General features: G+C 37.8%; 2 protein-coding genes and 1 pseudogene across 2 annotated transcripts; 1 reads left to right on the top strand and 2 right to left on the bottom strand.

Annotated features, from left to right (window-relative positions):
• Positions 1 to 16,850: 16,850 nt before the first annotated feature.
• On the bottom strand, positions 16,851 to 63,202 carry CYB5A (cytochrome b5 type A). Its single transcript, XM_072604097.1, has 5 exons — positions 62,772 to 63,202; positions 28,398 to 28,526; positions 28,033 to 28,062; positions 20,403 to 20,437; positions 16,851 to 18,131 (listed from the first exon to the last, which is right to left on the bottom strand). Exons 1-5 carry the CDS (start codon positions 62,898 to 62,900, stop codon positions 18,050 to 18,052), a joined length of 405 nt encoding a protein of 134 aa, XP_072460198.1. The 5' UTR covers positions 62,901 to 63,202; the 3' UTR covers positions 16,851 to 18,049.
• Positions 63,203 to 74,194: 10,992 nt separating this feature from the next.
• Positions 74,195 to 122,804, top strand: C4H18orf63 (chromosome 4 C18orf63 homolog). The gene is made up of 14 exons (XM_072604096.1): positions 74,195 to 74,356; positions 77,232 to 77,394; positions 78,914 to 78,992; positions 83,696 to 83,752; positions 97,759 to 97,870; positions 99,177 to 99,218; positions 100,993 to 101,069; positions 106,339 to 106,448; positions 108,900 to 108,996; positions 109,088 to 109,185; positions 114,023 to 114,194; positions 119,890 to 120,876; positions 121,742 to 121,834; positions 122,094 to 122,804. The coding sequence occupies exons 2-13, from the start codon at positions 77,243 to 77,245 to the stop codon at positions 121,796 to 121,798; spliced, it is 2,040 nt and encodes a 679-aa protein (XP_072460197.1). The 5' UTR covers positions 74,195 to 74,356; positions 77,232 to 77,242; the 3' UTR covers positions 121,799 to 121,834; positions 122,094 to 122,804.
• LOC140500965 (pterin-4-alpha-carbinolamine dehydratase 2 pseudogene) lies at positions 95,165 to 95,654 on the bottom strand (annotated as a pseudogene).
• Positions 122,805 to 144,179: the final 21,375 nt, after the last annotated feature.

The following is a 144,179-nucleotide window of genomic DNA, read 5'->3' as shown; positions in this document are numbered from 1 at the left end:
CTACCACCAAGTTGTGCAGGTCTGCTGTAACACCATATGTGGTGGTACTTTCCACTGACAGGAAATATCTGCAGGAACTGGAGTAAAGCTCCATCAACTAAACAAGTACCTTAAGTACCTTGAGATTTTTAGGATTACATTAAAGGGTGCTGTTTTCCCAGAAGCTGGGAGGCTGGTAGAATTGGACACCTAAAACCCCACCCCACTTCCCAGATATTTCTATACCATGCTTTCTCCATTTGGATCATCATTTTCACAGGCTTACCACTAGAAGAGAGAGAGTGTTCTCTACCTCCTTGGCCCCTAGCTCTGATAAGTGAGGTTTTGCCTTATTTTGACAGAGTCTATCCTTCTACTACACCTCAAGCCATCTCCACATTATACTTTTGCTCAGACCATCATCTTGACCTCCCCCCAGAACATGCTCCCTTTTCAACTCCCCTTTATATATTGTCCTTCCCTGTTAGAATATTAGATAGTCTTTCTTGCTGAGACCTGGGAAAGACTTTACCTTCAAAAGGCCAAGGTCTCCCACTGTACCCTGGGCTGTCTCTAGTAGCCCTGATGTATATCCTGCCACTGGACCCAGATGGCTGTGGAGGAGAGAGTGAGGCTAGTGGCTTTGCACAGGCCTGACTCACTTAAATCCAATTCACTTGCAAGTCATGACATTTCCTTCCTGATGCCATAATGAAAGGCGAGCAACACCAGTCTTGCTTCCTTATATTTACATCCCTAATGCAAACACAGTACAGTTCTTGGCATAGACTATACATTTTAAAAATGACTCTACAGAGGCAAATGAACCAGTGCCAGGTATAGTATTAAGTTCCTAGCTACAGACATAGGAGGGCTGCAGAGAAAAGATTACAGTTGTTTCTGTTCTTATCTGAATACCAGTCACTGTCCTGATGGAAGTCCAGGTTTGTCTAACTATTTCCCAAAGTTCAGCACTACGAGGAAAAAATACTTTTCCTCAGATTGTAATTATGTCAGTGTTATAACTAATAACAGAAAATACTACTAATAATTAGCATTTATGTGATTCTTCAAGGTTTGCAAAGCACTTCATAAGTATCTCATCTTATACTTACCAATCTGGGAGATAAATGAAACTGAGGTAGACAGAGTTTAAGTGACTGGGTTAAGGTCACACAGTAAGTCTGAGATCTGATTTGAATTTAGGTCTTCATGATTTCAGGTCCAATGTTCTATCTACTGCACTACCTTTGTAATATGGCTGGTACCAATAAAGTTCATCAGACTTATTATATGTGTTTCTTCGGAAATAAGGTAAAAATCACACACACAAAAAATTTGCTTTTTGGTGTTAATGGTTTGATAGCATTTTAAACACCCCTATCTTAAAGAGTAAGTGGTCTTAAGTAATTGGGACCCTCACCCCAAATAGGCTCTTCTTCTATTTGTATGTTTGCAAATTATTGATCTAAGTTACTATATCTTTTCAGCCAGAGTTAGGAAAGAGAACAAGTTATGGAAAAGGTTAATTGCTGACAGAACATACTTCCTCTGTGTGCACAGAGAAACTTTTTTTTCCTCCTAGTAAATTAACCTTGCCTCCAGAGATAACACATACCAGCTTCTCTTATTTTTGAGGACAGTTAGGTCTGAAGTCTATCAATGGTTCCTTCCTCATCACATGACCTAAAGTAATTATTTGATTTGAGAGAGAAGGTGAGATGTTAATGATAACCCTTGTTCTTTGAGAGACCTAAATAAACAGTTTAATCTCATGCAAGTCCTAGACAGCATGAAAGTGGAAAGAGGACAGGCTCTTGCAGGAAAGGACCTAAATTTGAAGACTGCCTCTGCTACTTAGTACCTAGTATGTTGTTTTAAACAGGTCACTCACTTTTTGGGGCCTGTTTTCTCATCTGTAAAATGAGGGAACAGATGATCTCTGAGGTTCAACATACTCTGATCGAAACACATTTCAGCATCTCCCTCCTGCCAGAAGGGGAAGAACTCAGGAAAAGAGGACCCAAGTACTCCAATGAAGGATCCCTGATAGGGGAGCTTCAGAGAACAAAGTGGAACAACCTGGTGATGTAACACTTGTACCAGAAGCTTTTATTCTAGTCTGATTTTTGATTCCTGTTCCAGAAAATATGCAAACATTGAGTAACTTGCTGAAACCTGATGAGCTGGTTAGTCACCACCGTTACTGAGCCAACCTTCTTTCTGCCTCAGTGATCAAGTGAAGTCCCAACTAGAAATCAGTTGAGTCCCAAGAGCCAAAAAGACAGAATGATGATCCTCAAGGTCAGAAAATGTTTCGTGAGTCCCAAAACTTTACTGTACCCATCTTGACCATTGGGACATCCAAATTCCATATAGCCATCCCCTAGGTCTTAGGATAAGAGGACAAAAGTAGTCATCTATGATTGAACTGCTTTGAGTTTTCTCAACCAGCAAGTGATGTTTAAAAATCATCATAAACTTAACTATCAGTGCAAGAAATCAAAAAACATACAAAATAAGGAATAAAATCTTACTTGCATCCCTTACTATTTAATAATATAGAGAGAGACAGGGACTAGACTAGTGATTTCATTAGTATATGGAACTAACAAATAAGAAAACTCCTTCTGCTAATGCAGGTCAACATTTTCTCCACAACTTAGTCTGAAAGAAAGGATTAGAACTCAGATCTTCCTGGCTTTGAAGCCAGCTCTCTACACACTACACCACTCTGACTTTTCAATAACAAATTAAAGAGTAAATTGCAAACAAGCTAAAATGCTTTTTGGCGAGGAGGGGGCTCTGTAACACTCTGGCTCTGTCTATACTTTACCTCTATTTGCTTTCTTTTTTCCTAGATAGTTGTGCTTGATTTGAATTGCTTTCTATGCGTTCTCACATATTTCACATTTGTCAGTTCAGCACTATAGTATTTTTAAAAGGCAGTATGGCAGAGTGGCCAGAAAGGGAACCCTGCTTTCAGGAAGACTTAGGTTCCAGCCCCACCCCTGATACATCCCTGATTCTGGGGAAAGTCATTTAAATGCCTCGGAGCCCCAGGCAATTCACTAAAGACTCCACAATAGAGCAAGTATGGACCAATGTTAGCAGATTTTATCAGATCTAGTCTAAAAAGAGATTTCATTACAATTTATTCAGCAAGTCTCCCATTTTTTTAATGTTGCTTTCATTTTTTTTTTTTTTGCTACTGCAAATAATGCAACTATGATTATTTTTGTTACATGCAGGTCCTTCCTTTTCCGTGTGCGTGTGCACACATGCTTTAACTAAGTTCTGCTTTCATTAGGTTGTTATGATCAGATTGGTGACTCTTTTAATTGCTGTACTGCTCTACCAAATGTTTGTTTCAGCCACTATCCCACCAACCATAATGTCAATTCACACAGAGCCACCATAATTTTACTTTATATTTTTTGTCATTCCAGAGGACAGATGCAATCTACAACACACTTTGCAAACCTTAAGGGACTATATAAATACTACCTATCATTCTTGCTGTTATTGTTAGCATTTCCCTGATTGTTAGAGAATCTAAGCATCTTTTCATGAATCAATAAGTATTTGTTCAAAGTCTACTGTAGTCCCAGCACACTGCCATAAGGAATTAAAATAAAATGGGACTTGGTCCCTGCCATTAAGGAACTACTATCTAGTTAAGGAGACTAACTTACACACATAGAATGAGCAGAGAACAATTAAGTGCTAAACTAAAATGAACTGATTTAGCACAGTGCTTGGCACATAGCAGGTGCTTAATAATGTTTGTTGGCTGACTGACTATAATACTGATAATGAGGCTGACATGCATTATTAGAGCAAGCTCAGTGTTTGGTAGACTCAAAGCGATGGAGTCCTAACAGAGCTGCCCCAGCCCCAGTAGTCCTAACTTCATTACAGGCCCACTGTACCTACCCCACCACCAATGTTCTGACTTCTTTATATATGCCTTACGGCTCACTAGAACAACAGTTGTGTCCCTGAAACTCATATTTCTCACAGAAACAGCAGGTGTGTCCATGTGATGGGAACCCAGCCATTGCCGCTACTTAGGCACTGCCCCCAGACTCATTCCTCATATTTCCCACAGAAACAGTAGGTGTGTCCATGCACTCAACCACAGCCACATCCATCTAGTCCCAGAGAGAACTATAATACTCAGCCAATCAGAAAGTAGCAGCACCAGGATGCCCAAGCAGGATCTGGAGTCCAAAACAATAGAAGGGACTTTGTCTAAGTAGGCACCTATGCAGTAATAGTAAAGAACTGAACTAGAGGGAACTTATGACATAGAGAGGCCTATTATAATATCATTATCATATATACATACCCCCCCAAATAGTTTTCTCTGTATGCATTGTGAGTAATCACACGTGAAGTTCCACTGTGGCTGGAACCCCTCCTCCATTACATAATCCCTTAACAAACTCCTCCTGAATTTTTAATATTAATCAAATTCCTATATACTATGTAAATTTCTATTATGTAATTGCATCTTTACCCTATAAAAATCTATCTTGCTTTCTCTGAAGTTGCTGATTCCTCTTGGAACTTAGCCCGCTTCATCAGAGCAGGTGCTATGCTCTATGAGGAAAGCAGAACTGAAATAGCTCAAAAGAAATGAGTTGTGAAAATTTAGAGAATCCACCCCAAATGTTCACATGGACTACTTGTACCAATCCTGTGGTACAGCATTCCGAGCTCCTATCGGTCTGATCAGCCATTTGGACATACTGTAACTTGACTCTAGCACAGTGATGTCATTTTGGTCCTTTTTGAGAACAGACAGCAGCCATAACATAATAGGAGCTTAGAGAAGGGAAAGATGAGAATGTTAGGAAAAAAATTACTTTTGTTTGGTTATGTAACTTCAGATTCCCCTGTTGTGCTAACACTTTGATATAGAATGTATCTTTAAAGAACATACTAAGGATAGAGATTCAGAGCTCCAAGGAACCTGAGTTCATCAGTCTGACTCCCCTATTTTACAAAGGAAAAAACTAAGACCCAGAAATGTAAAGTGCTTTTCCTAAAGTCATACAGATAGTAGCTACCAGAATTAGGATTCAAATGCAGGTCCTCTGACACTAAAATCAGTTTTTTGCTACACTGATCTTTTCCCCATCCATTAAAGCCACATTCTAAATGACCTACTGTCTAAATTCAATGCCCATCCAATCCCATTTCTTCCAAGAAGCTTCCCCCAACTCCATTAGAAAATAAAAGGAAGGAATTATTCAACTAGCTTTCTAATGGTAAACCAGTGACCTTTTCCAAACACCTATTAACATGACAGAGGAAGAAATGTTGGGTTTTTTTCCTCCAAATTTTGGAAAGTTGTGATTTTCCCACCAGGCTGCATTCCTCTGGATTTTCCATCATGCCTCTGAAACCTCTTCATCTTGGAAGATCACTTCAGCCCTATAACTCACACCTTGGAAGTGCTCTCTAGTCCTGGAATTTTGTCCTTTAAATAAAGGGTAGAGGGCTCTCCCAGAACGTCCATTTAAGGAGGGTTTTCAGGTCTGCCATCTCTTCATTTCTCACCAGGTTACATTCCTCTGTTCTTCTCTGTTATCCCTCCCCCACCTTTTTCAGCTTCCTTTTACGTGTTGTCTTCTGCATTAGAAAATAAGGTCCTTGAGGGCAGGAGGGACTCTCTTTCTTTCCCTATATGTGCATTCCCAGAGTTTGGCACTGTCTGGCACGTAGTAAGCACTTAAATGTTCATTGACTGAATATATGCTGAGGAAATCATTCATTCTGGTTGAATTCAATCATCCTCGGAAAATCAATCAACCAATAAGCCTCTGTTAAGCATCTGTTATGTTCAAGATGCTAGAGCTATAAAGACAAAAATGAAACAGTTTTTTGTCCTTAAGGAACTTACATTCCATAGAAAAAATATAGTATGGGTTATTTTGATTCCAGAACGGTCAAAGTTAAAGATTTCAGTCACTTTGCCCGATTCAAGAACATAAAGGTCCACATTTTTTAATATAGCACATGAACAAACTCATGGATATAAAAGTCTTATTGAAATTATATATTATAGCCCAGCAAAGATAAAGAAAATGCCAGTTATCAAGGTTATAAAACCAGTTTGAGTCCAAGTACACAGAACTTTGCTAACCTTCTGGGCAAGCAACTCACCCGACCTTCTCTTCTGTTTACTATAGATAAGGTTCCTATTGCTGGAGTTCTCTAGGCTACAAGCTACAGGATAAAGTCCCAGATGTAGCCAGACCAACCCAAGGTTTCAGAAGCTGAGAAGAAATATTGATGCTAACAGTCTAGGATCACTTCCCCTAAAATTCTGGCAGCCATTTTTCCCTTTGGCCAAGTAAAATTGCCAGTGTCATACATGAAAGAGTTATATTCCGATATGTAAAAATGTTTACCTTAATAAGGCAAATTAAATAGGTTGAGTATTTACATTCATTCAACAATTGTATTGAGTATCTGCTAAGTACAAGGAACTGAGATGTCAGAGGAGGGAAGATACAAAGTCTATAGTCCCTTTGTTCAATAGCTTTCTATCAGTAATACTAATTTGAATCTAATAGGCTAGAATTGTGTAAAACTTAATAATGTATTTGAGTAAATTGCAGAAAGCATAATATTTCAATTTAATAAATATATATTAAGTGACAATATGTTGGCCAGTCAGTCAATAAGCTACTACATGCCAGGAACTGTGGGAAGCACTGGGTACTCAAAAAGACTTTTAGTCCTTGTTCTCAAGGAGCTCACAGTCTAATGGTGCAAGATACTGCACAAGATGTTGAGGGTATAAAACCAAAAAAAAAAAAAAGAGAGAGAGAGAGACAAGGAACTTAAATTCCAGTGAAGGACACATACAAAAGGTAGAACTGTAACCAGTAATCTCTTCCTTATTTCCTCCTCCTTCACTGTTTCTTAAGCATTCTCCAAACTTCAACATTAGTTGGAAATATAGATTAACCCCATATGGGGTCATGACCCATAGTTTAAGAAGCACTGAAGGGGTTAAGAATAGAAAAATTTTAAGAGGCCCTGATATAAAGGAGAAGTCTGGGAGGGAAGGATGAGAAGAGTTGGAAAGATGAAAGATAAGAAGTACAAGTGTTTTTGTCTAGAATCAAAAACCTATGAGGGACCAACTGACCGCTATGGCAATAAAGAGGCATACTGAGGCAGGGAAGGATGAATGGAATCTAGTCACCCCAATTCATCTAGGAATGATGGAACAATTTGTTGAAATGAACAGAGAAATCAAAAGACTTTCACAACTGCTTAGGAGGGCCCTTTTACATGGCAGACCACTAGCGCTATTGGCCTGGCTGTAAATATGATAAGTAGCTCAGAGGCATGTCAATCCAGGCTATCTTAGCCAGCTATCTTAGGTGATAACTGGCTAGGTGACTCCATGGACAGAGTGCTGGACTGAAGTCAGGAAAATGTGAATTCAAATCCAGTCACAGACACTAGCAGTGTGATCTTGGGCAAGTCACTTAACCTCCGTTTGCCTTAGTCTACTGGGAAAAAAAATGACAAACCACTCTTGTATCTTTGCTAAGAAACCCCATGGACAGTATGGTCCACAGAATCACAGAGTTGGACATGAATGAACAACAAAAACAAACATTTTATCCTAAAAGTGCTACAATACTTGACCAAATAAACAGTTGGTAACTTTGAAGGCAGTGAACCACTACCTCCTTCTGATGGAAGGCAAAGTAGGATCTTTTGCTGTTTTTGTTTTAGTATAATCAAGTGCCTCTGATTGAATCTGGCCTTTATCAACTTAGACAGAGTCTTTACTAGAAGTAAAGTACAGAAACAAGAGTTTCTTTAACTAGAAACAGTATATGTATTTGTATTGTTAATTATTTTAATGTGATTAAAGATCTTCTCCACCCATTAATGGGCCTAGGAAGATTTGTAGGAAGGCCCACATCTTTTGTTAATGAGGCGCTGGTTCTCAAGGGTTGTGACACCCTCTGGTTCTGAAAAGTGTATAAATACTCTGAGGTGAGGTTTTACTTGGAGGTTTACTCACTGGTAGTATTTGTTTGGCTAGACAAGACTCTGGGCAGCCTCTAAGGAGCCCCTTGGCTTTGAAAACCAAGATGTTGGTGCTTCCCTCTCTGGTAACTATGTTCAGACAGTTGGATCTGTCTGTTGATCTATGATGTATGTATTGCTTATGTCAGACATTTGGAAACATGTCTGTTGATCTTTGATTTCTCTGTATTTTCTCTGAAGTTCAGGGAGCAGACTTTTCCCCCTGAACTAAGTGAATGATACATGTGCTTGATTAAAGTGATGACTGACCCCTCAAAAATTGCCTTTCCTTTTATAAATGCAAATCTCAGAACCTGTGATAGGAGTCCCCTCGTCCCATGTATGTCAGAGTAATTATTGTTAAACTTCTGAAGCAGCCTATTTCACCACTCAACAGCTCTAATAGATCATTTTTCTTGTTTTCTCCCCTCCCATTTGAATAAGTGGGTAATGTTTTCTCCTCTTCCTTGTTTGAATAATTATTTACATAAGTGTGTTATTAACTTTGAAGACTATGAGATATTTGGCAGGTAATGTTATCTACTCTACCATGGGTAATGAGATAGCTCTACCAAGCCCTCTCCTAACCAATAATAGGATGCCTGATTTGCAATCACACTGGGCAGCTCACTGAAGTTTGAAGGTCATAGATTTTCACAGGAAGGGGCTAAATTCTCTTTCAGGTACATGTTTGGTTTCCCAAATCAGATGTCATATAAGCAAGAAAGATACTGGGGGAAGCTAGCTAGGGTTGGGTTTGATTGAAGGAGGCCTAGGTAAAGCAAATATGGAATATGAGGACAGAGTATGGAAGTCTCCAGAAAAGAACAGGGTAGCACTATTAGGCAGGAAGAAGCATTGCTTTAACCAAAAGGTCCATAAGAGTGAATGGAAAGCACACTAAAGATCCCCGCTCTTTTAGAAATATTAAGAAAACATTTTTCCCAGTGAGCTAGTCTAAAGTCTTTGGACTAATCTGGAGGAGAAATCTCACCAGCCTTTAACAATCTTTTATAAAAACAATGTCCTACACTGAGATTTTTTTTTACATCATTCTTATCAATAGCCTAATGAGTTTCTAACCCATCCGTAGGCCTCACTATTCAATCAACCTAGGAAAGTCACCTCCAAGAAGTGATTAAGAAATAATTAGAGTTTCCCCAATTGATAAATGGTCAAAGGATATGAACAGGCAATTTTCAGAGGAAGAAATTAAAGCTATCTATAATCATATGAAAAAATGCTCTAAATCACTATTGGTTAGAGAGATGCAAATCAAAACAACTCTGAGGTACCACATCACACCTATAAGATTGGCAAACATGACAGAACAAGAAAATGATAAATGCTGGAGAGGATGTGGGAAAGTTGGAACACTAATTCATTGTTGGTGGAGCTGCGAGAGCATCCAACCATTCTGGAGAGCAATTTGGAACTATGCCCAAAGGGCTACAAAAATGTGCATACCCTTTGACCCAGCAATATCGCTACTAGGACTGTATCCCCAAGAGATCATAAAAATGGGAAAGGGTCCCACATGTACAAAAATATTTATAGCAGCACTCTATGTAGTTGCCAAAAACTGGAAGTCAAGGGGATGTCCATCAATTGGGGAATGGCTGAATAAATTATGGTATATGAATGTAATGGAGTACTATTGTGCCATAAGAAATGATGAACAAGAAGACTTCAGAGAGGCCTGGAAGGACTTATATGACCTGATGCTGAGTGAAAGGAGCAGAACCAGGAGAACTTTATGCACAGCAACAACCACAGTGTGTGAGAGTTTTTTCTGGTAGACTTAGATTTTTGTAATAACACAAGAACTTCTTACCAAAAAAAAAAAAAAAATCCCAATGGAGGATCTCAAGGCAAAATGCCTGCCACACTCAGAGAGAGAAATATGGAAGTCACTCACATATTGTAGCAGATCATGTTTGTGTATGTGTATGTGTTTGTGTATCATGTTCTGATTTGTTATACGATTTCTTTCATTTATCTTAGTCTGACTACATAGCATGACTATAGTGAAAATATACTCAATAGGAAAGTATATGTAGAATCTATACAGAATTGTATGCAGTCGTGGGGAGGGAGGGGGGTAGTGGGGAGTAGGTGGGGAGGGATAAAATCGCAATTGTATGGCAGTGATTGTTAAACATTACAAAATAAAAATATAAAAAAAAAAAAGAAATAATTAGAGTTAAGAGAAGGAAGAAGTCTTTGATTACTTCAATTAATGGAAGTATCTTTTGAGTTCACCTCTGACCAAATGGAAAGAAAAATCCTTAGAGGGAGTGATCAAAGAGGGACTGAATGATCTTAGGAAATTATTTTCTAGCTATGGGCTATCATTTCAAGTTTAGAGACTATTAACCTAAACTATGAACTCCTGGCTCAAACTTGGCTGTGGGATTTTATCTATTGTTTGAGAATATTATAAATTGTTATTCCAAAATGGTTTGTGTGAGAGAAATTTTCAAAGGCATGCATTTAAAATGCTATCCATCTTTCTAAGCAGAATTAGTTTAATCTAAATTAATAAAAACTTTCTGGAAAGTTTGGGCATAAAATTCAGAGTATAGAATATTCTCCCATAGCTATTTTAAAGGGAGTAAAAAGAATTGTGAACTTTTTTGTCCTCAAAAAAAAAAAAAACTTGTTAAAAAAAATAAAGAAAATAATGGCACAGTGAGTAGAGTACCAGCCCTGGAGTCAGGAGGGCCTGAGTTCAAATCCAGCCTCATGTTACACACTTACTAGCTATGTGACCTTGGGCAAGTCACTTAACCCCAATTGCCCTGCCTTCCCCCCCTCCAAAAAAAAAATACTTGTTATACTATTTAAACATCTTAAAACAAAAGTCCTTGCAGAAATTGAAATCAAAAGTCAAATTCCTAGCTATGCTTGCTCTCACTTTAAAATAACTCAAAACTGATAAAATGTAAGGCTTTTCTTCTATGGCCATATTGAAAAAAATTTTATAGATGTTATCATCATCATCATCATCATCACCACCACCACCACACTTAGTTACAAATTACGTTCTTAAACTTTTTCCACTATCAACTCAGTGCTTCTTAAACCTCATTAGGGGTTGTGACACAATTTCTTTTTCAAGTAACAAAAATGTACTCTCTCTACCTCCATATTCACACTGGGGAAGAAAAAGGAAAACAAAACCCTTGTTACACTATATACAGTCAAACAAGACAAATTCTCATTGGCCTCGATCAGAAAATGTGTCCTTTTTCTGTATCCTCCTTACTGTCAGGTGGTGGGTACCATGTTTTATCATCTGTCCTCTGGAATGGCAGCTGGTCACTGCATTGATCAGAGTTCTTAAGTGTTTCAAAGTTGCTTGTCTTTGCAGTGTTATAATTGTATAAATTGTTCTCCTGGTTCTGCTCATTTCACTCAGCTCATATAACTCTGCTTTCTCTGAAAATGTTTCCTTGATCATTTCTTAGGGCACAAGATATTCTCTGACATTCATATTCCATCATTTGTTCAGCTATTCCACAATTAGAAAAAAGATTAGATAGAAACTCCCTTAGTTTCTAGTTCCTTACAATAAAAACTGCTATGAATATTCTTCACATAGGGATTCTTTTCCTCTTAATTTTCCTCTTTGGGGTAGAGCATAAGACTTTAGAAAGAGAAAGCATTTATGATGCCCATAATGCCTAGATACCTGCCCTTCTATCAAGTCTGGAAGTTGAGCAGAAACTACAATCATTTGCCATTTGAGTATGAAAAGAGTATTAGCAAACTACACATCAGCAACCCCAAATGACCAGGACAAATGATAATATTGCTTCATTATTACCCAGTTTTTCCCAAACCATTTGGAAACTGTGTGAAGAAAATGCAGCTTTTAGAGAAAGTGTAGGTTCTAAAATAAAGGAAGAAAATATCTATAAAAAACAGCAGCATCTTAAGGAATTGATCCAGAAGAAAAAATTGAACAAATTTAGTAGAGCAGAAATAGAATGGGACTTGAAGTCAGACCTGGTTTCAAATCTTGAAGCTATGTGACCTCTCACTTAACCCCTCTGGGTCTCAGTTTCTTCAACTTTAAAGCAAGAGGATTAGACTTGATCACTGAGGTCCTTTCCAGATCCTAAAAGCCTCTGATCCTAAATACATCTTTCCTCAGCTAAAGGAATATTTTCATATTATTTTGTTCTATCATCTCAAATTCTGAAAGAGTTCATTTTAGTTAATAAGCATTTCTTTTTTAAAGTACAAATGTCTATGGAAAGGCTAAGGATGAATTATTATTAGTGTAAATACTGCAATCAGATTTTTTTTCTCTTAATACCTAGCTAAAACTAAAGTGGTAGGAGTTTGATGAGGATAGGAGGAAGGAGGAAAAAATAATTTTGTACTATGTAGCACTTTAGGACATTGAGCAGGGCAAGGTTGAGTATCAAACTGCATACATGGAGGGCAAGTGGGTTGATAGGATGGTCTCATGAGAGCACCAGGCAACTTGGGCCTGAGGGTAAAAAAAGGAGAGGTTGGGTATATGAAGGTTTCTGCCTAGGGCCAGTCCAGTGCCCAAGGAAATAGAACCTGTCTTCTTTCCCTTTCTGCACCATATGGCACCTGTTCTGAGATACACATATGGTTCTTTTGGTTAAATAAGTTTTTATTGGATAACCTGGGAACTATAACTACTATTTGTAACAACATTGATCTGTAAAAATAATGGTGATAAGGGACATCTGCTGAAGCGCTCTCCCTGTCCCCTCCTTCCTCAAGAGCAGCAGGTAAATTCTTAACTTGCTTTAATAATAAATGTATACTTCATAAGTAGAGGAAGCAACAAGAGAAATAAAGGAAATAACTCCACGTTTTAAAAAAGTTAATTGAGAGAAGTGAACATTAATTGTATTTCAGAACTGACAGAAGAATGACAGGCATGACCTGAGATACATCCTAGATTTTAGAAGAACAGATTTCAAAAGGTTCTAGAACCACAGTAGTGCATGGGTTTAAAATACATTACTAAAAAAATCTTATTTTAATTAGCACCTTTTGCTTTTACATTTATTTTTGAAGATGTATCTCCCCTCCTTCCCTATCCTTCAATACAAAAAAAGGAAAAAAAAATCATTCATCAAAATGAACCAAAATATCAACTATGTCTGACAACACATGAAATATTTCATACCTGGAGTCCCCCACCTTTGCAATGAAGGGAGGTAAAACCTGTTGTTCTTATTTGTATTTTGTTTAGTTAACAGCATTTATTAAGCACCTACTAACTGCTAAGCACTTGTAATAGAAGGGCAAAAGATAGTCCCCATTCTCAAAGAAGCTCACTGAATGCGGGACACAACAGTATAATTGCAAACTATACCCAAATAATAGCTATATCTGCTAAACTGGAAATAATTTTAGAAGGGAGCTCCCTAAAATTTATGGAAGTCTGGGAAAGGCTTGTTGTAGAAAAATCTGACTTCAGCTGAGACTTGAAGAAAAGCAGGTGCCAGAGATGAGGAGGGAGAGAATTGTAGGTTTATCGATTGGCACCAACTGCCAGAGAAAATGCCTGGGAGAGTGTCTTGTGTAAGGTCAGATTATAAAGGGCTTTGAATGGCTAACAGAGGATGTTATATTTGATCCTCGAGGTGAAATGGGGCCACTGGAGATTATTAAATGGAGGGGAGGGTGACCTGATGAGGCCTAAACTTTAGGAAGATGAAGTTGAGTGCATTGGATTGGGAAAAGGCTTGATGCAGCAAAACCAACCAGCAGGTTATTACAATAGTCCAAGGGTAAGGGGATGAGGGCCTGTACCAGTGTGGTGGCAGCATCAGAGTAGAGAAGGGGGAATACACAAGAGATGTTACAAAAGTAGAAATTACAAGATTTGACAATTTGTGCCTTCTGCCTACTTAACAATGGACCAAAAAGTGCAAACATCTCTATTCAGGGTGAACAAGAAAACAGAGAAGGTAGAATGACTGTACTTTTTTTTCTTGCCAAAGACAGTATGTAGACATGGAAGGATAAAAATGTACCCCTGAATTCTGATAAACTACATGCCAACTATATGTTGAATGATGATTGCTGAGCTGATATCAATCTTCAGATGTGAGAATACAGAAGTTGATGCAGAAGAGTAAATGTCTCAATTTTTAAAATAAAGCAAACATCAAAAATGTTTGAAAGGTCTCCCTTTTAAGTATGGATGAGACAAGGGAGCTTCTGAAATCCCTTTTAACTCTGAAACTGATTCTTTGACAACAGAACTAAACTTTTCACAAGTAAAATTTTACCTTAATGTGCCTAAATAAACCGTAGAACTAAGCATAAAACACAAGTGACACAGCATAGCTCTACATGGTAAATAGTTCCACTTGCAAAATATCTTTTAAGAGTCTTAAGCATCTCATCTTTGCTTCTTGCAACATTGGTTTGCCATAATCATTCCAATTCAATTTCAGCATTTATTTAGAATCTAGTACTAAGTCACTGTGCTAGGTATTTGCAGAGAATCCAAAGAAAAGGAAGATTCACTCTGTACTTTTATGGAACTCATAACCCTAGGAGATAAAGGGTGTGGTATGTCGTGGTAGTAAGTGCCCTCAGAAAGGTATAAGCAACATTGTGCACTAGAACACTGAGGACAGAAAGAGATCTAGGCTAGAGAGATCAAGGGAATTCATTTCAAGGGTAGAAATGGAACTTAAATCTCAAATAGGATTTCCACAAATTATGTTAAGGCGAGATTAAATTGATTCTGCATCTGCTTAAATCATGGTCCTTTGTCTCTGAACTTAGTCCAGAAATTCAGCTAGTCTGTAATGAGCTAAGTTTAGAATTCCAGTTCTCTTGTGGATCACTGTTATATTCTTGCCTCAAGGATATCTGCTGTCTTTGAGGGGTGTGAATGGACACCAGGAAGCATCTTTATACCACTAACTATGGTTCAAGGATGTCTGGTCTGCTATCCAAAGAAGTTTGCCGGCTATCTCTAACCTTATAAGTGGACTCAAACGATGAACTTTTCTTACTCATGGGAGAGGGTGGTTGCTAAATCCTCATTCCCAGTTTCAAATCAATCATATTATCCCTCATGCTCCAACTCTGTAACTGGTCATGTGTCCTCACCCACACTATGCCTCCAATTCTAACTAATTATAATCTTTCCCCACCTACGAAGTCCGGTTTTGTTCTGTACTCCCCAAAAACTATAAAAGGAGAGCTTTCCTTTTGCTCAGGGTCTTTTTGCTCACTGTAACATAGCAGTCATTAGAACCATTTTATTATCAAGTTCATGCCCTGATAATAAACTATTATCTACTCAGAGAATATGTGCTTCAGTCTACTTTTGTTGAATTTCTTTTGAGAGAAGAGTTCAGGTGGAGATATTACAGGTACAAGGAGAAAACCAAAACACAGACTGAGGGACTGCCTGGTGAATAGTCTAGTGTGTCTAGAGTATGACTTTTGTAAATGGGAGTTTGAACATTATTCTGTAAGTAGTAACAGATATTTTGGATTTTGATTAAGAAAAAGCCCTGATTAAAACTATACAGCAAAAACATTGCTCTAGCAGTTTCCAGCAGGATGAATGGGGGGTAGGGGGGTGCAGAAAAGTCTTGTATAAAAGTCTCATCAAGAAACATTTTGATAAGTAGCAAAGCAGGAATGGAAAACATATTTATGTGAGAGACCGTAGAGAAAGACTGATTATAAATGTTTATTGATAGTCGAGCAACATACTATCAGTATCAGAACTTATTAGGGAGAAGGTAATGAGCCTATGCAGACAAAAAAGTATTCTTCTGAGGAAAACATGTTGACAGGTTATTGACATTATTTGTGAGATGCTCCAAGGTTTAACTTGTGTGACTAGAAAAAGAAGAGTGATCTCAGTAACATACAGGCATGAGGATGAATTGTTTTATTGGTTAAAAAAAAGGCATTTAGGTGAAATCCAATAGGCAGTCTTCTGTGTGGGTCTGGAAAGGGTTAAAGGTCAGAGCTAGAGAAAAAGATTGGAGTCATTTTTTTTCTTACCTAGCCTTAATCATTAAATGGCCATTGCCTCAGAGAAGCACTTCAACGAACAGATGTAGTACTGTCTTTAGCAAAACTCTGAAATAAAATCTCACTAAAACAGGTGTAACCTAAGGTGTTTAGAGTTGTTTTCAAAAATATTTTTTACGTTCATATTTCAACGTGATTGGTTTTCCTCATACTCTTACGTATTTTTCTATTTCTTGCATTTACAAACATGATACTGAGAAGGAGTTCACAGGTTTTATCACATCCTCCAAAGAGGTCCAGGAGACACTAAAAGGTTAAGAATTTCCTGCATGACAGACACTGAAGACCTCAAGAAACAAGTTTTAAAAATAGCTGGTGACAAACAACTTCAGTATTAAGTTTAGAAAATGAACTTCTAGTTCAGAATTCAAGTTTTTGGTTCAGAACCTCACTGATTCTTAACAGCTCTGCATTCACAAAAACCACGTGTCATTTACCGAAGCGCCCTATTTAAAATCCACTGTTAATAATGCATCATTTTGTTCCAGGCTCATGTTTATTCAGAAGTTTAACAAAGAATCTTTCTGCAAGGTAATTTTGTATTTCTGGCACCACAGTTTGCCATTTCCCACCTCTCCCTACCCACTTTCATTCTAAATGTCATTTTCGGTTATAGGTAAAACAGTGGGCCTTTCTCCTTAACCTTAGGCCCTGATTATGTACTGTGGGTGTGTGTGTACGTTTGAAGTGAGAGAGGGAGGATGCTAAACATAACAATGATTATACAACTGATAGAATTTTTTTGAGGAAAAAAAATCAGCCTTTTTAATGCGTAATAGTGGTTTTTCATGTACATGCTTACTTGATTAATATATCAAGGGAAAAATGCATGATCACAATTCATTATGTATGACAGCTTACATTTTAAACATTCATTCCCCCATCATGTTATCAAATAACTAACCTTTCCAAGAGGAAGGTGAAGGCCAGAGAATAAAGGCTACAGACATAATGGAAGAAATCAAAATGGTTCCCAATGGGGGTAAAAATGAACCTACATGCATGAACATAATTTGTCATTCTTTAGTTGGCAGTGAGTTCCTTAAAATAAAAAAGTATCTAAATATCACAAAGGATGCCTTTCAGTCCTTCCTAATAAAAATTTGAGAAACAAATTCCTCCTAATTGGAGCCCTCCAATTAGGGCCTCCTAAAGCCCTCCTAAAAGGAGTGAGTACCAACAAGGTTTTTGTCTTCTAAACAGCATTCCTCGAAAGGAAATTCTTCCCCACTCCCTGCCTCCAAGAACCAGCTGAGAATTAAGGAAGGAGGGACAGGTCTCATTTTATGGGTAGATGTAATCTGTTCCTTGATCAATGTCAGGTTTTTTTTTTTCCCTGAACATTTCCCCTTCTTACCATTATTATCTATACCAGAACAGTTATTGGAAGCATTCAAATTATGACCATTGGGCTTCTTGACTTCCTGAAAAGGAAATTGATCTGAAAAAAGTGCCACAATGGATAATTCTATTAGAGATAATGTCATAATAGACAGAAGCCAAAAACCTCCTTAAAGTCAAGTATCAACATTGATTGCTTGGGTCTAGTCTGCTGAAGGGCTTGTTTTAAAGGCTTCTGAGCATCAAAGATTGATTTATACAAACACACAAAATAGATGCAGAAAACTGTAAGGATTACACAATAATTATAGCAGCTGTTTTTGTTATATAAAGAGTAAAATAGTGATAGAGCATCAAAAAGAGAAACTAACTTTAAAAATAATTTGAATGAAAAGGCACACCCTATAGAAAAGTGTACAGAAGGATAATTCACTTTTTGTATGTCAGGAGGTGGAGGGATGGGAAATGGACACTTTAAAGTTCTCTTTGCAAATGAAGTTGGTTTCTGTCAGGCAAAGTGGACAGTGACAACTGGCTTCTTTATATCCTGGTTTAAGTCAGTCTCTTCTTTTATTGGCTTTTTTAAAAAATCTGATTAGTACTCTGACATGTAGAATCGATACATCAAGGCCACAACAAGTGCAGAGATTGCTGGGATCACCCAACTGGTCCACCAACTAGAAGGAAACAGTGAGAAAATGTTTCAAATATATTGCATGATGTCAGATACATGTAAATAAAAATGATTTGTTCCAGCTAACAATAATTCACCAGAACATCTTTTTCTCTCTGAGACTAAGACACCAGCTGCAAAAAAAGAGTACATGGAGAGCTGGGACCAGCATTAATGCTCTTCCCCCACCCCTAAAAGAGAACTATACCCCACTAGCCTGATATATCACCAGTGACAACACTGGCATCTTTAGAAAGAAAATTTACACTTTATAATAAGGGCTTATCAAGCATATTTATGAACTCCCTTGCTATATTTAAAAAATATGATTCTTAGGTAATGACAGATTATGAACCCTGGGCAAAACATAGGAAAGAGAGCACTTGACTAGAATTAGGAGGTATTAAGTTCCAGCTTTGTCACTAACTACCTGTGGAATCTTGGACAAAGATCACTACTCTGGACCTCTGGCCTTCAGTTTCTTCAAATGAAAAATAAAAATAAGTGGATGATCTAAATGGATTCCTATCATCAAATGAAGTGAATTCTAGTTGTTAAATTCAATTGCTGTTTTCTCAAGTCCTTATCTTATATGGATTCTCTATAGCTTCTGATCCTGTTGACAAATGTCCCTCCTCCCCTTCTGCTTTCATAACCCTGTTCCCTAATGGTTTTCTTATCTGTCTATCCATACTTCCTCAGACTCCTTATTTGACCATTATTTTAGATTATTTTCTACTTTTTCACTACACCTTCTCTCAGTGAATACCCATGTGTTCAATCGTCATTTCCATGCAGATAACTCCAAAATCTATAGTCAACCATAATCTCTCTCTTGAGTTCTAGCCCTATATTGTCAACTGCTTGCTGGACTTCTCCACAGAGATGTCCTGAAGGCATCACAAAGTTGGTATGCCCCAAACAGATTTGGTTAACTTCCCTCATCTAAAATTTGCTTTTCCTCCAAACTTCCATGCTCTCAGTCATTCAGGTTTGAAATCTTGGGAGTTGTCCTGAGTCTTCATTCTCTTTCACATCCTATAAGCTCACCAGTTGCCAAGACTTGTCAATTCTGTGTCCATTTTTCTCACAACTGACCCTTTCTCTCCACTTACATAATCACCACCCTAGTTGAGGTCCTTATCACCTCTCACCTGTACAATAAAAGAGGCAGCTTAAGAATATCCTATTTTCTCCAGGATAAAATACAATCCCTCAGTTTGGCATTTGGCTCCAGCTTATCTTTTAAGATTTACTGCATACTATTTCTCTTCATGGACTCCAGATGTTGCAGTTAAACCTACCTACTTGCTTTCCCAATACCCCCCCAAAAAATTCTCTTTCCTGGCTGGCTCCCCTTGAATTCATTTTCTACTACTTCTACCTCCTCTAAAAATACTTAGCTCCCAGCTCCCCTCAAGGCTCGGGCCATGTGCCACTCCATAGAAGAAGCCTTCTACCTAGGTTGATGGTAGTCTCTTCCTCTTCAAATTATCCAATATCAATACTTATGTATTGATATACTGTATCCCACCTCACCAAACTGAAATTCCTTGAAAGCAGTCTCTTTTCCTTTTGTCTCTCTCCCTGACTCCCAAATCACACATTGAGTACTTATTAGGTACTTTTTCAATTTAAAAACTTCATGAATATTATATTAATATAATAAATGTATATTATACATTTACAACATCAACTCAGTAGAGAGCTTTATAAATTTTCTAAGTATACATCTTCACTTGGATATATTGCCCAGGTAACACCATCCAGATCATCTCTCTAGCCTGTGTAGCTAAAACACACAAAAATTCCCAAACCATATAGTGCTTCATTTCCAATTTGGACTAAGTATCACAGAATCACAGATTAATGACCTGGGATATATGAAAATCACATATTTAATGTGACTTTGTGCATAAGCCACTTGCTGGGACAAATAAGAACTTGAATGTAGATTTTTTTTAAAAAACTAATAAAAATTCACATATGCCTATATTTTCATGTTAAAGAAAATGAATATATAACATACAGCAATATTCTTGACACATCATCTATCCTCTCGCCCCTAAAGTAAATCTTGGCAATCGCACTATAATAACCAAGAGGATTACTGGTAAACTTTGCCTTTGGGTGGAGTTTCTGTAGTTGCTCATTTAATTAGATGCTCATGATAGGTACAGTATTATTTAAAAGGCAGGGAGGGGTGTGGACTACATAACCTTTCAAGCCCCCTTCCAGGCCAATGAGAGATTTGAAAAGAAAATTTATTTCATACCTGCTGCCATTATCAATGGTAGTAATGAGAGTATCCTGAAAAACAAAGATAAAAGCACAGTTAAAAAGAAAATCAAAACATCACACAATCCATAGTATTAAAAAGAAAACCTTTTTACAAAGCAAGAACCTTTTATTCAGTTCAAGAGACCAATAAGATAAACATACAATTTCAGCAATAACTTCTTCTCATACAAAAATATTACACATCCCTATTCAGTTATAATTACCATGCCCTGAAAAATTAGGCTACATGTTATCTGTGGACAATTTATTTAATGTCATTTATACCTACCAGTGCTTATATTAAACAATTTGAAAGAAAACACGAAAAATATTCTGAATTAAAACCATTTGTTCAACTGGCCACTACAGGGGAACAAATGGGTTTTTACATGATACTTGAAAAACCTACCTGTTAACTAGTATAGTCAACACCTTACTTATCAATAATAACAGTTTCTGTTTTCCCTCCCAGTTTGATTTACTTTTTTTTTCTTTTTCTCATTAAAAGGGCCATTGCCTGACCACTTCTTAAAGAAGCCTATCCATTCAATGGACATTACCTCCCCCTAAGTGAGTATGTGAAAAGGCCCAGCCTAAAAAGGCCAAGGTCTCCCACTGCATCCTGGACCATCTCCAGTCATCTTAATGAATGGTCACTGGACCCGTGGAGAAGTGAGGCTGGTGACCTGCACAGCCCTCCCTCACTCAAAACAAAGTCAAGAGCAAGTCATGTCATCATTTCTCTGATGGCATGGTCTTCTTTGAAAACGAAGAACAAACACAACAACAACAACAACTGAACATGGACAACTACTTTCAGCAATGACTCTAAGTATAAACAAGAACATTCCCTAAAAGTATAAAGCAAAGTGTTTGATAAACACCTTTCAACTGGCAAAATAATGGTAAAGGTTGCAATCATAAGAAAATTGTCCACCTGAATTTCAAGTCATTCCAACCTGAAAAAGTGATTAGAACTTAAACTTTTCTCAAACCTCTATCACTCTTAAGACTTACCTTTATGCTTAACCATAAGAGGCAGATAATAGTTTCTTTCACAACTTGGTTACTTTCTATAATATACCAATAAGAATATTCAAAGGGAATCTTCAAACCAGTATAATGTAGACATTTTAATCTGTTGCCACAGTGGTCAATTTTGCCTCCAATTTTGAAGGTTCCAAATGTTAAAAATTAGTGAAAAGAGCTCATAATAGCCACAGAGAAAACACAGGTAGCAGCACTCCAAGTTTAAGCATAAATCACTCCAACACTTAGCAACTGGCTGTACAGCAGCCCTCAGACAGCTCACACAAACACAAGTATTAGTAGTGCCTTCAAAGAGGAACCAAGATAAAGCAAAGTTTAAAAGCCTTCAGTGTCCATTTGCTCTGCAATGCCACAACCCAGAGCACAGGACACTGACTTAATAATTGACTGTTAGACGCAACAAAGCCACACTGCAGTGGAAGTGAAAGAGTCCTCTCACAAAGGAAAAGTGAAAGCAAACTTTTCCAGGAGAAGCAAGCCAAGCAGTTTAGTCCCACCAACCTTGAAAGAGCTCCTTTAAGATTCCTGACACAGTGAAAAGAAATAAGGCAATTTTAAAGAAAGCTTCACATTAAAGACTTCTACCTCGATCACATAACTGTATCTGAACAAAAGTTATTTAAAAAGAGTTAATAGAAGTAGTAGAAACTTCCAAGGTTGATGTGCCTAGACTTAGACACCTATTATTTGTACTACAGTACAAATGGGAATGGGGGTGAGAGGTGGAAAGAGAAGACAAGCTGATGACTTATTTCAACTTGTTTGGCTGCCCTCTTCTCTCACTTTCCTCCATTCCCAATGGCTCCACATTCTTTAGCCTTGGTGTTATTTACTGTGAAACTGGAAATTGCTGAGAACAGACTAAGATTAGGGCAGTATAGCAATCCTGACATTAACACGTCATGCTTTAGTCACGAACAGAATGTTCATTACACATTTAACATATCTGTTAATCAGTTCTGCTTTAAGTCAAAACGTTCTCTAAAAGAATTAGTAAGGTTTATCATATTACACCATACAAACACACTTACAAACATGCTGATGATTCATTTGGGAAACTAAGTTCCCAACCTATCCAGTGTACATAAGCTCCTTGAGGTTAAGAATTGCCTTATTTTTGTCTTTGACTCTCTATGGCATAGCACATTGTTGTGTTTGCTAAAGCAAACTGAATTTTCCTGACTTTCCATAAAGGCAATTACGAAAACTTGTTAGAATATTTTTCTAAGAACATGCTAATGCAATTTCAAAATCAATCAGTGAATTGTTACTAAGTGTTCATTCAGAAGCACTGTGTACCTTTACCTGGATGAGTTCAAGATCAAAAGGCTTTGCATCATCACATACTTTGATTTCCCAAGCACTGCTTAAAACCTAGGATTTAAGATCATGAAAAATGGCAGCAGAAAAGATCAAGGAAATGATATCTATTTCAAGATCTGCCACCAGCTCATAAAGTAACCTCAACTAATTTACTTAAAACAATTTCCATGTCTATTAGGAGGTTGAAAAATTAACCCCCATGAAAAATATAAAATGAAAGAAGTCCAAAGTCCACACAGTTATTCCAATCCATACTATGGCCTATCCTACTTCAGCTTATCAGAAGCAGCACTGTAGCTGGCTTGTTTCTGTCTTTAAACTAACACTGGCAAACACACTGATGTCCACTGCAGAGTTCTGAATTTGGATTCAGAGGATCTGGATTCTAATGCTGTCTTTGCCATTAATTCTCAGGCAAGCCACTCACCTCTCTGCAACTGTTTCCTCCTCTAGATGAGGAGTTAGGATTAGATGATATCCAAGGCTCTTTCCACTTCAACTCTATAATAACTGCTCACACAAGTCAAAAAGGGCAGCATGTTATGGGGCAAACTGCACTGGACTGGGAGCCAGAAGTGTCTGGGATCAAATTCTGACTGTAAACAAACAAGTCTCTCTTCAAGTTCAGCTTTTTCATCTATCAAATGGAGACATGAATACTTAACTCCTCTAACTCACAGAGTGACTGCTGAAAATTAAATGACTGGGAATTGGAAAATGCTTGGAAACTATAAAATACTATTAAAAATTTGTCTATCTACGCATAGGGAAAACTTCTATGTCTTCATGTTTATTTAGCATCAGTAAGAGGATCTGTGGTGTAGTTACCAAAAAAAAAAAAAAGGCAGCTCTGTGTTAGGGGCCAGAAGACTCAGATTTGAATCTCTCTGATATTAGACAACATTCTACCAACTTCACAGGGTTTTCGACATACTATGTACATGAGGAATTATAAATAAAACTCAAATTCTGGTTAAGGTAAGAAAACAATGTCATGATGTTATTTCTCCTCATGTACTCATTATAGCAGATTCAGACTAATTTCTAGTGTATCCAGGCTCACCTAATTTCACAGCTCATCTAGATCTATTAAGCAAGTAGCTTTCAGAAGCTCATTAACAGTAATGAATTATTCTTTCTTTTTACCTAGTAATGGATCACTCATCTTTTAGATAATAAAAACACAAGAAATACCAATGAAAAGTAATTTGTTTTCCTTTCTTGTTGTGTACTTAAGGCCACTAACATGAAAAAACTACCAAGTTATCCTCCTCACAGATCAGACAAACTGATCATCTTTACATCTCAAAAAAATAAAAGTGGTGAAAATTAAAGGCCATTGTAGTTTCCCAAGAATACTGATCTCTAGATCCCTGGTTTATGACATGATCAAACATTTTCTGTACAGTTTATGTATGCCTATGAAAGGCAGCATGGCATAGTAGAACAAGAGATGGCGTAGGAGTTCAGTGGTGCAGATTAACAGTGGGCCTAGAGTCAGGAAGACCTGAGTTCAAATTCTGCCTAAGACACTTACTAGCTGTGTGATGCTGGGCAAATCACTTAACTTCTTTCTGCCTGAGCTTCCTCAAATGTAAAATAGGTACAATAATAGCATCTACCTCACAAGGGTGCTGTAAAGATCGAATAAGATCTCTGTTGGCACAGTGCATGGCACGAAGCAGATTAGGCACTTAATAATGCTTGTTTCTTTCCTATCTTCAAAAGACTCGGGTTGAAGTCCTGCCTCTAACACAAAGTGGCCATATATAATCCGTGACAAACCAATTAACCCCAGCACCCTAAGCAGATCTCCTGATGCAAATACCAATTTGCACTGATGGAAAGAGTTTCCTCACCCTATACCAATGAAATCACAGGTTCAGTCTGCCGAGGAATGTTAAGGGGTCCTCTGAACTTGTCTGCCTTTGCCCACCTTTACTGCACCTTTTCCTTCTCTCATGCCACCCCCTCTTTAGGTGGAGATTTGTTTTCTCCTTCTTCTTTTGTCCTACTGTTATAAATATGCAAACTTCCATATGGATTGTGAACGCTTTGGGTTTCACATGCATGTTCAACTCTCTTGTAATAGGGAATCTTGTGATTCCCTATTGACAAGTCCTTACCTATACACCTATGGAATGCTTCAAGAAACATAATTTTTTTCCCACCTGAATCTGCTTTGTAATGAACAATGAAGGTCCAGGATTTTGTGGTGTTGACATTTCATCTACCTTCTATAGTTCATATCAGCATGTTTTATCCAGAATTATTAAAATGACTACCTCAATTCTGCTAACAGTTTAATGAAGGTTCTTAACACAAATTCTTATGACTGTAAGCCCACTACAGTGATGTTATTTTAAGAAAACCAAGGACATGAACTATGAGCTAATGAAAAGGAAAAAAAACCCACCTTCTATAGGTGTGCAAATACCATCCTGGGACCTCTCAGACCCTTACAGTCTAACTGAAGGAAGCATTTTTCTTATTTGTATCTTCTTTGAATAGCTGTTATTATAGCTGATTATATCTTTGCTGTTTTTACCAAATCCTCCCCATTATTTTAAAATATTAGTGTGAATTTGAGGGCATCAGATTACCAAATGAATCAGAAGTATTCAAATGAAAAATTTTCAGTATTAAACTTTTTTCTTCTTCTAGCATAATGGTGTATTTTGGAACCGAATACTAGGTGCATACTGCCTAATTTTTCTACGCACAATGAGGTAAATATCCAGGATGGTCTTCACTTGGGACTGGATAATGCTTTCCTATATTAATAAATTGTGTGGGTTTTGGCCAGTATTTCCTCAGTGAGTTTGCCTGTTTGGGTAAATTGTACAGGGGAAACCAAATCACCTTTCAGAAAAAAATGAAGGTTTATGAAGTTTGTGTTTATGTTTTTAAGGAGAAAGGAAAAAGAAATTCCTTATCTGTGTCTGAATTTCTTGATTTCCATGCTTTTTCCTTCTCTAGTCAGGAATAAAACTGGATTTCAAAAGCTTGCACTTTCTGACAGATCATTTACCAAAATAGACTGGTCTGGCTAAGGGTGTTCTTCACACTGATATGGAAGACAGGAGAACAGAGAAAAGTGTGGCAGACTGTTCCTAGGAGGAGGGCTATTTTTCTCATATAAAGTGAAGTGCTCCTGTGCCATTCATGAGAAATTTGAGCTACTATGACGTCACAGACCTGGAAAGCCTAAAGAAATGTCCTGCATAGGAACACGAAGTTACACACTCAAATAGGAAAGGGACAACTTCTATGCCAAGAAGTGGCAATTCTGGTCACTCCATTTAGTTAAAGACACTGACAATCTGGGGAGCATCCAGGAGGCAAACAGTATTGTTGCAAAAGATCTTGGGCACCTGCCATGAAGACTGGATGAAGGCCCTGGGAATCTTTAGCCTACAGGTTTTAAAGCTCAAGAGGACATGCCAGCTGTCTTCAGGCATTTGAAAGGCTTTCATGTGGAAAAGGGAACAAATCTCTTCTGTTTGGCCCAAGAAGTCAGAACCAGAAAATAATGAGTGGAAATTACAAGGAAGCAAATTTAGGTTTGATATTAGAGTTACCAGAAAGTAGAAAGGGCTGCCTTGGGAGGTTGTGGGTTCCTTATCACCAGAGGTATTTGAGTAAAAGCTGGAGGGTGATGTGTCCAGTGCCTTGCAAAGGAGATTCCTTCTCACATACTGATTGAACTCAAGAGCCTCTGAGGTCTTTTCCTTTCCAGCTCTGAAATCCTGTTAAATGTATGTAAGCACAACCCTCACTCTTCCTGTTTCCCTGACCTGTGATGCCCGCCTCCTTCCCCACCTTTTCTTCAAGCTTTGGTCCCACTTGTTATCCGAGGTACACCTGAATTCCTGCTTCATTTTAGAAGCTTTTCCTGGTCACAGTATCCAAAAGTGACCCTTCCTATTACTCACTGTCCATGCCATTCATTAATCAGTGGTCCAAACCATAGTTAGCACAGGCTACCATAGGATTTGCTTTCAACAAGTTGTCCTTATTTCATGATTACACTGTTCTTATACCTTACCTTATCCCACTTGGCTCCCTAAAGTTTTCTTCCTATATTTATGCACAACTCAGGTACACCTCCATCCAATTTTAATTAAATAATAACAATTAAATAAATAATAATAATAACAATAATTAAATAATAACAATAGTTAACATTTATACAGCACTTACTCTGGGCTAGGCATCGTGACATCTGTTTTACAATTATTATCTCATTTGATTCTCATAAAAAACCTAAAAAGCAGCTGCTGTTATTATTATCCTCATTTTACAGATGAGGAACCAAAGGCAAACTAAGTGACTTACCCAGGGTCACACAGCCACTTAAGTGCCTGAGGCAATTTTAAACTCAGGTCTTCCTGACTCTGGCTTGAGGTTCTATCTACTGAGCTACCTAGCTCAATTTCTTCATTGTGGCCTTAATACTTGCCCATTATTGGTCACACTACAATGCCTGGTACTCACTAGGTCATTCCTTGGTGCTGAGTATATGATTTCTGTTGGCTCTTACACACAAGAGCTAGATAAAAGCCAGTTCTTGCAATCTTAAATCACCTCACATAGGGCAGCAGGTCCTGAACCATGCCTGGCCAGTTACTAGTTGATGGAGCTATGATGACATCCATGCTGTTAAGTATCCCAGAGGCTGAGAATTCTGTGATTCAGCAGTGCCTATATGGCTAATGTGAGCTGCTGCTCCTACTTTGTATCTTTCCACTGAATAAAGAACTCAATTTGACTAGTTAATGGAAAGTGTCATGACTTGGCTCACTTAAAATACCTCAGAGATATTTACCAGACTGGATAGTGTTGAATGAACAGTTGTTAATAATCATTATAAAAACATCTAAACTGGTAAGATGCTTAAGCTGCAGAGTAGGTACAGATGTGAACTGGATAAAAGAGTTTCCTCATATCAGTGTAACCACAAGTCTTGTTGAAAATGTCTGAAATAGTAAATCATCCTAGTCAAGAGTGCAGACGACTCTCTTAGACGCTTAGAAACACTATGTTTCTTATGCATTTAAGTCCCAACCTGCCTGACAAATAAGCAATTTCACTTTAAAAGGAAAAAGTATCTGGTAAGCTGACTGGTGTAAATTAAGCAAATGAAACAACTTGACATTAAGAAAGTAATGCTTGCATTTTGGAACATGCAACATACACACTTAACAATGAGTTTCCAACAGCAAAAGTTTGCAGGACAGTTTGGTACTTACTGCAGGTTTCTTTATTTTCCATCTGTCATCCTGCAAGAAAAAACAGAATTCAGCACCATTAGGATGAAAGTGAGGACTATACAGCACTGTTTCTAAAATGTTCAGTCTTTATTTTGAGGTCTTAACAACAATAACTTAGGTATGTGACCAGGATACAAAAACAGGTATAGGATATTATTTCCTGAGCGGGATAGAAGGAAAGGGGAGGTAATAATACAGAGAACCTACATCATATAAAGTCAATTATTTTTTCTTATCTTTCTTGGGAGGGAGGGACACTTGTGGTTGTTTATATATGTAGCCCATGGGGCAGAAAATGTGATCTAAGATCAGTAGGGACAGGAGGCTTCTAAGACTATACTCACTGGATGAAGTTCCCCAATGATAAATGTCTTGGATAATTCTCGGGCATCTGTGGAATGCCCAACATCCTCAAAGTTTTCAGTTGCATCACCTCCAGCTTGCTCCCTCAGAACTTCTTCTCCACCAGGATGCTGTTTTTTTAAAGTGAGAAACAAAAAAGCCATCATTATAGGTAAGCATCAACCCTAGGGAGGATTTATAATACAGAATATTTCAGAGGCTATTATTCACTAAAGAACAGAGACAAGAGATGAAAATCAGAGAAATGTAACACAGAAAAATCATCTTTTGAAAGCTTTGTGGTCAATTCTTTTCTTGAGGACTACGTATTTAAGTCTGTGCTTTCTCAAGATACTGATTTCCCTCATGAGTTATCATTTTTATTCTTAGGTATCTTATCAACAAACATTTATTAAGTACCTACTAAAACCCTGGGCACAGGGATACAGTGGACCAATCAGCATTTATCATGCATCTACTATACGCTAGGAATTGTGCTAATATCTAGGGAAATGAAAAAGAGAAATAAAAGTTTCTCCCCTCAAGGAGTTATTAGCAAGCTACATTAACTTACAGTAGCAAGTTATATTAACAACATGTACATATAAGTACATTAAAAATTAGTACAAGATAATTTTAGTAGTGAGGGAGGTACCAACAACAGGAGTTCAAGTAGAGAGAAAAAAATAAAAAAAATTATTCAAAGTATCACACACATGACATTGTATGCCTGTCCATAAAATCAGAACATTTTCCGGCCTGTTGAAGTCTGAGCCCTAGATGTGCTACTCAGGGATGCCCCTGTCAAACCTTCTTCCTGGTGCAGAATTCTCTTTTATAACATTCATGACAAGGGGTCACCCAATCAATTAAACATTTTCTTTCAATGGCTAGGAGCTCACACCTTCCACAAAAATGCCACCATGAACTCCTATTTCCATAGTTTTTTTAAGGACTGCCAAGTAAGTCCCTTCCTCACAACAGCATTCTGAAGTGGTAATGCAAAAACAAACTGAACAAGCCCTGTGCACACTGGTCTACTGTCATCTTTGCCAACCTCAACCAGTTTTTGAGATTCTCACCTCCCCTTACAAATAAAAACCCCCAGCATTTATGAAATGCTACTTTATGTTCCAGGTACTGGGGACACAAAATTAGAAATCAATCAGTCCCTACCCTCAAGGAACTTACAGTCTATAATGGAAGAAAACATGTAAAATTGTGTGAAAACAATTAACTCTGTCATTAGTTGCTCTGTTCCTTCATGAGACAATATGCAAAACTTTCTCATTAAAGAATGACAAGGAATCCCACAAAGCAGCAACTGGTAGCAGAGGTAAAGCAAAATTTCCTCCCTTCAGCAGAACTTACTAATATTAACTTCCCAAGACAGCATTCAAGTTTTGAGTTTATTTTGCTATGCTTGCTTTGTTCCCTGCTCAAAACACCATTGAGAAATACATTGGAAAAAGTAAATTTTCTTCCTTTTGATGTCATGTTTCAGCTCCTTAGCCTACCCTACACACACACACACACACACACACACACACACACACACACACACACTCTCTCTCTCTCTCTCACACACACACACACACACACACACACACATACACACACACACTTTACAGGGTTTTTTGCACTTAAAAAAACTGACAGCAGGATAATGAAAAAAATCACATATTTGAATAGCCATCAGTTTGGGGGAGGAGATCCAGTGGTCTTAATTCTAAGTTCTAACAACACTGTTCTAAAATGAGGATTATCCCAGCTCTTCATAAGAATGAGTTCCACCTCTCACTTTCACCTTGAGACAAGAAGAAACAAGGTGGATTAAACAGAGAGTGAATGAACTTGGGTTTGCCTCTAATAGTTTAAGATCAAAGACAGACTGACATGTATGGACAAGAATTATTAACATCCTAATAGGAACTAAACAAAGAGTTTTTAAGGAAAAGGAGAAAAAGTGGAGCAAAAAAATTGCTGAGATCAGAAACTCTATGGCAGGTTTCTTGGAAAGGAGGACATTTTTAGATGAGAAAGGACTAATTTGGCTGCTGAAGCTATGGGAATGAGACAGAAAGGTACTGTCAGATATCTCGACTTTGACTTGACCCATGTTAAAATGAGAAGCAGTAGTGCTTTAAGGCAAAGTGTGACATGCCCAAATAAAAAAATTTTTTTATCAGTCCAGCAACTCCCAAGTAGATATACAGGTTGCAAAATAATTTGTGATTATCTTTCTTCCTCTTGCTGAGTAAAAACTCTAATCCTTTCAATTTATATCCTAGAAACTATGGTTGGTATTGCCTAATAATAAATGTTATTTCTTCATGCTTACTTGGAAAAGCTAAGATTTTTTTTTTTAGGTAGGAAAAAGGTCTTTTTTATTGAGGATTGTTTAGCAACCAAGTGCCCACTCATTTACCACCTTCACCAAAGGAAGCTAACAGGTTAAAACACAATGAATTAATTAAAACAAACTCTTGTCATTTCATATACACACAGGAAAAAAAATTGCTAGGGTTAGTATAACTTTGTGACACCACACAATTGTGGAAAGAGTAGAAAGGGAGGCCCTGAAAAGTCAGGGAACCCAGCCTCTAGGAACAGTTCTTCACTAACTTGTCGGAGATATGTGGCCTTGGGCAAGTATTGGCCTTCTACAAGCCCAAGTATTTTCATCTATTTGCCAATCAAAGTACCCTTCCCTAGACATCACCCCATTTTGTTTGTAGCCCCAGCTCAGCACAGTACTTGGTATATATAACTAATACTTAATAAATGTTTCCATTCCTTCATTCACTCATTTATGAATTTTAACTCTTAATGTCCACTTCAAGTACAAAATTCTGTATATTAATAAGCTTGTCAATCAATATTAGAATAAATATTGGCAACATCCACAATCTTAGCCTACTACTCTGTATGCTCTGTGTATACCCTGGTTTCCATAGGGATTGGCAAGCAAAGTCTTGAACTGCAGCTGGAGACCGTGGCAGAACAGGGATAAGGGTAGATTCAGACCAGTATGAGGGGTGGTTTAGAACCCACAGTTACTTCTGTACCAAAAGATATATACAACACTTTATCTTGACAAAGACCTGAAATTTGCTTACAGAAGGGCTTATGAATTATTATGAAGTTATGCAATTTTCTTCATTCTCACTGTTTTTCAAAGAAAAAATTGTGAAGAAACAAACCTGAAGTTTAATTATGTTCAAAACATTCCTCAGTATAATAATTATCTTGAAACAAACTCTTTTATTTTTGAAACAAGCATCATAGCAGAACAGACCATATACCTTTGTTGATCATAAAGATCCCTTTTTTATGCCTCATCTGACGTTCACTATAAGATGGTCACTAAAAAAGCTCATTTCTGTTGCTTTATCTTCCAAATAATTTTGAATGAGTTCTGATCTATAGATCAGATATATCTTGTAAAGAAGCCTACTGAATACTCTTTTATAATCAACATACAATAAACACAATGGTATCTTACATTCTTAAGTCTTTCAGTTAGCTGTGAAAGGTAAATATGTGGTCCACTAGTGAATATTGCTTGTAAAAATATAGTTATTCCCTACTAATACTCTAATAAACAACGTCCTTGATTCATGTGTGTGGGTGTGTATGTATATGCATAAATATACACTTATACACACATATCAACTCAAAGATTTTACGTAGATGAGAGATTAGACTACAGGTCAGGAGCCTTTTTAAAATTTTTAATTTATGGGAAAAAAAACAAGCACTTCCATAACAGTATAATAAAAAAGATAACTGCACAATGAAACTGCAAATCTATTATGTACAACTTACTATTCCTTTTAAATATATAAAAGTTATCATGAAAATTTCTCCCCCCTCACTTTTGATGTTTTCTCAACTGCTTTTTTTTTTTTTTAAAGTATTAAGAATGCTTAAGGTTTTTTTCCATGCCTTTGGTATCTTCCCCTCCAGATACCTTTTACATTGGGTAGCTCAATGCCTTCATAATCATATCACCTCTAATGGGAACCTCCTCCCATTGTCTCCTTCTCCTTCCATATTTCTCTCAAAAAGAGATACACTCTAAAATTTCTATTAATAATAACAACGGACATTTTTATACAGTGCTTAAAGTCAGCAAAAGAATAGTATTCATTGGAGCCTTAAAAAATCCTGGTAAGCACTACAGCTATTAAACCCAGGGCTCCACAAGAAGGCCCTCTCAGCATCCATGCCTTCAGTGAAGCTAATTCTCTCTTCTTTTTTGGAGCTCCTAACCATGGGCCCAGACGGTGTACAAACAATCCTGGGCTTAGCCTACTGTCCCTACTAGCTGACTCTAGATAGCAGACCATGCTTTAGTTTCCCATTCACCTATACCATCTTACCATCTGCCTGCTGTTAAACATTTCTGCCAGATGGTCAAAGGTAACAAATAACTGCTATAGGGAGAATGTTAGGGAGTTAACTGTCAAAGCTCTTGTTAGAGAAAGGTCTAGACTTGGGAAATGCTAGAAAGACAGGGATCAAAAGGGTTGCTGAGAAGAAGTGAAAGTTGCTTTGAATTTGGTTACCAAAAAGTTGCAATAAGTCAAGTCAGTTCACTTGTACCCTGGTCTGGCTGCACCTACCACATGACAGCAAAAGCATGAAAAGTATGGGTGGATCCAGGGTTAGGTCAAAGTAACAAGTCAACAAGCATTTATTAAGTGCTTACTATGTAATGAATGTCTTTCACTTACAAAAATGGTTGTGTTTTGCAATGTTAGATACTCAAGCTGTATGGTGAAATAGCACCTTTAAGAATATGTACTCATGGGGGGGCGGAGCCAAGATGGCGGAGTAGAAAGACGCACATACACATAGCTCTGAACCCACAACCCATAGAATGGCTACAGGGAAGTAACTCACGGCGAATTCCACACCCAGAGGCCACGGAACATAGGAGCGAGGGAGATTTCTGTTCCAGAGAGACCTGCAAACCTCTCGCGGGGGGTCCTTCGCGCCGCGGACTGGGCGCCGGGACTGGGAGCTGAGTGCAGCCCTGCCGCGGCCGCGGCACCGAGAGGAAAAGATCCGAGCAGGCTTCACAGACAGGATCTCCAGCGGCCACGCGGGTCCCTCCACCCACAGAGGGATCTGCAAACCTCTCGCAAAGGGTCCGTCGCGCTGCAGACACAAAGCCCAGCCCAGACCTGCTGCGGCCACGGCTGCGGCACCGAGAGAGACAGATCCGAGCGGGCTTCAGGGACGGGATCTCCAGCGGCCGCACAAGTCCCTCCACCCACAGGTGACAGGGGTGGGTGAGAGAGTCTCTTTGGCGGGTCGAGAGGGGAGTGGGGTGCCCCCATAATTCAGGCCCCCCCGGGAGGTAGAAGCTGAGAGGCGGCTGCAGACAGGGGCTCCCCAAGCGGACGGGAGCTTGAATCCATTGCGGAAGGTCTGCGCATAAACCCCCTGAGGGAACTGAGCCTGAGAGGCGGCCCTGCCCCGATCTCAGCACCAGATCATAATCTCATACTGAATAGCAGCCCTGCCCCCGCCAAAAGCCCTGAGGCGGGAAGCAGCATTTGAATCTCAGACCACAAACACGAGCTGGGAGGATCAGGAGGTGAGGTGGGTGTGAGGAAAATATTCAGAGGTCAAGTCACTGGCTGGGAAAATGCCCAGAAAAGGGAAAAGAAATAAGACTATAGAAGGTTACTTTCTTGGCGAACAGGCATTTCCTCCCTTCCTTTCTGATGAGGAAGAACAATGCTTACCATCAGGCAAAGACACAGAAATCAAGGCTTCTGTGTCCCAGCCCACCCAATGGGCTCAGGCCATGGAAGAGCTCAAAAAGAATTTTGAAAATCAAGTTAGAGAGGTGGAGGAAAAGCTGGGAAGAGAAATGACAGACATGAAGTCAAAGCATGAACAGCAGATCAGCTCCCTGCTAAGGGAGACCCAAAAAAATGTTGAAGAAATTAACACCTTAAAAACTAGCCTAACTCAATTGGCAAAAGAGGTTCAAAAAGCCAATGAGGAGAAGAATGCTTTCAAAAGCAGAATTAGCCAAATGGAAAAGGAGATTCAAAAGCTCACTGAAGAAAATAGTTCTTTCAAAATTAGAATGGCACAGATGGAGGCTAATGACTTTATGCAAAACCAAGAAATCACAGAACAAAGAGAGAAGAATGGAAAAATGGAAGATAATGTGAAATATCTCATTGGAAAAACAACAGACCTGGAAAATAGATCCAGGAGAGACAATTTAAAAATTATGGGACTACCTGAAAGCCATGATCAAAAGAAGAGCCTAGACATCATCCTTCATGAAATTATCAAGGAAAACTGCCCTGAGATTCTAGAACCAGAGGGCAAAATAAATATTCAAGGAATCCACAGAACACCGCATGAAAGAGATCCAAAAAGAGAAACTCCTAGGAACATTGTGGCCAAATTCCAGAGTTCCCAGGTCAAGGAGAAAATACTGCAGGCAGCTAGAAAGAAACAATTCAAGTATTGTGGAAATACAATCAGGATAACACAAGATCTAGCAGCCTCTACATTAAGGGATCGAAGGGCATGGAACAGTATATTCCAGAAGTCAAAGGAACTAGGACTAAAACCAAGAATCACCTACCCAGCAAAACTGACTATAATACTTCAGGGGAAAAAATGGTCTTTCAATGAAATAGAGGATTTTCAAGTATTCTTGATGAAAAGACCAGAGCTGAAAAGAAAATTTGACTTTCAAACACAAGAATGAAGAGAACCATGAAAAGGTGAACAGCAAAGTGAGGTCATAAGGGACTTACTAAAGCTGAACTGTTTACATTCCTACATGGAAAGACAATATTTGCAACTCTTGAAACATTTCAGTATCTGGGTACTGGGTGGGATTACACATGCACACACGCTCACATACACAGAGACAGAGTGCACAGAGTGAATTGAATAGGATGGGATCATATCTTTAAAACAAAATGAAATCAAGCAGTGAGAGAGAAATATATTGGGAAGAGAAAGGGAGAAATTGAATGGGGCAAATTATCTCTCATAAAAGAGGCAATCAAAAGACTCATTAGTGGAGGGATAAAGAGGGGAGGTGAGAGAAAAACATGAAGTCTACTCTCATCACATTCCACTAAAGAAAAGAATAAAGTGCACACTCATTTTGGTAGGAAAACCTATCTCACAATACAGGAAAGTGGGGGATAAGGGGACAAGCAGGGTGGGGGGGATGATAGAAGGGAGGGCATGAGGAGGAGAGTGCAATTCGAGGTCGACACTCATGGGGAGGGATAGGATCAAAAGAGAATAGAAGTAATGGGGGACAGGATAGGTTGGAGGGAAATATAGTTAGTCCTATACAGCACAACTATTATGGAAGTCATTTGCAAAACTACACAGATTTGGCCTATATTGAATTGCTTGCCTTCCAAAGGGAAGGGGTGGAGAGGGAGGGAGGTAAAGAAGGTGGAACTCAAAGTGTTAGGATCAACTGTCGAGTAATGTTCTTGCCACTAGGAAATAAGAAAAACAGGTAAAGGGGTATAGAAAGCTATCTGGCCCTACAGGACAAAAGAGAAGATGGAGACAAGGGCAGAGAGGGATGATAGAAGAGAGAGCAGATTGGTCATAGGGGCAATTAGAATGCTTGGTGTTTGGGGGGGGAGGGGATAAAAGGGGAGAAAATTTGTAACCCAAAATTTTGTGAAAATGAATGTTAAAAGTTAAATAAATAAATTTAAGAATATGTACTCATGGACCTCTAGTCACGTTAAGTTGGATTTAGTTAGAAATGGTCTGTGGTATTTTATGCCTTCTTCAGTTGTTCCACTGAGGCTGGAACTTAGAACTAGCAGGTATTAAGACAGTGTAGTGTGTTCAGAAGCAAAAAGAAAGTACTTTCCTCCAAGGAGTTTTCCAATGAGAGGAGGTGACGAGAAAGCCAGTGCACACACCACACACCACACCACACCACACCCACACCCACACACCCACCCACACACACACACACACACACACACACACCCCCAAAGGGTAGAAGGGAGTAAGTGGAAACATGATGAAGAAAGAAGTCCTGAGTCAGAAGCAGCCTGGAGAAGGAAGAAGGAGAAACACTGCTGCCCTGGGCCTTTCCTTAATTGGAAGCTAAGAAGGCTAAAAGAATCTAGGAGAGGAAAAGACTAAAAAACTTACTATTCAGATGACAAGGAAGATATAGTTAGAGGAAGTGGAAAGTGACTAAGTGACATGAAAAAAATGAGGATAGAGAACAGATCTGGTAGATCTGGTATATTGGAAGAGGGACCCCTGGAATCCCTTTTAAATGGGTATTTCAGGGACTAAGAAAACAAATAGAAAACTTGGTCTTAAAAATAAGACAGTATGGAAAAGAGATTGGGGGAGAAAACTTTTTTCAAAGAATTTCTTCTCTCCCTTAAAACACCTGAGAGTAAGAAAAGAACAGAGAAGGAAAATATTCCCCAGAACATCAAAGATAGAATCAGATTTTTAAAAGTAAGAATTGAAAGAAATCTTAAGGATTGGAGTCTACCCCTCTAATTTTACAGATATCAAAACTAAGGGCCCAGGGAGGTTAAGTGATTTGTCCAAGGTTATACAGAGGACTAGTCACACAACCCAAGTTGCCTGACACTCAGTCCAGGGCTTTTATTACATGAGCAAACGACATTATACAGAGTATGTTTTTATACGCATGAAGGAAGGGACCACCTTTCATCTGAAAAGCATGCTAAAAATTTACTTCCATTTTCCACCTCCCACCTGTTGTTTTTAAACTGCTTTTCCCCCTCCACATCTTAAAATTTTCCAGAAATTTCAGATTTCTCTCCATGCCCTCCAGAAACTCACTGAGTAATTACTTGACTTGAAGCAGGCACTCATGAAAAGAAACATGACAGCCTCCATATCTGCATTTCCAGGTTATAAATGCTTGGCAGGACAGAATCACCTGGAATAACGCCACACTGTTTTAAACCAGTTCAAAGTTCCAGTCTCAATAAAACCGCTAAAGAAGAGAAAAAAACCATTTCCACCTAAATCCAACTTAACATGAACCAGAGGCCCACTAAGTGTATATTCTTGAAAAGGTGCTCTTCCATCAGTCAGCCTGAAGGGCACTGAAAAACAAAACAAAAACCAACCATTTTTATAAACGGAAAAGAGTTCCAGAAGCATGAACAATGACTAAGCAAAAACCAAAAACAAAAACAATTCCTTAAGTAGAGCTTACCCAATCCCTTCAAGGATAAGCCAAAAATGAAGCAGAGGCTTAAAATTAAGAACAAAGATTGTACAAGCCATAGTACAAAAATATTGAAAAAAGGCTGTTCAAATCAATTATTCCTTTTAAGTCAGTCGGTTGTGATGACTTTGTCAAGTAGGGCAAACCAAAAATCTTGGGCAAACAGGGTTCACTAGAAAACAGAATATACTGTCCTCTCTTCTTGAGAATAAACTATCATTTTGAAGGGTGATATGGCACCCACAAATCTTGGGAACAATGTCTACGTCATAAATCCCTGGTCTTCCTTATCACCTTTCCTTCACCATTTCAGAGGCAGAGTTCCCTGGCCCTTTACATCTGATGCTTCCTTCTAGTTTTTAGACACCTTAAAATAGCTCCTATATTAACAGGCCCTCAGCTGGAATCCTTGTCAAGGCAGCTCAAAGCCAAAATGTCTCCGTGCAATTTTCTTTCACTGATCCCAGCTGACAGAGCAAGTCAATGCCTTCTTCTACACAAGAGTACTTAAAATATATGAAGATAACTAGCGTGATTAGTTTGCTCTTATCTAGGCCAAACATAAGTCTCAACTCTAGTTCCTTGCACTGTCTCTCAAACGTCATGATTTTGAGACCTCATCATCACCTGGGTCACCCTCCTCTGGAGCTTGATTTCAGTGTGCAAATGTCTCTTAAAAACGTGGGGCCAAACACAATATGCCAGATAAGGTCTGACCAGTGGATGATAATATTACCCAATTCTTTCAATTCTGCCTCCCACTGAAATCCAATGGTGGGGTGGGACAGGGAATAGAATGGGTATCACAGAGAGAAGAGTATGATCCCAATCTCTTTAACAAGTACATTCCATAGACTTATTATTCTCCATTCCGCACTCTGTAATCTAGCTAAAGTAACCTTCTCTATTCCTCAAGCAAACATTTCATCTCCCATCTCCCTGTCTCTGCACTGACTGTTCATACCTGGAACACACTCTTTCCTCATTTCTGTCTCACTGAATTCCTCCCTTCCTTCAAGACAACAGTTGAAAAACTACTTTCTGCAAAATCTTTTCTAATCTCAACTCCTAGCGACTGCCCTCCCCTAACTGGCTTACATATATTTATTTCTCTTTATGTTTACTCTGTATTTACTTACACATACCCCTCCCTTTAGAATGCAAACTCCTTATGAGCAAGGATTGTTTTTCCTTTGTATTTATCCAGCCAGCTCCCACCACAGTGCTTCACCCATGGTAGGCACTTTAATGCTTGTTGTTTGACTGACTCCAGACAAAACACAGTTTAGTGACTTTAAAACACAGTTTTAATTTTTTTAAACTGTTTTCTGTATTGTTGCCAATACCTTTTAGGCTGCCATTAAGGGACTGTTTTCAATAGTTTTTACTTCTGTACTGGGCTGTTTGTTATCTTAAGGGAACAGTTAGCTGACCATGAGTCTCACCATATCCCCCTTCCTAGCTCGGACACCATTATCTTAAAATCATAATTTGTGTTCTCTCTCCTCATTTTATATTAACTTGGCTGGTCTGGAATTTATTTGTCATTTTACTACTCACAAACTCAGTCCTGTATGATTTTCCTACAAGTCCATTCCTATAAACTCTACATTTCATTATCCAATAAAGTTGGAAATTTTACTATGTGCTTCACAAAGCCTTCTGTCACATGCTTTGAATTCCCTTCGCTCTATATTTAAGCAGGCCAAAGAGGAGGAAGGTCTTTCTCCAATGAGTGACTTCTGTTTGGCCCCTAAGAACAATGGGTAAAAGATACAAAGGGGCAAATCTAGATTGATATCAAGGAAAAAAATGTCTACTAATCAGAATTATCCAAAATTGGAATTGATTGCCTCAGAAGTAGTGGATTCCATTTCATTGGAGGAATTTAAAGGTTAGATGACTGATTACCCAATCAACTAACATCTATTAAGTATCTATTTACTATGTGCCAGACAAGGTGCTAAATGGTAGTCAAACAAGAACAAAACCAACTCTTCTTGCCCTCAAGAAGCTTATATTCTATTGCTGTGCTCCCTTTTGTCCTCTGATACTGGCATCACACTGGTGCAGACCCTCATCATCTCACTACTACACTAGTGCTGCAGTCCACTAGTTGATCTCCTTGATGTTGGATGCTTCCCAATCTAGTTCATCCTCCACTCAGCCATCAAATTCAGCTTCCAAAATTGTAGGTTTGACCATGTCACAAGCCCCCTTACCCCACTCTCCCAAGCTCCCTTACCCCCAATTAACTCCAGTGGCTATTACCATCAAATATAAAATCCTCTCTTTGGCATTCAAAGTTCTTCCCAACCTGGCCCCCTCCTTCTTACCCCACTCCCAGGCCTCTACACCACCATCTGATGATACTGGCCTCCTTGCTGTCCCCCTCACACAAGGCATTCTATCTGCAGACTGGACATTTTCTTTGGCTGACCCTACACATGGAATACTCCCTTCCTCGTCTCTACCTCTTGAAGGTACCAGCTAAAATCCTATCTTCTATGAAAGTCTTTCCTGATCTCTAACATTGTTAGTGCCTTCCTTCTGATGACTGCCTCCAATTTGCCTTGTATGTACCTTACTTTGACAGTTATTTGCAGCTTGAGATTTGCAAGTCGTCTCCCCAGTTAGACTGTGAGTTCTCTGAGAACAGGAACTGTCTTTTGTCTTTCTTAGTAAAAACCAGAGAGTGGCAGTGTTTAGCACTTAATAAATGCTTGTTGACTTCTTGACAAGGTCATCATCATCCAACCTTTGCTTGAAGACCTCCAGTCTAGAAAGACTATTTGGTTTCTAGCCAGCTCTAATCATAGGAAATTTTTCTTTATATCAAGTCTACACTGAGGAGTTGGAGCTAAGATGGAGAAATATTAGGATGCAGTACAGAAAGCTCTCCCCTGCCAACTCCTCCAAAATGGTCTAGAAAACATACCAGACCTATCCTGGTGGGAAAATCCAAGAAAAAGTCACAGTGAATCATTTTTTTCTCACCCAGGTCGGCATAAGACAAAGATGTCTGTGGACACTCAGGGCACGATGTGGTGAGGACAGCTGTGAATTGGGGTGGCTGTGTCTTGGGGCAAGCGGAAGGTCCCAGATCCATATAAAAGCACCATCACATCCATATTAAGCACCTCTACAGGGACAGGTTTCAACTGGAAATTGTTATCCACTACTCCGTTCTAGGGTCACATATCCAGAACAGAATGAGGAGGCAAATCTCCTTCCCCCAAAGCAGGCCCTTGGCTATACCAGAGAGGAGTGAGTTCAGAAGTAGTAGTGGTTAGGTGGCTCAGATCCCAGGAGCAGAGCAAGATCTCAGTTCCATCTTCTAACCCAAACCCAAGCCTGCAGAGAAAGAACCAGGGCAGGGCAGAAAGAACTAAGACCAAAGGAGAGCCTGCAAGTTCTGTTACTCTGAACCACTCAGGTTTCTCAGCTGGATGAAAGAGACTGAAGCTGACAGCAGTCTAGTGTTGCTTAGACCCAACTCAGATCAGGAACTTGGAGAGCTCAGACAGAAAAAAACATCAATCAGACTTTAACCTGAATCACATCACTCTAAGAGTACTAAATAACATACCTCAAGAAAGTTTCAACAGAACCATCCCAGACCTTGCCTTGAGAAGTGCTGCAGAAGCCAGCTCTAACACCATTTCTGAAGGCAGAAATTAGGCTGGAAGAAGCAAAGAAAAGAAGGATCTCACCAGAAAGAGCTACTACAGGGACTGGGATGTTCAAGACACAAACTCAGACATCTATAAGCAAAGCTTTGAAGACAAACACATCATGAGCACAAATTTAACTGGACATCCTGGAAGAAATGAAGCAAGAAAAGCTTTTTTAAAAAAATATAAGACTCAGACACCATGAATGCCCAACTAAAACAAGACTTTGTATTTTGAGAAATCTTAAAAGAAATTGCTCAGATCCCTTAGAATCAAACAGAAAAAATACGGAGTTCCCTCCTAAAAGAAATCCCCAAATGCAAAGTTCCATAAACATTAGAACCAAAATCCAGAGCACCTAAGTCAAACAAAAAGTACTGCAAGGAACCAGAAAGCAATAATTCCAAGTAACAGAAGGTATAGACAGGACCGAAACCATTAAGCAATCACAACCATGAAGGATGTTCATCCTAAGGATGGAATACAATCTTTTTTTCTGTCTTTTGCGTTTATTTAAATGTTTATTTTTAGTCATTCTTATTCGACAAACAACAATTCCACATAAAACAAGAAGAGAAAAAGCACACTGCATACAGAACAGTGAATCCCCATAACAAAGTATGGAATATAATCTTAACACTGCAAAGTTAAGAGAAACATAAAAAGGTAAGCATGAACGAAGGAGAAAGGACTAAATAAGATTAAACTGCTTCCATTCTATTAAGGAGAGATGATACACATAGCCTGTCTGAACCCTATCAGAGATCACAGAAGGAGGCTATAATTAGACAAGGCTTGGGAGTGGTTCTGTTGGATGGAAAGAGAGAAGAGGAATATACTGGGGTGGGGGGAAGGCAGGGAGAAGGTGGGGGGAAATTATCTCACACAATCAGGGAGTACAAACAGACATCTACACAAACAAGTGTGGGCTACTCCCCCTCTCTTCCTTGTTAGTATAGATGTCTTATGCTCCCTGATTGTGTGAGATAATTAGTAAGCTTTTCTGAACTGCTTTCTTTCCTCTTTTTTTCTTCTTTGTTACAAGGATGGCTCACTGGTTGGGAGAAAGGAATCTATTTGGAAATAATACTTAAAGAAATATAAAATATTAGCTTTCTAAAGTTGTTAGAGGGAAGTGTTAAATATACTGTTGTAGCAAAGACACACAGTACGGTAATCACAGAGCTTGAACTGGAGAAAGAGAATTCTTTCCAAAAGCAATTTAAAGGCATTATCTAGTACAGGTTATAGCACTTAACAGAATTCAACATCAGGAAAATCATAATCATAACAGAGTATGTTAATATTGAACAAAAATCACATGATCATGTCAATAGATGCAGAAAAGGCTTTTGAAAAAATACAGCAATTATTTATGTTTCAAATGTTTGAATAAATGAACATTTCCATAATGGAATAAAAGTTATCTATTTTAAAACAAGCGTTATAACATTACTTTCAACAGAAAAACAAAAGCTTTTCCCAAAAAGATCATAGAAGCACATTTTTAACAAAAAATTGAGAGAGGAAGCATAACTAAAATCATCTCTATTTGCACTGACGGCAACTTAGCATTATCAGATTTCAGACCATATTATAAAGAACTATTCAAAATTGATTTGATATTGGTTAAAAAAAATGGAAGTAAATAAAAAAAAATAGCAGGTAATCAAGACCCAAATGACTTCACAGAACATTTTATATAATAAAAACAAGAATATAAACAAATAGGAAACTGGAAAGCATTTTGGCAGAATTTAGATTTAGCCTAATATTTTACATCAGATAAGACAATAAGTTCTTTTTTTATTTTTAAATTTTATTTTATTATTATTATTTTTTAATGTTTTACAATCACTGCCATAAAATTAAGATTTTATCGCCCCACACTTACCCCTCACAACCGCATACAATTCTGTATAGGTTCTACATATACTTTCCTATTGAGTACATTTTCACTATAATCATGCTATGTGGTATAACTAAAATAAATGGAAGAAATCATATAACAAATCAAAACATGATACACAAAAACACACACACACACAAACATGATCTGCTACATTCTGCGAATGACTTCCATGTTTCTTTCTCTGAGTGTGGAAGGCATTTTGCCTTAGAAAACCACCACTGGGATTTCTTTTTTTTTAATAAGTTCTTGCGTTATTACAAAATTCCACGTCTACCAGAAAAAACTCTCACACACTGCGGTCGTTGCTGTGCACAAAGTTCTCCTGGTTCTGCTCCTTTCACTGAGCATCAGATCATATAAGTCCTTTCAGGCCTCTCTGAAGTCTTCTTGTTCATCATTTCTTATGGCACAATAGTACTCCATTACATTCATGTACCATAATTTATTCGGCCATTCCCCAATTGATTGGCATCCCCTTGACTTCCAGTTTTGGGCAACTACAAAGAGAGCTGCTATAAATATTTTTGTACATGTGGGACCCTTTCCCATTTTTATGATCTCTTGGGGATACAGTCCTAGTAGCGATATTGCTGGGTCAAAGGGTATGCACATTTTTGTAGCCCTTTGGCCATAGTTCCAAATTGCTCTCCAGAATGGTTGGATGAGCTCGCAGCTCCACCAACAATGAATTAGTGTTCCAACTCTCCCACATCCTCTCCAGCATTTATCATTTTCTTGTTCTGTCATGTTTGCCAATCTTATAGGTGTGATGTGGTACCTCAGAGTTGTTTTGATTTGCATCTCTCTAATCAAAAGTGATTTAGAGCATTTTTTCATATGATTATAGATATCTTTAATTTCTTCTTCCAAAAATTGCCTGTTCATATCCTTTGACCATTTATCAGTTGGGTAACAATAAGTTCTAAATGATGTGATTCAAATATTAAAAATCTGAGCATTAAAAAAATTAGATGAGACTGCAAAGCAGGCACCTTTCACAACAAGTTATGTGACCACTGGCTAAAGTGATACAAAGAGATGGTACATTCATCAGCCTAGCTCAAGGATTCTTTGGCATTTGAGGTCTGGAAATGTTTTTCTTCTTGAAATTGAAGTTGTGCAGATGACATTATTATACCTAAAGGTCAGGGGTTCTGGATGATGAGGAAGACTGAAGGGAGTAGGAAAAGAGGCAGTAGGAAAAGAAGCAATCCATTTAGAACAGGTACGGAACAATAATTAACTTGGATATGTATGTGTGTTCATCCTTCGTTGCCAAAGAAGATCATGCCATCAGAGAAATGATGACATGACTTGCACCTGACTTCGTTTTGAGTGAGGGAGGGTTGTGCAGGTTACCAGCCTCACTTCTCCTCCAGAGCCATCTGAACCTAGTAACCAGATATTCATCAGGATGACTGGAGATGACTCAGTATGAAGCAATTGGGGTTAAGTGACTTGCCCAAGGTCACACAGCTAGTGAGTGTCAAGTGTCTGAGGTGAGATTTGAACTCAGGTCCTCCTGACTCCTCCTGCACTGGTACTCTATCCAATGCATCACCTAGCTGCCCCTAATTAGCTTGGATGAGATTAACGAAAAAGACTGGTGGTTCTCCAGGTAAAGATCAATCTGGAGCCTTAAACTGATCAAAAAGCATAACCTCATACAGTGCAAGCACTGTGTATACAAATAGAATGAATGAAATAATTATTCAGAAGAAACTTACATTCTAATGGGAAAACAACAAAAGGAAAAGAGGATAAATACAAAGTACCTAACAAAATAGTTTGTGAGCACCAGCATTAGCAATTGGGGAGATCAGGAAAAGATTCATGTAGAAAGGGTGATTGAGTTGCATCTTGAAAAAAAGAGAGATTTTATGAGGCAAAGAAAGAGGGCATTCCAGGTAGGGAGAAAGTCAATACAAACACAAGGAGATGGGAAATGGAATATCATTTGTGAGGAACAGGGAGAGAAGGGCCAGTTTAGCTGGATCACAGAGCATGGAAACAAGAGAAACGTGCAATGAGACTGAAAAGATAAATTGGGGCCAGGTTGTGAAGGGTGTTTGTATTTTATCCAACATCCTATGGATACTGTATTATCCATATAACACGAACTGATTGTATAGGAGTGACATGAATCAGATTTGCACTTAAGGAACAATACTTCAGTAGCAGCTCAGGCTGAACTGGAGCAGTGAGACTTAATGAAGAGAGAACAATTAGGAGGCAGTTCCAATAATCTTGGAAAAGAGGAAAGAGGTGATGAAGGTATGAACTAAAGGGCTAACTGTGTGTGAGTAGAGGGAATGGGTTGGATGCAACAGATGTAAAGACAGCAAGATTTGACAACTATTTGGACATGAGAAATAGAGTAAGAAGTTGAAGATAATATTGAAATTACAAACCTAAGACTAATGAGGATGGTGGTGTCTTAAGACAGAAATAGTAAAGTCTGGAATGTGGAAGTTTGGGGGGAATGGAATACAGAATGAGTTCAGTTTAGGATCTTTTGAGTTTGAGAAGCCTTTAGAACATCAATCTGGAATGTCCAATAGACAGCTGGTAATGCAGACCTGAAGCTCAGGGGACAGCCTAGGGTTGGGTACCTACTTCTAAGAATCACCATCATTAAATGAAAATCAAACACATGGGAGTTAATGAGATGACCAAATGAGAACATAGAGAAAGAAGGGAAAAGGACATAACATTGAACACTGCAACATACCCAGAGATAGGGGGTACCATATGGATGACTCAAACATCTGAGTTGCACTTTTCTGCACCTACATGCACCAATCCTAATCATCTGATAGATTCTACTGAATACGATCCAGAACCCACAGAGTTTTCATTTCCCTACTTTACACCCTTCCCCTAATCCCATCCCTTTCCCCTGCTCCAGGTTGCCCAGAACTGAACCAATATGCTTGATTGCTTACATAGTTTAGATGAGACAGGAATCGCTAACTCTAAGCCTTGTGGGAAAATAGAGGTTAAATGGGCCTTTCCATCTGCCTTTTCCTAAAAGTCCTTCAGGCTTTACCATTAATCTATCCTATCTCTATGCCCTTTAGACCTCAGGCACCGTCATCTGACTTACCGATGTAAACTAAGGACCACTCAGCCTTGACATCTGCACATGTACCCCCAATTCCACTACATCCCTAGGCCTTTTAGATTTTTTCACTCATCTTGAAGCTAAATTTTCCTTTATGTGTATCTACTTGAATTAGAATGTGAGTTCCCTGAAAGATGAAATCTTACTTTTTCTATTTATATTCTCGGTGCTTAGCACAGTGCTTGGGAGATAGTAAATTCTTTAAAGTTTTTTCATTTATTTATCTTCACTTCTGGGCATTGGAAAGAAAAGTCTTAGCACCTGTCTAAAGTCAAATTTCCATGTTCCCTTAGTTTATGTTGCAAAGCTAGCATTTATAAGCAATTAAAAAAAAAAATAGTATTGGAAGAAGGTTAAGGTCCAAACTTTCTACTTCTGTCCCTGAAGGATATTAAAGATTCACTTCATTCCAATATCTTATCCAAGTCACTAATTAACAAGAGGCAGCATAGAATACTGGATAAAGAGAGAGCCTCAAGAACAGGAAGTTCAAGGTTGAAGTTTCCCACTTTGACACAGTCACAGACCTGCTGTTAAAGGCAGTTTCCTCCTAGAGATACCTACACCAATAAAATCACAAGTGCAGTTCCTATCCCTGTCCCTACACCCTACACAATGAACATATGAAAGAGTATTCTTTCATTAGCATACTTTGGGTAATACAGCACAGACTGAAAGATTTTGTTAACTCCAGAAACCTGACACACAGCATCTACATGTCCAACATTACCATCTTCATCCCAATATTCTTGGTGCTCATTCTTTGGCCATTAATACTTTCCGGATGGCCCACAACATGAGACTGGTCTGAAAAGTTCTTTATAGGAGTTTTCATATGTCCAATGAATAGGGTATGCATTCAACATTAAAGCTTCATAGCTCATGGCTTTAACAAAGTTCAGAATACACGGCAAGCCACTGAAAATAATCTCTCCTCCAGGTAGAATGGAAGCTCTTTGAGAACAAGAACTGTCTCAATCTGGTTTTGTTTTCAATTTGAGTTTCAAACTTTCTACTCTTTATCGTCTTTCTCTAAAAGTAGTAGAGATTTTCTAGTAGTAGCTTTGTTTAGCTAATTAACAGAAGTTTCTTAAGAATAAGGATGGTTATTCTTCGTATTTTTACATCCAGTGAGTAGCACAGTGCATAATGTATAGTAGGAATTCAATGCTTGTTAATTCTAGCTCCCTGGTTTTCTTTCTGATCCCTTTTCTTGAGATATTCTGTTGACACTGCCTCTGTCCTCGAACCTTGCTTCTCTATGTTGTTCTAGAGGTCCAGTTCACCCACAAGTTCACTGTCGAGGAACATGACAAATGAAGCTTGAAACATTAAAGGTACAAAGAGGTCCTATAACTTATTTCACAATTAATTCACAAACTCCGGGGACTGCTACTTTGAAAACAGTCATTTATTTCTTAAATTACTATATCTTAACGCTTTTTCCCCTCCTTAGAGAAATCAAGCATCAACTAATGGCCCACTGTGAATTCTGCAGAATTAAACTGCACTTCCCGCCCCTTACCCCCCAATCAGCCTGAGATTTTCACCATGTCCCAGAAACCTCTTCCTCATGTTAGCCCTGCAACACCCGCCACACAAGTTCTCTCTGGCTGGAGGGCTCCTCCCCAGGGTGGCCACATGTTCATTTCCCACCAGACTGCACTCCTCAGTATTCACCACTTCTGGCCCTCCCCCAGCTTCCAGGAATAGGTTTTCCCTATTAGAATACGAAAATTCCTTGAGGGCAGGAACTTTTTGTTTGTGTTTGTATTCCCAGGGCTTAGTACACTGTTTGGAACATAGTTAGGACTCAATAAAAAACGCTTGTTCACTGCCTGTTCTCCCGGCCACATCAGACTCTGGGATAGCTCTCTCCTTCTCTTGGATACTCTCTCCTCCCAAGGTTTTAGAGACACCATTCTCTCCTGGTTCTCCTTCTGCCTGTCTGACCATTCCTTCATAGTGTACTTTTCTGGATCGTCCGTCAAATCACATTCCCTAAATGAGAGAGTGTGCCCCAAAGATCAGACTTGGGTCCTCTTCTCTTTTCTCTCACTTGGTGACTTCATCAATTCCCAAGGTTTTAATGACTGTTTCTAGGCTGATGACTTCAAAAGCTAAATATTCAGATCCACGCTCTTTCCTGAGATCCCATCTTACATTACTGAAACCAGATGTCCCATAAATATCTCAAATATCCACTGAACTCAGTGTCTTTCATCAAAAACAAAAATAAAAACAAAAAAACACCTCATGTCTATCAAACTTCCTGTTTCAATAAAGGGCACCACAAATCTTTTGATCTCTCAGGTTCATCACAGAAGTGTTCTGAAAGAATAAATGATGAAATTTGTTAAGTACTTATTAGTGCCAGGCACTGTGCTAAGTACTAAAGATACAAGCACTAGTAAGACAGTCCCTGTCCTGAAGAAGCTTTCATCCCAATAAGAGAAAGCACATGTGGGGAGAAATGGCTGTTTTGGAGAGGAAAATCAGAAGAAACAATGACTGGAATCACAGGGCAAATGAATGACAGTGATTACTGTTCTTAAAGCTAGAGTTGGGGGATGGGGTCGAGGAGAAGAGGAAACAATATGGAGCTTCACTATATGGCATGGTAATGGCCAAAAAGTGATGTGGTAGTTCAGAGATAAAGTGAATACTCAGGAGGGGAATTTACTGACCAGAGATAGGGCCACAATGCAGGCAGTATGTCATTCAATAGCGTTTATCCTGAACTAGTCACTCCACACATCCAACCAATCGCCAAATTTTGTCTTTTCTAAATTCACATTTCTTGCATATAGCTCCTTCCCTCTGTTCACAATTCTCAATTTAGTTTGAGTTCTAATCATCTAGACTAATTCGACCGGCTCCAATTTGGTTTCCCTGCCTCACTCCATTCTCTATACAGCTGCCACATCACTTCCCTCCTCAATAAACCACAGTGGTTTCTCATTTGCCTTGGGGGAAAAAAATCTAAACTTCTATTTGATTTTTAAAGCCCTCCTTCACAACCTGACCCCAACCTACTATTCCAACCTCATCAGACATTACTCTCCTTCCCACACTCAAGAGTGAAGTCAAACTGTCCTCTGCACTTCATTCATTTCCAATTCACTCCATTTCCAGTGTATAAAGACTTTGCACTAGGTCTCCTCCATCTCATAGAATTCTTACTTTCTTCCACAGTCAGTTCAAGTAAAACATTCTACATAAAGCCTTTCCTGAGCTCCACACCTGCTGATGCCTGCCCTCCCCAACTCCCTGGCACTTATACTGTATTTATTTTGCATATTCTCTGTATGCTTATGTCCGTATACACTGCCATTCCCAATACAACAAAAACTTCCTGAACGCAAGATCTTTCATTAGTCTTTGTATTCTCAGAGTCTAGCACTGGCATACAGTAGGCACTCAATAAATGTTCATTGTTCCACTGAATGATAGGTGTTTGACTTAGTTATAGGCTTACAGACATACTGGCTGACAACATAACAAAGCACAAGTACAACAAATGTATCTTGTATCATATTTTCCCACTGACCTCATGAATTCGGAAATTCATCCCTATTGAACAAACAGGATGCAGAGGCAAGAGCAGTGGGTTTAGATTCAAGAAGCCATAGTACCTGATTAACCACCACTACTTTGGCACTGTCACTGTGGCCCAAGTCATGTCACTTCTCTACATAATATGGAAGCTGAATTACATGATTTCTGTGGTCCTTTTCAGCTTTATAAGTCTCTGAATTGATAAATTTTGGCCCATCAATATTTTGGTAGATCTGCAATAAAACTGATTAGTCATTTCCTCCAATAAGGAAGACTGCAGTTCCCCCATATCCTCTGTAACTCCTGTTGATTCCCCACCATAAATACTCTTTAGAATATCCATCAAAGGTGATGGATGTCTTTTTCTAGATCCCTTGAGACTGTATAAGTAGCAACGGACCGTTTAAACTATCTCTCCATTATTTCCTGCTCTCACTGTATTACATCATTTCTGGTACACTACAACTTTGATAACATTTTTCATAGCACTTCTCATTACTTAATGGGTTGCAGCCTGTTTCATATCCATCATGCATTTCTCCATTTCCTTCAGCTTTCATTCTCTAGAGACTGTGACATTCATGACTTTCAGTCACACAATACAACTGAAAGATTAATATTGCAGAAAAGGGCCTTTGTTTCAAGGATGAAGTTAGGGTCACTTAAAGAGTTTCCTAAAGGCAACCTACTATTTCTGATAAATTTTGAGTCCAGCTCATGGTCTATTTGTAGCATCTACTCAAGATAAATATACTCATAAATCAGCAGTATGGGTTATCCATCCAATTGTTTAATACAATCTGAGCAATGATAGCCAAGGTGCCATTGTGGACAAAGAGCTAGTCTCAGTAATAATAGAAAGACCTAGGTAAATGCCTCACTTCTGACATACACCGATTGTATGACCCTTGGCAAGTCACCTATCCTCTCTGTCCTAAGCAACGCTTAACTATAAAGTCACAGAGAAGATAATGACCTGTGCCAGTAGAGGGAGTTTCTTATACTAATGAAATCATAGGTCCAATCCTCATCCCCGTCCCTAGTACAGGGAATAAGCATTTTTCATCTAGGCTGTTTTTCCTGGGTAGATAGTTAAGCCAAACTTATTGTGATTATGAAATCTCAATGACAATGTTATGCAGTGTTCTGGAGTTTGATGAAATAGTGTCATTCACAAAGAACATCTAAAGAATTCCACCATCTCTAGAGCTATGCTCTTTGATCTAGAGTCTATAGGACTTTCCCCATGGCTGTGACAAACACGTTTGCTGAATATATCTCCCTGAGGGAAGGAACTATTTCACTTTTGTCTTTGTATCTCCAGCCACTAGCATGGTTCTTAGCACGTAGTAAGCACTTGATTGTTTTATCATTCACATGATAGTAACAAGAGGTTTATCAAACAAAGTTACCTCTGTTGTGTTTTTTAGAGAATCTTGTACAACTGACATTTTTGAAAAGAAGTCTTTAAGGAAGCATTTTGCTCTAAGCAACTCAAATTTTAATAGTAACAATTTCAATGTGAATTTGTTTTACCTATCATTTTCAGTCAATTGTGTGTGTGAGAAAACAGTATATCATTTGGAAAAGTTCATAGTAAATAAAGTGCTGGACTTGGAGTCAAGAAGATTTGAGTTCAAGTTCTACTTAGATACTTATTAGTTGTGTTACCTTGGGCAAGTCACTTAACCTCTCTCAGGCTTGGTTTCTTATCCATAAAATGGGGATAAGAAATGCAACTACTTTAAAGGGTAAAGTAAAGATCAGCTCAACTGAGAGGTATGTGAAGGGTATGTTGAGTATAAGATAATGCTAGAAAGTCAAGCTAAGGAGTCTGAACTTTATTTGGCAAAAACCTATTACTGTGTGGTGAGCAGATGAAGGACATAATCAGATATATGCATGAGAAAGATGAGTGTGGCATAGATAGGAAGAATGGGAGATAAGCTGTTTGTTTCAATTTTGTCTTCATACCCCAGTATCTAGCATACCGATAGGCACACAATCAGCTATTGCTTAATAAATGCTTGTAAATCTGGAAGAAAGTTGACATGGGGTCAAGGATTCCTGTTCAGAGTCTACCCTTGTTGACCACCTGGATGATAACAGATGGCAGCAACAGTAGGATAGTAGTAGGAAAAACAGAGAAGAGAGGGGCAGATAAGGTAGATATTCCAGAGAGAGAATCAGCAGAATTTGTCAAGAGTCACAGAAGTATAAAATAGGTTTCAAATACAGGTCACTATAAAGTCAAGGAATAAAGTCAAGCGTAGTGAGTAGCAAGTTTTAGGAAAAAAAAATGAGCCAGGTTTCAGAAATGTGTTGAGTTTGAGATGCCAGAGATATCCAAGTGAAGATGGCCTGTAAGCAGTTAGAGGTTTGGATCCAGAGCTGAAAGAAAGGTCAGTAGAGGAGATGAAGACTTAGAAGTAATCTGCATAAAGGTAATCACTAAAGTTTAAAAATGGAATGAGAATGTCAAGATTGAGTAAAAATAGTTGTGCCAACAAGGAACATTCAAATTATGGTGTAGAATTAAAAAATATGAGAGCTAAAAGGGACCTCAAAGCCATATAGTTCAAAAACCCACTTTACAACACACACACACACACACACACACACACACACACACAAGCTTTATTCAAAAAGGGAATACACTACCTAAGGAAGCAGCTCATTCTAATATTGGATAACTCCAATCGTCACAGTGCTTTTTTTCCTTAATGTGCCTCTTTGCAACTGCAGTCATAGCTCCTAATTCTGTCCTCTGTGAACAAGCAGAAAAACGTATAATCTCTATTCCTACCCTGGTGCACCCCTCTCCTGCCTGGTGACTGTCTTGGCCAGACCACCCATACCATTTTTTTCTCTCACTCTCTCCCCAGTCCAGGACTAATGGACCATTTTCAAATCAACTTTACCATTGCAGTCTGGTCAGGGTGGGTCAATCTATTTTCCAAAGGCCCCACTCAACATCACAGTAATTTTTACTCCCTGAACATTACTTTCCTTTGTATGTTGTCTCCTTAGAACATAAACTGCTCAAGGATTATCTGTGCTTTTTCCATTTGTGCTTGCTTCACATATAGAAGGCACTTAAATGCTTTTTCAACGTCATATATTCCACATAAGGCTCTTCGAATATGTAAATGACAGCTATCAAGTCTTATGTCCACTTCCCTTAATTAAACTTACGTTGCATGACTTTAAAGCCCTTCATCATTCTGGTTGTGCTCCTCTTTCACAACTTCAAGCATCCCTGTGATTTTATTAGTAACCTCATTTTCACTTTCAACTTTTGAGCACATTTGAGGCTATGCCTGTTACAGAAAAAAACTGAGAGAAGAGATGTCTGCATATTTGTGGAGCCACTGGTATCCTACTAGGGGCTTCAGTGGTCGCACTCATCCTACTGTTGCAAAGAACTCTTCAAAGTCTAATGCAAGTCCTTTGGACTTTATGTGATGTAGCTTAGTGAGAAAATAAAGGTGTTAGATAAAGCATGCAAAAATACCTACAGCCCTTGTCAGCTGTGAGTTTAGTATTAATGAATCAACTACTATAAATACAACGCCCTCACCTGACACAGCAGAAGGTAAGATTAAGGTTAAAAAATGTCTTCTTTTTAAGAATTTTATTTGCTGTACAATATTTATGGCACTGTACATTTCACGAATTACAAAAAGTGAATATTATCTGAACTCATTTTTTTTACTGAGATGCTATCACAAAAGGTCACAGAATTCTAGGGAATTACTGGAAAGAAAAAAATGTTTTGCATGTTAGCCAATTTTACGTACTATACTTCCTGTGTTATTTCATGGTTACTATGTTAGAAAAAGTTCACATCAGAATTAAGATTTTGTTATGATGAATTGTATGTGGAGCAATATATTTTCATCAATCTCTAGCAAAAATTAGTTTTTGGTGGTCAAAGGAACTGAACTTCCTATTTTGTACAGGTTCAATGTATCAATATTTGCTTTTTTGACTTTTGCACTATTTTCTAGAAACATTATTCACACAAAAGTTGAGGACTGACATAGTTCTAATTGTTAACAAGTCCTTCCCTTCTGTGTATCTGCCTCTACAATTTCTACTCTATTGCAACTTGTTAAACCCTCTGAGGCCTAAGTCTAATGCTTTTTCCATACAGCCCTTCCAATATTTGAAGGTCTTCTCCGACCTGTTAGGTTATTATAGCAGAGCAGCTCTCAAGATTTTTGGTTATCAGGGCCTCTTTACACTTAACACTTTTCATTTAAAAATGAATGAGGGTCTTTTTATACAAAAACTGAGGAATCCAAGGAGCTTTTATGTGGGAAACATATGCTATATCAGACATTTAAATAACATAATTTTAAATATGTATTAATTTAAAAATAATAATAAATCTATAATATTAAGAAAAATAACGTGAAAAGTTATTATTTATAAAACTAATGGGAAGAAAGGCATTGTTCAAATTTTTGTGAATCTTTTTAATTTTTGGCTTAACAGTTGGGATTCACATATCACTCTGCAATCAGTTTATTGCAATATGTTGTTTTGATTGAAATATATGAAAGAAATCCACCCTGATACAAATATGTAGTTGGAAAAGGCAAGAGTACCTCAACAGGCAAATAACTTCTTAGTACTATTCTGAAGATAGTTTGGTCCTTGCACGGGGGACTCCCAAAAAGCAGAGATGGCCCATTTCAACAATTGGGTAGGGCCAGAAAACCAAAAGCCAGACTCCTAAAAGAAGTCATTTGTGACTTCTGACAAAGCAGTTCTGGCAGAAAATGTAAGTCAGGCTCCAACTCCAAGGAGTTAGAACAGGCCAAAGTATTTTGACGTACATAAAGTAAGGATCACTTGTTATATTAACTGAATCCTAAACCTTCAAATTTCCCAGATGCCTCTGGGACAGGTTACATTAGTGATCGATCCCAATCTTGACTGGTGTCTGATTTCTGTTCCTATACAATATGAACAGCCACAAAATAAAGAAATAAAGTAAAGCTTCAACAACACAAGTATAAAAACAGCTGTTACCAAAATGGAGGAGGAAGAAGAAGATGGGGGGACAGGTTATGAAATAAAAGAGGAAGAAACAGGAAGGAAGGAAAAAGATGAGGAGGTAAAGTGGAAAGTAGGGAGAGGAGGAGGAAAGAACACTGCTTACTACACCCAGAGAAGTCTCCCAATACAGCTCTCAATCTGGATCAAAGTTCAATGTCCAACTAGCTGAGGACAAAAGCAAATGCTCTCATTCTATTATCCCTGAAGGAATTCTTTTTTTAGAAATTACATTTCTAGTTTTTACAAATAGATGAGAAAACAGGCCTTACATCCTATAAAGGCAAAATCTTGTTCATTATTCAAGAAGCTCATAGATCTACAGCAAGCATCCTCAGAGACCATCTAATCCAACATTCTCATTTTACACAGGAGTAAACTAAAACAGGAAAGTTAAGTGACTTGCCCGATGTCACACACAGGTGGGAAACATTTGAACCAAAAGTAAAAAGCTAAAGTACCCATCATTTTTCACAATCAATGAGATATTTGTAAAGCAATTAGCACAATACCTGGCACCTATGGACACTATATGTTAGCAGCTATTACTGTTACTATGTGATATTTTTAAATTAAGCTTCTCAGAATTGTATAAATGTTACTATGCAAACTTGCAGAGAAGAGAAAAACTAAACCATAATCAAATTTTTTTGGCTTGAATAACCCAAGCTTTCATTTCAAGTAATTATCCTTCAAAATCCTGCAGGTATTAGCTCAGATAACAATGTAATCAGATATAAGAAAAAAACTAAGTTTCGCAAGCGTAAAATAAAGAAAACAAGGTTCAATTTCATGTCTTGGGTTCAAACGTGAAATATTTAGACAAAAAAGCTCATAATCTTCTTGTTCATTAAGCATCTATGAGAAATCAAAACCTTGCTGCTATTTAAAGTGTTATTAAGAATGGGCAGTGCTTCACTCAAATTTCCGCTTTCCTTCTTTGAAAAAATAAAGCACCACAACAAAACACAAAATTTTTATCTTCCTAAATATATTTATTTTGATATTATTAGACTCTAAAAGCTGCCCAATTGAATCTACTTGATGCAAAAACTTCTACATTTAAAGTCAGAAAGGGAAATACATTACTCTTCATGATTCGATCATTCCCCTGACTCCTCTAGGCTATACATACAATTCCTGTTTTCCAATCCAATTCCTGTTCACCAGGGGACAGATCTCTGACTTCTAGTTCACTCTCTGAATACATTCCTTGCCTTATTATTCCATTAAGGAAGAGGTCCCTGAAAGAGCCCCCAATGAACAGTTAGCATCTTTAATGAGAAGAGGTGGCTTTTTTCCCAACCATCCCATGCTTTTAATATGGTGTGGAGGGACATATATCATTAATCTAGTACAAATTGAACACCTAATTTTGTGCTAAACAAATTGAAGCTTGTATTTTAAAATGGACATGTTAGCATGAGCATGCATACATACGCAGTAATAGGCATGTATAAGATGGAAGAACAAAACCTACACAGTACAGTAAGACTTAGGATCAGGCCCTGGCTCTGCCATACACTACAAGTGTGACATCTGGCAAGTCACTGAATCTCAGGTTCTTCTGCAAAATGAGGGGGACTGGATAAGATATTCTAAAAGATTTCATCCACCTCTAATATTCCATAACTCCATGAAAAGAACAGATCATAGGCAAATCAAATAAAAGTGTGTTTTTGAGATAGGCATATCTCTCCATAATTGAGGTAAAAAAACAAGGAGAAACCTAGAGGTTCCAGTCAGGTAGGGCAAAGAAAGCAGTCAGCTAGTCAGTTGTTCTCTCATTAAACTTCTCCAAACATGACAGAGATAAAATTTCTTTTTAAAGGATAGGAAAAAACCATGTGAGTTGCTGAGAGTTGTAGTAGACAGTTAATTTTTGCAAGACTAACTCACAGCTTTGAAAGGTAAGACTGAATTAAGGAGCTATCTTTCAATATTAAACAGTACACACAACAGGAAGTCACCAAGCTTTAAAAGAGCTGGGTTACAGGATCAAAGCAACAGAATAGATAACTTTAGTAGTGGCAGAAAGGATAAATCAGAGACTGTGCTAGAAGGAAGGCAAGAGATGGTAGTACATGGTAACAGAAACAAAAAAGAAACAGAAAGGGAAATCAGTATCCAAAGACACAGCAGTATCTGTCAACCAACATAAGGGCAAACCAAACATTACTCAGTTTCCAGGCATGAGGTGTCAAATAAACTTGCTGCCTACTACAAGGGATAAGTTCTACACCTGTATTCCAAAAGGATCAAGTGCTTAGACCCAGGGAACTTTGAAAAGGAAACATTTAAAATTATTTATCTCAAAGCAGAAATGGCCAACAGAAGCAACACCGGGATAGACAGCATACATACATTACTAAGGACTAGAGCAGTTGGCGGTTTTATGAACAATATATATGAGGCTGAGAGCCCTTAAGTCTTGTTTTCAACCCTAACTCTTCACTAACTGGTTAAATCTGCTTCTTCAGGTGTCAATTTCCCCATTTGTAGCAAGAAATTGTGAGATTGTATGATCTTCAATGGTACTCACAACTCTAACAGTCTTGTCCTTGTGCTGGGACCTGAAAAATGAGTAAGATGTGGACAAGAGGAGCACATAAGAGAGATCATTAAAAGAGAAGCATAGAAAATGTGGAAGCTAATTAAAAGTCTCTTAAAGTCCAACTGAAAACATTAAGAAATAAAAATATTTCTCAAGTTTAAAGTTCTTTCTGACTTTTCCCCTAAGGAAAAGTGTGGAAAAGGTCAAGAACAAAGGCTAAGTTTCCTAGTAGCTAACATTTATATAGCAATTAACAATATGCTATGGTCTTTACCATTATCATCTGTTCTGTTCCTCCTAAAAACACTGACAGGCAGATGCGTTATGCTTATTTTATAGATGAGGAAACTGAGGCAAACATGGGTTAAATGATTTGCCCAGGATCATTCAGCTAGTGTCTGGACTGAAGTATTACTGACTCCAAGCCCAGTACTCTGTTCACTAACACCTAACTAAAAATGGATTAATGATAGTATCCAAACTTAAATAACAAAAAAAAAAAGTTGTCTAATTAAGATCATGGCCTTCCCCATTTTCTGAATGGACGACACATGCTCTCAATCCCCCTTCTGAAGTGACTGGAATATTGATCAGAAGATGAGTTAGTATTTTTAAAGTTCTTTTCAAGCCTTAAATTGCTATGTAAGTGCTAGCTATTAACATTATTGAAGGAATCCGAGTATTTAACTAAACTGATGGCTCCTCTTCAACATCTGTAGAAGAGGAAATCTCTGATTACTTTAGGAGAGTCCTTGAAATGAGTGGTAAAAAAAGAAATGACTGGGTTTAGAAGATTAAGTGACTATTGTTTTATTACATGGAGACACCAAAAATGGCCTTTTCCTTGTTCAAAATTCCTATAAATGTTATTTCAAACTGACTTGTGTTAGACAGACATGTCTAAGGGCAAGAGGGGACTCTACTATTTAAACATTTCTCTCTCAAGTAGAAAAAGTTTGAATTGGGGCAATGATAAATTAATAACAATTGTTTCTGGCACATTTGGCCTAACTGCAGAGCATGGTATTAATTGTTTTCTTAAACAAAAGACACAGGATGAGAATGAGTTGGATGCTCAAAAGTTAACCGTGGTTAAGAACAGCTTTATTAGAATAAAGGGTACATGTTGGGAGTTAATAGAAAATAAGTGGAAATATGACAGGAAAAGCTGGATTTGACTTGATATAGTGGCTGTTAGAAGCAAGTTTAATTTTATGAGCAAAGGGATGACAATGCTGATAAACATGAAAATTACAACAACTAGCTAATTCTTTCACCTTTTATTGTATTCAAGTCAGTCCCATGCAGGTTAAGGCTCAAGTGGTTCTTGTGGTATGTATAAAGCTTATGATTACTACTTTAAGGTCCTCAATGGCAGAAAATTCTTTGTCTTCTATAGCTGCTTGTCCTGGCTGAGCTCAAGTTCAACTACTAACAAGGAAGGAAGAAAATGTTAACTCCACAAATGGCAGTAAGCACACAAAAGCAGCTTAAGATCCTGAAGCAATCAACATTCTGCATTCTATCAGGGGAAATAAATTATGAAACATCATGCAAAAGCTAGCTCTAGACCTACTTCTTTTACATTTTCAAACATCAGTGAGGCTTTTAAGAATGAAAAAGGTTATTTCAACTTGCTCCAGAATTGTCTACAATATACTTTCAAATAGAAGACACTGAAATTATTGGAGTAAGCAGAGAAAGCAGTACTAAAGGAAACTTTTTAGCTAATCTTTCCAATGAACAGTTTGTTCTCTACCTCAGAAGGCTTTTGTATAATTCCTTTGTCTCTCTATCCTTTTAAAGAGGAATTGCAGAAAGAGATTGTGATGATACTTAAAGGAGGTCTTTGTTTTCTTTCCTTTGTCATCTCCCTCTGAGTAATTTCCCTCAAAAAAGAAAGCTAAAAAGTTTTAGAGAAAAAAAAATTTGGTAGGTTTGGTATGGCAGCAAGAGATTTATTGATAACAGAATTTAAAATAATCCCTTTAATCTACTAATTGTGCAACAGAAAGAACATAGGCTTTGGAATCTAAAGGACTTTACCCATGTCGTCCAACATTTATTAAGAGCCTACTACTAACAGTCGGACGCTGTACTGAGCAATGGGAATATGAAAGAAAGGCAAAAAATAGTCCCTGCTCTCAAGGAACTCACATATTAGTGAGGAAGACAGCCTGCAAACAACTAAGAGAGAAGGTGCTAAGATTAAGGAGGAAAGGTAAAGGGTTCTGTATAAGTCAGAGCCTTAGCTGAGACTTGAAGGAAGTCAAAAACCAGGATGAGGGAGAGTTCCAGGTACCAGAAACAGTCAGTGAAAATATTCCAAACCTTCTGTTACCTTAATCAAACTACTTCCTTTCTCATGCATAAAATTAGAAGACTGGACTCAATTACTAAGATGTCTTTCAGCTCTAAATATCTGATTTGAGATCACACACACACAATGTGGTGTGAAATTACCCTGCGTTCTTGAAGGCTATTCTGGCACAGCATAAGATCTGATAGCTGGAATGACTGAATACTGATGAATGATATATGTCTGTTACCCATATATAATCTAATCATCAGGTGGAACACAGGAGTTGCAAATACGTGACAGGAAAACCTACATGCATCAAATCACAAACCCTTGAAAAATTTAAGTAAATATCACTTTACAAATCACATAGGTTATATGGAGAACTGAGACCCTAGAATTATCTTTAGATAATTTAAAAGAAAACTGGCTGTTGGGTTTGAATTTTCTGGCTATCTATGAACACTTTTTACCTTACTCTGCTTGAATAAACTGATTTTTTAAATGAAAACCTTAAAAAATTTATATTCTCAGAGTCATAGACTTGGGACTGGAAGGAAACTCACAGGTCATCTACTTCAAAAGCCCCAGTTCACAGAAAAGAAGACGGAAACTCAGAGAGGTTAAGTGACCTGCCCATAGTCACCCAGATGATGACTATTAAAGGCAACATTTAAACTCAGGTTTTCCTGAATTTAACTCTATCCTTGTAGTCACTATGGGGCAGCCAGGTGGCCCAGTGGAGTCAGAAGAGCCAAGGATTCTGAGTCAGACACTTTCACTGGCTGTGTGACCCTGAACAAGAACTTAGCTTCTAACTGCTTCTAATAGTTTCTAATAGTTTCATTGTATAGATAATACAATGGAATAAAGGTACCAACATCACAAGGATTTTTACATATGTAAAGCACTTTTTTGAAAACTTTAATGCTACTTATGATTTCAAATGAAGAACAGGACTTCAGAAGAAAAAATAACATAACACATGTCTAAAATTTTAAAACACATAATTCCCTTAAGTAATTTATAAAAAAAAAAATCAAAGGAGAAAAATAACTTTTAAGAAAAATAAAATCCAGATCTAAACACTATAAATAGTTAGAGAAGAAGAAAAAGAGGCTATTGTAAATAGATTTGGGGGGGGGGGGGAGTTAAGCCAGATAGTAATTAACTGAGAATAATTACAATTTCTTTGCTCTTATGATGGTTTGAAGTGAAGTGGCAGTGGGGAAGTCGCTGAACCTGGAGTCTGGAAGACCCAAGTTCTGATCCTGCCAGACACTTACCCAGTTGTATGATTCTGGGCAAATTTCTTATTCTTTATTCCTCATTTTCTCATTTGTGATAATGTGGATAACAATAACAGCTCCTTCACTAAGTTGTTCTGAGGAAAAAATGAGTTAATATTTGTAAAGTCCTTTTCAGACTTTAAATTGCTATGTAAGTCCTAGCTATTAACATTACTGAAGGAATCTGAGTTATTTGACTAAACTGATGGTTCCTCTTCAATATCTGTAGAAGAGGAAATCTCAAGCTTAAACTGCTTCTTGAAAACTACTTTTAATTAAATCAGGACACTTTATTTTATCTCATCATTACACCAGATGTTGAATTAGATATGCTACGAAATAAAAATGGTCAAACTCACTATAGAGCATGAGGATACAAAACAAAATATTCTTTATATGCATTAATGCCAATTCATCAATGAAAAACAAAAGGTTGGGTTATTTACTTTTGTGTTTAAACAAATAATAGCTATCACCAAGCATGTGCTCATTAAAGGTTTCATTGTGCTTTTTAATTTACAGGACTATTTAACATTTATAAGCCAATACCGGTGACAGACAAAAACTCCCGTTAGTAATTAACACTTTCAAAGGTAGGAGATGTTATTTTCTAGGTGGCCTGGTGGATAAAGGGCTAAATTTGAAGATAGGAAGACCTGAGTTCAAATCCTGCCTCAGATGCCTGAGACCCGACCCATCCCCTTAAACCTTTTCAGTCAGTTTCCTCATCTGCAAAATGGAGATAATAACACCTGACTCAGAAGGTTATTATATGAATGACAGAACGTTTGTAAAGTGCCTTGCAAACCGTGAGGCCCTGTAGAAACATTAATTATTACTATTGTTTTCCAGAAAAGATCTCCAAGTCCAACCATTAACTGGTTCATTCATAGCATGCTAAATGTTAAGTACTATATAGGGTGGAGATTACAAAGAGTAACACTGGAAGCCGCTTTTTTAAAGGTTACAATGTATCTTCTACATATGTAGCAAAAAGAAACGTTCCCTTTAGGTTAAAGAAGTAAAATTGTAACTTACTGCCTTACTTAAGGAAGTATTACCATCTTCACAACAAGTAGGAAGCTCTTTTCACCTGCCTGTCTCTTTTCCCAAACTCTGGAAGCTGATCCTGCCCCCCACCCTCCGGGAGAAGGCAGGACACAGCCGAGAACAAACGCCCACCTCGCAGGAGGCACCAGGCCCTTTTAAGTATCCCTTAAGGTGCCGCACTCTTTCCTAGGAAGGCAACACCAGAGGAGTTCTGCTTCCCAAGTAAACTAGAGGGAAAAAACCCGCTAAAACCCCACCCGCACAACGACAGGTTTGGCAAGTTTCTGGGGCGGTGAAACGACTCCCACCCAGCGGCTGCGAATCTTTGCCAGGACATCAAAGACCTTTCAAAACTTTTCGTTAGAGATTGCAGACGTGGAAAAATCTCCCAGGACCCGAGAACCACCTATGCTGCTATCACGGAGGGCCTCCCACCGCCCCCGGTTTCCTCTCCCAGACAATGGGAAGAGTCACGAGAGAGGGACCCCCCGCCGCCGCCTCTCCCCAGGTCGGGGTTCCCGGCCCTTGCCAAACAAGCAGGGATGCAAGCTCGGGCAGGCCCGACGGCTCGGTCCGGCTCCCAGACCGGGGCATCTCACCTCCTCCAGGAATTTGGTCAGGTCGTAGACTTTGTGGTGCAGGATGAGCCAGGTGCTCTTGCTGTGGTTGTGCTTCTGGATCTCCTCCAGCGTGTAGTACTTCACCTTCTCGTCCGGCTGCTCCGCCATCGCGGCCCACGGAGAGCTCCTGGAGCGTTTCAGAGAAGCGACGGTGCGGCCAGCGGCTCACGCAGTTCTGACCCTGGACATTCTCCCAACTCCCCAGGTCGATCTGGAAGGGGTGGGCCCCCGAAAAAGTGGGGTGGTAGCGGCGGAGGAGGTCACAGAGCTCCGGTTGGCCGCCGGCCTTGTCATTCATGTCTCCTGCGGACGCTGGGGCCCACCCACCCTCCCATTGGAGCGCTTCGCCGCCCCGCGCGCTGGCCGTTAATTGGCTGAGAGCGCTGCCCTTCTTGGAAACGCTGGACCCCGATAGGGAGGCCGGGACGGGCGGTGTAGAAGGTGGTATGCAGATGATTTGTAGCGGGAGGGGCCAGCGGAGGTCAAAGGTCTGTTGGGGTTACGCCTGAAATGGTCCTCGGCCACCTCGGGACTTGGAGAGGCGCCTACTGGGCCAGGCCCCAAGGCGGAGAGGGCGGGCCCAGGAAAGAAAGCCCCGTGTTTCCCGTAAAGAACTGGTGGGGCGGGGGTGAGATGCGAGCGATGCAGACTTTTTAAAATCAAAAAAATCTATTTCTAAATAGGTAGGAACAGAATATTTTTAAAGCCAAAGCTATCGGCACAAATATGTTTAACGTTAAACGTGCCGCCCCCTCCCTCCACCTTCCAGCCTTCCGGTCGATGACCGGGCTCCGGCCTCCATCTCCGGCCTCCCTTGGCGTCCCCGCCGAAGCCCCGCCATCCACATAGAAGCTTTCCTGCTGAGATTATCCGATTGTCCGCCCCGCGTAGCCGCTCTGCAGGGGGTCTCCTCCCTTAGACCGTGAGGGCCCTGAGCCCAGGGCTGGCCTTCCGCCTTTCTTTGTATCCCTAGCTCTTAGCGCCGTGCCAGGCTCGTAGGAGGTGCCTAATAAGTGCTTATTTGAGGCCAGGTGGTCTAAGAGTCAAGGACCCGAATTAAAAATCCTGCCCCAGAACCCTCCCAGCTGGGTGAGATGGAGTAAACCATTTGGCCTCGCTAAATCCTCAGTCCTTGGATGGCGAGATGTGGATAACAACAGCTTCCTAGGGTTGTCGTAAGGAGCGAAGGAGATGACGGTACAGGGAAGCCCTGGCCAGGCTGGCTCTAATTATATGTTATCGAAGATAACGGTAAAACCTGCTTAGGGTCAGACGAGATCACCCAGAAGGCACCTTGCAAGCTTTAAATCACTAATAGGCCACCGATGCTATGTTTTGTGATTGATATTATTTGTCTGTAAATGCTACATCCCTGTTAACCAAATTATATTTTTAAAAGCACAACAGCAGTGAAGTCTATTTTAATAGCAAAAGCATCATTAAAAATCTGCTTTGAAAGAATATATCAATAAAAAATTTTTTAAAGGAATCCCATTCAGTTACCTAGATTCTTAGAGCTGTCAGAGACCCAGGAGGAGATCCTCTAGTCCAAGGGGTCTTAACTTGGAGTCCATGAACTTGGTTTTGGTGGTTGTGTTTTTTTTTAAATAACTGCTTTGGCATAATTGATTTCCATTGTAATCCTATGTGTCTTCATTCATTTGAATCACCAGATTGTCAGAGTTCCCTCACACAAAATGATCTGGGCCAAAATGCTGATCTAGTCCAAAACTCTCACCTTACATATGAGGAAACCAGTTCATAGAGGTGATGTGACGTTCAAATATAGGAAGCTAGTTAGTGACAAAGATTTCCTTACTTCCAGTCCTTCTTGACCAAAGATTCAGCATCAAACAATCATAGGTGTGGAGCTGTAAGGGATTTAGGATGTCTAGCCCAACCCCCTCATTTCACAAATGAGTAAACTTGCGCTTAGAGAGAAGTTAAGTGAACTTGGTAAGGATGAAGGCTATGGCCAACAGCATAAAAGCAAAGATGTCACCACTCTAAACCCCTTCCGTAGAATTACATTGTCTTATAAAATGGGCATAAATCATGTTGTAAAGCATGCTGTATTTACTAGACTACAATAAGCCTTAATATAATATCAAGTCTATAATGTACAAGAGTAAGATGACTATGATAACTTTGTTGTATCAAAAACCATTGGCTATTATGCATGTTTACTAATTATTACAGTTGCTTAATGATAAGAAAACCATTTTTAAAATAAAGAATTTTTAAATTTAGACCAATTTGAGTGACAACTTTAATAATGGTCAGGAAAGAACAAATGCCTTCTTTTTTTTTTCTTAAGTTTTCCTATAGAAAGCAGACATTCCTTATAGCACAGTTACCTCTCAACCCTAGCTTCCCAAAATCACCAGGGAAGAAGCCTCAGTGATGAAATTTGAATGCAGGCCCTCTTGAGAACCAATGTACTCTTTTCTATACAACACACTGCCTCTTTTACTGTCTAAGAGAGTCTAATTGGTAGTAAGATCAGTTATTGAATCAGTAATGAAGGTGTACATGGAAGACACGTGAATAGAAGAATTGAGATAAACCTGGATTGATCCTGGAAGTTGCTTTGTAAAAATACTCCCAGAGACACTGTTTTGCTTGACTTTATAAAGTCAAACAATATTTATTACCAGGGTATTATTTTTCTTTTCTTTTTCTATTGGGGGAAGGAGGATACTAGTAATAGGTAGGACTGTGAAAAAGAAAAGAAAGAAAAGAGGGTCCCTGAAGCATTTTGTAAAATGCTGAATTGAGTCAACAACAACAAATTCCAAACTACATTGTAGCCACCAATAAGAAATAACTACCCTCCCTCACCGCAGGCAGATTTAAATACCTTGTGAGATAGTAGAAATATCACTATCCCCATTTTACAGGTGAGAAATTGAAACTCAGAAAAGTTTAAGAGACTTGCCTGTGATCACACACTTGTTTTTCAGTTGTGTGCAACTCTTTGTGATTCCATTTGAGATTTTCTTGGCAAAGACACTGTATTGGTTTGCCAGTTCCTTCTCCAGCTCATTTTACAGGTCAATAGGGTTGTGACTTACCCAGGATCACAAAACTAGGGAGTATCTGAGGCCAGATTTGAACTCAGGAAGACTCCTCGCTTCCTGACTCCAGGTCTGGCATTCTATCCATTATGCCACCTAGCTGCAATCTCTAAAACTGAGATGCAGATGGACTGATTCTCTGCTATTTGTGCTTATTTTGGCTTAACAATTAACACCAAGAAAACACAGGTTCTCTATCAGCCAGCACCACACCACCCATATGTGGAACCATCAGTTACAGCAAATGGAAAAACTTTGAATGTTGTGGATAAGTTCACTTACCTTGGCAGTATACCTTCCAGGGATATACACATAGATGAGGTTAATGCACATAATGCCAGAGCTAGCTGTATTTGGGAGACTCCAAAGTAAAGTGAGATAAAGAAGAGGTATTAGACTGCCTACCAAACTGAAAGTCTACAGAGCTGTTGTACTGACCCCATTGCTGTATGCCTGTGAACTCTGGACAGTCTACAAGTGCTATGCCAGGTAATGAATTTTTTTAATTGTCTTAGGAAGATTCTGAAGATCACCTAGCAAGATATGGAACTGAACACTGAGTCCCTTTCTCAAGCTGAACTACCAAGCGTTCAAATTCTTCTGCAGAGAGCACAACAACTTCCCTGGGCTGGCCACATTATTTGAATGCCAAATTATGTCTACCTAAAGAATTTTATGGAGAACTCATACAAAACAAGCACTCACATGAAGATCAGAAGTAATACAAGGATACTCTCAAAGTCTCTCTGAAGAACTTTAGAATAGATTGGAGACTCTGGCAAAGCATTGCCCATCATGGCATGCCCGCATCAAAGAAGGCACTGTGTTGTATGAGCAAAGCAGAATTGCAGTAGCTCAAAAGAAATGTGAGGTGTGAAAATTTAGAGACAATTCCACTCCAAATTTGTGCCTGATCTGGGGTAGAGCCTTGTGAGCTCATGTTGGTCTGATTAGCTACAGTTGGACACACTGTACCTTGACTCCAACATACTATTGTCATTTTGGTCCTCTCTGAGAACAAAGGCAGCAGTCAACCAACTGGAGTGGTTTGCCATTTCCTTCTCCAACTCATTTTACACAGGAAGAACTGAGGCAAGCAAGGTTTAATGACCTGCCCAGGGTCACACAGCTAGTAAGAGTCTGAGGCCAGATTTGAACTCATGAAGATGTGTCTTCCTGACTCCAGGGCAGACACTCTACCCATTGTGCCACCTCGCTGCCATGATCGCATATACATCTGGTAATGCCTGAGAGTGTGTAATGGTAATTTAAATGGGAAAATCTTTCCCATTTATTATTAGGCCTATGTGACCTGCTTAAATAACATGGAAGCCTAAGTCACATGTGGTAAGAGGAGCTTTCTGAAGGGTGGAATAGGAAGGGTGGAGCAGAGCTGGGAGGAAGTTGGTCAGGCTAGTCAGAGCTGGGAAGGACAGGGGCAGACAGGCACAGCTGGGCTGGTGATGTTTGTTTGTGAGAAGGTCCCAGCAGAGAGCTGGGAAGCTTGGGAATGGCGTTGCCCCTGCAGTGATAATGTATATTGACTTCTTGGTTACTATGACTGATTTTGCTTTCTGGTTCTGGGATCTGCCTTTCTAGTGTCTAAATAAATGTTTTTCTTCCACCTTCTATATGGAGAGTCTGTTATACTTTGTGATTGAGAACTGCACTGTGAATATTACCTTAGCGATCCAGAGTGGACTCAAATCTAGAACCCAGGTATCTGCTAATTCCAAGACAGGTACTCTTACTACTATACTATAATGAAACCAAACTTAAAAGCAAATTATTTGGGTCATTATACCACATAGAGTTTGCAGTGTCCATAATGTAAATACTTTGATAGACCAACAAAAAATTGGGATATTTCCAATGGCATTTTGGTGTGTAATAATTGTATTTTAAGTACTCAAAAATAATAAAATTTCATCATCACTTTTCAGGATGACTGAATCTCCCTATGACTTGCAAAATTTCAATAAATCTTTCAAATTCCATGACCCCTTGAAGGTAGATTATAATTTAATCTCTGGCCCAGGCTATTTAGGGCAACAGATATACCATCCCCTTCAAAAAAAACTGGAACAAGGAAGCATCATTTGATTGGTTAGTCTTACAAGAAGTTGATACATAAAGTAAAGACATGTAGGTATAGTGAGGGACAAACCAACCAAAGTAAAGAGAGGGTTAGACAAATATTTATAATCCTTTCTCCCCACTGGCAAGCAAATATTAACACATAAAACCTGCTTTCTTCCTAAGGTACCCCAGGCAAAAGAAATATATGAATGCAGTCTTCTTTACCAACCTGTGGATTAAAAACAAATATCATTAAACTTTTAAAAATCTGAATTCAACCTTATCCATGAAAATGCAACCCCTTTAAGGAGTCAGGTGCATTTGCGCAAATCCTTTGGCCCATTTTCAAATAGATCCGCTCAAGTGTGGGTAAGAAAAGGTAGGCAGGCCATGCCCTATCCATTATTGTCTTTCTTACTTCAGCTTCTCAAAAAGTTTACATAACATTCATATCTTTAAAATTCCATGGTAAAATAATCATTTCATTAACAAACTTTGCTTTATATATATATCTTATAATTTTTATCAATACCTTTTATTTTTAGATTATCTTCCTTTCCAGCTTCTCAAATAATTTTCATAATATTCATGTACTTAAAGTCCCGCAGCAGACTAAGTAAACCTTTCGCTTACACCCTTATTATAATTTTTATTGGTATTGTTTTTGCATCATCTTTATTTCCAAATGTATGATTCCTCCCATCCCTCTCCACTCCAGAGTAATATAGGATATATAACAAAGAATTTTTCTGAAAAAAGAAAAACATAATTTAAAAAAACTAGAACATTAACCTAGTCTGACAGTCATATGTGAAATATTCCATACCTATTCTTACCCACTTCTGCAAAACAGATGCTTTTTCTTCTCTCCTCATCAGGGTTAATTTTAGTTATTATAAAACAGAATTCAAGTACTTTTGGTTTTCTTTTGTTGTCATTGTTTATCTAGGATCATTAAACTTCTAGATTTAGTCAGTGTTAACAAATTGATTCGAAGACATTACCTACAACAAGTTAGTAACAGATGTTATGAGTTATTTTATTTTTTAGATATTTGTTAATTAATGCCTATTGCCACCCAGGGAGGGCCTAGATTCAAAGGGTGGGAACACCAAGATAGTGAGACAATATAGTAACAAAAAGAGCTTTAATAAAAGTTATAGAAACGATTACTGTGATTACAGCAGCAAGGAGAAGCCTTAGCAAGGTCCCTGTGAAGCAACTGCCTGCGCAGTAAACGTCTATCTCCACAGCTCAATATATAGGTGCTTTAATAATTCCTTTTATTTAGGTCACCATTAGATATTGTATCTAGAAAGTCACAACTTTTCCCCAAAACCTATTCTTCTTCAAAACTTTCCTGTTTCTGCTCCACCATTCCTCTCATCTTCCAGGTTTGTAACTTTCACATTGTCCTCAATTTCATACTCTCCTTCACTTGTATGTATTATCAGTTGCCAGCTGTTGACTTTTCTATCTCCACAAAGTGACTTTATTTGTTCAATGTCTCATTGATTGATCATTAGGCAATGTTGTTGTTGTTCAGTCTCATCTGACTCTTTGTGACCTCATTTGGGGTTTTCTTGGCAAAGATACAGGAGTGATTTGCCATTTCCTTCTCCAACTCATTTTATAGATGAGGAAACTGAGGCAAATAGAGTTAAGTGATTTGCCCTATGTCACATGTCTTTGAGGTAAGTTTTTGAGGTCAAATTTTTATTCAGGTCCTTCTAACTCCAGGATCTGTCCTCTATCCACTGTGCCACCTAGCTGTTCCTCATTAGGTAACAAGGATTCCCCAGTAGCTTAACATCTGGGGTATTTTTAATAATGGAGTTCTGCCGAACAAGGTTCAAGCAATATTCACTCCTTGACTGACCAAGTGTTGCATGAAGTTCTGCAGAATGGATTCGCACAATTGTAAACTATGTATGTGTATATTTATGCATGTGTATATGTAGTATGTATAACTGGAACCAAGAGAAAGACACTTTGCTCTTTGCTATCTTTCTGTAATGTTCCACAAATTCCCTACTTCCTAGATGCTTATGAATTTTTTTGTATTTTAAGCATTTCTTATGTAGTGTAGGAGATAAATGGCTGTCCTAGATCCCCTGCTGTGTTCCTAGTCTAAAATGGGTCCTTTATTCCATTATGGTAAGACCTAAGGCATTAGTTACATGGAGTTGCTAGGTGGTGATGAGGGCTGGAAGGGGGGGATTGCAGAGAGGTGGAGTTTGTGTGACATTTACTACTACACACAAATGTCACACACTGAACACAGCCAGTTCAGGCAGTACACAGCTGGTTCAGACTAATCAGTTCTATAGGTGCAGCTGGCTAATGTATCAAGTAGGGAGATAACAGTAGTTGCTGGAACAGGCTGTGTCCTTGGGCGGAGGAGAAACTGCCTGGGATAGTGTTTTGAGGCTAGGGAGAAATGTGATTTTTAAAGAGAAATGTGATTTTAGAATTGGGGCCCAAGTACATGCACCCATGCACCCCATCAGTGTCTACCTTGTAGTCCTCAGACACTTACTAGCTACGTGACCCTAAGCAAGTCACTCAGCCCTATTTGCCTCAGTTTTCTTGATCTGTAAAATGATCTGGAGAAGGAAATGGCAAACCACTCCAATATCTTTGCCAAAAAACCCCAAATGGGGTCACAAAGAGTCAGATACAACTAAATAGACAAAAGAACAACAACAAATTAGCTACACCTGAACAGAGTGGATTTGAATCTGGCTGAATACCTATATCTAGAATGATGCCAATATGTGCCTAATCTCATTCAACATTTTTTATCATGAAGACAAAATGGCATGATTACCAATTTTTTTGCTAACACAAACCTGGGAGGGGTAGATAATACATACTGTTAGAAGGCTTTGGTACACAAACATATCCCAATAATTTATTTAACTGATGAAAGCTCTCCATATGCAAGATGCTGCATAACTTGCTTCTAGGAAAATCATGATGATGTGTAAGAAAAGTGCCTTGGAGAGTCTATTGAGAATGTGTAGTCATTCTGTGACCTGTTGTGATAAACTAATGGCCTCTATAATGGCTCTTTGATTTTGGAAATATTCAAAAAGGCCTGTCAGAATCAACCATTGTTATCTTTTGCCTCAGATGCTTTTAGAGAATCTTGGTTTTTCATCAGGGCATCTAGCGAGAGACCGTGTTGTCAGGGTCAAGACCTTAAGGCCTTTTCTTCATCTGAGCCAATAAGAACTCAAGAAACAGGCCTCAGTCATTGGCCTTTTCAGAAAGGTTGAGAGAATGAGGGACAGAAATCTGGGAGTGATTCATAACCTAGTTTTGGTTTTGCAGCCAGTCAATCAGTCAATAAAAATTTATTAAGCATGTATTATGTGCCAGACGCTGTGCTAAGCACTGGACACACAAAGAAATATAAAAGACAGTCCCTAGCATTGAGGAGCTCACATTCTAAAGGAACATGAAAATAACTATGTACAAACAAGCTATATGCAGGATAGATAGTGAACAGAGGGAAAGCAATAGAATTAAGAGGGATCAGGAAAGCCAATAGGACATCAGTGCCTCAAGGAACAAGTAGCAATTTTTGAGAGTGATCTTCAGGACTAAACTAGCAGAAGGACTCAGTCATCTGGCATGCCTTATCAGAACATGAACTTAGTGGGATTAATTTAAATAAGAACTGAACTAAGTTCTGAGCCTAGCCCCTACCTTCTCAGACCTAAGGAATAAGGCATTTTATGTCTATAAGGTGTTGGGGAAAATGTTTGTACTTTCTTATTGCCATGTCTTTCAAGTAAATATCTTTTTGTTAAAGTTAACCAATATTAAGTGGTTAAAAGGAACTGGAGGACTAATCATGGGCCCCTATCAGTGTTGAGAACATAGGCTCTGGGGGCTTGAATCAATGGCAGTAGAGAAGAAAGATATCCTAAAATCCCCTCAGGGTATCCTGGCACACTGAAGGGAGATCCAGGCAGCCTGGCTCTGGGAAAGTGAGTTAGAGCATCCAAGGTAAACTAGGATGATATAATTAGCTTAACAAGTAGGATCTTGGCAGGCCAACTTGACAAATCTCATAATTAGTAATTATAATAATTATAAAGCAAACAAAACCAAGATGAATAAAACCAAACAAGATAAAAGTTAATAGAGATAAAGGTAGAATCTTTCAGTTATAGTCAAAGAATCAACTATTTAAAAATAGTTTGGGGTGGGGCACAGAATGTAGCTGGAAAATAATTTATGCAAAAAAGAAAGGGGTTCCAGCTGATTTCATGTTCAATGTGAAATATTATTGTGACAAAACTGCCCAGAAAACCTGTGCACCTTACTTCAACTTCACCTAAGGATCTGTGATCTCATCTGTGTGGATTCACCCTCCACCATCGTAGATCAAAACCTCCCTTTTGTTAGTGAGAGTCCTAATTTTACTCATATTCCAAGAATATCACAAACTTGGAATATTTGCCAGTAGTGCTCTTTGATAGATTACACCCAGCAATATTGTCACATAGGTTTTCACTGAAAATAGGAATGTAAATTTATTAAGTACAGAGAATCCAAATATACCTTGCTCCTATTGGGGAAATAACTCACAGACAAATATGCAAATCATTTTTCATAAAAACAAATTTTACCTCAATCATTCATTCCTTTGCTTTACATCTTATAATAAATCCCCACATACTACAAACTGAGAAGATATAAAGAAGGGAGACATGACTATGAGAAGGAGAAGGCCTACCCACATAGAAACAAAGTATTAGAGACTGGAGTGGAGGTTGCATTTTCAGTGTAAGTACTGAAGATAGAAATAAAGGTTCCTTTCCCCAGGACCTGCTGAACCATTTTTTAGGGGGTTCATTGGAGTTCTTGAGTAGGCAGACAAAGCAAAAGAACTTCTGTGCCTCTCAGAGCTGGAAAAAGTGAGACATATCTGGGAAAATGATAAGGAGTGGGGGAGTTCCCTTTGAGTACCTCTCCAAGACTAGGATAGAAAAGTATACAAAAACATTTTCCTTAAGAAAATCAATAGCAAAAAAGAGGACAGGAAAGCAGCGCTGAATTAAAAATCACTCTTCTCAACAACAAGAAAGGACAGAAAAAACTTTATCCTAGTAAATGTGTATTTCTCAAACCGCTTAATACACAGATATAATTTCTATCCCCTACTTTTTCATGGTAGGGATATATGTTGAACTGTTCTTTGTTCTAGCTAGCATCCGTTTCAATTCAGCTCATCCGGTCTTGTACACGTTTGTTGTTACTCTATGGTGGCTAGTTAGATAGCTGCACAAAAGATCTTTAGAGATCCCTCAGACACCTTCTTGAAGGACCACTGGGGAAGGACCATGAGAAGAATGGCTGCAGAGATCTACTACAGATCATGGTCTGCATCATTTTATTCTGGTAAGGACAGCCTGCTGTGGCATTGTTGATTTTAATTCCTGGGCAAGGTTAGCTCCAGAAAGGTTAATTCATGGGAGATGTTTTCACAAAAGTTCTGCCGCTACTTTTGTGGGGTTGCTTCTTTAATCCTTCCCATGGCTCTAAGTGTTCTCCTGGAACAGATTCGTATTAGATTTGTTAAATGTGTCTTTCCTGATCCCTCCAGCAAGTGGTCTGCTAACCCTCTGGAGATCACAGTGGTCTTCAGGATTTACTGTGGCCTAAAAACTATTCACAGTCACCTGGGTGAGGAGCCTCTCTGTACTTTCCATTACGGTTCTCAGAAGTTACATGGCATATGATCAAGGATGAGTTTCTCCATCCTGGTTGGCCGTTTCCAAGCTTGCATTCCCCCGTCTGCCCTTGAAGAGCTCAAGGTCACTTCTGGTCCACAGTGAGACATCACAGGAGGACTTTTATTTTGTTCAGAGGAAGGCACGAAGCAGTCCCATTTGTTCAGGGTATTTTCAGGTGTGGAGGAGGCGGCCCCTACTACGTGCCAGGCACTGTACCAAAGTGCTTTGCAAGTACTGGACCTCATAACAAACCTGCCAGGTAGGCAATAATCTTGAAGGAAACTACGGCAGACCAAGCTACGTGAATTGCTTAGTCACTAAGTATCTGAAGCTGGATTTGAACCGCTTTCTCTAGGTCAGGGATTTGTTCCCGGCCTAGGAACCGGGCCGTGGAGGCCTGAGAGAGGAGAAGCACGTGGTCGCCACCTGAAGACCTAGCGCGCCCCGGATGCGCCTGCGCAAAGCACCCGAGAGAGCGCGCGCGCGGGGCGGGGGTGGGGGGAGTAGGGGCGCCCGCCGGCGGAGGCGACGGCGGCGGCGGCCCTGGGCGGGGCGGCGTGCTTCCCTTCACACCTCCGCCGGGCTGCCCCTTGTGGGGCGGTGCGACACGGCCCGACTTCAGGAGAAGGGGAGGGCGAAGCGTTCTCGACATTTCGAGGTGTGTTGCAGCGGGGAGGACAGGGAACCGCAATCAGGGGACCCTGTTGGAATGGTGCTTCTGTGCGGCCCAGGGCCCGTCGCCTCGCGCCCCTGGGAAATGGATCAGCCTCCAGCCTTTAAATCCGTGCCCCCAAAGCACAGATGTGGCCTTTTCTAGGCCGCAGGCCGCGGGCGTGAGTGGGCCCTGGCGGACCGGGCGCCCCGTGGTGTCAGAGCGCCTTAAAGGTCCGGGAGGGGCGGGGAGGGGGGGAGCCGCGAGGTTGAAGACCGCCCTGGGGGCATGTTTTTATTTTGCGTTTTACTTGTTAACCTAACAGCAAGCTTTAGGTCCCACACTTAACCACAGCCATCAACGTGCATGTAAACTGGGAGAGAAAACTGCCCGTCCCGAAATTAAACATTTGACACGGTAAGTCAGTAAGTCCGTAGATCTAGGAGTTCGTGAGCTGAGGGCAGCCCCTGGGTTAAGGTCCCTCTTTGCTGAGGCTGGTGGCCTGTGTGCGGGGGTCCAGAGGTCACGGCCACAACGAACCGAGCCCTCACCGAGCACCTCCTACTGGGGAGAGGAAGAGGCAGAAACAGCCCTGCCCCAAAGAAACACGCGGTCCGATGAGAGGCCGCTGGAACGGCTGCACAAGTGTACAGACAGACGAATTTGGGAGCCATCCCCGGAGGCAGTAAGGTTATACAGGGCTGGGTCATGCTTCTTGTAGAAAAGAGTACGACAACTCAGACTTGACGGAAGCTGGGCTCTTGAGATTTCTTGGTCACATGGAAATTTTTGAGTGATACCTTCCAAGAAACACCTGTGTAGTGCTCTGTGCTGCCTGATGTCTGTGACAGTAATAATAGCTAGCATTTGTGTAACGCTTTAAGGCTTACAGATTGATTTACATACCTTATTTGATGGAGGTAGGTGCTGGTAAGATCCCTGTTTTACAGATGAGGAAACTGAGGTTGACAAAAATTAGACTGACTTACTCATGGTCACACACCTAGTACCTATCTGAGACTGTATTTGAAGTCAGGTTTTCCTGACTCCAGATCCAACAGCTTACCTGACGTGCCAACCTAGCAGCTCATGTTGGAATCTCTTGGAAGTTCATTATCCATTAATAAGGATTGACCTATATTATGAACTTTGAATAATGTTATCTCATGGACCTTAACCTAAATGATTAGTATCTGAAAGGTCAGTGAATTTATTGTGAACTGAGTTGAACTCATCTCATGAACTCTTTGGACCTGTTGACTTTCATTTAATTGCTAAATCTTAGGGTTACTGGGAGTTTATGTGTATTGCCCAGGGTTACAAAGCTAGTGTCTGAGGAGCAGGTCTTTCTGACCCTTAAGTTCAGCGCTCTATCCAAGCTGCCTTTTTCATGTATTTTACTGAAAAGAAAAATGTTTTAAGAAGGTGCCAATTTTGCCCACTAAAAGTATTTTAAATAGTAAATGGTTAATAATAAATACATATGTTTCTTTTTCTGAGATAATTTAAACATTTTATGTACACTTACCAATTGATCTGGTAAGAAGACCCAGGCATAAATAATATTCAGAAAGGGAGAAGTTCAATTGGAGCTTTATATGTTGCTGGGGGGGGGGGGAAGGTTAAAATTGAAGCTCTTGGATTTACTGATAGGTATTTGATGGGGGGCATGAATTGCACTTTTATTAGTCACTTTTTTGTGTAAGAGCTCAGATTTAGTAATGAAATTCACTGATGTTGGTGAATTTTCAACTTTTCCCAGTGATATTGCCCTCCGATGTGTTGGGTTTTTTTTTAGATAGAAATTATGAAGGTTTAATACTTTGAAATGTTCTGTGACATCTAGCACATTGTTGATTCTCAGTAAATAAATTTAACACTAACCTGCAGGTGAGTGAGTCCCAGGAGGAACTGTGAAATACATGTCTCTGGGGCTTCTACTGCTTGTTTTTGCCCTTTTGCTGACTTTTTGTAGATACCAGGAAATTTGGCCTTGAATGAGTAATTTTTTTTATTTTTGTGTGAAAACAAAATTCTTAGAATATTTACTTCTCTTGGCTGCGAAGTATAAAATGTGTGCTAAAATTAAATTCTACATGTTAAAATTGTTGGGAGCCCAGTCTAGTAAATAGAGGCAAATTGGAAGACTGTAATGACATATTCACTCATATATAAAATGAGAGTAGTGTACTACTTACCCTGAAAGAGTTCACAGGAACTATAAAAGATTTTGTAGTATTTGAGTATAGTTTAGGCTTTCAAAATAAGTATAATTATCATGTGGCAAATTTTGTTTTTCTTAGGAGTTTTTGTAATTAAAGAATAACCTGAAAGGGGGAAGGGCAACTGGGCCTAAAGTCAGGAAAACTCACTTTCCTGACTTCAAATCTGTTCTCAGTCACTTATGAACTATGTGATCTGGGGTAAGTCACTTAACCCTGTTTGCCTCAGTTTCCTCATCTGTAAAATGAGCTGGAGAAGGAAATAGCAAACCATTCTAGTATCTTTGCCAAGAAAACCCCAGAGGGGTTCATGAAGAGTTGGAAAGAACTGAAAATGTCTGAACAAGAAACTGAAGAGGGAAATAAAAAGAATTAAGAGGAGTAGGAGTCATAAAGTTTATCCTGTGTTCAATAATAATTATTAAGTGCATATTAAATAACTATAATAAGATCTTAACTTTTTCACAGAGATTAAATTTTCTTTTATCCGTTTGGATTTACTATCTTAATATTCTGAACTTTCAGCAAAAAGCTTAAAGAAAATATTTCAGTGTTGAATTTTGATTTTTATGAAGTTACTAGTTGGCATTCCAGCAAAATGATATTGTGAATAGAGGTAACTATTATGTTTCTAAAATTTGCCTTCCTCCCGTTGCCAGGTTGCTCACTGATGCAGTCAGCAGAAAACATGAGTGCTTCTGGGCCACAGTCCCTGTTCTTCATCAGCCCTCCAGACCTACAAAAGCTTTGTGCTGTCAAGGTAATACTAAGTAGTGAAGTGGCAGACACAGAGATTAGAAGCACACAGATGAAGATGTGCAGGTAATAAAAAAAAGCATTTTTAATCTTTGGGGTTTGTGTTTCTTGGAGAGATGGTATTTTATAAATATGAAATTTACAAATGAAATACTTGTCCTTTATAATATTTCAGTTCTCCAGTGGGCCTGTGATCTTATTATTTATTACAACCCAGAGTTGGTGTGATTTTTGTCCATGCCGTTCCGTAATTCAGTCGTAGATTCTGTACCAAAATCTCTCAAGACCTTTCTCTAGGAACTGTGGTGCAAAGACCCCTGGGGATCCATAAGAGATGTAAAAAATAAATTAAGCATTTTGTGCATTTACATAAAACAGGGAAATACCAGTTTTAGTTTCAGCCAAGTATACCATGTTAAGTTTGGTAAGGAGCTCAGAATTACTTAGCTGGGGATACTCCAGAGATTAATATTTCTATTAGTGAATTTTTTGGAATGTAAAAATAATTTTATATTTTTACATTAAATCTTTTTGAGTATCAGTTTTTGTATATGTAAATAGGAAGTTTGCAGCTCCCAAATTCTGTGATTCTGTAGTTGAAATTCTTTCTAAAAAGCAGTAACTTTACTAAATTACTTTTTACTGCAATTAAGAAACATTTATCATGTACCTACCCTCAATAGCTCTATTCTAAGAAGTGCTACATATTTTTTCTGTTTCTTTTTTTTAGTTTAAAACTGTTATTTCATTAGTATAAGGAATTCTCAAAACAGTGTAGATTGGCAGCTGTTCTGCAAGATACAGTTTTAAAGAGTTGCCTGGTTCACCAGGTAGTGACTTGCTTAAGGTAACAGAGCTAGCATGTCTCAGAGGTCCTACTTGGTCCCAGCTCTACTTGACTCCAGACCAGCTCTATGTCCACTACACTGTGCTGCCTCATTTTAGTTTCTTATGATGCCAGTTTTAAGTCCAAAATCCCTCTTGCAAATCCCAGGTACCTGGGCTTCTCCAGGGCTTCCTTGATGGGATGTCTGGTTGGTTGACTTTAACACCCCCTTGCAATCTTGGGTTCAGCTCTGTGACTGAAACTCCAAGGGTAGTGGGGATAATTGCCTGCACCTAAAACTGAGAAGGACAAATGAAACAGAACAGAAACAAACACTTATTGGCCGATTTTTTGAAGACACTGGGTGAAAAAGAGGGAAAACAGGAGAAGTCCTTCTCCTCTCACCAGTTCAGTTCATGGCATCGGCACTGTGATGAACTGTGGGAAAGAGCATATGCCAAATAAAGGGGGATTATCTCAGTTTGGCTAGAGGTCCTCAAACTTATTTGGCTTAACACCCCCTTTAAGAAAAAATTACTCGTTACGCTAGTCGCATATGAAATATTCCACATCTCTTCTTCCCCACTTCTGCAAAACAGATGCTTTTTCTTATCTCATCATCAGGATCAATTTTAGTTATTATAAAATAGAATTCAGTTACTTTTGGTTTTCTCTTTGTTGTTGTCATTGCAAAATTAAGTAAAAACAAGGAGAATAAGAACAATTCCATTTTAAAATTAATGCATTTCATCTCCACAGGCAATTGTTGTTTATGCACCAAGAGCTTCTTACATCACCTGTTCCTGGAATATTAAGTCAGATTTGGGTAGTGATGGCGGTTAGTGATATTTTTCATTCCTTCTTAATCAGATTATTGCCCTTCTCCGTAAATATATCAGTTACAAATTAATTACAAATTGGAACTTAAATTAGAAGCTAGTAATTTCAAGGATTTAGCTGTTCTAAGAAAGTGATTTTAATCATCACTACTTTAATCTTGTGGAAGAAAAAAACTATATTTGGGATTTTAGCCAGTCTACCAGATAATTTATTAAATATGTGCGAACTTTTCTGCTTGTGGATTTTCCCCTGTAAATGAAATTTTCTTTGACTGAAGCAATTTCCATTTCATAGTGTTCCTAAAGACAAAATTCTACAGCAAAGTAAAACAAAAATTTAAACTATGTTTAAATTTAGGGGTTTTTATTTCCCATATAGTAATGTTAATGGAAGCACACCTAGGAAAAAATAGTATCCTGAAACCAATAACTTCTTCTTTAACTTTTCAATCTGGTGAGAGGTGAAAAAAGAGATTTTTCTCTTAACTAATTTAAACAAAGATATTTCCACTCTTAATTTGGGCACCGTTAATATGACTAAGTCTCTTATTTCTGGGAATTAAGTCCTTTCTATTCAAGGAAAACTGATTTGGTCTTTTGTTTCAGCTAGTCCAAGGACTTCATTCTGGGACACTTGTTATTTCTTAATATTTTATAAGCCTTAGTGTTATATGCTTCCACAAATCACAAATAAATCTTAGAGCATCCAAACCACACTTTGTCCTTGTCTCTTTAGAGCTGTATAATTGATAAATCTTTAGATTTGGGTGAGAAGGTAAATCTCAATCACATGATCATAAAAATTAGATTTAGGTATAATTCTTTACAGTAGGGATTTTATTTTGTTGACTATTTTTTTTCTGGCATGTACTTCTTTAACAGTCTAGTGAAGCTAATGTGACCCTTCTCAAAATAATGTTTTTAAAATGCGTAAAATAAAATGTATAATATTACAAAGGAAACCAGTTCCATAGAAATATAGTTAATACAAATGCGAAAACAAAACAAAATAAAAACAAGTCTATAGAGTCTACAGACTTTGAAGCCACATATGGCCTTCTAGGTCCTTGGGTGCAGCCTTTTGATTGAATCCAAGTTTTACAGAACAAATCCTTTTATTAAGGAGATTTGTTCTGTGAAATTTGGATTCAGTCAAAGGATGTACTTGAGGACCTAGAGTGCCACGGGTTTCTCACCCTGTATAGACCCTAGGTTAACTTTTGATTTTAGAAAAAATCAGATCACATTGATAAGGTTTTTCTCTATTATTCATCTCCAATTTACATGTGATATGGAAGTTGATCCTTCCTACAATATTCTAATATAAAAATACAAATCAGATTTTTTTTATTAATTGTACTTATTTTCTATTCTGTAAAGGTGAAAGATTCTTAAATTATTTAGCCACCAGAAGAAAAACAAATCTTAAAACATTAAAACAAAACATTGTACTTTGCATACAAGACTATGATCAATTTATTTTGAGGTAAAGATGATTCTGTAATTATGTAAAAACAGTTGTTTTCTTATGAATGTCTAACTTGGAATAAATAAGAAAGAAATACAAGCCAAGTTTCTTTTATTGAGCTCTACAGTTACATACTTAAGTATACACGTTTGTAGATGAAGAAGACATTAATTGTTGCCATTTAAAGTAGTCTAGATATCTTTTATATTTTTTGTAAGCAGTAATAGTCTCTGAAAACATTTCTGAGATTTAGAAGATTTAATTGAGAAGGGTTTCTCCTTGATTATGAGATATTAGAAGATGTTTCTTTTTTTCCAGTTTCACTTGTAGGTCTTCCAATCCAGATGCCTGAAGAATGTACAGGTATCAGAAAGTTGGATGTAGGGCAGCATAATCCCTGTAGCCCTAAAGTTCAGCACATACGCTTATGTGCCATTCAGGGTATTCTTTGCAATGAGAACTTTGCTCTAGCTCTCAGTTCCTCTTGAAGGGAGGAGAAAGAGACTCAGGGCAAGCTACAAGCCTCTCCACCTGCTTGGGGTTTACACTCTCAGCCTTGGTAGCTCTGCTCTGGCTAACTATGCCCAGTCCTCCCTTCTCCCTAATACAAAAAGGCACAATTTAATTTTTTATATTTGCTCCTTCTGCAAAAGTGAACCTTTACTGAAGGGAGAGCACTGTGGTATATTTTTATAGACTTTTGTCAGTGAACATAATACCTTCTAATGATTTTATTGGCAAATCTCAGGATGAATTTAGAAAAGACATTTTTATCATTTTTTTCATCAGAAGATATCTTTAATTACTGATACTTACCTTCCATTTTATATTATTTTAATTTCAGATTCAGTCTTCTTGCCTTCATAAATCTTGACATTAGCTCTTTAAGTATATAAATTATTGTTTTGGAAATAGGAAAATGAAAAAAAAGTGAGGGTTTTGTTTTCATTTTTAAACCATGATGTCATTTCTATGATTTCCAAAAAGTTTACCTTAGGATTGCTTGTGTATCACTACTTCATCTCCCTAAAAAGTGATTATGAATTTAAGAGAGACTCCCTGAGTTAAATAACCTTAAGTTATCTATTAAAATATAAGTGTAGAGTCTAAGGTATATGAAAAGTAGAAATCAATAGAAGTTGTCATGATTGTGCCAGGGAATTTTCTCTTCCAAGAGGACTAGGACCCCTTGGGAAAGGCATACCAGGCAGGTGGGGTCAAAGATAGGCCGAGTGAAAGCAAAGAAGTGCTAAGAAAACTCCTTCAACTTCCTAGGGTACCAATTTAATTTTTACAACATTTAAGGCCCACTTAGCAGCATTGTGTGGTAATTTAGGACAGATAGGTAATACCTTTCACAGCAAAGGGAGAAATAGAAGGGGAACTTGTTCAAGGATGAAGGCAGGGACAGTGTTCTGGGGGAGTATTTGCTGTGAAGCTGGCAGAGTTTGTTGTTAGAATGAGAAGATATGCCCTGTTCAAGGGCAGGAAACAAGGGCAAATGAACCAGTACTTTTACAGTTGTAAAAGAGACTAGACAAAACTTTAGACTTAATGACAGTGTTGAGATAACCATTTAGACCAGACCATACCTAGACCAAACAACCAATAGTTGTTATAGCAGTGGGTCATACTATCCACTATTTACTCGTGCCTGCATAGTTCTTTGTATTATGTTTCTTTTCCAGTAGCAGTTGTTTGGGGTGGGTAAAGGTCCCTATATTGTTAGTCTAATTATTGCAAAATGATTATGGTGACTATTTTTCCTCCACAGTGTCATAAAGGGGGCATTATAAAGGCTTAATATACATATATATGTCATTCAGAGTTAGACAGGTGATAAATAGTGGAGTGGAGTGGTACACCATCCTCAAATTAAACAAAAACTTCTACAGAAGATAAAGGGTACAGTTGTTCAACCCTATGAATAAAGGAGCTGAGAGGAAGAAGGAACTGAGGAGTAAGTAGAGATAAGGGTATGGACAGTTAAGTCGTCCATTTATTGAAGGTGCAAAGGCTAGACAGGAACAACATGGATAGAACCTCTGTCTTGGGCCAGACAGAGGATTTAGACAAAAAAGGTGAAAGTTTGTCAGAGTAGTTAGGAAGTATTATAATTATAATAGGGGTATGTATGGGGTTTTGAGGGAGGAGTAGCATCTCTGGTATGAGGGCTTGCCAAGCCCTTTTCAGGGCTGCTCATCCACTTTTGATGTCCACCTTCACCCAGCTCTCACCTGTGGCTCTAAGAGGCTGTAGTATACCACAACTGGGTAAACTGTCTTGGCAAATGGGCTAAACCAGGTTCTAAACCAGATTGAGGGTAACTGACAGGCCTCAAACAGTCAGTGAGTTAGGGGGATGTCTATCCTAAGCATGTGAAGACTTCCCCCACCTGTTCCCCATCAAAAGGGGAGGATAAGAATAATTTGTTCCAGTGGCCACAAAGGCAGCTGAAGCAGGCACTGTGAAGAGCTTAGAGCTTGATCAGTCATGGAAGGCACCAGGGTCATCTTTCACTTTGTCAGTGATTCTGACTTTTGTCTTGCCACTGGACTTAAGTGACTCTGGAAGAGACAGAGGGGCCGAAAACTTCCCAACTCTGTTTCAATTAAATTCAGTTCACATCAAGTCAAGACATCACCCCATGATGTCCTCTTTGAAAACTAAAGATGAACAACCCAATTATAATAAAACATGGTATATCATAAAATGCAGGTAGCAGGCTAAGGGGAATAAATTATTACATAATAAAGAAAATTGGAATTTGTATTTGTTAAAAACTTTGTAAATCATCTTCATATATATATATATATATATATTATTTTATATATCTCTTTGACATTAAGAAACAAAAACAAAAATTTCCAACTCTTCTGCCTGCCTATACTTTTCATCATGTTTTTGAAAAGTTTTAATTCTCCTATCTTTGATTGTCAAAATGATATAGTAGATATTTAAGGATTAGGAGAATGTCACCAGCTTATCATCATAATAAAAAGGTCATACCTTGGGGCATAATAGAAGAGTGAAACATTTGTTTAATATCAATTTCTACATATTTCTTTGCTGTGCCTTCATATCTAAGCAAAAAGGATTACTTATGTTCAAGGATACATTAAGAAGACCTGATTCTATACTTTGTCTAATATATTACTTTTAAATTTTTTGTGTATTGCATTATTTAATGTAACATTTATCAAGTTTTAAATAAAATTCATGGATCTTTTTTAGATACAGTTTTACAAATCAGGAAAACTTCAGGCCTACACAGAAAAACATGGAGCTAAGGTAGGTTTATAAAATGGTTTGCAATTCTTAAACTTTATGAAATTGACTTGTGTTAAAATTTGCTATTACTTATAGTGGTCAAAAATATAGTTATCTTTTTTACAAGCTATTTCTATAGAACTGCATACAAGAGACCAATAATTGTGGATCTTAGTAAATTGATTAGTGACATCTCCATGGTGGTAAATGTTGGCTCAGGGCAAACAAATACATGTCTAAATGAGGCAGCCTACATGTTCATAAGCTAACTAATAAATGTCCAAAGTCTGTTACACATCTGTTTGTGGAACTCTGATATGGCCAAACCACTTTAGCATTATTATTTTGATTGCCTGGCTAGACATCCTTCTAAGTGGTGTTTCCATTTCTTACATTTTATGCCTGGTACATAGTAAGTGCTTAGTTAATGCTTGATTGATTATGAAATTCAGGCAATTCAGGCAAATTCAGATTAAGAGGCACCTAAGATATATATTCATAAGACTTGGGGGCATTTTGAGTGGCGTTGGGGTGCTTCATTGTTAAAAAGTCTGAAAGCTTGACCTATTGCAATTTGAGTGAACAGAATTATTTTAGAGTAGCCAGAGGAAATATTAGTTATTTATTTAGGAGGGGCTTTAATAACTTCATGCTTTTCAGAAGTTCCAGCCTTACCAGTTGAATGTCTTTCATCTAAAACTAGAACCCAAGGTCAAGGGTCCTATATTATCCTATCTATAAGACTATATAAAACCCCTATTAGGAGTGCCTAACCTGGGATCCATGAACTTGGTTTTTAAAAATATTTCAATGACTGTATTTCAGTATAATTGATTTCCTTTGCATTCCTATATATTTTATTTTAGACTTTTAAAAACATTATTTTGAGAAGGGTATGCTGGTAAATGTTTTAACAACTGGCTTTTTTTCTTTAAAGGATGTTTAACTTTGCCACACTTTTAAGTTTAAGCTGCATTATTAACATTTTCTCCATCATTTTCTTAAGTCTAGATAATCAACAAAACAATAAATCAAACTTTGATTTGTAATTTGCTGATTTCTATGGTGCAGATGCACACATAGAAAATAAAACAATCAGTTCTCCCTAGCCTGTTTAAGCTGTCTCTGAAACAATCCTAGTTTCACCAGACTGCCAAAGGGATACATTGCATTAAAAAGAATAATTACCTAGGACCTTTTTCCGCCTAGAGCCTATTTCTCCTGTTGGAAAACTTTCTTCCTCACTTTTTGCTAGGAAACAGTTTCTTTTAAGGGAGAAGTTGGTAATAGCAGCTAACACTTATACAAAGTGCTCTCAAAGTCTTAGTGCAAATTTAACCCAATAATTTAAAACTGTTTACAGGACAACTGTGTATAATGCTTTAAGGTTTGTAAAGCTGTTATATTGTCATGCTGTATTATGCCATGATATGTTATATGTTGTTACATTATCTTTACAATAATCTGTGAGGTAGGTCTTACTAGTATCCCATATTGCAGACCAGTAAACTGAAGCTGAGAGAGGTTTAAATGATTTGTCAAGGATGACACAACTAAGAAGTGTCAGTGGCAGGGATTTGAACCCAAATCTTTCTGACTCCAAAGCCACTATTCTGTCCAGTTAGAGCATAGATAAGGGTGCATTACCCTTCTGGTATCTCACCCAACTGTTCTGAAAGAACTTATCTTTAAAGTATTTACTAATTGAAAGTAAGAATTTAATTACTTTTCATCAAGTATTTATGGGGCAAAAAATTGAATAACAAATCAAAATAGAAAAAAAATTCTGAATCTATGAAAAGGTAATGTTTTAGAGTCAATTTAATGAATGCAATATATTATTAAGTTATTTTACCAATAGTGTCTCAAGTGACTTTAAGTACTATTTTCTTTGATGACCAGGGATAATAAAGAAAATCTAATATTTATATATTCATTTGTGTTAGATTATCAAGTTTTGAGCTGATTGTTTCAGTGAACCTCAGTTTCCTCATCCATAAAATGGGAATAATAATTTTGTTGTTTCAGTTGTGTCTGGCTCTTCAGGATCCCAGTTGTCTGAAAGTACCCCCTTTAGATTGTAGTTCTTTTCTTTTTCCCCCTCTTACTGCCACCTTAGGATCAGGAAGTTTGTTTTGATTGTGACAATTCCTTCCTTGGAATTATCTTCTCTCTTAACTCTCACTTTATCCCCACTTTTTTTTCCTGTTGAGTTTGATGTATTTCTACACTGAATTCTTTGAGTATATATGCATGTGTACAGATGTGTGTGTATTTAACCCTCCTTTGTCCATTCAGATAAGAGTGAGATTCATTTCATTCCCACAGTCTCTCAGATAAAAGTCTCATTTCTCAAATATATAAAGAATTTTGTCAAATGTATACGAATATGAGCCATTCCCCAATTGATGAATGGTCAAAGTATATGAATATTCAGTTTTTTTATGAAGAAATCAAAACTATAATCATATGAAAAAAATGTTCTAAATCATTATTGGAGAAATGCAAATAAAACAACTTTGAGATATCATCTTACACTATCAGATTGGCTAAATGGTAGATGCCCTCCAATTGATGAATAGCTAAACAATTTGTAGTATATGACTTATTATTATAGTCAGATACTAATTTCGAGTTTCGAGGGATGATGCCTCAGGCTTCAGGTTTACTTGCTGTTGTTTTCTAAGCTACGTCTGTGAGACCAACCTTGGGCACTTCTCACAGCCCCTGAGTCATGGCTAACCATGCAATCACTGCAAATGCTCTTTTTTCCTGTGGTCCCTCTCCCTTGCAAACTTCAGCTTTACCTCTCTGCCCTAGAAGAGAAACCAGGCACTACACTCTTCTGTGGGTATCTATAACCAGCAGGGTCCCTGACCCTCTGGCATTCATCAGGAGTGTACTCATTCCTCCTTGTTCATACTTGCAGCCTGGATTTAGTCTGGTCAACAAACCTGTGCCTGGAGGTCCAGTATCTGGGGAGGATCCTTCAGTCTTGCTCTGCTCAGCTATCTGACCCCTACACTATCCTGAAATTGAAGCTGCTGCCTGCCCCTGGGACTTGTTTGTTGATCCAAGGGAGTCTCCCTGGAGGTGTCTGCACTTCACTCTGATCAAACCTTCATCCCTTGGAGGTTGTATCTTAGTGTCCTTCTCAATTATCTTAGGCAAGAGGACAAATACTTTATCCCACTTTTAACGATTTCTGCTGCTCAAAATTCCTTTTGAAGCAATATTTTTGTTGCGTTTGTGGGAGAATTTTGGAGAACCTGGTGTTTATTATCTTACTCCACCATCTTCCCAGGATAGGTAATGTTCTATGTTCTTCTAATTTTCTTGTAACATTTCCCTTTAAGTCATGTATCCATTTTGACCTTGTCTTGGTAAATGGTTTAAGATACTGGTTTATGCCCAATTTCTGCCAGACTGCTTTCTAGCTTTCCCAACACATTTTTTTTTTTTTACGAAATGAATTCTTATCCCCAAAATTTAAATCTTCACATTTGTCAAACACAAGGTTACTATAATCATTTAGTACTATATATATCTACTATGTTCCACTGATCTACCATTGTATTTCTTAGCAAGTACCAGATAGTTTTGATAATTACTACCTTATGATATAGTTTAAGATCTGGCACTGCTAAACCTTCTTCCTTCACATTTTTTCATTAGTTTCCTTGAAATTCTTTATCTTTTGTTCTTCCAGATAATTTTGTTATTATTTTTTCTAACTCAATAAAATAGTATTTAGATAATTTAATTCGGATGGCATTGAATAAATATAAATACATGAGGTTAAATTGTCATTTTTATCATAATGACTTTGCCCAGGAACAGTGAATATTTCTCCAGTTATTTAAATCTGATTATTTGTATAGTGGTTTATTATTATGTTCATATAATTTCTGGTCTGTTTTGGCAGATATACTCTGAGGTATTTTATATTGTCTATAGTTATTTTAAGTGAGACATCACTTATAAACTCTTCTTGCAGGGATTTCTTGGTGATATATAAAAATGTTGATGATTTATGTGACAGAGGTTAACCCACAGCTCCTAAATGCTGGAAGTCCTTTTCTCCCATTCATTGGGTGCTGAATAAATTCCCCATAGACATGATATAGTCCCTTTCATGGATTCTTTGTAGAGCCATGAGTCCAGTCTGTCCTTAGCTCCTTATGATGTAGACATTACTTCCAGTTGATCTGGGAACACTATTAGGACATGGATGGAAAGATAAGTAATCCAGTATTCTCTTGACTCTTCAGAGGTCCTCCTTTAGTCAGGGGTTACAGGAGGAAGAAGACTTGGTTAAGTGTTCTGCTTCCCACTTCCCCCCCAAAAAAATTCCTTCTCAGGAGAGTTTAGCTAGAACCCCATGCTTACTCCCATTTCTAGAATCAGTATCTTCCCTGAAAATGCTTTGATAAAGGAACCAGGTGGCATAATTAAATCTCCCAGCCAACTAGAACAGACCTCTTGGCTGGTGTCATTTGAACCTATCAGATACCTTTTAGAACACCTTTTTGTACTTAGTAGTTCAGAGCCATGATTGGAATTAAGATCTGTTCTCATCTACTTAAAGTATCCCAGCTAAAATGGGGTGGAGTGATTTTGACTCCACTCTAACAATATTACGAATATTAAATGTTTATCTAGTGACCAATGAATGGAACTGTTGCTGGAACTGAATGTTATCAATCTCAACATTCTAACTATGAAAGAAACCAGAAGATAAAAGACATTTGAAGCTAAATGGAAAAGGACCTAACAGGATCTTCTTCAAGATCAGACAGAAGTTGGTTTTTATCATGTATCCAAAATTAACAAGAAACATCATTTCATTGAATGTCTTGTAGTGTTCCTTTACAAAACACAACTTTGAAGATAATTGCAATTTATGTATCCATTTCTCTTGCAGTGGATAAGATGGTAGAGAAATTCTATAAAGAGCTGAGTAAAACCTTGCAAATTAAAATATACTCTAACATTCAGTGACCTCAATGTAAAGGTAAGATGAGGGGAGGCAACAAAAAATATGTTGGAAAATATGGTTCAGGATTAAGAAATGGAAGAGGCTAAATATTATGTACAAAAGTTTCATAATTACATATCGAGAGTACTGAGAATTTTTTTCAAGAGAGACATGGTTAGCCCCAAGAAACATCACCCCCAAAAAAAAATTTGAAATGGCATGAAAGGAAATAGGAAGACTAGCTGAACCAAACCAACTATATACTTAGAGAAGATTCATGCTGGAGATGACACAACTTTGAGGGCATTTAAGGGTTAATTCTTGATAAGGAACAATAGCAAACACTTGGAACAAATCAAACTACTTTTACTTACCAGAAAAGACAGAGACAAAAATGAACAACTTCTGATCCATAAAGCTACTTCCTTTACTCTGTAAAATCTTTGATAGTAATCTATGTACATATCTAGGGCATCTGTGATAAAGATATAAGAGGGGACTAGGCATGCATTCTGAAGAGATAATTCTGCAGAAAAATTCATCTTTACAGCCACAGAACTGACAGAAAGGTATAAAAAAATACAAATTCCCACTACTTTTATTACTTTCGACTATAAAAAGTGATTCAGTAGAAGAAAATAGAGCCTTAAAGATTTTCCTCCAGAAAAAGTGTGTACCTTACATAAGTTAAAATTACACAAGATTCATTGAAAGATACAATAGAAATAACATCATTTACCTTGTTATGATTATCAAGCAGGCATTGTAAAGCAAATTGTAATTATTAAAGGTATCTGTCAAAATTTGTCTCAAGATAGCATTGTTAGGAGAAGCAGAACAACTCAGTTGTCTCATAAACCAATAAGGATGAAAAAAGAGCAGCAAACCAAATGATCAAGAAAGCTAAGAAGAAACCACAACATATATATTTTGGATTCTGAACAGAGAGAGATAGAGAGAAGCCTGAAGAAACTAAAGAGGGGGTATAGATAGAAAAAGACAACCCAGAAATACAACTCACAGTATTCTTCTAGCCAGGGGATAGGGACAACTAAGGAAAACCTGGATCCAGCAGCAATGTACAGGGAGCAGAGACAAGAACCTGGACCAAGGGCTATCCAAGGACTTTTAAAGCCTCCATCTTTGTTGTTCTTACCTCAAACTGGATATTGTGTGCCTCCTTGAACCTGAAGGGTAACAATCAGGGTGTTCCTTCAAGTTGTGGAACAAGAACTTTAGGGGAAAAATGAAAAATAAATGAGATATGTAGAAGAAAGAACTGGAAGGTGAATAAACAGCATAGTATAAGAGCTACAAAACCTTACTCAAGTAACAAACTAATTGAAAATTGGGTTGGATTAGACAGAGTTGAGTTCTTTTGTGAAACAAAAAGAAATACTCAGACAAAATTGAAAGAGAAAAAAATCAGAAAATATAAGGTATCACCTATAAAAAAACCAATTGACTTAGAAAATAGGTCAAGAAGAATCTAAGAATTGTAGAAATACCTGAAAATCTAGATCATAAAGGTAGATATTTCAAGAAATTATGAATGAAAACTACATAGATATATTAGAACTAGGAGGCCAACTAAATATATTTTTAAAATCTGCTAGTCACATCCTGAAACACCAAAATGAAACCTCCAAGGAACATCATATCCAAAATCCAGTGCTTCCACATCAAAGAAAAAAATACTTCAAGCAGCCAGGAAGAAAGAGTTCAGGTATCAAGAAACCACAATCAGGGTTACACAATGCCTGGCAGCTACCATTTTAAAGAAGAGGAGAGCTGGTAATACATTATTCTAGAAGTGTACTACTATGCTTACTACTTACTATTCTGAAAAGCTTACTACCATGAAGCATTTACTCATGAAATGTTACTGGGGGAAAATAGACCTTTAATTTAAATAGGGGATATTTAATCATTCTTATTGAAGAGGCTAGAACTAAGTAGATACTTTGAACTGCAAAAAGAGGAATCAAGAGGAGCACATAAAAGTAAGTAAATTTGACCGATTGGAGGGTGATGATGTGTGTACATTCTAAGAAAGGAAGAAGAAAGAAGTATCTCCTTATAACCCTAATGTCTACAAGAGTCATAGAGTGAGTACAAAGACAACAAACCTAGGAGCAAGTGAGATCAAGGGATAGAATTTCCTATCTTACATAATCCTGGTGCATGGGAAGAACATTTTAGAAACATGAAGAAAGTGGGGTGGAGGAAGATACTTGATCTTCACTTCCATATGAAATGGACAAAGGAGGATTAAACACATATAAAGTATTTGGCATAGAAGTACATTAAACTCAATAGGCAATCAGGCAAGAACATGGAGAGGAGAAGGGATTAAAAGCAAGAGATGACATAAGCAAAACAAACTACCACTTTGAAACATAGATTGTGAAGGAAACAAGGATATCCATTGTCTCCACTAACATAGGATGTGTTGTTAGAAATGCTAGTCATAGTGATTAGATAAGAAAAATTCAGGAAATAAAAGCATAAAGAAAGACAAACCTATGTCATCACTTTTCGAAGATAATATGAGTCACCTAAAATGAATTGAAACAGTAACTTCAGCAGAATTGCAGGATATGTAGTAAATCCAAACAAATCATTAATATATTTGTATATTACTCATCAAATCCAAAAAGGAAGAGATATAAAGAGAAATTCCTTTTAAAATAACTACAGAATGACTAAAATTGTGTTCATCCTTCATTTCTGAAGAGGACCATGACATCAGAGAAATGATTACATGACTTGCACTTGACTTTGTTTTGAGTGAGGAAGGGCTGTGCAAGGTCACCAGCCTCACTTTCTCCTCCTGAGGCATCTAGATCCACTGACCAGATATTCATCAGGATGACTGAAGATGGCCCAGGATGCAATGGGAAACCTTGTCTAAGGCCTTTTCAGGTACTCCCTTAAAGTGAGAGAATGCCCACAACAATGGGTCTCTGCCTAAGCTCCACTCAATGACTGGTTTTGGACCCTCCTGGCTTGGAGTGAATGTCAATAGTAACTATTCTCTTCCAAACAACAACCTTGAGGCTCCTGCTCCTCCTAGCTTGATTTATTTTTTGTCTTTCTTTCTATTTAAAGGGGTCATCCCCTGACTATTTTTTAAAGAGTCCTGTTCCCTGAATGAAGTTCATCTGGAGGAACAAAAGATCAGGAATCTTAAAGGAAATAATGGGAAAAGTTAGGCAGAAAGGAAGGCTAGCAATACCAACTTAAACTGTACTACATAACAATAATCATCAAATAGAAAAGTTGATCAATGGAACAGATTAGATATACAACATAAAGAAGTAAATGAATGTAGTAGCCATCTCCTAGAACCCCACCTCCTAGAACAAGGACCAACTATTTAACAAAAACTGCTGGGGAAGATGAATAGTAATGTTAGAGAAATTTATATTTAGAGAGTATCTCTTACCATATGACAAGTTTTCAAAATAATGACCTGTATATATGAAAGTTTATATCAAATGAATTGGGGAGGGAGAAGAAATTAATTTTCTGATCTGTGAATAGAGTTCATAAACAAGCAAGGGATAGAAACGAACACAGAAGTTGAACAATTTTGATTATATAAAATTAAGTTTTTGCACAAACAAATACAGTGCAGGGAAGAATATAAGCAAAACGGTTGAGGGGGAAAATCTTTGCAATAAGCTTCTCTGATAAAGGTTTCATTTCCTTGATATATTAAGGAACTGATTCAAACTTAATAAGAATAAGATCCATTAGCCAATTAATAAACGATCAATTTATATGTGAACAGAACAGAACACAGTATATATGAACTCAAGGGAAGAAATGCAAGCTATCTATAACCATGTGAAAGAATACTCCAAATCATATCTATTTACATTCCTCTGTATTTCTTCCTCATGCTCCAGGAGTATTTTCATCCTGCAAGATCACTTTAGCCCTGGAACTCACAATCAGTATCCTCTGCCTCTGTGGCCCCTCTCCCCCTCTGATTGAAGGGTGGAGAGTCAAGAGCCCTCTTAGAACTTCCATTTAAGCAAAGTTCTCAGGCCAGCCATCTCTTCTTTTCCTATCTAGTTGTACTCCACTGTACATCATGCCCTTGTGTTAGGTACCTTCTTCCTCTTCCCCCCCCATCCCCCTTGCCCATTCCCATTTCCCACTCCTGCTGTTTAGCTTCCTATTGTGTGTCGACTTCTTCCATTACACTGTAAGCTCTTTGAGGACAAAGACTGTCTTTCCCCTCTTTTTGGTACACAAAATCCTCTGATATTTGTTGTTGTCTTAAATTTATTTTTTTCCAGTTATTGAGTACTTATTTTTCTTCTTAACAACTCTTCCTCACTGAGGAAAAAAAAGGGAAAGAAAAGACAAACAAAGCCTTGTAACAGATAACCATGGCCAAATAATACAAAGTTCCAGTGCCTGACACATAGTAGGCACTTAATACATTTTATTGACTGAATGACTGAATTAAAGAAAGGCAAATTAAAATAACTTTGAGGTTCCATCTTAAACCCATAAGATTAAGAATATTAACAAAAAAAATGTCAAATGTAGGAGGGGCTGCATTAAAACAGACGCATTGGTGCACTATTGGTGAAGCTGTGAATTGGTCCAGGCATTCTGGAAAATAATTTGCTACTATGCCCCAAATTTACTAAATTGTTGATATTCTTTGACCTAGTGATACCACTGCTAGGTCTTATATACCTAGGAGATCTAAGAAAGAGGAAAAGGTCATTTATGTATAAAAATATTTCTAGCAGTTCTTGTGGCAAAGAATGGGAAACTAAAAGGGTGCCCATCAATTGAGGAATGGCTGAATAAAGTATATGAATGTGATGAAATACTATTGTAGCATAAGAAATGATTGATGTATTTCAGAGAAACATGGGAAGACTTGTATGGACTGATACAAAGTGAAGTGAGCACAACTGGGGTAATAATTTATTAACATCAATACGGTAAAATGAACAGTTTTGAAAAACTTTATTTAAGACTTTGGAACTCTTGTCAATGCAATAACAAATTATGATTCTAAAGGAGTGGTGATGAACAGTGGTACCTACTTCCTGATAGAGAGTGATGGATTAATGAGTACAATTGTGTTGGATATGGCTAATATGGAAATTTGTATTATTTGACTATACTAGTTAGCTATAAGGTGTCTTGTGTTTTGTTTTGTTTTGTTTTTGTGAGACACAGTTGATAGGAGAAAAATAAGTATTTGATAATTGAAAAAAATAAAGTAATTTAAAACCACAACGACAAAAACCAAACAGAGGGATTTGCATTTTAGTCTAGAAGCAATAGAGACCCAGTGGAACTTTTTGAGAAGGGAAAGGAAAGGACATGGTCAAACCTGCACTTTAGGAGCATCACTTTGGCAACCATGTAGAGGATGGATTGGAGAGGGGAAAGAATAGGAGGGGAGAAGGCAATTAATTAATAGGTTAATGTAGTAGTCTGGAAGGAAGGTAGCAAAAGCCTAAACTAGGATGTGAGTCACCTTCAACTTCTTTATATAGTTTCATTTATTAAAAAAATGTACAATATTTATGTAATTCAGTTTTGGACTAAGATCTTCTACTTCAAGTACTAAGAAAGGATATTTATAACTAGTGTTATAAATAGTGTTTCAAAGATTGATTTATATCGCTGTTTGCCCACCTTCTTTTGCTACTCTATTACTTAAGAAATAGAAGGGAGCCATAGAAGACTGAGGGCCATTTTGTATTTTTCTTTATTTTATGAGACACCACAGCTTAAACCATTATTTGATGTTTATGAGTCTCTTCACATTTATTTGTTTATTCTTGAAGGGCAGCAGAGGCTGTTGCTAGGCCCATACTTCATAGGATCATAGATTTAGAGCTGGAATTTATCTACTCCAGTATTCTTATTTTGTAGATAAGGAGATTGAGACCTAAAGAAATTAAATGGCTTGCCTAAGATCACATTGGGAATAAGTGAAAGAGCCAAGATTCAAACATACCTCTTCTATCTCCAATTCTAGCTGCTCTTTCTATTACATTTAACTACCTCCAAAAAGTAAAATGCTTAAAAAGACTTTTCCTAAATTCAAAAGTAGAATATACAGACACAGTCATACTATGAACAAGAGTAAGAATCTTTTACACATTGACAATTCCACATACTAATCATAACTTTTTCACAGATCTCAGTGTATGTAATAGAATGTATCTCTGTGGTTACCAACCTACTCAGCCAATTGTATTGTGAAATAAAAAGAGTAAGATGTTGGGAATATTGGTGTCTTATCAACACCCTGCCCTCCTCCCAAAAAGAAACACTTAAGATAAGCTAATAATTATTCTGAGTGCATTGAAAGAATGAAGTAGGCCATTTAAGGATTTCTTTAATTAAATAAAAGGGGCTTTACAAGAGAGAGTTCTCATTCATAAATGAGTATTGAAACATTTTATATTTTTTTTTAAGGTTTAAATCATTTTAATATTTAAGACCTTATTTTAAAACATCATTATCTTAGTACAAGGTAAATCAGAAATTTCAAAGTTAACTGGTCATGTAAATTGTCATCAACATATTTTGTAGTCAAGATTTCAGTACTATTTACCTGTAGTTTGCAGGACGTTAAACAGAAGAAGCAGCTTTATCAATAAACTGAGCCAGTTTTATATCTCTCTTGGTTATTCCACCACAGTCATGCGAAATAAGAGTTATCTGGACCTTGTTATGTATATTGAACCATTCAGGGTGGTGATTCATCTTTTCTGCTTGTAGTGCAACTTGGGACATAAATCCAAAAGCCTGATTAAAATTTTTGAAACAAAATTCTTTATATAGAGCATCTCTTTCGCTTAATTCTGACCATTCTGCAGCTTTGAGGTCATGTATAACGTGATTCCTTTCTTCTGTTGTTAACCAGTGAGACTCTGCCGACATGGCTAAGAGGCTCCGGCAGCTGCCCAGAGAGAACCGCGGTGACCAAAGGAGAACATTTTATATTTTAATCAAATAGATGAATTTAGGTAAACACTTAAATTCATAATATTGACTCATGAAACTTCAGTGCTTTATAGAAATGCCAAGACTGCCTTCTGTTTTAGAAAACTGTTCTGTCCTCTTAGGTTGGAATGATCTCAAAGAAAATAGAAACCTCCCTGCTCCATCTTACCGCGAGTCCTATTTCCCAGTTGTTGATTTTAGAAGCTATTTGAATGAATGTTGTTTTTATACTTGAAATAAACAATAGTTTTCAAAAAAGTGGCTTGTTACACTTTGTCAGAGCTTTCACTTCATAGACATAGCCTTTGAGAACCTCACTGTTATCTCTATTTGAGACATCAAAATAGGACATTTGTATTCCATAGTAAATAATTATTAAAATTAGGCCCAGAAGTTCCTGGCAGGGTTTCAGTACAGGGGACAATAAACAAAATGTGAAAGGCATTCTTGCTCAGAAACTTTATAAGTACAGACTTGCTGGGTTAGTGAAAGCTGCTAATATCTACCTTTGCAAACTGCTATAAAGGATTGTTTAAGTTTTTGAAAAGTTAGATTGACCAGAAAGAGTGGTCTCTAATAATTATTTTCATTTAGTGAGGGAGTTTAGTACTGTGGAAAGAACACCACTTTTGGAATCAGAGGCTGTGGGTTCAATCCCGGACATAGTTTACATCTCAACTCTGCCCCTTGCTTACCTCTCTGACCATGGGTAAGTCACTTAGCCTCTCTTGGCCTCAGTTTCCTCATATTTAAAATGAGAATGTGGGACTGAATGGCTTCTAAAGTTTCTTTCATAAATCAATGATCATGTGATCTAAAACAGAGCTTTAAGTGACCCTAAACTCCTTAATTCTACTGCAGAAGACTGTCTTTTAAATATCAGTCTGATTCCAGTGATTCCTGTTTGGCTACAAATCATGGAGTACCCTAATCTTAAAAAATAAAATTATAGCCAAATTCAGAAATATGCATGGCTTACTATAACTAGGTTGCATTGTGTTGTCAACTATGGTTTACCCATGAGAACTGATATATGAGAGACGTAGAAAAACAGACGGAAAAGGAGGAAGGGTCTTCATGTAGCACAAATGAAAGAGTATCCAGAACAGTACAGTAGAATCACAAAGATAATGAAGAAACAATAAGAAGGATTCCAAGTCTTGGAAGAACATGGGAAAAAATGAGAATATATGGAAGGGTTCTCACAATGATGGAATTATGCTTCTCTGCATGCATATCTGGAAGTACTTTAATCCAACATGGTCTTGTCTGCTTGTTGAATATAATACTTTGATTGAAGGTCCTGGCATCATAAGTGACTGAGAAAGAAATTTTTAATCAATTCAGTTCAATATTTATTACCCAATGTATACAGAGTATTATTCTAGATTGGGGGGGGGGAAGGGTGTGGACACAAATTTTAGATATAATAAGATAGGAACTCTACCATTATGGAACTTATAGTCTACTAAGGACATTATGTGTTATAAAATGTGACATATACAAATACAGGACATAAAATAATACTTGATAAAGTTTATTAAAATGGTGCAAAGTGCTTTGTGATATTTATGGCACAGGGAGATAATTCAAGGTTTTGTAAGGCAGTCATGGGAGATTTTTTAGCAGAGAAGTGATGTGACTAGACTTGCACAGGAAAGATTTTAGGAAGAAGAATGAAGGACAGATTAGTTGAGGTGGAGAGATGTGTTAATGAGATTGTTGCAATAGTTAAAAGAGATGAACAGGACCATAGATTTAGAATTTTTAATGCAGCTTCTTTATTTTACTGACAAGGAAACTGACTCAGAGAAGTAAAGTGATGTCCCCATGATCACACAATACAGTCAAAGCTGAGATTTGAATCCAGTTTTTCTAACTTCAAATATAACTTTTTCCACTTAAAATAATTTATACTGTACCTAGGTAGTAGACATAAAGACAGAAGGGACAGATATGAAAAGTATTTTGGATGCAGAATTGATGATTCCTTGGGAAAATGCTCATTGCTCTTAAGATTTAACTCCTTTTTTCTGATGAATATTTTTAGGTGGTGACTCCTCAGAAAGTAATTCCTGCCATTCTTCAAATCTGTCTCTCCTATTCAGTCACAGCCAGACTTTCTCCATCATGGAATAAAGCTGGTCATTTGCTAGTTAAAGGTAATTAATTTGCCCGATTATCAGTGGATTTAAGATCTTTTCTGAGCTCACGAACCCATCTAGTTTGTTTTTGTTTGCCAATTCAGTTTTTAAAAGCATTTAAGTGCCTTCTCTGTGCAAGGCACTAAGTATAGAAAGATTTAAAAAGCACGATTCTTGAAAAGCTTAATTTTTAGAGAAAGTTGTGGTGGTTGTAGAATGCATCATATGTGCAAATAAGTAAATTCAAAGTAATTTTTGTGGTTTGTCCTGTTTTTATTTATCTTGTTTACAGAGGATGTTGCTTTGAGTATAGTCAGTCCCACACGGATCGACAATGAGAGCCAACAAGTACCACCATGTATTCTATTCGAAACTCTCATTTTGCCCCAGATTCTTTTGATAGTTCCAGACTTATAGTGCCTTCCATAATTATAAAGACCTAATCATCTGTAGCACTATTTTCAGATTTTACTGTTAAGGTACAAAAGTGATACTTCCTGCAAACCCTCTCAGTAAACTTTTTCAGATGAACAAGGCTGTGGATAGAAAAAAATATATTAGTGATAATAACACTAAGAGTCTCCGGAGTAACTAACTGCCAACATCCTCATTTTTGGTCCTTTGTAAGACTTGAAAAAGGACAATGAAGAGAATTCTTCTCCAGTAGTCAAATAACAACCACCACAACAAGAAAACCATTTTTTAAATTTAATTCTCTTTTATTAGTCATGTTTTCTGGTTTACTTTACACCATATCTTTTTACTTTTTCCTACTTTTAAAGACTATTCTTTACTTCACATTTGCTCCAATTGTGACTGCCAGCTTCCTATACTTATGTATGGGAGTAACAAAGTTTGCTCCACCATCTATTCACTAGCATATTAGTTTGTAGTTTCATTTCACAGGTTTTTTTTTAAAGTCCAGAAGGAAGTCATTGCAATTTTGCTTGCTCAACACTGTTTGCTCTTATACTGTTTACTTAAGACCTGACCCTAAGGAATATGTACATATTGACCTAGTGAATATCTAATTCTACCTAAATGTTCTCTTCTAATATGAAAATATTTTGTTGAAAAAAGTCTTTATATCCTTTCTTACATATTTGGCTAAATATTTCTATGTTACTTTTGATTTAAATCAAATATGTGGATGGTTTTATTTTTCTTTACAATAGCTTCAAAGAGCCCTTTGAATAACAAATTAGTTTTATAGCATTTTCCTTAGTTCCCATGTATGAAAAATTTCAGAGATGATGTAATTTATATGCAGCAATAAAATTCTTGAATTGTAGTAATACGGTATATTCTGTGGATTTCTTTTAAGGGAGAGATTTTATTTCTGAAACAGGAAGGCAAAGTGCTATTGGTAAGTATATGTCAGTAGGTAAAATAATATGATTAGCCATTGTTAAAAGGCATCTTTACAGATCTTAGAGTTCATATGATTTTGGTTTGTATGTTTACAGTGGATCAGAATGATAAATTTCACTTTGTGAGTTTCTTCTAGCATTTTAATCTGAAATAGAATAGAAAATATTTTTCCCAAGGATTTACAGGTTAAGAAAAGCTATCCTAATTAAAAGACACTTTTATATTCAATTTTTAAAATGTATTAGGGATAGTGGATTTAGGCAACATTTAGTTTTTTATGATGTCCCAAGAAGAAACAATTGGCATTAAGTGTCATAATAGTGATTTTAAAAGTGAAAACTTAACTTCTAATAAGAACCAAATGCTTCCTTTTCTACTAAAGAAAAAAACTGGAATATCAGATAGGTTCTAAAATTTCAAGATCAACCACGTAACCCAACCTTTACCTTCCACCATCAGTCCATAGTTTCACAAACTTTGTTGTGTAGTAGCTTTGTGACCCTGGGGGAGTCACTTAACCTTGTTTGTCTTAGTTCCTCTTCTGTAAAATGAGCTGGAGAAGGAAATGGCAAACTACTCTGATATCTTTGCCAAGAAAACCCCAAATGGGGTCACAAAGAGTTGGACATGACTGAAATGGTTGAATAACAGTTGCTGTGTCCTGTGTCTGGATCCAGGAATAGAGAATTATAAACTTAATTTAATTCTCCACTGGGTTGGATCTGAAGTGGCGGGTAAGGCTTCCTCATTCTGACACTGAAAGCAGTTTTAATTGTAAATGAAAAAAGATGGGAGCTCTCAAAGACTCTGGAAATTTTGCAATGTCCAGCCATATCCTCTGGGCTCATATACTATTTGAAAGGCAGCTCAGGTCAAAAGCCAGAAAACACAGAGGAAGACTTTCTGTAAAGTACATCCATATATTTAAGGTGAGTCCAATCTACATGTTACCCAATCACATAACAAACTTTGAGCTTATGAAGTTCTTATACTAGTCCTTTCTTTTGCTGTGGGACTTTTCATATTCCTCCTCTCACTCTAATTTAAGTCTGTAGTCTAACTTCAAATCTTTAAGCTCCAGATTTGTAAAACATTATGTAGAATGTATTGAGTTCTGTGTTTACTTTGGTGGATTCACTATCTTATCAATTTGAGTACTGTCTCCACCAGAACAGATCACTATTCTTGCATATATTATGTGATTTTTGTGCATATTTTCTCATAAATCTTCATAAAAGATCCACCCAGAGTGCTGGAATCCTTCCACTGCCTCTTAAAATCTTGAGAGTATCAGTGTATCACACTATTGAATGTCTGTCTGCTGTGACTGGAATATAGGAATGTAGATTTCAACTAGAAATGAAGTTTAAGAGAATATCTGATCCATTCTCATCATTTTATATGTGAAGAGACTGAAGCTCATATAACATGCCTAAAATCATACAGGTAATAGCTGACTGAATCAGGATTTGAACCCAGGTCTTAGGAACCCAATTCCTAATCCTGTGCTACTTTTTACATTATATTCCCTATTTATATCAGCTCTCCCATTCATTGCATGGCCAGTTCACTTCTTTTTCTGACCTCAGTATTTTGGAATGTCTGTTCAAGAAATTGTTCTTAGCCTAGCTTCTATTGGTGGGGAGGGTGGGGGGGTGGGGCACATTCTTTTACTTTCAGGTTGGAAATACATAACTTATTTTTATAGCATAGAATAATTTGATATGATAAAAATTTTAGACTAATGGTACTACACATTTTACTTTCAGTTTTGGACATGAATGTGTCAGAAAACCAACTCTGCTTCAGTGTAGAAGCTTGTACAGTTAGACTACCGCCACCAAAGGTACCAAAGTATTCCAATTTCTAGGCCTTAGTGATATTTACTGGGTTTTATTTTAGGGTGATTTTTTGTTTGTTTGTTTAGTGTTAAGAATGCTAGAAAGTTCATTTTACTTTGATTGTCATCAAAATAAATTAATTTAATATTTACTGGTTTTATTGCTCTAGGTTTTTCTAAAGATCCCACCATCAAATTAGCTATGCCTCAAATTGAACTATTGAATATAGGGGATTTGAGGAGGGACTAGTTAGGACAAATCATCAACAAACATGGAATTCTGATTTTCAAAAAATCATTAAGAGTTTATTACATAAGAAGTTTTATCAGGCTTAATGTATATACGAACATAGATACATACAAATGCGTACATATATTCGTATGCACAAACAACTGTCTTTTTATCCCTTTTACTTAACACAGTGCCTGGCACACAATAACTGCTCAATAAATGCTTGTTGATTGATTGATGCATGCACGCATTGATACATAGTGTATAGTTCCTTTCCAATTCTGCAAAGTATACTATAGTGATTCAGAGAAGGGAAAATAAGTGCTTCGGAATAGCCATGGAAAGACAAAACATTGTTAGATATGGCAAGAAGGAGATGCCTGGTGACTTCAATAGTGTAATGAAGGTATCAACAAATATTTGAGTGTCTTCTGTATGTAGTATATACTCCTAAGTATTAGGGATATAACAGTTTTATGAGAAATGGTCTCTTTTTAAGGTACTTTAGTTGGATATGTTAGATAGGACATGTTGAGTTGTTCCAGTTGTGTCCAACTCTTCATGACCCCATTTGGGGTTTCCTTGGCAAAGATACTAGAGTGATTTGCCATTTTCTTCTTCAGCTCATTTTACAGATGAGGAAACTGAGGCAAAAAAGGTTACATGACTTGCCCAAGGTCACACAGCAAGTAAGTGTCTAAGAGCAGATTTGAACTCAGGAGGAAGAGTCTTCCTGACTCCAGGCTTGGCATTGTGCCACCTAACTGCCACAAGACATACTATATTAAAAAATAAATAGGGGGGCGCAGCCAAGATGGCGGAGTAGAAACACACAAATACGCTAGCTCCGAACCCACAGCCCATGAACTATCTGTAGAAAAGAGCTGCCAATAAATTGGGGAGCAGGAGAAGCCACAGAACAGCAGAGTGGACGAGATTTCTATTCCAGAGAGCCTGAAAACCTCTCGCAAAAGGTTCTTCGCACTGCGGACGCGGAGCAGAGCCCAGCCCTGCGTTGGCCACCCAGTGCCGAGAGGAGCAGATCCGAGCAGGCTTCAGGGACAGAATCTCCAGCAGCCATGCAGGTCCCTTCACCCACAGGTGACAGGGATCGGTGAGAGGGTCTCTTTGGCAGGTCAAGAGGGGAGTGGGGAGCCCCTATGACTCAGGCCCCCTCGGGAGGCCCCAGTGGAGGTGGGAGCAGACTGGGGCTCCCCAAGCAGGCAGGAGCCCGGATCCATTGTTGAAGGTCTCTGCATAAACCTCCTGAGGGAACTGAGCCCATGAGGCGGCCCTGCTCCTACCCGGGCAGCTGAACTTGATCTCACACTGAATAGCAGCCCTGCCCCCGCCCAAAGCCCTGAGGCTGGGAAGCAGCATTTGAGTCTCAGACCCCAAGTGCTGGCTGGGAGGATCCGGAGGCGAGGTGGGTGTGAGGAGAATATTCAGAGGTCAAGTCACTGGCTGGGAAAATGCCCAGAAAAGGGAAAAAAGCCAAGACCATAGAGGGTTACTTTCTTGGTGAACACGTTTCTCCTGCCCTCCTTTCTGATGAGGAAGAGCGGTGCTCACCATCAGGGAAAGTCATGGAAGTCAGGGCTTCTGTATTCCAGCCCACTCAATGGGATCAGACCATGGAAAAGCTCAAAAAGAGCTCAGAAAATTTTGAAAATTATGTTAGAGAGGTGGAGGAAAAACTGGGAAGAGCAATGAAAGACATGCAAGCAAAGTATGAACAGCAGGTCAGCACCCTGCTAAAGGAGACCCAAAAAAATGCTGAAGAAAATAACACCCTGAAAAATAGGCTAACTCAATTGGCAAAGGAGGTTCAAGAAGCCAATGAGGAGAAGAATGCTTTAAAAAGCAGAATTAGCCAAATGGAAAAGGAGATTCAAAAGCTCACTGAAGAAAATAGTTCTTTCAAAATTAGAATGGAACAGATGGAGACTAATGACTTTATGAGAAACCAAGAAATCACAAAACAAAACCAAAAGAATGAAAAAATGGAAGATAATGTGAAATATCTCATTGGAAAAACAACTGACCTGGAAAATAGATCCAGGAGAGACAATTTAAAAATTATGGGCTTAACTGAAAGCCATGATCAAAAAAAGAGCCTAGACATCATCTTTCATGAAATTATCAAGGAAAACTGCCCTAATATTCTAGAACCAGAGGGCAAAATAAATATTGAAAGAATCCACCGATCACCACCTGAAAAAGATCCAAAAAGAGAAACTCCTAGGAATATTGTGGCCAAATTCCAGAGTTCCCAGGTCAAGGAGAAAATATTGCAAGCAGCTAGAAAGAAACTATTCAAGTATTGTGGAAATACAATCAGGATAACACAAGATCTAGCAGCTTCTACATTAAGGGATCGAAGGGCATGGAATAGGATGTTCCAGAAGTCGAAGGAACTAGGACTAAAACGAAGAATCATCTACCCAGCAAAACTGAGTATAATACTTCAGGGGAAAAATTGGTCTTTCAATGAAATAGAGAACTTTCAAGCATTCTTGATGAAAAGACCAGAGCTGAAAAGAAAATTTGACTTTCAAACACAAGAATGAAGAGAAGCATGAAAAGGTAAACAGCAAAGAGAAGTCATAAGGGACTTATAAAAGTTGAACTGTTTACATTCCTACATGGAAAGACAATATTTGTAACTCTTGAAACTATTCAGTATCTGGGTACTGGGTGGGATTACACACACACACACATGCACATGCATATGCACACACACATAGAGACAGAGTGTGCAGAGTGAATTGAATAGGATGGGATCAATTCTTAAAAAAAATGAAATCAAGCAGTGAGAGAGAAATATATGGGAGGAGAAAGGGAGAAATGGAATGGGGCAAATTATCTCTCATAAAAGAGGCAAGCAAAAGACTTTTTTAGTTTGGGGAAAAAGAGGGGAGGTGAGAGAAAAACATGAAGTCTAATCTCATCACATTCCACTAAAGGAAGGAATAAAATGCACACTCATTTTGCTATGAAAACCTATCTTAAAATACAGGAAAGTGGGGGATAAGGGAATAAACAGGGTGGGGGGGACGATGGAAGGGAGGGCATGGGGAGGAGGGTGCAATTTGAGGTCGACACTCATGGGGAAGGACAGGATCAAAAGAGAGAATAGAAGTAATTGGGGGCAGGATAGGATGGAGGGAAATATAGTTAGTCTTATACAACACGACTGTTATGGAAGTCATTTGCAAAACTACACAGATTTGGCCTATATTGAATTGCTTGCCTTCCAAAGGGAGGGGGTGGGGAGGGAGGGAGGAAAAGAAGTTGAAACTCAAAGTTTTAGGAACAACTATCGAGTACTGTTCTTGCCGCTAGGAAATAAGAAATACAGGTAAAGGGGTATAGAAAGTTATTTGGCCCTACAGGGCAGATGAGAGGATGGAGACAAGGGCAGAGAGGAATGATGGAGGAGAGAGCAAATTGGTGATGGGGGCAATTGGAATGCTCGGTGTTTTGGGGGGGGGACAAGGGGGGAGAAAATTTGGAACCCAAAATTCTGTGAAAATGAATGTTAAAAGTTGAATAAATAAATTATCTTTAAAATAAATAAATAACAAAACAAGATAACAAACACATGCTTTAGTGCCGTATTAGTTGTATAGTCAGTGAATAGTTAAATAAGCATTTATTAAGCATCTGTTATATGACAGAGGCAGCTGGTGATGCGGTGGGTAGAGACTTATCTTCCGAAGTTTAAATCTGGCCTCGGACATTTACAAGCTGTGTGATTCTGAGCAAGTCACTCAACCTTGTTTGCCTCAGTTTCCTCATCTGTAAAATCCATCCTCAATGGAGAAGGGAGTAACAAATCTATCCAGTATCTTTGCCAAGAACATTTCAAATAAGGTCACAAAGAGTTGGACACAACTGAAAACGGCTAAACAACAACCTAAAAATTATATAATCTATTCATCTGAGAGGTTTTTTTTTATCATTGAGAAAGAAGTGACCCTCCTAATACTCTCAAATCACTAGAACCTGGAGGAAAATAAGTCCCCAATCCTGTGACTTCTCTTATGTGAAGGGTGGGGGAAAGGAAGCGTCTGGAAGTTGGAGAAGGCAGAGGAAGGAGATACCAAAGATATACGACCTAGAGCCAAGACATAAAGCTGTTAAAGGTTCTTTGAGAAACCAGACTTGATAGGAAGGGAAGCCTTAGAGGTCTTACTCATTCCATTGTCCTGTCCTAGAAAGATGGGGAGAGGTAGATAGTAGGAATGATGTGAACTGACTTCTCTAGTCCCAGAACATGAGTCTTCTGTCTTTTAAGAAATTCAGCTTTTCCCTATCCTATATACCTACTACCTGACCCTATTCATAAAGCTTTTCCTCCCATTTCTCTCTCCCTATATCATCTGCTGCAAGAAACTATCTTTCTCTCAGGGATTGAGCTAGGGTTCGATATGCATAACAATCTAAAGCTGGCTGTCTATAAACAAAAATGGCTCCTGAGACCACTAGTACCATGGTCCTACTTTCCAGTTCTTCCTATGGAGACCTTGGCAGGTTGAGAAACTAGAGAAAAGGAACATCATAGTATGGAAAGTGGATACACATAAGAATTAGGAAGACTTCTAGAACCTTCCTGTCACTCCACTCCTATTCTAGACAGCAGATATTAAAAGATTGCCCTACATGTTCCACCAGTTAAAGATTCTTTGACTAACAAGCCCCTATTTCAAAATATAAATGCTTTCCTTGTAGGGTTATTCATATTAATCCTTCATACCTTCATATGAATTAACCAGATTGTCTAAATTCTGACTAAAAGGTACAAATATATGAATTCTGATAGAAGGCAAAAAGGGAGGCGCAGTGGTATTCTAAGTAAATGTGAAACCAGGTATCAGGTGATTTGGACACAGTATATAGCACAGGTATAGGTGAATCAAGGTAACTTAAATTCATGTATCTGGGAAGTGAGGGTGGATCTGATTATATGTATAGATTTAATTTTAATGACTTGGTTCATTTGTGGGTTTATGTATTAAAATGTCTTCTTTCTATTAAAAGCTAAATGACTTTGAAATTTCTGAAAACATATTAAAGAATTTTGATAGTAACAAGCATGCTACTATTGAGGGGCACTCCATTTTAAGCAACTGGTGCTATGTCTTGCCAAGGTAAGAGTTCAATTTTTAAATTATCTGGTAGGTTAAAAATATTCATTTCCTCTTTGTTATATTAGATGACATAAGGTTAAAATTTGTAAATTGTGTCATAAATAAAATTCTGTCAAAAAAAACAAAACAAGACAGAATGGTATAGTGAAAAGAAACCTGGATTCTGATCTTGCCTGTTCCACTAATATGGGAATAACAGATATGTGACATAGCCTATCTGGGCCTCAGTTTCCTCATCCAGAATGAGAGGTCTGGATTAGTTCGTCTTTAAGATCTATAAGTCTTACTCATAAATTCTAAGATTCTGTGAGGTATTTTATTAGCACATGGAGGTATATTTACCTACTAGAATCAGTTTCTTTCATCATATCTCTCAAAGGAAGTTATTACAAAAGCTATTAGTTTTAGTTCCCAAAAATTATTTTGGTTTTTTTCTAAACATAGTAAAATGTTCTCTATAAAAACAGGTACACCCATTCCACTTGCAGGCTAAGTGACCCATGGGTTATTATTGTATAACAGAAATTGTGTCTCGGAATTACAAGTTGAAGCTTCTAGACTTGAATTGTTAATGATATAAGATTGCAAAATGATACCAGGACACCTGGGTGAATGGAGTGTCATGCTTGGAGTCAGGAAGACTCATTGTCCTAACTTCAAACGTGGCCTCAGACACTTAATAGCTGTGTGACCCTGGGCAAGTCACTGAACTCTGTTTGCCTCAGTTTCCTCATCTGTAAAATGAACTAGAGAAGGAAATGGCAAACCACTCCAGTACCTTTGCCAAGAAAATCTCAAATGAAGTTGGACATGACCGAAAAAGACTGAACAATGATAACATAAAATGACAACTATTAAAGCTTTATTCAGATACAATAAAATCTCACTAATTTGAATCTTTGAATTAAGAATTACTAATTATTTGTATGATTTGAGTTGAGATGAGTTTTTAATTTATTGTTTTCAATGGATTTGTTGAAGAAATTAGGATAAATGAGGTTAAAGACTAACTAAATTACAGGAAAAATACTTGAATATTTTAAGAAGCATGGGCTTGGGGTCTGGAAGACCTGGGTTAAAATCTTGCCTCAGACACATGCAAACGGTGATTGTGGGCAATTCACTTAATCTCTCAGGCAACTTTTTTTTTTTTATTAATAACATTCTGGCTTTATTAATAAAATGATTATGTTACTCAGAAACTATGTCTTTCAGAATATTTTACCAATGGAAACTTTTATCTTTGCAGAGTTGATTATTAGAATCATCATCTTTTGGATCCTTTGCTAATTTTTTACATTTTTTAAATTAATTTTATTTATTTTCAGTGTTCTACAATCACTACCATATAACTCAGATTTTTTTCCCCTCCCTCTCCCCTCTCTTGAGGCATACAATTTTATATAGGTTCTACACATACATTCCTATTAAATATGTTTTCACTATAGTCATGCTGCATAGAAGAATTAAAATGAATGGGAGAAATCATATGACAAACCAAAACAAAATACGCAGAAAAAAAAATGATCTGCTACATTCTGCAATTGAATTCCATAGTTCTTTCTCTGGATGTGGAAGCCATTTTGCCTTAAAGACCATTGGAAATTTTTTTAAGTCTTTGCATTGCAGTGAAGTTCCAGGTCTACCAGAAAAAACCCTCACACACTGTGGTTGTTGCTGTGCACAAACTTCTCCTGGTTCTGCTCCTTTCGCTCAGCATCAGATCATATAAGTCTTTCCAGGCCTCTCTGAAGTCTTTCTGTTCATCATTTCTTATAGCACAATAGTATTCCATTACATTCATATACCACAATTCATTCAGCCATTCCCCAATTGATGGGCATCCCCTTGATTTCCAGTTTCTGGCCACCACAAAGAGTGCTGCTATAAATATTTCTGTACATGTTGGACCCTTTCCCATTTTTATGATTTCTTGGGGATACAGTGAAGGCAACTTTCTTAAGAGTTTATGTTATAGAGGCCTTCTTCAGTCTCATTTGTGGAGGGAGATTCTATCAACTCTATCCTAGGTTTCCATCCTAATTAAATCACAGTGCTGGATCCCTCCTTCTTCAAAAATAAAGTATTATTGGTATATAATTAATGGGTTATTTGCAAATGATACTCTTCTGTGCATCAGAAAAAATACTGGGAAAACTTGTACAGGAAACACTTTCTTAGATATAACTTCGTATTAATCTCTGTAATGAACCTAAATTTTCTTTGTAAAATGTCCTACAGGCCAGACTTTTTTTTCTAATTCAGATTTCATTTCCACCAATTAGTCAGAATTGGTGAGGTTTTATAATGTCTGCTTTTTCTGGAATCAGTAGTAAAATTTTTCTAAATAACAGTACTTTGCCTAGTAGAATTAAGCTAGAAATCACTTTATTTATGGAACTGTACTCCATTTTTGATTAATGATGCTTATGATGTATTACTTTTGCATAGCATGAAAATGGGACAAATAACAAGTATTCTTCATACTGTTCCCCCTGATTGTCCTTTTCGGTCACATGAAGATTTTCAGATACATTGGGATAGTCTGGTAAGGAATAGTTATGTTTTGTTCCAGGTCCCTAATTTGATCCATGGCTATTGTCTCTCAAAAGCATGTAATTTTTTTTTTAATATTTTAGTATGGATATAACCTCCCGGAGGATTGTGGAGAGATGGAAGTATACTGCACTGTCTACTTCAAATTGATAGGGGAAAGGCTTTTCACATATCCTTTAAGAAGCTACTATCTCTAAGATTTTCTTTAATATCTCTTAATGTGTCCTAGAACTGTTGTTTTATATGTTGGTCCTAGATCTAATTTGTTTCCAAATGCAGTCATATATTCTCTTCCACGTCTTTTAATTTCATTAAATACTAGTTTTTAGTCATAGGCCATATTCACCTAGAGTTACCAGTTCTTATTATAATAACAATTAACATTCAAATAGCACCTTAAATTTTGCAAAGCACTTTATAAAAATTTTATCTGAAAATCACAACAGCCTTACAAAGTAAATATTACAGGTATCATTTTTATTTTACAAATAAGGAAACTGAGTCTTAGAAAGGTTAATTGATTATCCATGATCACATAGTTAATATCAGAGACAAAATTGAAACACAGTTGTTTCTTATTCTTTTTTTTCCCCAATACTGGGTCATTTTATTTTGACTAGGCTGGAGGTGCAGGGATCACTCACAGGCTATTTCCCACTTCTGATTCCATCTTTTACAAGAAGCCTTTCCTAACTCTTTTTCATGCTAGTTCCTTCCCTCTGTTAGCTATTTCCTGTTTATCCTGTATATAACTTGCTTTGTTACACAACACACACACACGTGTACATAAATATATTTTTATATTATCTCCCCCATTAGACTGTCTTTTGCCTCTTATTGTATCCCCAGCATTTATCACAGTGCCTGGAAAATAGTAGATGTTTAATAAATGCTTATTGATTGATGAACATGGGAACTTTGACCTGATCCACTTCCAGCCTAAGGCAGTTCATACCTGTTTAGGAGCTTGGTAGTCCCCATTCTTAGGGTTTCACCACCTTGGTGCTAGACTTGCTATAAACATCCAGTCACTTTACACTGAATCTCAGAACTCCTCAGCTCAAGAAGTTACTCCCATGACTGGGATTATAAACTTTGGCTGCCACACCCAGCCCAGGTCTTGGTTACTTAAAGACCAATACTCTATCAACTATGCTACTCTGATGGCACAGCCAGTCTGCTCATTCTGGCCATCTTTATGTATTTATGACCCAACTTTACATATTAAAGGATCATTTACAGAGATTTTTTTTGAGATGCCAGAGTGATTAAATCCTATTTCCTCATGTACTGTGTTACACTTACTTATCCTGAAAAATAGTGTGACCTTTTGTTTTAGGAAACAAGTAAATCACAATTTGACTAATCCTACATAATCACTCTTGTCTCCTCTCCTTTTCTGCCTTCTTACCATTTTCCCTACTCTCTCAAATCCCAGTTAAGACAGATGAACATGTAAACAAGTGAAAGCCAGTTATTAAACCAATAAACCTTTTCACCTTCTCATCTGACATCATCCTTCTACCACTATCCCCTCCTTCACCTCTATTTTACAATAAAAGGTGGCTCTTCTCCTTCCCTAGGTGAACCTCTCTCTGCTTACAAGTAATTCCATTCCACCCCTTCTTCTCCAGAAGATTGTCTCCCCTATCATTCCCACTTTCTCACTAATCTTTAATCTCTCGCTGTCTACTGACTCCTTCCCTGTTTCTTTCAAACATGCTAATGTCTTTTTCATATTCAAAAAACCCTCACTTGTTCCCATTCTTCCCCAGTAGCTATCATTCTGTATTTGTTTAATTAATCATGGTTATATGGTAACTAGCACATGAATGGAAAACATAGTCTTTTTCTTAAATAAAATTCAAATATGTTTAGCAGGTTTCTTTTGACTTTCAAAAAATTAACATCACTGTTAAATGTTTCATATTAAGTCAATAATAAGCATTTTAGTACCTATTAAGTGCCAGTCACTGTGTCCAGTTCAAAGAAATCCAGGTAGTGGTTCAAAAAAAGGCAAAAGCAATTCCTGCCCTCAAAGAACTCATAGTCTCATGAGAGAGAAATCATGCAAAGAATCATGTACAAACAAGATATATTCAGAGTAAATTGGAGATTTTTTCATCTAAAAATCATCCAACAAACAGGTCTTAAAGCTAACTACAAATGAAAGAAGATTTGTAAAAATTCTGTATAATCTACCACTGACATTTGAGACATTGAGAAAGTTTTCTAGAGGAAAGACTCAGATGTAGGAGTTCTGGGAAAGGCTTTTTATAGAAGGTAAAACTTTAGCTGAGGCTTGAAGAAAGCCAGAGAAGCCAGGAGATGGAAATGAGGGAGAACGTATGGAGATACAGGGAACAAATAGTGAAAATACCCTTAGTAAAGAGATGAGTGTCTTGTGTTAGGCGCAGCCAAGAGGCCAGTGTCATTAGGTCACAGAGTACATAGTAAAGAATAAAAAGTAAGAAGACTGGAAAAGTGGGAAGGAGCCAAGTAATAAGGGGCTTTAAAAAGCAAACAAGATTTTGTGTTTGATCCTAGAGGCAATAGGGAGCCAATTGAGTTGATTGAATGTGGGGAGTTGATGTAGTCAGAACTTCACTTGAGGAAAACCATTTTGATAACTGAATGGAGAATGGACTGTAGTAGGACAAGACTGGGAAGAGATTTCAGTGTCAGAGGGGAAAAGGGGGAGTATATAGAAGGTGTTGTAAAGGTAAAATAGATAGAATTTGGCAATAGTAGATGGAGTGCAGTGAGAGAGAGTGAAGAGTTCAAAATGATACCTAGGTTGGGAGTCTGGGTGCTTGGGTTCATGGTGGTGCCTTCTGTGTTAATAGGAAAGTTCAGAAATAGGGAGGGTTTGGGAGGAAAGATAAATTCCATTTTGGGCATATTAATTTTGAGATGCCTAATAGGTAGTTGGATATAGGACTCTGGAATTTAGGAGAGAAGGTAGGGTTGGATAAATTAATCTAAAAATCATCAGCCTAGAGATGATAATTAAATACATAAGAACTGATGAGATCAATAAATATCGTATGAGGGAAAAGAGAAGCAGGCTTAGGATAGAGACTTGGGGAATACTCATTATTTACAGGAGTGACCCAGATGAGCAAAAGAGATTGAGATGGGTGGAAGAGAGCAATGTCTCAAAAACCTAGAGAGAAGAAAGTATGAAGAAGAGTGTGATGGACAGTATCAAAGGCTTCAAAGAGGTCCAGAAGGATGAGGATTAAGAAGAGCCGTTAAAAGATCACTGGTAATCTTGGTGTTAGCATTTTCAGTTAAATGATGAGGTTGGAAATCAAACTACAGTCCAGAAGAGCGTGAACAAAGAAGAAGTAAAGGTACTGACTGAAGACAGAATTCTCAAGTTTAGCCATTAAAGGGAGTAGAGATACAAAGTGATAGCTAGTGGGAATGGATGGAACAAGTGAGGGTTTTTTTAGGATGAAAGAGACCTGGGCATGTTTGTAAGCAGTAGGGAAGGAGCCACTAGATAGGGAGAAATTGAAGAATAGTGAGAAAGTGGGAATGATAATCTTCTGAAGAGAATGGAATAGAATGGGATTACTTGTAAGTGGAGAGAGGTTTCCCTTGGTAAGGAGAAAAGCCATCTCTTATTGTATGACAGGTGAAGGAGGGGATAGTGGTAGAAAGATGATGTCTGATGAGAAGGCGAAAATCAGGTTTATCAGTTTAATAATTGGTATCACTTGTTTGCATGTTCATCTGTCTTAACTGGGATTTGAGAGAGTAGGGGAAAAGGCAGGAAAACAGAACAGAGCACTCTGCTAAGTCCTAGACGTGCCAAGGAAGGGAAAAGACAGTGCCTACCCTCAGGGTGCTCACTATCTAATATCTCTGACCATAATGTCTGCCTTTGTGTCACCGTTCATAGACATATTCTTCAGTCTCAATGTGACTGAGTCCCTCTATCACCTGCTTCTCCCAGTCCCATTTCTTGCCCTGGTCTTTCTTCCCTTCAGTTACGATCCTGTAAGTAAACAATTCAATGATGCACTATTCTGTACTCTTTAATCTTTTGTCCCCTAATCCTTCTATCATTTATGTCCTGGAATATTTCTCCACCACCAGGCTGTCTCCTGTTGATAAGTTTCTTGGGGAAGTGCTCTATTTTAAGGGCAGGACCAGATTTGTCTATGCTTCTTTCCCTTCCATGCTCCTATCTCTATAGACTTAGCTACCATTCCTCCTTGTGAGGGGGTCTTTATTTCTCCCTCCCTACTTTCCAGCTCTTTTTTATGTGTTGTCTTGCACCATTAGAATTTAAGCTCCTTAAGGAATGTTGGTTGTTCAGGGAAGACTGGAATCTCTGGTGTGAGGGCTGCTGAACCCTTTTCAGGGTTGCTTTCTACCTTTGGTGTCCACCTGATTCACCCAACTTAGCTTTAACATGGTAGTATCAACTACCTATCCTTTCTTTTCTTTTCTGTGTTTTTCTTATGTTTCAATGATGTTCTTGTCTTTCATTTTTTGAATGACTATTTCTCACTTCCCTCTGCATGCTCCCTCTTCCCTCAGTAAAAGCTCTCCCTTTTAACAAATATGTCTAATCAAGCAAAACAAATTTGTGTTGTATTGGTCATATCTAAAAAATATATGTCTAAGTCTGTGCCACTATGCATTACCTCTCCACCAAGAGATGAGAAGTATGGTTCATCATCAGTCTTCTGGAGTTATGACTGGTCAGTACATTGATCAGAGTTCTTAAATTTTCAAATTTGTTTTCCTCTACAATGTCGTAGTCTACTTATAAATTGTTTTGGTTCTACAAGGAGCTTAAATTCTGATGAAAAATGTAATGTATATGCTATATGTATGCACGTGTGTGTTTATAATATACATGTAGAGTAGGTATAAGATATAAGATAAGGAACTTGAAGCTTACAATAAAATGATGATACAAAGAATTACAGTCTCATACATATATTAAATGTAACAAAAATTGATGTTTAATCTTTAACATTGTTCAAGTACCCTCTTACTTGCATTAGAAGCCAACCTGTACAATTTTTTCCAAGGGTTGATGTGGAAAATGTATTGAAAAGCTTTCTTCTTGATCTGAAATCCAAACTCCCTCATATATGTGGCTTTCCTATAAAAATGACAAGTAAGCCATGTTACTACACTCAAGAACTCAACAAACCTTCTTTACAGGTAAGAAGATAGTTTTCCTATAGGGAAAAAGTGTATATATACCCTTCCTAAGCTTGAGTAGTCAAATAATACAGGATAAAAAATACTTTACAATATGTTTTTGTTTGAAAATATTTACCTAGAATATATCCAGCATTCTTTTGATGATTCTGAGATAACCACTGGTTGAATCTGTTTAGTTTTAAAGCCCATTGACACATCTTTTTATAACACCTGAGTTCTTTTGATTTTCAAGGTTGTTTATGGAAAGAAACTATAATCACCTTAAAAAACACCAGAGAAGGAATAACTCAGAAGAATTGTTGATGGTGCAAAGATAAAACAATATTCTGTCTTTCTCCTACCTGTCTTCACCATGAAAATGTTATAATTGAATCAGATTCACTTCAAAGTAAAGTCATCCTTGAGGCAAGAATAAGCACATGGAAAAATATGGATAAGAACCATAAAGAAATTTTAGGTGACTCATAATTAGTCTGTCAAAGTCTATCAACAAAACTATGTTTCAGCTCTGATTTTAAATACTTTCTAGTAATGACTACATTAATTTTTGGTTTATCTTAGATTAATGAAATAGTACAAGTCATTCCAGTTCTAAATCCATGGAGCAGCAAAGCCCTAAAACTACAATTCCACAAAAAATTTAGCACCAAAAAACCCAGAAGAAAAAAAGTAACCATAAATGTAGGTAGTCAAAAGATCAGTGACAAGATGCATGGTAAATAGGAAGTACTATGCTAACAGTAATGACTTACATGTAAGAAATGATGTAAAAGCAAAGTAAGAATTTGCATGACCAGAAAAAGATGTAGGCCAGTCATAAAGTGAGTAGTAGGAGTACTGCAGGGGTGTGCTGATAAATGTTTACCAACCAGATCTCCAAATACATACATATATACATGTATATGTAATAAATATGTATGTGTGTGTATATATATATATACGACACACTTTAAAGTTTAATCTGTTAATATTTCCTCCATGACTTTCCTAAGTCTAGACAGTCACTACAACAAAATCTCAAGCCCTGATTTGTATCATTTGTTGATACCTGTGGTGGGGATGCTCACGTTGAAAATTTAACAGTTGTTTTTTGTGTGCCCATATGAGACAGGGCCATCATACTGCTGTGATGATGACGATGACTGACGGTGACTATGAGGACTACTACTAGTACTATTAGTTAATGTGTTATTATTAGTAATAGCACATTAAGGTTTGCAAAGTGCTTTACAAATATCTTATTTTATCCTCTTAACAACCCTGGGAGGCAGATACTATTACTACCCCCATTTTACAGATGAGGAACCTGAAGCAGACAGTCTTTAGATGATTTGTCCCAGGACCAACAGTTGGTGATGCAATCTGAGGCAGGATTTGAACTGAGGTTTGTCCAACTATAGATCCAGTGCTCTATTTACTGTGCTACTTTGTACCTCTGTCCTGGTGCCCATGAATTTAAAAAGCAAAACAGAGAAAGGCCTCCAGTATGTTGAATAGATTTTGAATGAAGAAATTATAGAAAGGCATGAACAAGAATTGCTCAAGAGAAAAGGTGTAAATGTCTGATCATCTGAAACACTGGCAGGAGTACCCATTCTGATGAAATTAGGGCTCCATGGAAGTATTTCTGATAAAATATAATACAAACGCTGCCTATAGCCAATATACTACTTCCCTAATAACATAGAATTCCCCCAAAATAACTGAAAAAGAATAAGGAAAGCATAGTAAATATCTCTGAGGACTGCTGACCTGATTTTAACCTGATCTATTAAGTGATTCTTCTTAGGACACTAGACAGAGGAGCCAGGGATAGTTTTTCTGGTTCCATAAATTCTTATGATGAGATTTATTATTTCATTTGATCCTTATGAAATCTGTAAAGCAGGGAGGGGGAGATATTATTTCCACTTAACAGGGGAGAAAGATGAGGGCCAGAAAGTTAAATAACCTGGTCTGAAATTCCCCAGCTGGTTAATGTTAGAACTAAGAGTAGAAACTAAGTCCTTTAACTCCTAGTCTAATACTGTTTCCATGACACTTCACTACTTTCCTTCAGAGTCAAGGAATATAAACCTATAAGTCTACAAAGGGTTAAAAACCCTACAGTTTAAAAAAAAAAAGCCAAAACAGCAAAATAACACTACCACCCATAATTTAAATAGAACCCTGCAGATGACCTAGCGTGATGCAATTAGCAGTCTCTCTCTCTCTCTGCTGGAGTGCTGGACTTGGAGTCAGCAAAACCTGGGTTAAATAATTTGGCTGTCTTGCTACTTTGTGACCATTGATAAGTCACTTCACTGATTCTAAGCATCAGCTTCTTCATCTATAAATAGTTAATAATATCTGTATTAAATTATACAGATATCTCAAATTAGTTAATATATACATAAAGTACCTTGAAGACTTCAAAGTACAGTATAAATATCTGTTATCATTATCTTGTCCATGGCCACACTTCCATTACAAACTCCCACTCTTGTGTCAATCTTCTTTGACTATCCAGAGTGCAGTTTCATGTTTTGATTCTTATATATTATTCTGTTGTCATTTTAGAGGTCACCTAAAATACTCTTACAATTCTAGAAAATGAAGTCAGCTATATACTTTGGCCAGTGATTCTTTGAGCATAATTAGAAGACTAGACTAATGCCTTTTCATAATTATCAATCAAGAAGTATTTATTAAGGACCTACTATATACCAGACCCTGTATAGAACATTACAGACATTCTTTGTCAGGTCATGACTTCAAAAAGCTTTGGTTTGTTTACTATGAACTTACTGGAAAAGCTTTGTCTAAAAGGAATCCTGGAGCTCATTGCCCACTTTTGTTGAATTATTTAGGACCTCATCTGCTGTTTTCATAAGTCCTTTTTGTAGCTTTGTATAAATTTTGTATATTGGCCTGGAGGTTTTTGCAGTGTTGAATATGTTTTACAAATTGAAGTAATAAGTAAATAGTAACTTAGAGACCAGAAGTCATAAGCTCTTGCAAATTCTTTTCATGGTGTGTGTGTTTAAGGTACCTTATTGGGGGTAAAAGCACAGTATAAGTACAAAGTCATTGCAAGCCACATATATTAGTGAAGTATGGAAGGGAAATAATTTAGACAGGAAAAGATGATGTAAATTATTGTGTGATTCTTCCTATGTTGAGATTACCTCTCTATATCACATCAGTATTTAATAAATATATCAATGATATTGAGCTTAAACAACACTTGTCCATTTTAGCAGGCTGTAACAAGGCAGTTATTAGTACAAGGTCACACATGGTAAGATTGTCAGGATGACTAAACTGATTAGATCACTACAAGCATAATACTGAGATAGTGAGGTTATTAAATTGTATTCTACCACTTACCAAAGAAAATTGATCATTTTCAATCTACCTCCTGGCACCTTTGAAACATCTAATACCCCTTTTTTCTGTCTTTACTTCAGCTACTAGATTGTCAGATCTGGAACCCACAAACAAAAAATTTTGCTCATGTTTTTAGTACTATCTTATTTGCCTAAATATACCTTTAGGTTTCTTTTCCCAGTACATTTGATAAATTCCTGGTCTTTGTATTATTCAAAGGAATAAGAATCCATGCAATGTCTAGATTCGCCAATAACCTTGAAATTTGTGCCATGTAGAGAACAGAGAAGTTTGTGCAACATTTTATAATGAGTCTCCAGAAACACTCAAGATAAGAAAGCAGAATAAGGAGATTAGAAATAAGAGGAAAAATCGAGTAAATTTTGTAGTGATCATTCTCACTTTGATTATTTGAGAAGTATGAGTAAAGCTGCTTGTTAATTAAGATCTGAGTCTTTGCTTTGCCACATCTTTTGCTAGATGTGTAAGCTTGGACAAATCATTTAACTTCTCTGAACTAAAATTTCTTTAACTATGAAATTGCTATAATTGTGTATGGACTATTTACTTCACAGGGTTATTATGAAGAAATGTACTTTATTCATCTAAACATTTTATAAAGGTGATTTATTATTTTTCTAGATGCTATATAAAATATTAACTAAATTTTTAGGTAGTGTAAAGCAGTTTAAAGAAAAAAAATTAAAGTAACTATAGGGAGAACCTCCTTTATGAAATCACATAAAAAATAAAAACTTAGCAAATAGATAAATTAGGAGGCACTTACTCATGTTAAAATGAGATTACCAATGGATTAAATGAGTTGTAGAAATTTTGAAGTTAGATTTGAGTTACACAGACTTTTAAAGAATATATCTATTGCATAAAATAAAGTACACCTTTTCAAAAAGTGTCTTAATAAAGACCTATTGTTTAATGTCATCCTATTCCAGTGATTTCTCCCCACAGTTTTTATCATCACCAACAACTAGGGAAACAAATATATGGTTATTGACCTCAAAGAAATTACCTACTATTTAGAAAGATGAGATTTATAACTAAAAATAAATAACAATGCATGGTAGCAGGTACTAAATGCCAAATGAATGATACAGACAGCTCTATAGGATTTTGAAGGATAGAGAGATTATCATGGCATTGGGTAACTGGAGGAGACTTCATAGAGAAGTTGGGACTTAAAGAAAGACTAGACTTTAGATAAATGGAAAGGAAGAAGGAGGGCATGTTCTAAGGCAAAAGAATAATTAGCTTGTGACAGTAATTTTTATAAATGATTAATGGAACCTGTAATTTTATTTTATTTTATTATTTACCTCCTGAAGTCGAGGAGAGTTAAATGTCTTGCCCAGGAGTGAGTTAATGTCAAACCACAGATTAAAATCCAGATCTCCTCACTCTCAGCCAAATCATCTTTCTACTATATCCATTGTGGGAGACAGCAAAAAGTTAAGTTTCCACAGAAGTTATTAGTTGATGAAGTCACTGAGAAAAAGTCAGATATTAAGAAAGCCAGCAGACTGAAGTTGGACTTAACCAATCAGGAGACAGACAGTGGCCTTGGGAAAATTATAAAGTTCTTAATAAAGGGACCAAATCTAAAGCTAGCTGGAACTAGCCAGGGAAAATGACCTAAAGAAGGCTTTTTTTCACTACACTTGCTTAATGAACCTTATGTACGTAAGCAGACACACCCTGCTTAAAATTATCCCTCTGTTTTCTGATCATGGGTCCTATGTTAATGCACGTTTAGGAGGGGGGATCATACCAGCAGTGGTTATATGATGGGCATGTAGAGAATATGGTGACCTAAAGGAGATCAGACCAATCCGTCTCCTGGTAGGAGGATCTGTCTTGAGCTAACGGTATATAGCTCATCTCGCTTCTGTATTCAGTGCTCTCTTCCTAAAGAAGGGTTGAGCTTTTGGCCAAAAGCATTCAGTTCCTCTGAACTCTGCTGCAATAAATTTTCCTTGATACTTATTAGTGTCAAGTGTGTTTCCAACACTATTGACTTAATTATTCCTACAGCATATTATTTGTATAGTAAAGTGATATCTATTATTTATATTGTAAGGCATTATACATATATTATAATAGTATGTATTATAAAATTATATGTATATTATATAGAAAGAAAATAATAATCTACTCACCTTAAAAAAAACAGTCATCTGTTATTTCCTGTTGGATTATTTTTCTCTCTCCTATGTTACTTTGGACTCTTGTTTAACACCTCTTGTTTCTTCTCTGTTAAAGACTTGATTTTATTTTATTTTTTTATTTTGATAATCTCTGCTTTTAGGGAAACAAAGTCAAGACTCCTAATCTGACTGCCAAAAAACTGTTTAGCAGTTCTCTGACTCAGGTCCCTTCTATAAAACCTACATTGGTTCAGAGTTCGTTGTCAGCTGCTATGGCATTTGACCACAAGATGGAGCTTTTAGCCAACCAGCCAAAGCCAAGTATTTTTTCAAGTCTTTATCTTCAGCCAGACCATGAGAATGAAGGCACATGTGGTGGGGAGTCACAGACACCTTTTGAAGCATCCAGGCACAAAACCAAGAACATTCAAGTTCAAGATTTAACTCCTGATTACCAAAATAAAAGTACCACTAAAATCATACCAATTTTTAAAGGTAGACTGATGAAGGGGAATGAAAATATCTCAAAGTCTGCTAACCAGAAGAAAAAGCATATTGGTATAGAATCAAAGACATTTACAAGTAAATCTTGTGTGACTCAAGTTAACAAATTGAATTTGGGCCAACATGAGAAAAAAAGAACTAAAACTAATATATCTACAACACATACTGGAAATGTAAATCCAAGAACTTTTACACCTCCACAAGACCGATATACAAAGTCAAATTTTTATCAGCCTAAGTGCACATCATCAAATGTGAATTTAAGAGGACACATGCCCCAGATTTTCGATGATTCAGTATTTCAGTTATCAGATAACAATTCACATTTAATTAGAAATGTTGCAAACATCCAAAAGAAAGAAAATTTAGCAAGTCAGCATCTTATCCAACTTTTGGGGAATGACCATGAGTTACTACAAAGGAAAAGACAATTCCACATTTTTGAGGCAGACACAGAAACAGAGGATACCCCGCTACCACAACAACAATCAGTGAAACCAGCTAAAGATTTAAATATTCACCGATTAGTGTCAAACAGAACAGCCTCTAGGTCAAAAAGGAAATTTCACCAAAAATCTTCAGAAACTTTAAAAGACAGCAATACTGCCATTCATCATGGATTATTCAACTCTTCAGTTGATCAGGTAAAATAAAAAGTGTATTTTTAATAATTTTCAGTAATTCCAATTGAAAAGTGACATTTTAACCTTTGTAAAAAAAAAAAAAAAGTAGTGTAGGTACCTATCGTGTGGACATTCAACATTTAGTTGTATGTGGTACTGTTGCGAGAACATGTAGCAGGTGTAATAAAAACCTACAGCCAAAACAAACTTATAAACAGAAATATTTAAACATTTGCATATGGTAGGGTAATTGTGGGATAACAATGAAGTTGGTTTATATATCATTCATATTTCTAATGGAAACTTCATTACTCGAGATTGTTTCATTGATCATTTTATCTCCCAGATCCAGAAAAAGTGAAGTTACGAGATTGTTCTGGGTTCCACGACTCATTTTTATTTACTCTGTGACTTGAGGAGTATAGGTACACTCACACTACTTTTTCAACTCCATGATTTCATTGGTATGAGTGCTCACTTCCATGAATGCAGATCACCGTCTCCCCACATCTTATCCTGTGTAGCACCCGCATTGTCCTTCATAGAGCATCTACTCCATGGATTGGACACTTCTTTACCCCATTATCTTGCATCACAAGGCCTCTCCATCTGTTGTATCTTGTTGTCACTACGTGACAACACAACTTTCTTGGTCCTGTGTATTATTGATAATATTTTTTAGAATGTGATTTACAAGTTGTCAGACATACATGTTACATATATAGAAACTGATGAGGGCTAAAAAGATTTCTGAGTTGACCAGGGGACACAGGGTTGCTAGTAATTGAGGTGTGTCATATCAATCTATTTACTTTGCTGCTTTCTATAAAATTTCAAGTGTATATAATTTGTTTATAAAAGACTTCAACTGTTGTTCTATTTATAGGGGAAAGAATTAGGAAAATCAAAACCCAAGAAATCCCAAATCATAACAAATATTTAGAGAACAGACCTGGAAGAGCATCAAAATACTCACCAGGTAATTTAGTGAAAAAAACACAAAACATCTCTTACTTACAAAATTGCTCAAGTTTTCTAGACTTAAGTATCTTAATATCAGTACAAAAAAAAGGACATTATGCTTATTAATAAGTTTGATTTTTCTATCTGCCTTCATATAATTAGAAATGACATTCATATAATGCTTTAAAGTTTGTAAAGCACATCATATGCATTATGTCATTTGAACCTTACAATAATCCTGTGAAGTAGGTAATGTGTATTTTTTTTTATTTTAGGTAATCTGGATGCATCTTTCCTTGTTTATAGTCTTACTTCATGGTACCTATGCTACTGTCCTGCCAAACTGAATATTCACTACCTGCCAGATATTCAGCATCTGGATTTGAAGACCGGCTCTGCCATACGCTACCCGTGTCAGCACAGACAAGTCACTCCTCTCTAGGAATCAGTTACCTTATCTATAAAATAAAAAGATTAGATTAAATGGTCTCTAAAGCCCTTGAATCTTGACATCTTTACAACTGAGAGACTAAATGGTTAAGTGAATTACTTAGATTCATAGAGCTAAATATCGGAATCTGAATTTGAACACATGTCATTTGACTTCAGAGCCAATTTTATGCACTTACCTTGCATCATTTTTATTTGTAAAGTTATTGTGTTTGTGTATGCGTGTTTTGTATTATGTACTCCACTAGATTGTAAGCTTTATGAGGTTCTGGGCTATGTTTTATGTCTCCCTCTCTTCCAGCACACAGTTAACTTAGTTCTCTTTATACACAATATATGCTTAATCAAAGTTTGTTGAAGTTGTAGGCCTCATCTAATTTGCTACCCACTTTTACTTCAAATTACTGCTGTACAGATTTCTTTTATCTTTTTTTTAGATGTAGACCCATGTACCATTGTCAATGGGAAAGTATGTTTTGTTTAAATCCAGGTTTTAGAATATTCTTTTCAAATAAAATTTGAAGATGTGATAATCACTCAGGTTGTGCACATTGTGAAGCATCAAATAAATATTGTACATATCAGGGAATGCTTAATTGATCACTAAGCTGATACGTACCTGGCGCTGTATTAGGCAGTGGGGGAAACAAAGACAAAAATAAAACAATCCTTGGCTTCAAGCAACTCCTAATCTATTGGCAGAAAATAAAATATATATCAAGTTAATATACATGTGTATGTTGTTATACATAAGGTGCATAATAAAATATATAAAACAATACAGAATAAGGCATGGTGGATCGGGAAATGCCTTGTATAGAATGTACTTGAACTGAACTTTGAAAGAAGAAAGGATTCTAAGAAGCAGAGGTGAAATGAAGGGCATTTCACTATCCATTGCACAGGGGAATAGTGTGTAAAGGCATAGAGACAGGAAATAGAAAACCATGTATGAAGGATAGCAGGTTAGTTAAATCATCTTTAAAATCAGCAGTAGAATCAGCTTTCAATCATACTTAGGATATTTAAAGTGCTGGACAAGTACTTTCTCTACCCAGTGTATTCTCAGACTGTCTCCACTCTGGTGCCAGATCAGTAAACCTTAGGGAATGGAACAATTTTATCATTGCTTTGTTAATATATCAAGAATTCTTGGTTTCTCTATATGAGTACTTCCTTTACTCACAGAAATCATAATCCTTCTATAGCCAGGTAAGATGATCTTTGATAATTGCTGGATCAGAAAATTCATTACACTTTGGCCAAATTAGTGATTGGTCTCTGAACTTAGGGTGGTTAAGTCTCTAAACTTAGACTAGTCTTCATATGAAAGACATACAGTTAATTATTAGACCTACTCCCAAAACCTTGCCAACGTGGAAAGTTCTTTCCAACAACTGCAAGAGTCTTTGTTCTGTTGGCATAGCTTATAAGAACTAAGGGTTCCCTCCATTCCAAACTTAGGCATTGAAGTAGGATATTAATTGAGGAATTTATAAAATTGTTTTAGCTTCTTTTGTACACTGTCATACTACAAGACTTTTAGGATCAAAAAATTCCTTGCTAAGATGCAAAAAAAAAAATATTCCATCTCTCAGAAATTTTCCATAAAAAAATAGCCCTTGAGCCCCAATGTAGCAGCTAGCTGGAATGTTGCTCGTCCTGTTGGCTCCTCTGGCCCGAAGACTATTGCTGGTATTGCCTTAGCTGTTTGTTGTCATGTTAGTCACTGCCATCTGCTGCTTTCTCTGCTCCGACTATTACCTGTACCGCTGACGTCCGCATCTTCAAAGTCCCTTAGAAATTCAAGAGATCCCAATGGCAGGCATCCCTATCACATGGTATACCCATATCCTCCAGATCCCAGAACTTGCCCTGTAGCCCCCCAGTCAGACTTTGTGTGCCCCCTGCTGGCCCTGCCCCCCAATATCCTATGTGCCCAGTTAGTTCCCCAGTTTACAATCCTGCAGCTCCTCCCCCCTACATGCCATCACAATCCACAGTCCTGGCACCTGAAGAAGCAGTTGAGTATTTTTACAGCTTTCCCTCTAGACATCACTTGTTATGAGGCACACTAATTTCTCCACCTTGTTACACTGGTGGGAGAAGATCATGCAGAAGGACCTATTCATGGGCATTGAGCATCAGATCAAGCTGGACAGATACTTTGATGTGGGATAGGCATGGTGACATGGAACAGTCCTGGGACACCTTACTGGGAAGGAACTTTTGGGTAGAGAGGTTGGTGGGATTCTTTTTAATATAGAGGGAAATAAGTGAAGTGTTGAGAAGGAAAGTATGGTGGGTGAGGGCATATCCTATGCCCTGGTAAGTAGTCCTACCTCAGGCCACCTTCAGTAGGCCTGCTGCTTACCCAAGTCTGCTACTGTATCTGCTGTCACATCTCTACCCATCTGGGTGGAGGTGAAGGTAGAAGAGGGCCATATCTATCACCAATCATCCTTGTACTTCTCATTCTTCTCCCTTTCCTCCCACTACTGCCCTATAAACTAGGGCTGTCCCCACAGATTAAACCTATAAATATCTTTGTTTGTTTGTTTAAATGCCCCTTGAGATCAGGTATAATTCAAAGAAGAAACTCTGAAGGAGAGACAAGTTTTACAAATAACAGCTAGTATTATGATACACATGTTTGTTCTATACCAAGTGCAAACTCTTTACCATACAACCCCAATAAGAATTTTATTATTAAATTAAGCAAAATAATTAGGTTAATAATAATAGGACATTTATATAGGACCTGGAGTTTGATAAAATATTTTCCTCTGAACAACCTTGTGAATTAGATAGTCAAACACAGTTATCTTCATTTTCTGTCCACTAAAGGTGTCACTCACCTCTAGGTCTTCAGACTCCAAAATGCTTCTTGAAAAGCAGCTGTGATTTGATGGAAAGATCATACTGGGTTAGGAGTCAGACGGCAGATTTCAGAATCCCAGTTTTGCCATTTACTGGTCATGTGACCTTGAAACTGTCTCTTTGCCTGTCTGGGCCTCAGTTGACTCATCTCTAAAATGAATGGATTGTGCTGGATTATCTCTAAGATTCCTTTTAATTTTAAATCCTATGACTTCATAAATCAGCTACAAATAGGATATACTGCAGAGACAGATACAAATGACTTTGGGAGTCTGTGCTTCTCTTTATTATTCAATAATCATTCAACAAGTATTAAAAGTCTACCTGCCAGAACTAGCTCAGTGTTTGGGAGGCTCTGAAGAAAAGTTTGGGAGAGAAAAGGTATTAGACTGACTACCAAACTGAAGGTCTGCAGAGCCGTTGTGTTGACCTCATTATTGTATGCCTGTGAAACGTGGACAGTCTACCAGGGCCATGCCAGGAAACTGAATCATTTCCATTTGAACTGTCTTAGGAAGATTCTGAGGATCACCTGGCAGGATAAGGTACCAGACATTGAAGTCCTTGCTTGAGCTGACCTGCCAAGCATTCAAACTGTGCTTCAGAGAGTACAACTCCAATGGGCTGGCCATGTTGTTCGAATGCAAAATGTTTGCTTGCCAAAAAGACTATTTTATGGAGAACTCTCAAGGGGCAGGCAATCACATGATAGAAGAAGCAGTACAAGGACACTCTCAAAGTCTCTCTCAAGAACTTTAGATTTGATTGTGCAACATGGGGGACACTGGCACAGGACCGCTCAGCATGGCATGCCCACATCAGAAAGGGTGCCGTGCTCTATGAGTAAAGCAGAATTGAGACAGCACAAAGTAAACGCAGGATGCACAAATTTGGAGTATCCACCCCAAAAATTCATACGGACTTTCTGTGCCCAACCTGTGGTAGAGCATTCCGAGCTGATATTGGTCTGATAAGCCACAGTTGGACACACTGAATATTCACTTTATCATGGTGATGTCATTTTGGTCCTCTTCGAAAACGAAGGACAACAACCAAGAGCCTACCATGTGCTATACTGTGCTGGGGACATAAATACATGAATGAAATAATCTCTGCCCACAAAAAGTTTTCATGCCAAAGGGGGAAATAACAAGTAAATATGGAAGGAAACAAAAAAAATTAAGAGAATAAAAGCAAATATATACAAAGACCTATATATAAATATATGTAGTATATGAGAAAGTAGTTTAACAGGGAGGGCACAAGCAGTTGAGGGATTCAGGAAAGGCTTAATGTAAAATCTGGTCCATTAGCTGCATCTTGAAATAAGAGAAGAATGATTTGAAGCAGTGGTAAGTGGAGGGAGTGTATTTCAGATATGCTGAATGGCCAGTGCAAAAGCACAGAGATGGGACATGGAGTGCTCTGTGTAAACAATAGAAAAATGAAATTTGATGGATTGTGGAGTGTGGGAAAGAGAAAAATATCCAGAGAGATTGTAAAAATAGGTTAAGACCTAAAAGCTAAACAGAAGAATTTATATTCAATCCAAGAGGTAGTAGGGAGCCACTAGAACTTATTGATTAGGAGAGGGACAAAGATTTTCACTTAAGGAAAATCACTTTAGCAACCATGTAGAGACTGGACTGAAGTTAGGAGACATGAAACCATGAAACCATGAGGCTGTTGCAGTCATCTAGTTTAGAGGGTAATGAGGACCTTAATTAAGGCATTTGATCAGAGAGAAGGAGAATACAAAGATGTTATAAACAGCTAGATCTGGCAACTGATTGGATATTTGGATTGAGAAAGAAAGAGGAACTGAGTAATGCTATGATTATCAATTTGGAAGACTAAAAAAGAATGGTGCCTTTGACAGAAATAGGGAAGTTTGAAAGAAGGGTGGATTTCAGGGGGAAATACTGAATTCTGTTTTCGATATGTTGAGTTTGAATTCAACATTGAGTTGAGTTCAGTGTATCTGGGACATATAGGCAAATGGTGATGCAGGATCAAAGCTCAACTCAAATTAGGGCTAGCTCCATAATTTAGGAAGTCGTTGGTATAAAGATGGTAATTAAAGCATGAGAGTTGATGAGATCACTAGAGAAAATAGAAAGCAATGAGTAGGAGACCTAGGACTGAGCCTTGGGGAGTACCCACAGTTAGTAGTGACTCCGTATGAACCAGTAAAGAAAACTGAAGAGTAGTTAGTCAGTTAGGGGAACTAGGAGAGACTAGCGTCACAAAAGCTTAGACAAATATTCAGGAGGAGGTGAACCACAGTGCCAAATGCAGCAGACACGCTGAGAAAGATGAGGAATAAAAGGACCATCATTTTTGACAAGTATGAGACAACTGATAATTTTGAAGAAACCAGTTTCACTCAAAGGGTGAGGTCAGAAGCCAGACTGAAGGGTTAAAGGAGAGAAGTAGAAGCAGCAAATATAGATAGTTCTTCAAGGAATTTCTCTGAGAAAGGAAGGGGACATATAGGATGATGGCTTGAAGGGATGGTATGGTATGAAAGTTTTTAAGGATGGGAAGTAGTTGGACATATTTGAAGGCAACAGGGAAGGAATCAGTAGGTAGAGAGATGCTGAAGTTTAAGAAGTGATTGAGATGATTTTCTGGTGGAAAAGATAGGAAGGTAGAGGATCAAGGGCTCAGAGTTTAAATCCACATGTTAAAACAGCCAACACTTATTAATTCCACTACGTACAAAGACCTATCTTAGTTTCTATGAGAGTCACAAAAATAGATAAGTCATGGTCTTTGTGTTCAAAGATCTTACATTCTAATCTAGTCAATATGATATATATATATAGATAAGTTAGAATAATAAATTGCTAAATTAATAAATTTTTAAAGGGGAGAGTATTTTTTTTATATTATGTTTTTTGCAAAGGTTTTTTCTTTTGTTTTGATTTTCCTGTTCTGATGTACATAAATATGTATAATGTGATTACTTGGTTATTTAATATCCTAGTTTCAATGGAGGGTGGGTAGTCACAGACCAATCCATTATAAATGTTCACTTATGGGTACAAAGATTTTTGTTTGAAATAGAGAACAAATATGACTACATGTTGGAATTATTTAGTTTCCAATTTTGAAGCCTGATTAAAATGCTAAATGAATACAAATCTCTGTATATGTTTTTTTTTATTTTAGATAATCCACATGCAGTATGGAACCAAAAAGGCATTTTTTTATATCTGCTTTGTCATATGCGTATTCTGAAGTCTTTCCCAGGAGCCCAAAAATTGGTTTGCTCATCAGTTGAACAATGTTTTCAGAAACTTGGCAATTGTAAAGCCATGGATAACTGATTTCATGGTTGCTTATATCCTAAGGCTATCAAGGTATCATAAAAACTTAGAGTAATTGCTTTCTTAAACTTACAGCAACATGCCTGAGTTAATGCTAATATTTAAAGGAATGCAAATTTTTTTCAGATATTACCCATGTTATCTTTTAGTGTTTTATGCCTAATATTATTTTGTTTTATTTCATATCTGCTGCAGTAAATAAATTAGAAATATGGACAGCTCAATGAATAGTTTGTCTTCTTACTATAATATTATTCTTTGGACCAGTTTTGGCTCTTTTGCTGCAAAATGACTTGTAGTTATTGTCAATACTAGCATTTAGTTTATTGCTCATTTATGGAATAATTAGTGCATCTTAAACTATTCATGTTGTTATATCTTCTACATTGCCTTATTCTGAAAAACAAACAAAAAACCTACTTTAAAGTAATGTCTAATGTCATGTTCTATCCTGGCAGTGTAAAGAAGACCTAATATGACCACAGGGATACAACTCCTTTAGTAGATTTTAGGGGCTCTATTAAAATATTCTTAAATTAATTTTTGATCTAGTAATATGAGAGGACTGATGGATAAATACTCTTATCTATGCAGGAATTTCTGTTAATCTCCTTCCTTTCATTGCTATCCTCCTAGAATGAGATGTCTATATTTGCTTGCTTTATTTCCCTTACTCTTACCATCCTTTAGTCTGATTTACATCTATGTCACTTAAGGAAACTTCATTCTCCATTTCTTGTATGGCTCCCTAAACACCAAATCCAATAAACTTTTATCAGTCCTTATTTTCCTCAATTTCCTATAGCACTTGACACTATCAATGACCTCCTCTTGTCTCCTAACTCTGGACATTCCCCAAAGTTGAGTACTTCGTTCTCTACTCTTGTCCCTTTATACTCTTTTACTCAGAGAATTCATTCATCTTCTTGGCTTCACTTTTCAGTTCCATGCAGATGACTCCCAGATCTTGATTTTTATCCCTTATTCTCTCCCAAAGTTTAGCCATTTATCTCAGGGTATTCCTTCACTGTCCCACTGCCAACCCAAATTTAAATAAAATTAAAATAATCTTATCTCATATTGGTTCCAACTGCTGATTCCATTATTTCTGTGTCATATTGTCATTCTCCCAGTTATCTAAGCCTCAGACTTTTGCATCTTTATTAATTCCCTACATTACTTATCATCAGTTTCCAGTCAACCAAAATTTGTGGATTCTTCATAATACTACTTGTATCCATTATTTTCTATTTCATTTCCATTCCTATTATTACCACCTTACTCAAAACTCTATCCAATGCCTAAATTTTTGCAAGAGCTTCCTCACTGGTTTCCTTGCCTCGGGTTTCTTTCCCTCACTAATCCACGCTTTATATTATTTCTTGAATGATAACAATGGGAAATGGTAACAATGGGAAAATCATAATGTTCCCACTGGGAGAAATTAAAAGGTATTTAACTTGATCTTTTCCTTTATAGAACTTCATTGAATAATATAGTCAACACACAAACAATATGCTAAGCAATTGCAAGTGGGTCCTCATTATTATTTTTTAAATGATCTTAAGTGGCTCCTCATTGCCTGCAGAAGCAAATTCAAACATCATCATCATCATCATCATCAAGCATTTAGTAAGTCCATGCTGAGCACTATGATAAGTACTGGGGATACAAATACGGACAAAAAGAAAACTATCCCTGCCCTCAAAGAGTTTACGTTTTAATGGGGGAGACAATATGTAAAAAACTATACATACTAGATGAATACAGTATAAATAGGCAGGAATTTCAAAAAGAAGGCAGTAGCAGTGGGGCGGAATGAGAAACACTTTTTAAGGAAAGTGAGATTTAAGCTGAATCTTCAGGGAAGCCAAGAAGAAGAGGTGGAGGGGAGAGAATTCCAGGGATGGGTTGGAAAGGCATGGAATCGGGAGAGAGAATATTGATTGGGTGTGTGTCACTAAATTGTAACATCCATGTAGGGGGAGAAGTCTGAAAAGACTCTATGTGGGATACCAAGACCCTGACCTACATTTCACACTTTCACTCCTGCCCCAGGATAACTATTGTTCAGGCTAACACAAATTACAAAATCCCTCATGTTTCCTTTCCTCTGCTTCATGGAATATTGCCCATGTTATTCACTTCCTCTCCCTTCTCCCTCCTTTTCTCTGTCTACCCATCCTTCAAGACCTAACTTTACTTCCACCTCCTCTATGAAATTTTCCCCTGACCATTTCAACTCACGATGATCTCAGCTTTTTCTAAATTCCAAAAATACCTTGTTTTAACTTGTCATAACAAGATTTCTAGTGGCTTGAGAAAAGGACCTGTATTCAAAACTTCTTTCCTTCCATGGCTCCTTAGCAGCAGGCTAAGCACATAATAATAATAGGAAATGTTTATTAACAAATAAATGAATGTTTTTAATACTGTTAATAAGCTCTTTAATTCAAAAGAAGTTTTAAAAAAGAGGTACAATGTACACATACATATACGTTCCTTATTTCATTGTTCTAAATTTTTTTTCAAAAATTGTGTAATTTTTTCAATATAAATGATGATTTCTATTCAAGACAAACTAAAAATCTTTAAAAAAAACTGACCAAAAAATAACTAAGTAGAAAATGTACAGCAAAGAACAAAAGAAAACCAACAGGGAAGTAAAGAAAAGCTGGGCAACTTTGAAAACAATGTGTAGTAGTTATTATATAAGCTTTCTTGATATGGAAATTTGTTTTTATATGGAATCCTCTCTTATGGTCTTCTGTGTATGTGGTCATTTTTTTCCTTTTCTTATTTTGCATTCAAGTGTAAAATAAAAAATTTACAAGAAAACCAATACAGTGGGTTTTACAACTTAAAAAAAAGACTAAAAATCTTTCATGCTGTCATTGTGGATAAGATGGAAAAATGTTGACTAGATAGTAATGCAGTTAAATGAATTCAGAGCTGGTTGAGTGATCAAACTCAGAGAGTAATTACTGAGAGTCAATGTGGAGTTGGAAGGTGGTGTCTTGCGGAGTATCCCCAGGGAATCTGTCTTTGAAACTGTGTTTTTCAATATTTTAGCTAATGACTTCATTGAATTTAAACACATTGGATGATGGTCAAGACACAGAAAGAATTCAAAGGACTAGAATGGTGGGCTAGATCTAATAAAAATGAAGTGATGACTGGATGATAGCATGCTAGGTACTGTGTATGGGGGGAGGGGCAGCATCTTGTTCAGGATAATGATATCTCAGGTCCCTTCCAACTCTTAGATTCTGTGGCTAGTTTTATTGGAGTACAGAACACGTAAAGAAGTTTGAAACTGGGCTCTAACACATACTAGTTTTCTGATCATGAGCAAACCATTTAGCCTCTCTGACTTTGTCTCCTCATCACAAAATTAGAATGACATTGTCTATAGAGACTAACTTACAGAGCTATTATGAGGATCAAATGAGATATGAGATGACCTCTGACAGTGTTTTGTAGCTTTCCTATGTACATTAAATATATATGTGTATGTATATGTGTTTATATGAATGTCTTTTGGGTTTATATATATGTATGTATGTATATATGTATGTATGTATATATACATATATATATATATATATCACTATAGTTTTTCCTCAGTATCCCTTCCCTTCCTGTTCCCAAAAACACTATTCCATTTAAGGCACTGCATCTTTTCAAGATTGTATTTTTTTTATTGTACTTTTTAAAACTGTGTTTTTAGGGCAACTAGGTGGAGCAGTAGATAGAGTGCTGGGCCTAGAGTCAGGAAGACTCATCTTTCTGAGTTCAGATCTGGCCCCCGATACTTATTACCTGAGTGACCCTAGGCAAGTCCCTTAACCCTACTTGCCTCAGTTTCCTTATCTGTAAAGTGACCTGGAGAAGGAAATGGCAAATCACTCCAATATCTTTGCCAAGAGAACACCAAATAAACTCACAAAGAGTCAGATACAATTAAAAAACAATTAAACAACATTTTTTAAAGAGAAAAAAAGAAAAAGGAGAAAAAAGATCAGTATAACTCATAATACATAGGAAATGTCTGAAAATGTGTGCAATATATTTGTGGACCTCCCACCTCTACAAAGAGGTAAAGAGTCTTCTCATATTTCTTCTTTCAAGCCATACTTGTTCTTATAATTTTGTAATATGGTTATCCTTTCTGTTAATCTTATTCTAGTCATTGTGTTTATGCTTTTTCTTGGCTTTACTTAACTCGGAACTGGTTCACATAGATCTTTCCATGGTCTGCTGTATTCATTGTGTTTATCATTTCTTGCAGCACAGCAATATTCCACTACTTTCATGCACATAATTTAGTTAGCCATTTCCCAATCAATGGACACCTATTTTACTTCCAATTCTTTGCTATCACAAAAATTGCTGTTATAAATATTTCGGCATACATGAATAATTCTTCTTATCAGTGTCTTCTTTGGGGGTATAAGCCTACTAACAGAAGCTCTGGATTAAAGGGCATGGATATCTTAGTCACTTTATTTGATTAATTTCAAATTTCTTTCCAAAATGTATCTGCTGATTAAGATCCCATAAGTTTTCTACTTCTACTTTTTCCAGAAATTTGTTCAATTCCATATTTTCTTTTATTTATTTTTCTGTTAGACTTAGCCAAAACTGAGAGGAACATTGAAATCTCCTGCTATTATTATATTGCTATCTATGCCTTCTTATAGTTCAGTTAATTTTTCCTCTATGAATTTAGATGCTAAGGAATTTAGAGTGTGCAAGTTTAATGTTGATATTGGTTTATTGTCTCTGGTCCCTTAGAGCATAATGTTTTAATATTTTTGCCAATTATTTCCGGTAATTTATGGTAAAGACCATAAATTCTGCTTCTGCAATTCTTATTTCTCTTTTTAAAACATTCAGGAATTTCCACTCTCTTGGGAATCCACAGGTCCATCTGCCTCATCAGACTTTAATCCATTTCCCTTTGTCTTACAATACTTATTCGTAGATTTCTGCACTCTTTTAGCTCACCTGGAGGACATACTCCCTTCTGTTATTAATATCTTCCCTGTTAGTTTATCTGCGTATGCTTAAGGTCTTTAACTGAGTGTCTTCTTCCTAAGATCTTTGGTAATTTCAATCTTTTACCCATTATATTCCCCTATTGCTCACTTTCTGATGCCTTCATCTTTGAATATGGTTTCCCCAGGGGCTAGCTGTCTCAACTTTCCTATGCTGGGTAATTCAAATTTCATCAACCTCAGTCTCTGCCCCAAGTGAACTGGCCTCAGGTGCATGCTGGGCTCTTTCCTTCAGGCTTAGTAGAATGCCACACAATCACACACATCCTGCCCCAGAACCCTCTATTCTTCAATTCTCTGGATGAGCTCTGTTGCAATACGAAGTGCTGTCACACTGATGTCCCAACGAGGACAAGCTTCTGTCCTTTGGTTATCTGTGCCACTAGTAGTGGGAGAGGGTGGAGGGTGAGGAGGATGTAGAGTTAAAACCTGTTGTATCTCCTTCTCCTTATGCAACCCTGGTGCCAGGGAGTGGAGGAGGGGGTGCTGATTAAATGACTTATGACAAATTAGCCTTCTCTGCTGTTAGTTCATCTTTATGGTTCTTGGTGTCCTAGACCATGAAGGGAGCTGAACTTGCTTATCTCTTGTTCGTAATTCCTAATTTAGAGAAGATTGAGAGGTTATGAAGACTGGAGAAAATGTCTACTACTCTATATTGTTAGTCACATGTTCTGGAAAGTCTCTTTACTTACTTGTATGCTTGTTTCATTCCTCTGGTTAGTGTGTAATCTTCCTGAGTCCCCACAGAGACCAGTCTCCTTCATCATCGTATCCCCCTCAATACCTTGCACATGGTAGGCATTTGGTGTTTGTGAATTGGACTGTCCCCCACCAACTCAAGACATCCCACACCTGCAATATTTTCACTCTCTTTTTGCCCCCTGTTTTCTTATTTTAAATAGACGACTTGTCGCCTGGCCAAAACCTATGCTTGTCAGGGGTCCAAGCTGAAATTAACTTAGCTCAAAGGCTATGGGAACTCTCACATGTTGCCCATTCTCATCAAACAGAAGAAAAAGGGCAGAAGGGAAAGCTCACCCAGAATTCGGAGAGGAATTGAAGTCAATACTCTTACATTACTCGGCTCTTTCCCAGGGTAGAAGATTGGTTCTTATTTTGTTTGGCTCAGGACAGGCTAGTCTTTTTCAGAAATATATCTCCCCCTTGAGCTATCAGTGTTGACAGGCTTTTGTGGCATCTGGAAATCAAATCTCATTGTGTCCTTTATACCTAATCATATACCAACTATACCTTAGCTCATCTGAAAGAGAGATAGGGTGAAAGAGTAGACAGACTGCTGGAAAATCTGACTTCAAGTTCTGTCTCAGAAACTTCCTAGCTGTGGGAACGTGAAAAAACATTCAATTTGTCTCAGGTCCCCTTTTCTCCACTTGCAGAATAGAAATAATTATAGCACCTACCTCACAGCGTTGTTGCGAGGCTCAAATGAAATAGTATATGTAAAATAGTTTACAAACATTAAAGGGTTGTATAAACGCTAGCTATCATTATCATGCGCAACTAGAGTGCAGGGTTTAGGCCTTTCTTCTAGGCAATTAGGCTCCTCCAAGACTGAATCTAGTCCAGTCAAGTCTGAATACAATCCATTCTGATGCCTTCCCTCTAAAATTACTTCCGTTTTCATGAAGAGATGGGTGAGATGAAATCCTTAGCGCTTAGCACAGTGCCTGGCACATAGTTAGTAGTTAATAAAGGTTTATTGCCTGACTGACCCATTAAGGTGGCAGAGCAAAAGGGCCTTTTACTGGCTGAGTAGCCTTAGCCCCACTGGGCCCAGAAGTTATTATTGTTTGACTGGTATAAAGTTTTAAAACACTTTGGCTTACTTTTCAAAGTGTTTGAAATTCCATTAAGGTTCATTGTAGAAAGTACATCAATTTGCCATTATAATTCAATGATGTTTAGAATTTTAAAAAGCAATAGCTCTGGGGTTGTAGTAGAAACATGTTGCAGTAGAAACAGCACTGAATTTGAATTTTGGAATCTGGATTTCAAATCCCAAATCTGCTATTTAATATCTGTATGACTTCTCTCTGACCCTCAGTTTCCTTATCCTTAAAATTAAATGGTTGAATTTGATTAAATCCTATGATCCACAAATGAAGGTGAGTAGAATTAGTTTTAGCCTCAAATCACCAGTTGCTTATTTTACTCAATTTACTCATATATCCAATCAATTGTTAAACCTGTTGTTTCTACCTTTATAGTAGCTCCTGTATATGTCTCTCTCTCCTTACTCACACAGCCACCACTTGGGTCTTTGTTAACTGTTGCTTAGATGATTTCAACAGCCTTCTGCTTGGACTCCATAGTTCAAGTCTCTTCCCACTCTGAACTATCCCTCCCCCAGATGAAGTGACTTTCTTTTCTTTTTTCAATTAACAAGCACTTATTTTCTCTCCCTCCCACTACTCCCTCAATTGAAGGACAAAAAAAAAATACTTGTAACAAATATGTCTAGTCAAGCAGAGCAAATCCTTATATTACCAAAGTGATTTTTTAAAGTGTAGTTCTGACCATGCCACCTTCCTACACAGCAAATTGCAGTGTCTTTTATCTCCAGAATTAAATATAAAGAATGTTGGCATTTAAAGCTGTTCATAACCAATTCCTTCCCACTTTTCCAGTTTTCTGATACTTGCTTCTTTCTACATACTCTGCAGTCAAGATATACTGGCCTTCTTTTCCTCGTACACGACATTCCCTTTCCCATTTTCATGCCTTTGTACTGATTGTCCCCTATGCCTAGAATGCTTTCCTTCCCTCATCTATACTTCTTGGAATCCTTGGCTTCTTTCAAGATTCAGCTGAAAAGCCAACTGCTGCAGCTGTCTAGTCCTGTCCAGCTGTTAACTGATTCCCCTCCTATCTACTTAGGCACAGAGTAGGGAAACTGAAAAGGACCTGATAAATGTCCTGGAGCAATGGCACACAGCACATAGCCCAGCAGCACCAGCTTCAGTCCCATGACCCAGCACTCTGCAGGGAAGTTTTTTCCACAAGGGGACAAAGGCACAGTTGGAGGAGTGTAGGGAGTGTTCAGGGAGGACTAGCATCTCTGGTATGAGGGTTCCCTTTTCAGGGCTGTTCATCCACCTTTGGTGTCTTCCTGTCATCTATCTCTCACCTGTGGCTCCAAATAAACTGTAGCAGCCACACCCCAGTAAAACCAGTTAGGCAGATGGGCTACATGAGATTGAGGACAACCCTTTGATGAGTTAGGGGGATGTCTTTCTCAAGCATGTAAAGACTTCCCCCCATGGAACAAGTAGATGAGAACAATTTATTCCAATGGCCATGAAGCACGCATTGTGGCGAGCTTAGGGCTTGGTCTGACATTGAAGATGCCAAGGTCATCCATTGCATTCTGGGTCATTGCCAGTTGTCCTGACTTTTGTTTTGCCACTGGGACTTTGATGACATCAGAAGAGAGAGTAAGGCTGACAAATTTGTGCAACTCTGCTTTATTTAAATGCAATTTACACAGGAGTCAAGACGTCACCTCCCCATGATTGGAGATTGGTTCCCACTGGTCCTCTTTGAAAATGAAGGGGGAATCTTTCCAATTAGAATGTGAGCTCCTTGAAGGTAGGGATTGTTTTTGCCACTCTTTGTATATGCAGTGGCTAGCACAGTTTCTAGCACATAGTGATTAATAAATGCTTATTGATTGATTGATGTGAAGCTCTTTGCAAACCAACATTAGGATCACATAGAGAAGGAGGAGCTCTCAGTCTCCCTCTATACTACTTCACTTCCTGATCTCATCAATCACCATAGATTTAATAACCATCTCAAATCTGCCTATTCTGCCCCAACATGTCTTTGAACTCCAATCTCGCATCTCGGACTGCCTTTCAGACATCTTTCGCTGAAAGTCCAGTAGACATTTTAAACTCAACATGTCCATGTCAGTATCTTTCTCCCTAAGTGCTCCTTCACTCCTCCTACATTTGATATTACTGTAGAAGGCAACATTATCCTCCTACTCCATCAGGCTCCCAAGTAAAAGTCACACTTGACTCCTCACTATTCTCTCACCTTCCATATCCAATCCGTTGCCCCAACTTGTTGATTTTATCTTTGCAATGTCTCTCATATATGCCCTCTTATCTCCTCTGACACTGCCGTCTCTCACACTTAGATGGTGGGTGTGCCTGCCTAAAGCCTCTCCCTACTCCAATCCATCCTTCATTTGACTATTAAAGAGATTTCCCTTAATCACAGGTCCAACCATGTTATTCCCCCACATGCATACGCAATAAATTCCAGTGGTTCCCTAGTTTGGCCTTCAAAGCCCTTTATAACCTAGCCCCCTCCTACCATTCAAGTCTTCTTACACCTATTCCTTAATGGTTCTCCTCAATCCAGCGATACTGGCCTCCTGGCTATTCGTTAAATAAGATACCCCAAAGATATCTCCCAATTTCACTGGCTGTCCCTCTTGCCTGGAATGCTTTTCCTCTTCAGCCCTGCCTACCGGTTTCCCTGGCTTGCTTTACATCTCAACAAAAAGCCCAATCTTTTACAGGAAGCCTTTCCCAACCCCTCTTAAGTCTAATGCCTTCCCTCTGTTAATTATTTCTCATTTATCTTGTATTCCATATGTCTGTTTACACGTTGTCTCCCCCATTAGATTGTGAGCTCCTTGAGGACAGGGACTGTCTTTTGCTTCATGGTAATTTAAAATGGGCAGATTTTTCTCATTCATTAATAGGCTCATGTGACCTGCCTGGGTCATATGGAAGCCTGAGTCACATGAGTCTGAATCTCATGGAGCCTCTGTGGGGAGGAGTTTGCTGAATGGGTGGGGCAGGAAGAGATGGAGCTAGAGCAGAGCTGAGAGGAAGGTAGTCTTGAGAGCAGTCAGAGCTAGAAAAGATGCAGGCTCCTGGGTAGGGTGAGTGATTTGCGATTGTTTGTGATTTGTTTAATGGAGCTGGTTTGTGGGAAGCCTTGGGGCTGGTGTTGTTCCCTGCATTGTTATTGTGTATCGCTTGTGGTTACTGTGATGGATTTGGCTTTCTGGTGTCTGAATAAATGTTTTGGTTCTGTCTTCTATCTGGAGAGTCTGTTGTATTTCATGATTCAGAAATAAACCGGGCTATTCATGGAATATCATGTTGGTGCCACAATTCCCAGTGCCTGGTACACAGCAGGTGCTTAAATATGATTAATTATTGTTATTTCATCATGTCCAAATATCCATGATCCCATATGGGGTTTTATCGGCAAAGATACTGGAGTGGTTTTCCATTTCCTTCTCTACCTTGTTTTACATATGAGAAAACTGAAACAAACAGGGTTAAGTGACTTGTCTAGGGTCACATAGCTAGTGTCTTCAGTAACATTTAAACTCAAGTCCTTCTGACTCCAGGCCCAGCACTCTATGCACTGTGCCACCTAACTGCCCCATTAATTGAAACATAAAATTAAAGTGCTCACTCCTTAAAGCTTCAATTAATGGCCTGAAGTCGATATAAATTAGGTCTGTCTGAACAAAGTTCCAGGGCATCACTTAAACCATAGATAACATAAAACATATTTCTAAGGTAATTGTACTGGTTAAAAAGACCTTAAGTCAAGATGAACAACTAATGAGTTGTACTGATGCCAACAAATTGACATTTATATTCTCAGCTCAGATTTCCTACCAGATACATAATCATATACGAGGTCTAATTGTTGTAAGATTTTTTTACTTGATGATACAGCCAGTGGTTGGAACTGTAACTCAAAATTTTTGCACTCCAGACCAATGACATCAAGTGTGCCCTCAATTCAATTTTCTAAGAGAAGGGGTGGGAGAACTTAAACCCTTACTTCTGTCTCCTGTCTTTCCTGGCTTCCTTCAAGATTCAGTTCAAATCTCCCCTTCTGAAAGAGCACTTTCTGGCTCCCCTCGCTGCTGGGCCTTCCTTCTAAAATTACCTCCCACTTATACTATGTATATCTTGAATGTATATAGTTGTTTGTCTGTTGTCTCACCCATCAAAATATTAGCTCCTTTAGGACGGAGATTTTTTGTTTCATGAAAAGGTGATAGATTTGATGACATCCCCAGTTTTTAACTTGTTTTGCATATGAGGAAACTGAGACAAACCCATCCAACAGTGTTACATGAAGGACCTGTTATGATTGATCCACGATATGATGAAAATCTTTTAAAGCAAGTTGTGGTGGTTACATAGATTACTCTGGTATTATGGTATCCTGTTTAGGGGGGTTGTTGAGGAGGCATGGGATTTAAGTGCAGAAGACCTTAGCCTCTATTCCAAGGAAGCTATGAGACTGTGCTAGTTATACTCAGCAATTCCTGAGGTTACATTTGTCCCCAGCCTCTGATCCAGCTTCCCCCTTCCTACCATCCCTAAGAAACTTTCAATGCCAGACAAGGCACTCACAGTGCTTAGCTCAATCCTTGGGACATAGTAGGCTCTTTATAAATGCTTGTTGACTTACTGACCACAGGGCTTCTGCTGGAGATGCAGGAAGGAACCAAGCAGTCAGGGAGGAACTCATGTGGAGTAGGGCTGCCCGGTGAGGTGGTTGGATAGCACCAACTGATAGTTTCTAACTTTAACCAAGCACCTACCATAGTGAATTAAATGGAATAATTCCTCTGTGCCCTCTCTTAAAACAGCATCAACAACAGTTAAGCAAAACTATTCAATACCACGTGACTGGGACTAAGCCAATATAACATCTTGCACCCATACTTCACCACCTCTACCAAGAGGAAGGAAATGTGTTTCAGTTATTTGGAAGCAATATTGATCATTACAGTTCATGTGAATTCTGTTGCCTTTTAGTAAGCTCTTCCATTATTCCAGACAGAAAGTATATGGTTCTGCTGATACTGCTTTCTTAGTTCTTTATCAGTTCACACATCTGTGATGTTTCCTTGAATTTTTAATATTCATCATTCCTTATGGCATAGTCATATCCCATTCCATTAATATATCCCAATTTATTTGACCATTTCACAATTCAAGAATGCCAAATTTGTTTCCAGCTCTTTACAAAAATGTGGCCAGACATAGCAGTATTTTTAGATGGTCAGAAGTTTAAAATGATCAGGAGTTCATATAGAGGTCATAGGCTTTTCATTCTGAAAATATCCTTGTGAAATGAAATGTGTACTTTTTTGGATCAACAAAAAATCATGTTAAGTAATAGGACAAAGAATACGTAGGGCAGTGGTTGGTTGAGAGCTGACATTCAGTCTAACCTATGACAACATAAGAATTCTCAGATGATATGAAATTAAGCCAGTTCTGTTTATTCTGAAATAATCAGACCAGCTAAGCAGGCATTGTAGTACTTTACAGACTGATGGAAACCATAGTGTATATATGAGTCTGTTGAGAGAAGAGAAAAGAAAGCGTTTGTAGTCATATTTCTCCTTAACCAGATTTACCACATTTCATTACCTCGCTGCCTACTTGTGCTCTGTGGTCTCAGAGGAAATAACTGGATGCAACTGAGAACAAGAACAATGTGAAGTAGGAAATTCAATACCCTAGGTTGCATATACCCAATCAGGTCACACAGAGACCAAGTTTAGTTCTAGTTAACCTGATTTCAAGTGCATTTGGATCCCTAGGCTATGAGAAACAGAGTGCTTGCTGTATATGATCAGTAAATAGATGTATTAGGACACATCCGTTACCTGTCCCTGGTGTGTAAAAGCATTCACATGCCACAAGCAGTGCCTGTTTCCAGAACTCATTGCTATCACAAGCGCATTGGGAAATGAATTTGACAAGCAAAGGATTTAATTCACCTAAGATAAACATTAACTGACTTCTCCCCCAACCCTCTCTTCCCCTAGGCTTATCGAAGATGTTGCCCACCACTGAGCATCCTTTCCAGGTGATAGGGAATTAGAGTAAGCTCAGCTGGTACGATTCAAACAGACATTTCAAGGTTAACTCCAGTCACAGTTTTCATCATCACCTACTCCCACATATGTGGTGCCTGCTCTGTGTGGGCTCTAAAGTGGTATGAACTACCAGCATCAACATGGATGCTGTGACTCACATGCTGTGATAGCTCACCAAGTGAGGCTTTGCCTGGCTAGAATATTGTGCAAAATCCAGGGGTTTAGGGTATTGGTGGATTTATACAAGAAAAATAGGAATATGGGTAGATTAGGAGGGTCCATTTAGCCTTTGTTCTTGCTCAACTTCATCTGTAGCGAATTAGGGAGGATCCTGGGAGCAAAATGGGCTTTATACTATGTCACGAGGGAAGGTGATGGTGTGAGTGTGTGTGTGTGTGTGTATGTGTGTGTATGTGTGTGTGGTGTGAGAGATATAAAGGGCATGATAAAAATATTCTTAAAAAAGAAAAAGCACATGTATTCCTATCTGGGTAAGGCTTTCTGACCACTACACCTCAATAGGTAGGAGCAAAGAGCCAAAAGATGGCCCTGAAAAACTGAAACTCAGGAAATGGTAGGAGAGAGTAGTAATTACACAGTCTGGGAAGACACCATACTCATTACAGAGAACAGAAGAGAATAGTGGGATGACATCACCAGCAGACAATAGGGAGAAAATCAGTGCAAGATGGATGCTACAAATATGTCATGGTTGAGGAGAGAATAGCTTTGGAAGGTCACAATTCTGGCTTCATAATAAGCTTTTGAGAGTATGATCCAATCAGAGTGAAACTTTTCTTTGCTCAACCACTTGAGGTAAGGCAAACCAACTTATCTTGAAGAGGTAGACCTCACTACCAGTCTATTATAGTCACATTCAGCTTAAACTCTAAATCGTATAGCTACCAACATCAATTTCTCTAACCTTTTCAGTCTGTGAAGGAAGATTCATCCTTGTTCCCTACCCTAGTCATTCATCATTTCAGATATTTACTTCAACCATTCCTATCTTCATTTGCATTATGTACACACACCATCCATCTTTCCTTCTCTCCAGACCAAAATGATGATCTCCACCCTCAACCAAAACTTGTAAAGGGGAATTTGCCATAAATTAAACACATCTTCCTGTCATCCCAAAGCTTCCCAATACTATCTGGGAAACAAAAGTATGTGTGTATTTACATGGACCTACTACCCTTCTGTTATTATAATTTAAACATAATCAGGTTTCCTATCCATGAAAAATCTATGACAGAACAGGAAACAGAACCTCTTGAAATTTTTAGATTGAAACTGAAATTGATTTTCTTCTATTTTATGCAAAACATAGGAATGGCATTATTTGAATCTCAAATGCTCATTTAATTCTGTCTTTACTTTCCTTTTCTATGGCATAACTTGTTTATATTGAGCTTTAGTTTGTTTCACTCAGGCATGTTGCCAGATCCTTATTAATGATCTTTGCGGGTTACTGGTAAATCACCTATTCGCCTTTGGTCCTTGAAGTCTAAAAATTAAGAGATTCCTGTTATACAAGTAGAACTAGAACTCAGCCTAAACTCCTTATCTCAGTACCTTTCATAGCAATAAGGATGACTGAATCAACAGACCCATGAAATCTTGAAAGAGAATGCCAACATTTCAGTTAGAATCACAGAAAGTTTGAGCTAGAAGAGATCATTTATTTCACATATATTGAACAATAATGACAGATGAATTTTTCAATATGTTTAAATAACTACTTACAAGAAGCTCTGTCTTTGTGGAATCTGAACTTCAGAGCTAGAAAACACCTCAGATGCCAAGTCCAACTTGAACTTGAAAAGGGATCTACATCATACTTCAGAAGTGGTCCTCCAACCTATGCTAATAAGCCTCAGTTGAGGAGGTTCTCTACCCGATAACTGCACCACCTCTTAAGGCAGCCCGTTCTACTTTGGATAGCCTTAATTATTAAGAAATTTTTCTTTACAGCCTCAGTTTGCAAGATCAGCCATCACAACAGCTGCCTGTTGCTCCTAGTTCTACACTCTGGAGGAAAGCAAAACCAATCTAATCCCTCATTTACATTTCAGCCTTTCAAGTGCTTTAATGCAAGTAGCATGTCTCTCTCAAGTTTTGTTTTGTTTTTTTTTTTAATTTAACTTTTAACATTTATTTTCACAAAGTTTTGGGTTACAAATTTTCTCCCCTTTTATCCCCTCCCCCCCCCAAACCCAAGCATTCTAATTGCCCCTGTGACCAATCTGCTCTCTCTTCTATCCTCCCTCTCTGCCCTTGTCTCCGTCTTCTCTTTTGTCCTGTAGGGCCAGATAGCTTTCTTTACCCTTTAACCTGTATTTCTTATTTCCTAGTGGTAAGAACATTACAGTTGATCCTAACACTTTGAGTTCCAACTTCTTTAGCTCCCTCCCTCCCCACCCCTTCCCTTTGGAGGACAGGCAATTCAATATAGGCCAAATCTGTGTAGTTTTGCAAATGATTTCCATACTAGTTGTGTTGTATAGGACTAACTATATTTCCCTCCATCCTATCCTGTCCCCCATTACTTCTATTCTCTTATGATCCTTTCCCTCCCCATGAGTGTCGACCTCGAATTGCATTCTCCTCCCCATGCCCTGCCCTCTATTCTCCCCCCCACCCTGCTTGTGCCCTTGTCCCCCACTCTCCTGTATTGTGAGATAGGTTTTCCTATCAAAATGAGTGTGCATTTTATTCTTCCCTTTA

Source organism: Notamacropus eugenii, chromosome 4 (genome assembly GCF_028372415.1).
Source record: "Notamacropus eugenii isolate mMacEug1 chromosome 4, mMacEug1.pri_v2, whole genome shotgun sequence".
NCBI classification, from domain to species: domain Eukaryota; kingdom Metazoa; phylum Chordata; class Mammalia; order Diprotodontia; family Macropodidae; genus Notamacropus; species Notamacropus eugenii.
Note: the sequence above shows the minus strand (reverse complement) of the source record. Positions and strands in the feature narration are given on the sequence as shown.

Bases quoted from the DNA above. Each gene is read 5' to 3' on its own strand.
- C4H18orf63 (XM_072604096.1), top strand. From the start codon at position 77,243: ATGCAGTCAGCAGAAAACATGAGTGCTTCTGGGCCACAGTCCCTGTTC. The intron at 101,070-106,338 runs GTACCAAAGTAT...TTCTATTAAAAG, and splicing joins TTAGACTACCGCCACCAAAG to CTAAATGACTTTGAAATTTC. The intron at 108,997-109,087 runs GTAAGGAATAGT...TTAATATTTTAG, and splicing joins AGATACATTGGGATAGTCTG to TATGGATATAACCTCCCGGA.
- CYB5A (XM_072604097.1), bottom strand. From the start codon at position 62,900: ATGGCGGAGCAGCCGGACGAGAAGGTGAAGTACTACACGCTGGAGGAG. The intron at 28,063-28,397 runs GTGAGTATAGTC...TTTTTCTTGCAG, and splicing joins TCATTGGGGAACTTCATCCA to GATGACAGATGGAAAATAAA. The intron at 18,132-20,402 runs GTATGAAATAAA...GTTTCCTTCTAG, and splicing joins ACCATTGATAATGGCAGCAG to TTGGTGGACCAGTTGGGTGA.